Source organism: Leucoraja erinacea, chromosome 11 (genome assembly GCF_028641065.1).
Source record: "Leucoraja erinacea ecotype New England chromosome 11, Leri_hhj_1, whole genome shotgun sequence".
In the NCBI taxonomy this organism is placed as follows: domain Eukaryota; kingdom Metazoa; phylum Chordata; class Chondrichthyes; order Rajiformes; family Rajidae; genus Leucoraja; species Leucoraja erinaceus.
Genome location: NC_073387.1, coordinates 14,433,340 through 14,577,518, shown reverse-complemented (window position 1 = coordinate 14,577,518; position 144,179 = coordinate 14,433,340). Strand labels below are relative to the sequence as shown.

The following is a 144,179-nucleotide window of genomic DNA, read 5'->3' as shown; positions in this document are numbered from 1 at the left end:
GTCCAGCGATCCCCGCACATCAACACTACCCAATACACACTAGGGACAATTTTACATTTTACATTTATACCAAACCAATTAACCTACAAACCTGTACATCTTTGAAGTGTGGGAGAAAACCGAAGATCTCGGAGAAAATCCACGCAGGTCAGATGGAGAACGTACAAACTCTGTATAGACAAGCTCCCGTAGTCAGGATCGAACCCGGGTCTTTGGCAGTGTAAAGCAGTAGCTCTAACGCTATGCCACCCACCTCTATAAGATCACCATGATGCCAATTTAAACTAATCCCATCTCCTGAACATGGCCTATTTTCTACCATCCCCTGTTGATGTGCTTGTCTAAAAGCTTCTTAAATGCTTTCACATTTGCTTCCATCACCTCACCTGTGGATACAAAATTAATTACACACACTATGAATCCTAAATACCACATTAATGCGATTTCAGATCACTCTCCTTTAACCTTTGTTTTAAAATTAGAAGGAATGTCTATGAATAAATCGTTCTGGAGGTTTAATTCGCAACTTTTAAAAGACCCACAAGGGAGCATATATCTAAAAAAACAGATGGACTTATTCTTTGAGATAAATGATACACCAGATATATCCCCCACGCTATTATGGGAATCCTTTAAAGCATTTATTAGAGGAGTCATTATTTTATTTCAAGCTTATCAAAATAAAAAGAATAAGAAAGAACAAAGACATTTAGAAGAACAAATAAAACAATTAGATACAGATAATGCTAAAGGTCCAACTATGGATAAACATAATAAAATCCTATTATTGAAATTCAAGCTGAATAAATTATTGTCAGAGAAAGTTATAACATTATTCCAAGTTACATAACAAGAACACTTTGAATTCGGGGATAAACCCCACAAACTTTTAGCACGCCAATTGAAAAAACGGGAAAAAGAGAATGCAATACTAAAGATTAAATCAGATAGTGGGGAATTATTAACATTACCCAAGGATATCAATAAAAGATTTGCTCAATTTTACGAAAATCTATATACATCTAAAACGTCAATAGATAATAATAAAGTTTCAGAATTTCTGGAAAATTGTAACCTCCCAAAATTAGAATTGAGGGAACAAGAGGAACTGGGAGCAACAATTACTTCTAAGGAGATAGAAGACACAATAAAAACACTAAAGAATGGCAAAACACCAGGACCAGACGGATTCAGTAGTGAATTCTATAAAGCCTTTTACGATATAGTTACCCCACGATTACAGAAAATGTATACATACGCTTTTAAAGAGCAAAGCTTACCCGAAACATTAGCAGAATCAACGATCACATTAATACTTAAAAAAGATAAAAACATAGAAGAACCAGGCTCATATAGAGCTATTGCTTTGTTAAATACGGATCAAAAAATAATAGCGAAAACACTAGCCAGTAGACTAAGCAGGTACGTTAGTAGACTAATAAATGGAGATCAAACAGGATTTATACCTACGAGACACTCATTCAATAATTTGAGACGTTTGCTTAACATAATGCACTCACATAAATCTCACGACCAAGAGTTATCTATTATCTCACTGGACGCAGAAAAAGCATTTGATCAAGTAGAATGGGATTATATGATTAAAGTATTGCAAAAATTCCAATTGGGAGAAAACTTTATCGCATGAATAAAACTATTATATAACAAACCTACGGCTAGAATATTAACTAATAATATATTATCCTCGAAATTTGAACTATCAAGGGGCAATAGACAAGGATGCTCATTATCACCGCTGTTATTTGCTTTGGTAATTGAACCCCTTGCTGAAAAAATAAGAACACATCCGGATATTTATGGTTATAATACAAAATACTCAAAGAATAAAATATCCCTATATGCCGATGATGTACTACTGTACATCACAAAACCACAAATTAGTATGCCAAACATATTAAATTTAATTGAGGACTTTGGATCCTTTTCGGGATATAGAATAAATTGGAACAAAAGTGAAATTATGTCGATAAAACCAAAAGACTCAACACATCTTCGGAAATTTCCCTTTAAAATAGCTACAGAAAAATTCAAATATTTGGGAATTGAAATTACTAGAAATTACCAGGATATGTTTAAAGCCAATTAAAGCTGGGGCGGCAGCCCGGAGCTGATGCTGTGGCGGGCCGTCTCGGAGCGGGGATGGCGTTCCGGCTATCGGCAGCGGCGACACCACCACGGAGGTCCGCTGGACTGGAGAGCGGCATCTCCGGCCTGGATCGACCGCCTCAGCGCAGAGGGAGAACAAGGAGGGAAGAGATGGAAACTAAGACTTTGCCTCCATCACAGTGAGGATGTGCTTGGTGAACTCACTGTGGTGGATGTTTAATTGGTGTTTATTGTATGTTTTGTTATTATTGATTCTGTGTATGACTGCAGGCAACATAGTTTCGTTCAGACCGTAAGGTCTGAATGACAATAAAGGATCTATCTATCTAATCCCTTACTCAAGAAATTGAATAATCTGATTAAATTCTGGAAAACACTTCCGATGTCCTTAATAGGCAGAATAAATGCTATTAAAATGATTTTCTTACCACAAATTCTATACCTATTTCAATCAATACCTATATATCTCCCAAAAAAGTTTTTCAAAAAATTGGACTCAGACATTACAAATTTTATATGGGATTATAAATCCCATAGAATACAAATAGCACACCTTAATAAACGAAAAGAGCTGGGGGGTCTAGTGCTCCCTAATTTTATGTATTATAATTGGGCAGTAAATATTAAAAATATGATTCACCTGCTGGACAATTCTGCACAGCAGGCGGACTGGATGGGAATGGAAAAAGGGGACTGCTCCCCGAGTAATATAGGAGCGACCATCCTCTCACCAATAAATTTGAATAATAAAAATTATAATAAAAATCCAATTATACATAACACAATAAGAACATGGAAACAAATAAAACAGAATTTAAAATTAAGAAACCTATCTCTTTTAATACCAATAGTCAATAATCCATCGTTTAAACCATCAATCATAGACAAATCATTTATACAATGGGAAAGAATGGGAATTAAAACGTTCGAAGATCTGTATGAATTGGGGAATTTATTATCATTTCAACAACTACAACTGAAATATAATTTGAAAAATAACCAATATTTTAAATATCTTCAAATTTGTGATTATCTGAAAAAACACACAAAAGACTATCATAATATGCCTTCCGACTTATTGGATGAAGCAATGAAGACCAAGGCGGAATCAGCTAATTTAATATCGTACCTATATAATATCATTTTAAACATAGAAATACCCACAACAGATGGAATTAGAAAAGATTGGGAACAAGAATTAGCTATAAAAATCTCAAAAGAGACCTGGGATAATCATTTACTACAGGTGCATAAATGTTCGATCAACGTACAACATACGCTCATCCAATTTAAAACATTACATAGATTATATTATTCAAAAACTAAATTAAATAAAATCTTCCCTAATGTTTCACCAATCTGTGATAAATGCCTGTGTCAAGAAGCTACCATAGCGCACTCTTTTGTTTTTTGTACAAAAATCCAAATATTCTGGTATGAAATATTTGATATTTTTTCAAAATTGATCAAAATAAAACTGGTACCAAAACCAGAATGGATTATCTTCGGAATATCGGAAGGTAACCCTGAATTAAACGTGTTTCAGAAGAATTTATTTAATTACGGGCTAATAATGGGAAAAACGCTTATACTTAAATTCTGGAAAAATGCGCCGACACCAACAATAAAAATGTGGATATCAAATATGTTTGAAACATTACATCTGGAAGAGATGAGATTCCTCCTAGCAGGTAAAGCAGACCAATTCCAAAAGACGTGGTCTATGTTTCTGGACCTATTACAAGTATGTGGTGCAATAGTAATTTAAAAAAACAAATATATAAATAAGTGGTATCAGAACCTGGTAACGGGAGGTAAAACAACAAAAACAGACTTGGTTGGTAGTCCCCTTTCTGCGGAGTTTAATGTTATAATAGAGCGATTGTTTCTATTTTCTCTTTCTTTCTTTTCTAGGGTCTATTTTCTCACTTTACTTCCTTCTCTAACTTCTTTCCTAAGGGGCTTTCTTTTCACAACACTCTTGCACTTCACGACTCTCTCGCACTTTCTTTACTTTCCTTACTTCTACCTTTTTCTTAAAGCTCAAAAAAAATGAAGCGGTACAAAAAATGTATTAAGATATATGTGTTGTGTAGGATTGTAATTTACCGTACTTCTAATAAAAAATAAAAAAAAAAAAAAAAAAAAAAAACATTTGCTTCCATCACCTCACCTGGAAGTGCGTTCCAGGCACCTGCCACTGTAAAAAAAAGTTGCCTTGTGGATCTCCTTTGAATTTGTAATTTCTCACATTAAACCTGTACCCTCTAGTATTTAACATGTCCACTCTGGGAAACAGAATCTGACTATTTGCCCTATCTCTCCTCATAATTTTATATACTTCTATCAGATTGCCCCTCAATATGATATAGTTGGGATCACGGAGACATGGCTCCAGGGTGACCAAGGCTGGGAGCTAAACATCTAGGGATACTCAATATTCAGGAGGGATAGACAGAAAGGAAAAGGAGGTGGGGTAGCGTTACTGATTAGAGAGGAGATTAATGCAATGGAAAGGAAGGACATTAGTTTGGAGAATGTGGAATCGGTATGGGTAGAGCTGCGAAACACTAAGGGGCAGAAAACGCTGGTGGGTGTTGTGTACAGGCCACCTAACAGTAGTAGTGAAGTTGGAGATGGTATCAAACAAAAAAATTAGAAATGCATGCGACAAAGGCAAAACAGTTATAATGGGTGACTTCAATCTACATATAGATTGGGTGAATCAAATTGGCAGGGGTGCTGAGGAAGAGGATTTCTTGGAATGTACGCGGGATAGTTGTCTAAATCAACATGTAGAGGAACCAACGAGAGAGCAGGCTATTTTAGACTGGGTATTGAGTAATGAGAAAGGGTTAGTTAGCAATCTTGATGTACGTGCCCCCTTGGGCAAGAGTGACCATAATGTGGTTGAATTCTTCATTAGGATGGAGAGTGACATTGTTAATTCAGAAACAATGGTTCTGAACTTAAAGAAAGGTAACTTTGAGGGTATGAGACGTGAATTGGCCAAGATTGACTGGCAATTAATTCTAAAAGGGTTGACGGTGGATATGCAATGGAAGACATTTAAAGACTGCATGGATGAACTAAAAAAATTGTTCATCCCAGTTTGGCAAAAGAATAAATCAGGGAAGGTAGTACATCCGTGGATAACAAGGGAAATCAGGGATAGTATCAAAGCGAAGGATGATGCGTACAAATTAGCCAGAAAAAGCAGCATACCGGAGGACTGGGAGAAATTCAAAGACCAGCAGAGGAGGACAAAGGGCTTAATTAGGAAAGGAAAAATAGATTATGAAAGAAAACTGGCAGGGAACATAAAAACTGACTGCAAACGTTTTTATAGATATGTGAAAAGACAGAGATTAGTTAAAACAAATGTAGGTCCCTTGCAGTCAGAAACAGGTGAGTTGATCATGGGGAACAAGGATACGGTGGACCAATTGAATAACTACTTTGGTTCCATCTTCACTAAGGAAGACATAAATAATTTGCCGGAAATAGCAGGGGACCGCGGGTCAAAGGAGTTGGAGGAATTGAGTGAAATCCAGGTTAGCCGGGAAGTGGTGTTGGGTAAATTGAATGGATTAAAGGCCGATAAATCCCCAGGGCCAGATAGGCTGCATCCCAGAGTACTTAAGGAAGTAGCTCCAGAAATAGTGGATGCATTAGTAATAATCTTTCAAAACTCTTTAGATTCTGGAGTAGTTCCTGAGGATTGGCGGGTAGCAAACGTAACCCCACTTTTTAAGAAGGGAGGGAGAGAGAAAACGGGGAATTACAGAGCAGTTAATCTAACATCGGTAGTGGGGAAACTGCTAGAGTCAGTTATTAAAGATGGGATAGCAGCACATTTGGAAAGTGGTGAAATCATTGGACAAAGTCAGCATGGATTTACGAAAGGTAAATCATGTCTGACGAATCTTATATAATTTTTCGAGGATGTAACTAGTAGCATGGATAGGGGAGAATCAGTGGATGTGGTGTATCTGGACTTCCAGAAGGCTTTCGACAAGGTCCCACATAAGAGATTAGTATACAAACTTAAAGCACACGGCATTGGGGGTTCAGTATTGATGTGGATAGAGAACTGGCTGGCAAACAGGAAGCAAAGAGTAGGAGTAAACGGGTCCTTTTCACAATGGCGGGCAGTGACTAGTGGGGTACCGCAAGGCTCAGTGCTGGGACCCCAGCTATTTACAATATATATTAATGATCTGGATGAGGGAATTGAAGGCAATATCTCCAAGTTTGCGGATGACACTAAGCTGGGGGGCAGTGTTAGCTGTGAGGAGGACGCTAGAAGACTGCAAGGTGACTTGGATAGGCTGGGTGAGTGGGCAAATGTTTGGCAGATGCAGTATAATGTGGATAAATGTGAGGTTATCCATTTTGGTGGCAAAAACAGGTAAGCAGACTATTATGTAAATGGTGGCCGACTAGGAAAAGGGGAGATGCAGCGAGACCTGGGTGTCATGGTGCACCAGTCATTGAAAGTAGGCATGCAGGTGCAGCAGGCAGTGAAGAGAGCGAATGGTATGTTAGCTTTCATAGCAAAAGGATTTGAGTATAGGAGCAGGGAGGTTCTACTGCAGTTGTACAGGGTCTTGGTGAGACCACACCTGGAGTAGTGCGTACAGTTTTGGTCTCCAAATCTGAGGAAGGACATTATTGCCATAGAGGGAGTGCAGAGAAAGTTCACCAGACTGATTCCTGGGATGTCAGGACTGTCTTATGAAGAAAGACTGGATAGACTTGATTTATACTCTCTAGAATTTAGGAGATTGAGAGGGGATCTTATAGAAACTTACAAAATTCTTAAGGGTTGGACAGGCTAGATGCAGGAAGATTGTTCCCGATGTTGGGGAAGTCCAGGACAAGGGGTCACAGCTTAAGGATAAGGGGGAAATCCTTTAAAACCGAGATGAGAAGAACTTTTTTTTCACACTGAGAGTGGTGAATCTCTGGAACTCTCTGCCGCAGAGGGTAGTCGAGGCCAGTTCATTGGCTATATTTAAGAGGGAGTTAGATGTGGTCCTTGTGGCTAAGGGGATCAGAGGGTATGGAGAGAAGGCAGGTTCGGGATACTGAGTTGGATGATCAGCCATGATCATATTGAATGGCGGTGCAGGCTCGAAGGGTCGAATGGCCTACTCCTGCACCTAATTTCTATGTTTCTATGTTTTTATATCCAATACTCCGGAGAAAACCATCCAAGTCTGTCCAACCTCTCCTTATTGTCAATAAAACCTCAAATCAAAGCATGGTAAACCTCTTCTGTATTCTCTCCAAAACCCCCATAGCCTTCCTGCAATGCAGCAAACTGATCTACACATAATAATACAATACAACATAACCAATAAAGCTGTAATATAATTTTCCAACTTTTACACTCAATGATCCAACCAATGAAGGCAAGTATACCATATATCCTTCCAACCTATCTACCTGTATTGCCAGTTCTGGAGACTATGCACTTGCACCCCTCTGTACAACCACCAATGCTCCCAAGAATCTTGTAATTTACTGGATACATTTCACTTACATTTCACCACCCTAAGTGCAAGACTTCACACTTGTTTGCATTAAACTCTATCTGCCATATCTCCCCCTCCCCATATTTTGAACTGATCTATATCCAACTGTATCATTTGACAATCTACCTCACAATCTACAAATCCCACAACTTCACTAATTTTCGTGTCACTTGCAAAGTTACCAATCTGACCGCCTTTTCATCCAAATCATATATAATCCATCAGAAACACCCATAGGACATCAATTTCCAGTCTGAATAACAGCCTTCTACCACTATTATTACCAAGCCAATTTGAATCAATTTTCGTTGTGTCATTATAATATCTATGATGATATCATTTAGTTTAGTTTGGTTTAATTTAGTTCAGTTTAAAGCTACAGAGCGGAAATAGGCCCTTCAGCCTACTGAGTCCGCAGCAACCAGCGATCCCCGCACATTAACATTATCCTACACACACTAGGGACAATTTATGTGTCCACCAAGCCAATTAACCTACAAACCTGTACATTTGGGAATGTGGGAGGAAGCGAAGATCTCGGAGAAAACTCAAGCAGTCACGGGGAGAATGTACAAACTCCGTACAGCAGGCATCAAGATGAAAAGGAGCAGATAATTAGGAGCAGTGATTTCTCTAATTTCAAGTAACATTCTCTGTCTCTCCGTCCCTCCTTCACCTTAATCATCATGCTATTTTCACAGCTCACATCCATATATCCCTTCATTATCACCACTTTCACAGCCAACAATGGACCAATGTGGGCTCCAACGGGATTTCACTACTGGCCACATCTTCCCATCTCCACTCTTTTCTGCTTTCCGCAGAGACTGTTCCCTCCGCAACTTCCTGGTCAACTCATCTCTTCCCACCCAAACCATCCCCTCCCCAGGTACTTTCCTCTGCAACTGCAGTAGATGCAACACTTGTCCCTTTACCTCCCCCCTCGACTCCATCCAAGGACCCCAACAGTCTTTTCAGGTGAGGCAGAGGTTCACTTGCACCTTCTCCAGTCTCATCTACTGTATCCGCTGTTCCAGGTGTTAATTCCTGTACCTTGGCGAGACCAAGCGCAGGCTCGGCAAATGTTTCACTGAACACCTCCACTCAGTCCGTCTTAACCTACCTGATCTCCCAGTTGCTCTGCGCTTTAACCCCCCCCCCCCCCCTCCCATTCCCAATGAGTGAGGCCCAGTGCAAATTGGAAGAACAGCACCTCATATTTCACTTGGGTAGCTTACACCCCAGCGATATGAACATTGACTCCTCCAACTTCATATAGCCCTTGCTTTCCCTCTCTCTCCACCCCCTCCCCTTTCTCAGATCTCCCACCAGTCTTACTATCTCCGACTACATTCTATCTCTGTCCCACCCATCCCCTCACATCTGTCTGAAGAAGGGTCTCGACCTGAAATATAATTCATTCCTTCTCTCCAGAGATGCTGCCTATTCCGTTGAGTTTCTTCAGCATTTTCTCTCTCCCGGGACTCTCCGTCTGAAGAAGTGTCTCGACCCAAAACATCACCTATTCCTTATCGCCAGAGATGCTGCCTGACCCACTGAGTTACTCCAGCATTTTGTGCCTATCATTAGGAGCATTACTGTTCATGGAATATGCTACTGGAAGGTTCATCCCAGCATGCATACATTTTTAAGCAAGCTTCACCAGATGACAAAGACCTCGGCCAATTACTCATCCATTCAACTGATATCAATGAACATCCTGCTTGAGATGATGTAATCCCTTTGAAGGGAGGAGTTGAACCTTGATCTTTACAGGCACGTATGAGACTAATCAGTGGACTAATCTGATGCATTTCCTAAAGAGCTGGTACAGTTTGAGGCAACTCTTAGTGGTTGCTCTTTCCTCTCTTATGGGTTGAGGTTTTCCTTCCTGGAAGAGTTAAGTGTCAAGAGGAAAGGGAGCATCATAGTTCTCTGAAGCAGATGATGTAAAATCGATTCCTCCTTTTGATAACTTCTTGGGGAAAATGCAGGGTGATTCCTACACTGTCCATATCTAAATGTGTAGAAAAAGACTACAGATGCTGGTTTATACCGAAAATAGACACAACATGCTGGAGTAACTCAACGGGTCAAGCAGCATCACTGGAGAAAAGGAATAGGTGATGTTTCGGGATGAAACTCTTCTTCAGACTGTCTGAGGAAAGGGTTCGCCGCTAAATGTCACCTTTTCCTTTTCTCCAGAGATGCTGCCTGACCCGCTGAGTTACTCCAGCATTTTGCGTCTATCTTCTGCTCATATTTATTCAGGTGTCCAGCAATAGATGAATCTTCTTCTTCGTGCGAATGAAACATAAATAAACCAAAGGAATAGTTAGATCTCAAGCCGGGTGTTGAGCAGCCAGGTTTTGTCTCTGTGTCAATGGCTGAAGGGCCTGAGCTCCATTTGGTGGGTGGTAGAGCGGGCACTCAGAGATGACATTGTTGGCTGTCTGTTATACTGCTCCGCTTTCACAGGCTGGGCTCTGGTGGAGCCCCCATCCCCACATGGTGGCATTGAAACGCCCAACTCCAGTACCAAGTCTGTTGAGCTTCGTACATGTTCCTCTGGAGCGGTCAGACCCTGGCCAGATTTTATCTGGTGAAGAGATGTAGCTGTGTAATGGAGATGAGGTTGCCTCCCACTCCTGTGACCACTTAGTGGCAACCCTTTCCCCCAACGCAATATTCCACCACTCACGCATAGCCCCAAACTGCGCAGGCGCGGCTCATTTCTCCCCATCCCCCAGCACTCCCTCCCCCTCCTTTTCACCCTCCTTCTTTCCCCTCTCCTCCACCCCTCCCCCAATCCTTCCCTCACCTTTCCCTCACCTCTCCCTTCCCCTACCCTCAGTCACTCCCTTTCTCCCTCCATAACTCCTCTCCCCTCCTATCCCAACCTCCCACACTCCTCATCTCCCCCTATCCCCCACTCTCCCTCCTCACCTCCCCCACTGCCCTCCTCTCCCTTTATTCCCCACTCCCTACCTTCCCACTCCCCTCCCCTCTCCCTCTATTTCCCCTCGTCCACCCTCCCTTCTCGCCTCCACTCCTTCCCCCTCTCTCTCTCCATACCACCTACTCTCCCTCAATCCCCCCACTCTCCCTCCTCACCTCCCCAGGATCTCATGGGTGCCGCTCCTTTCCCTCCTTGCGTGCCTGGAGGAGCATTGCAGTTGCCCTCAGAGCCAGGCTCAGTGCCCAGGCTTTGGATCAGCGCAGCCTCTCCCCACCCCCGGAGCCCGCCATATGGGCCTAGAGCAGCAGCAGCACCGCCGCCCTTGGAGCCAGGTTCATTGGCCAGGCCCCAGATCATCAACGTGGTCTTTCCCCGCCCAGCCTTCCCCCGCCACCGGAGCTGGCCGCCACCACCCGCAAACGCAGCCCCAGTCTCAGCACCAAGGCGGCGGATCCCCATGGGCCTGGGCCGGCAGATATTAAAATGGAAGTAATCTTACCCGTGTCGCCGTTGTGAAAAAAAGATGGCGATCTGAATTCTGGAAAGGCCCCAGCTGCGCAGGCATGGCTGAGGACCTGTTGGGTGCCCTTTGTGACACCAGTAAAGACATGCACGGGAACTCTCCTACAACTGCGCATGCGCGGGTCGGGGTGCTGTTTTAAGTTATGTTTTTTAAACGTTAATAACTTAAAATTTGCCATCAATCTGAACAAAACTTGTGACATTTACAGCACAGGACAATGCTGAGTAAGGTGGGGCAAACAATGTAGCGCTATAGTGTACTGTTTTTGCACAAATAGAGGTACAACACAAACCTGCAAACAAACAAGATGACAGTTTTAGTAATATAAATAGATGTCTTACATTTATGTCGCACCTTTCAGCTTCCCAATCCATCTCAGTGTTTAATAATCTAATACATTCCTTTGATGTGTAATCACATTTGACAGCAAGTAAACATGGTTGCAAATTTCCACAAAGCAAGTTCCGTCAAGCAGCAATTAAATAAATTGTCATTTCATTAATTGTAAGTATTAGTTTAAGAAAAACAGTTGGAATGGTCTTTAAGTATTGTCAGATAATCTTGCCCAGGGAGGAAATAAATCCTTATCTGAAGAAAAGTTAGGTGTGAAGATGAAGAGAAGCACATTTATAGGAGCATCATAGTTCTTTGAGGCAGATGATAATAAATTATTTCATAAGATCATAACACATGGGAGCAAGATTACGCCATTCAGACCATCGAGTCTGCCGTGCCATTGGATCATGGCTGTTTTCTTCCTTTTGGTAACAATAGACAATAGACAACTGGTGCAGGAGTAGGCCATTCGACTCTTCGAACCAGCACCGCCATTCAATGTGATCATGGCTGATCATCCCCAATCAATTCGAGCCTTCTCCCCATATCCCCTGACATCGCTATCTTTAAGAGCCCTATCTAGCTCTCTCTTGAAAGTATCCAGAGAACCGGCCTCCACTGCCCCCTGAGGCAGGGAATTCCACAGACTCATAACTCTCTGTGAGAAAAAGTGTTTCCTCGTCTCCGTTCTATTCTTAAACTGTGGCTCCTGGATCTGGACTTCCCCCAACATCGGGAACATGTTTCCTGTCCAAACCCTTATATGTTTCAATAAGATCCCCTCTCAAGCTTCTAAACTCCAGAGTAGGCACCATTCCATCAACATATGACAGTCCCGCTATCCCGGGAATTAACCTTGTGAACCCATGCTGCACTCCCTCAATATCAAGAATGTCCTTTCTCAAATTAGGGTCCAAAACTGCACACAATACTCCAGGTGTGGTTTCACTAGGGCCCTATACAACAGCAGAAGGACCTCTTTGCTCCTATACTCAACTCCTCTTGTTATGAAGGCCAACATGCCATTCGCTTTCTTTCATTGCCTGCTGTACCTGCATGCTTACTTCCACTGACTGATGAACAAGGACCCCCAGATCCCATTGTACTTCCTCTTTTCCCAACTTGACACCATTTAGATAATAATCTGTCTTCCTGTTTTTGCCTCCAAAGTGCATCTGCCATGCTCACTCACCCAACCTGTCCAAGTCACCCTGCATTCTCATAGAATCCTTCTCACAATTCACACTGCCACCCAGCTTTATGTCATCTGCAAATTTACTTTGTTACTTAATGTTACTTTGAATCCCTTCATCTAAATTATTGATGTATATTGTAAATAGCTGTGGTCCCAGCATCGTCTGCCAACCAATTTTCTATCCATGTCAGCAATCTACCCCCCAATACCATGTGCCCTAATTTTATCCACTAATCTCCTATGTGGGACCTTGTCAAATGCTTTCTGAAAGTCCAGGTACACTACATCCACTGGCTCTCCCTTGTCCATGTTTCTAGTTACATCCTCAAAAAATTCCAGAAGATTAGTCAAGCAAGATTTCCATTTTGTAAATCCATGCTGACTTGGACCGATCCTGTTACTGATATCCAAATGTACCGTTATTTTATCTTTTATAATTGACTCCAGCATCTTCCCCACCACCGATGTCAGGCTAACTGGTGTATAATTCCCTGTTTTCTCTCTCCCGCCTTTCTTAAAAAGTGGGATAATATTAGCTACCCTCCATTCCACAGGAACTGATCCTGAATCTATAGAACATTAGAAAATTATCTCCAATGCGTCCACGATTTCTAGATTTTTTGATAACTACACTATAAAATACAGCATTCTTTCAAACAGTTCATGACTATCAGCACTGGTTATGAAGTCAAACCACTGTCGTAAGGTTGAGATGAATCTGCAGGGATCAGATTTTCATGATTACAAGTAGCTTTTTAATTTTGACTTAAAAACTGTCATGCACGTTTACACTTTTTAAATAGCAAAACGGAATAAGAATTGCCCTGAACTTTGACATCTGATGAGAGGTGCTGGGATTGCTGGCATTTCAGCCGCACTTGAAGCAAAACCCCCCCCCCCCCCCCACTTCTTCCACAGACTGCCACACTTCCTATTTTTACTATCTCACATCTGTGCTGGTAGCATTGGGTCTAATAGAAATTGATACATAAAATGTAGAAACATAGATCACAGGAAACTTCAACCCACAATGTCCGTGCCAAACAGAATGCCACCAGGTGGCGCCACCAGCAGTAGCTGCCTTGCCAACAGTCTAACTATCCCCTCTCTGTTTTTATTATTTTAAGTATGTTTTAAAAGTTTGTTTTGATTTTTCTTGGTCTGCTTTGTGTGGATGCGATTTTTCTCCGTATCGTATCTCCGTCCCCCTTGCGGCCTAACAACGTGGAGTGGTGCGGCCTTTCCTGAAGACCGGCCCGGCACTTCAAGCCGCCGGCGCACGGACTTTAACATCAGGAGCAGCGATTCTTTGCCGAGGATCGCCTGTGAAGACTGCAGGGTCTGTGGACTTTAACACCGTTTCATGCCGAAACCATTCTTCAGAGTGCGTCTGAAAGGGCTCGACCTGAAACGCCACCCATTCCTTCTCTCCAGAGATACTGCTTGTTTTGTGCGTGGGAGCTTGGGTGCGTTCCGCAAGCACCGTGACGGTAATAAATTAAACGTCTGTCCCTGCAGTGGGGGTGAATCACCCAGTCAGTGTCAGGGTCCAGGGGTCGGTGGGATTGGGGTCTGATCGCGGTGCATCGTGGTTAATGACTGTGGAACGCTCCGGCGGTTGGGACGGAGGAGAGAGAGAGAGAGAGTAGGGGAGAGAGAGAGGGGAGAGGGGGGGGGAGAAGGGAGAGAGAGGGAGAGAGAGAGAAGGGAGAGAGAGGGGGAGGAGGGAGAGGGAGAGAGGGGGAGAGAGAGAAGGAGGGGGGGGAGAGAGGGAGAGAGAAGGGGAGAGAGAGAGAGGGGGAGAGGGGAGAGAGAGAGAGGGGGGAGGGAGAGAGAGGACAGAGAGGGGAGGGGACAGGCAGAGGGAGACAGAGGAGGGGAGAGAGACAGAGGGAGAGGGGGAGAGAGGGGGGGAGAGAGGGGAGGAGAAAGAGAAGACAGGAGAGAGGACGAGAGAGAAGGGAGAGAGAGGGGGGAGAGAGAGAAGTGGGGAGAGAGAAGGGGGAGACGGTAGCGTGGGGTTCATTTTCCCACACAAGCCCTAGGGCAATCTGAACCCAAGCACCAAGTTGAAAGCGGCTGAAGGTGTGCATCCCTCGGGACAGCCCCCACTCTCCCACGGCCACCCTCCGCAGGCTGCGGGTCGGGTGGAGCGGAGGTTTGAAACAATGTTCATGCCTTCACAGTGATGTGAGGGGGGGATTAAAGGGTGGAATTTCAAGAGCCAATTGAGCCAATCTGGTATCATACATTCTGAACTGTGTAGTGGGAAAGACGAACATTGTATCAAAAGCAATTCTCCTCCTCTTCCCTTTGATCTGTAGGAACTTTGTCTGTTCAATTGGCTGCTGTGTAGTGACTTAAATGATTCTTCATTGATTATCAAACATTTAGGATATCTGAGGGTTCATACCAAACACCATGTCAATACATAGAAACAATGAACTGCAGATGCTGGGTTACAAAAGAAGACACAATGCACTGGAATAACTCAGCGGGTCATGCAGCATCTCAGGAAAACATGGATAGGCAATGTTTTGGGTCGGGACCTTTCCTCAGACTGAAACATCGCCTATCCATGTTCCTCATGAGATGCTTCCTGACCCGTTGAGTTACTCCAGCACGTTATGTCAATGCATAGTCTTTTTTCCCCGTATGTTAGCAGTTTGAATAGAAGATAGTTAACATTAGTGAGTTGAATAGGTCTGAGCTGTTAAAGAATCACCTTATGATTTACATACAAATGTTAACTCGGCTATCGGACATTTGTATGGTAGCACTAGCAGCCAGCAGAGCACATATCCTGACGCTGTTCACATCATAGCAGGGGACTTTAATCACGCGGACTTGAAGGCAATGCTCCCCAAATTCTACCAGCATGTTAAATGTGCTACAAGAGGGGCTAACACACTGGACAAGGTCTACTCCAACATCAAGCTGGGCTACAGGGCTAGACCACTACCACACCTGGGCCAGTCTGACCATATGTCCCTGCTTTTAATTCCTGCATATGCCCCCCTCAGGAAAACTGCTCCTACCATCACAAAGACCATCACAACTTGGCCTGATGGTGCCTCTCAGCAGCTGCAGGACTGCTTCGACAGGACCAACTGGGATGTGTTTGAACACCAGGACCTGGAGGTGTTCACAGACAGTGTACTATGTTACATTAAAAACTGCATGGACACTGTCACAGTGGACAAACGCATCCGGGTCTACCCCAACCAGAAGCCCTGGATGACCCGGGAGGTCCAGTGGCTGTTAAAAGAGAGGAACACCGCTTTTAGGTCTGGCGATAGGGCTTTATACAGCACGGCCCAAGCTAACCTGAAAAGAGGCATCAGAGAGGCCAAATCAGACTACAGGAGGAGGATAGAGGACCACCTGGACATTAATAACAGCAGGCAGGTGTGGCAGGGGATCCAATATCTCACCAACTACAAGACCAACCTTGGAGCTGCTGAAGGTGACGCCTCGTTGGCAGATGAGCTGAACCTATTCTTTGCTCGCTTTGAAGTGGAGCCACCAGAGACAGCCACATCACACCACATGGTCCACAGCAGCTTAACCCTCAAAATAGAGGAGCATGAGGTGAGGTGCACGCTGCGGGCCATCAATCCGAGGAAGGCTGCTGGACCCAACGGCGTCTCTGGATGCGTGCTGAAGGACTGAGCAGACCAGCTGGCTGGAGTCTTTACGAGGATTTTCAACCAGTCTCTGGCCCAGTCCACTGTCCCACCCTGTCTGAAGTCCTCCACCATAGTCCCCTTGCCCAAAAAAACCAACATCTCCAGCCTCAACGACTACCGGCCAGTCGCACTCACACCAGTGGTGATGAAGTGCTTTGAAAAACTGGTCCGGGGTCACATCACATCACTTCTGCCCCGAAGCTTTGACCCCCACCAGTTTGCGTATAGAGCGAACAGATCCACAGAGGACACTGTAGCCACAGCCCTCCATGCTGCCCTGTCCCACCTGGAGCAGCGGGGGAGCTACGTGCGGATGCTCTTTGTGGACTACAGCTCTGCTTTTAACACCATCCTTCCCCCCAAACTGGTGGACAAACTGGGGGACCTGGGACTTGCATACTCCACCTGCATGTGGATAAATAGCTTCCTGTCGGGTCGCAGCCAGAGAGTCAGAGTGGGTCATCACACATCCACGGCCCTCAGCCTCACTACCGGCTCTCCACAGGGCTGCGCGCTGAGCCCCCTGCTCTACACCATCTACACATATGACTGCACCCCCGCCCACCACAGTAACACCATTGTCAAATTTGCGGATTACACCACAGTGGCGGGGCTCATCTCTGGGAGGGATGGGTACGCCTACAGGGATGAGGTGGAACAGCTGACAGTGTGGTGTCAGTGGTATGTGCATTACCAGATGGTCTTCAAATACCTTTCTCCTCAATCAACCACAGATGTCTTGTAACTTAGGATAGAAAATCCACCTCCCTGACTTATGGATTTCTTCATTTCTGACAGAAGTGCAAATTCAATATAATTTCCTTGCGCTATTTACTTGAATTGAATTAAATGGTTAGTTTTAGTTTTTAGAGATACAGAGCAGAAACAGGCCCTTCGGCCCACCGAGTCCACACCAGCAGCACCGGTAGTGGGAATCGAACCTGGGTATCCAACGCTTCAAGCGCTGTAAGGCAGCAACTCTGCCGCTGTACCACCGTCCCCCCTTTTTTTATATAATGTAATGTATTTAATGTTTAAATATAATTGCTTGTAATTGTTTATTAGTATTTTAAGCTTTGTTTTACCATTACTAAAAAGAGTTAACAGCATAAATTGAAAAGTTTTTTGAATGGGAATGTGAGAGAGATTATGAGTTAGGAAGAATTATGGATCTCGTCCAACAGCTACAAGGCAGCTTTCTGATGGAAGACTGCACAAGGAAATTGTTCCAAGAAGAGGCTTTGAGGGATGGCAACTAGCAAACCTAGACAGAACTGCTGGTTCATACAATCTAAATCTAAAGTTGGCATCGCAAGGGCTAAATCTCCACTGATGATGATCCACTGCAATTTTGCCAACATATCCCAAAACATCATGTCACACTTTATCAGACAGCTGTTTGAAGATCCATAAACATCAATATTCTCCCTTTTAAAAAAAAAAGGAATCAAGCCTTTAATAGGAATCAGAGGGGTATTTTTTTCACACAAATGGTGGTGGGTGTATGGAACAAGCTACCAGAGGAGATAGTTGAGACTGGGACTATCCCAACGTTTAAGAAACAGTTAGACAAGTACGTGGATAGGACAAGTTTGGAAGAATATGGACCAAGCGCAGGCAGGTGGGACTAGTGTAGCTGGGACATGTTGGCCGGTGTGGGCAAGTTGGACCAAAGGGCCTGTTCCCACTGTATACCTCTATGACTCTAAGCCTCTTATTCATCATTTACCTTCAACAAATCTGTGATATTTGTTAAACCATTGTGAAAATTAATATAGTCCAACAAAGGCCCAAAACAAGATATTTCCAAATATCTGGTCTGGGATCCACCTAGAATCTATGTCCCTTCATTAAAATAAATATAATATCGCCCCCGCCCACCACATAAATAAATAATTTGGATTAATAGTTTCTTTGACAAATTCGAAATATTCTACAATACGACATTGGCTGATAGAGAAAACTAAAATATTTATTTGAAAATCAAAAACTACATAAGTGCATATTTCATAAGAATTTATTTATTCCTCCTCAGAAAATTTAAGCCAAAAGAAATATGTGAACACAGATGGAGAATTAATAGAAAGCTTACGTTGATATGCTTGACTGAATTGTGTTCTTCTGTGCAGTAACATTTGCCACTTTTATGCTATTCAATGTTGTTGCAAACATTCAGTATTTTTTAAATTGCATTGAGCACTTACAGTATTGAGATAAATATAATGCTTGAATGAGGTAAAATAAATATTAATTTTGAGAAAGTTTAATGACTATAAATGCAATATCAAGTCAGCGATTTTGAACATATAAGCAATGAAGAAATAAATAAATGCAGTTGTTCCGATGCACAAATAAAATTGAAGATGATGTCTCAATGGTTATGATAATAATATTTTCTGGAAAACTTGAGTAGTTCTGCAAGAAATTCATTTAAATCAATTTTAGAATGGTCCAGTCTGCAGTTGGTTGCCTGAAAAGAGAAGAAAAAGGAAAGAAAACTTAATGCTCGCCAAACATGAATGACATTACATTCAATTTTAGCCATTCCAGAAGAATCAAAATGGTACCAAGTGGAGCTCATTTATTTGCTACTTTAATGATGTTTATTTACCTCAGTTGTGTTTACCTCAATCAGACATAAAAAATCATTATTCACATTTTCCCTTTGAGAACTATTAAAACAAAACCAATGATTAAATCTGGATTTTTATCTGATCCTCTGAAATACTAAAAAAAGAAAAAGTACTCCACAATGGCAAATCTGCTTTTGTTTCAAACATTTTAGAAACATAGAAAATATGTGCAGGAGCAGGCTATTCGGCCCTTCGAGCCAGCACCGCCATTCATTGGGATCATGCTGATCATCCAAAATCAGTTCCTACTTTTTTCTGATATCCCCTGATTCGATTGACCATAAGAACTAAATCTAAACTTTCAAAACATCCAATGAATTGGCCTCCACTGCCTCCACTGCCTTCTGTGGCAGAGAATGCCACAGATTCACAACTCTCTGGGTGAAATCCAGAGAGATGAAATTTCAACACCTATGTGTTGAATGAATTGTTGTGTTTCATCATATGTATGGAGGTGGTCTGATTAATAAGTTTGCAAACAACACAAAAATGGATGGAGTTGTGTCCAGAAAGGCTGTCAAAAGATAGAGCAGGATATAGATCAGTTGGAAATTTGGGAGGAGAAATGACAGATTGAATTTAATTCAGGTAAGCGTGAGATCGTGCAAGTCAAATGTAAGAGGAAAGCATGCAGTGAACGGCAAGACCTTTAGGAGCATTGGTGTACAGAGGGATCTTGGGGTCTAAGCTCGTAGTTCCTCAACAAGACAAGGAAAGTGATCAAGTGGTAAAGCTTATGCTTGCCTTTATTGGTCAAAGCATTGACTATGAAAGTTAATAAGTCATGTTCATCTATATAAAACTTTGGTCAGGCCACACTTAAAGAACTGTGTGACGTTCTGATCGCCGTATTGCAGGTAGGATATGTAGTCTTGGGGAGAGGGTATTAGACAGGTTCACCAGAACTTTCCCAAACCTGGATCAGAGAGTATTAGCTATAAGAAGAGGTTGGACAAACCTCGATAATTCTCCCTGGAGCTTCAGAGGACGAGGGGCATCCTGATAGCAATACATAAAATCATGAGAGTCATGGATGGGGTTGACAGTCAGAGTCTTTTCCCCAGGGTAGAAATGTCAAATACTAGAGGACATAAATCAAGGGGAAAGTTTAAAGGGCATTTGTGAGGCAGGTTTTTTTTTTAACATTGTGAGTGCCAGGTGCCTGGTACATGTTGCCAGTCGAGGTGATAGAAGCAGATACAATAGCAATGTTTAAGAGATATTTAGGTAGACACATGGACTGGCAGGAAATAGAGCGAACAAAAATATGTGAAACCAGATGGGAATAGTTTAAATTGACATCACAGTCTGCAAGTGGGCTTATTCCAATGCTGTATTTTTTTATGTTCAATGTTTTAAAGCAGCCTTACCTCATTTTCAAATTTTCGTAAGTTCTCTTTAAGGTTCTCTATATTTTTGCGCATGGCCTTACACGGAGTAAATTTCTGTAGAGCTTTGGCAGCTTTACAGAATGTGACAGATGTAATCAGATCCTGCAATGAGATTACTGAATACTTAAGCAGTGACAACAAATAAATCAGTTACACCAGATAGTAACTGTCTTTAGCCATGAATCGGTAATAATCTGCAAAGGTTCTGTACCTGTATTTTGAAATTAAACAAGTTGATTGATTGATCATTTGAAAGATACAGCATAGAAACAACCCTTCAGCCCACTGAGCCCACGCTGACCATCGATCAGCCATTCATATTAGGTCTACGTTAACCTACTTTCATATCCACTCCCTACATACTAGGGGCAATTTATAGAGGCCAATTAACCTACAACCCCCCCCCCCCCTCCCCCCAAGACTCAGGGAGAATGTGCAAACTTTGCACAGACAGTACTTATGCTTTAGCTATTTCAGATTTTGTTACACAAGTTTTGATGCGGAAATTCGGATACATATTAGTAAATATTGATTTGCCTTTCAATAAAATTTGATGCTGGTACATTGATATGGTGGAGGTCGTGGGAAATAGGATAAATGTTTGTGCACCTAGATGGTGCGTTGGGGTGGGTAGGCATGGGAGAGGATTGAGAATGGATATGTCAGGGGGGATAACTTTAAATTGGAGAATTCAACGTCCATGCCATTATCAAGGTGAATATGGTGGTGCCCCTCCAATCTGTATGTGGCCTTACTCTGGCAGTGGAGGAGACCAAGGACAGAAAACTTGATATGGGAATAGGAATCAAAAGGGAAGTTTGAAAAAATAAAGCTATTTTTGATCACAATAAGTTTATTTTTACTTTAAATTTAAGTTACTGCAAAGTAAAAATACTAAAAGTGGCATATTTACATTGTATGGAAGAGTATGGTTGCACGTATCAATAAACGTACTTACTTGTCAATTTTATTGGTTATCTGCTGTTCTTAAGAGATAATTGTGTTGGACATAGAGTCTGTTGCCCAGAATCGAGCATCAGACGTCATAGGTTTAAGGTGAAGGGTAAAGATTTTAATAGGAGTCTGAGAGATAACTTTTTCACACAAAGGGTGGGAGGTGTATGGAATGAGCTGCCATAGGAGGTTGTTGGGGCAGGCACTATTGCAACAGTTAAGAAACAATTAGACAGGTAAATGGACAGCACAGGTTTAGAGGGATAAGCCCCAAATGCAGTTAGGTGGGACTAGTGTAGATGGGACATGTTAGTCGGTATGGGCAAATTTGGCCCAAGTACCTGTTTCCTTGCTGTATGACGATAACTCCACGACTCTATAACTCCCTGGACTGATATTTTTGCAAGGCATCACTTTTTCCGCTTGTCAATTCCTAAAGAAACTTTTAAGCAGTTCTCTTGTTCCCGATGGAACTCATGTTATAATCAATTCGGCCCACATAATACAAATACTGTTTTCGAATTAATCAATACACATTATATCCAATTTGCAATATGGAAACATGAGTTATAGCAGAACAACCTGTATTTTTACATATTAAAGCTGGAGGAGAATCAAATATTATTCAGAAATAATACACAGGCAATATGAATATATAAAAATATTTGGAAAGAGTAGGTATGTTACAAAACATACCTGAATCGTCATTGAGAATCTGCCCTACCCCGTGTGTGTCATTTTGGCGCTGTTTTGAGGGGGCGGGTTTAAAACGCGATTTTCACTAGGCTGTTGCAATCAAAAATGTTCAGCCTAGTAAATCATTAACGAAAAATCGCTGAAAGACCCCGTCGCAAAAGGTATTATTAGTTTTTATGGCCTTGTATAATAGTTATAGTAGTTTAAAAATCACTCTCTAAACCCGCGACCTCTCGCAGCCCCAGGGTTTTATAAAGCAAACAATTAAAGGTATGTACCTTATTTTTACATTAAAAGGGGCTTCTTAAGAACCCTGTAAATAAAGTTTTCTATAGCGAGTAGCTCATTTTGGGCTCTTTATATCCCGCAGTATTTTTCTGGGCATTTGAGGGCACAAATCCAGCGCAATGTGAACATTCTAAACCAGCGCGTTCACAGGAACCCACTAGAAAGCCAATTTAAAATGGACTTTAATTTACAGCAATTGAACACTAAATTCCTTCCATTTGGCCTATAAATTGATGTAAATGAGATTTAAAAATCATGTTTTATTGTGAATTATTTGTGAATATTATTTGGACACTTAGGCTATTTAAAAATGTTAATCATTTATTAAGAAATGAATAGATGTTTAGATCTAGTAATTGAAGTTTGAAATTAGCTACAATTGGGTAACTAACTAATTATATGCTTTAATTTCAGGTCTACCAAGTAAGATTATTTTATATTTGTTTCAGAATGGTTCAATCTATGATAACTGAAAATTTCATTCAGTTCTCTTAATTTTTAAGAAGGTTATGGGCTTTTGACTGTCCATGATCACAGCTTTTTTGTTATGTCCATAGAAAATCAATAGGGAACAAGATGCTAATTTCCGAGTATGAAAATGGCCATAACTTTTTTATTACTTGAGATATGAAAGTGAATTAGGTGTCAAATTAAACATATTTATGCTTTATCTGATGGGATAAATTGCAGGCTTGATTTTTTAAATCTCAAAATTTTGTAACATTGCTAGAAAGAGAATTGTTTATTTTTTCTGATAAATGGGTCACAAATTATTTAAAGTTTTCATGTGCTGCAACCTGCTTCTCCGGATTCTCTAACAGACCAAGGTTCTCTGTGGAAGTTAAGTGTGCCAGCACATCGTGCTTCAATCACCATTTATGTTCCATATTAATATTTCATTTCTTGTAATATTGAGCTTTCTCTTAAACACACCCATGGTAAACACAACCTGACTACTAATTCATATGTAAAAGGGCAATAACGTAGAACCGGTGTGAACAGATGATCGAAATGGGGTGTTAACTCGGTAGGCTGAAGGGCCTGTTTCCATGCTCTATTTTTCTATCATTCAATTATTTTGATCAGAAAATATATTGTTTAATTTATCATACATCTTCTTAGTTTAGTTTACTTTATTTTAGAGTTACAGTCTGTAAACAGGCCCTTTGGCCCACTAAGTCCGCACCGAGCAGCGATCCCCATACACTTTCTATACACTAGGAACAATTTACAATCTTACCAAAGCCAATTAACCTACAAACCTGTATGTCTTTGGAATATGGGAGGAAACCGGAGCACCCAGGGAAAACCCACACGGTCAAGGGAAGAACATACAAACTCCATACAGACAGCATCCGTAGTCAGGATCGAACCTGAGTCTCTGGCACTGTTAGGCAGTAACTCTACCATTGCGCCACCATACCGCCTTTGGTCTCTAAATATGTATCATTTCACAATTGACAAGATTAAACTCTAAAATGGATGTTCATTGACAAAATGAAATAAAATTCACAAAGTGGTGTTATAGTATATAATGCACGACTTACCTTATTTTTGCTGAAAATGTCCATCACCATGACATTTTTACAGGCATCCTTCAAATCAAAGGAACATGTTGTTAGACCACCTCTACTCGAAGAAATAGATTCCACAAAAACAGTTCAGCAAAATATGTTGATCACTGAGAAAGTACAATATAGCCAAATCCTATTAGAGTATCAAATCATTCATGAATAAGATGAAGTCTTCTGTCTCTGTATTTTCTATCAACAATCTAGGATAAACATTTATCATCAGTCAATATAATTGTTTGTTTTAAACCCAAGTCTTCTTTATGACTCTTTTACAGAGTAATAAATAAATAGTTATCCTTTGCAGACAACCTGAATAAATAACTTCGTTTTTCATTTTTTTAGAACATTTAGTGTTCAACAAGTAACATATAGTGTGAGATATTTTCTATTTTTACTCCTTTCTCTGGATCTTCCTGAGGACTTGGAATTTTAAATCCTTTATGGATCATCACGTGGCTTATAAGCAGGCAAAGTTAAAATGTTCATTTCAAATGATCAAATTTGTTCGATTGTATAATAAGAATCCTGACTCCATACAGTATTGTGACATTAAGTGGTCGGCAATTATTTATACAAAAGGTACTTACAGGTACATGACCTTTTTTTTATATCTTTCAGGGTTTCAATGATTTCCTTCACCACTTGAGTTTTTTCGGGTCCTGATGCCCCACAGACAAGGCTCAGTGCCATGGCGAAAAGCAGAAACACAGTTTTCAGCATCTTGGTTTGGCAATGTTCTGACTACTTGAACAAGTCAAAGATAAAGATTTCACCGGAAGCTTGTTGAAGGTTGGTAGGTGAGCATCTCTTTATATACTTATTCATGCTTGGAAAAAAAAAGTCCTTGAGTGTCACCAAACCACCCATATCTGATTGAAACTGATTAGAATTAATCTGTTCAAAAATGTAATTACATAATCTAAAGTCTACCTTCTGCACTGAAGTGGGCAGGAAGTAAACCCTTATCTTGCAATCACTGCTGAGTGAACATGGGGAATTAGATTAGGCAGAAGGTTCAAAAGCAGAACCCCAAGGATTGCAATCTCTGTATTAATCCTGGTGGCATGTGCAAGTGAGGGTAGGAGTAGAAGGATAAGGCAGATGAATGTGTATCTGAGGACCTGGTGCAGGAGGGAGGGATTCAGGATCTTGGATCATTGCAATCTCTTCCAAGGCAGAAGTGACCTGTACAAGAGGAATGGGTTGCAAAACTGGAGGAGGACCAATATCCTGATGGGAAGAATTTGTTAGTGCCACTCGAGACGATTTAGTCTGGCATGTGGATGGGATCCAAAGTAGGCAGATGCCAAATTTGAAGAAAATTTAGAAGTTAAAGCAAGAAAGTTCAGTTGGTAGAATAGACAGGAGAAGGGTGGAGAGCCAGGAAGGTCCCACAGACTAAACTGACTTTATTTTAATCCAAAGGGAATAAAAAAACAGGACACATATTTAAGATGAGGGAGGGAAAGATTTAATATGGACCTGAGGGGCAAATCTTTTTACACAGAGGGTGGTTTGTGTATGGAACAAGATGCCAGAGGAGATAGTCGAGGCAACGTTTAAAAAACATTTGGACAGGTAAATGGATAACAGAGGTTTAGAAGGATATGGGCCAAATGCAGGCAGGTATGGTTAGTTTAGATGAGGCATGTTGGTCGGCATGGGCAAGTTAGGCCAAAGGGACTGTTTCCACACTGTTTGGCTCTAAGAAGCCTGACAGGTCAAGCAGGTAAACTAACTCTTTGCATGAATAAGTAGGAACTGGGAAAGTATTGACATTACAGAAAAATGGTTGAGAAATGGGCAAGACTGGCAGCTCAATCTTCTGGGTACAGAAGCAGCAGATGTGATAGAGGTGAAGAGGGGGTACTTCACCACAGAAAGCATATTCCTCAGGGATCATCCAGTGAGGTAATGGGATGATAAGGGCATTTGATGGGGATGATCGCTTTGATGGGCTTGTATTATAGGCCCTTCCCCAAAAAATAGTTATGGAAAAAGACAGGACCGGTCAATAAGTTAAAGTCCTAAATTGGGGCAGAATTAATTTTGATATTAAATTTGGTATCATTAAAGATTGATTGGAAGATGGTGTTTGCAAATAGAGGGATGCCTGGCAAGTGAAAGGCTTTAATAAGTGAGAAAGGGAGAATTCCCAGCCACCATGTTCTTGTGAGAGTGAAGAGCAAAGCTGGCAGGATTATAGCATTCTGGTTCACAATGTACTGTATGTTGAGGCGCTAGTCAGGGAAAAGAAGGAGGCGTATGTCAGGTATAGGCAGTTGGGATCTAGCAAACCCCTTGAGGAATATAAGGAATGCAAGAGTAAACATGAGGAAAATCAGGAGGGCAGCAAGAAGATGTGAAAAGGCTTTGACAGATATGGCTAAAAAGAATCCTTAGGTAATCTACAAATATATTGAGAGAGAAGGGGTAACTAGGGAGCAAACATGGCCAGTTAAGGATCAAAAGTGAGGTTTTAAATGAATATTTTTGTGTCTGAATATACTACAGAGAAGGTCATAGAAGCTTGGAAATTCAGGGAAGAGAAAAGTGATGTCTTGACACATCCACTTTACAAAAGAGGACGAAGAGGTCTTGAAGAGCATAAAAATAGCAAAATAACAGGTGCCTTTCCAGGTGTAACCCAGAACATTGTGGGGTAACTAGGAAAAACTGTTGGGCCCTGGCAGAGATATTTTTAGATTGGAGACCTATGATCAGTGCAGTGGCTCTGGAAACCATACTGGTCCACTGCTTATTATCCATATCGATGATTTGGGTGAGAAGGTAATTTGCATGGTTAGTAAGTTTGTGTTAGATATCCTCTTGAATGTCAGCAGTCTTTCTGGTGAAGGGATGCTAGGACCAGGAGCAAAAAATAGTTGGAGAAACTGTTTTTTGCTCCAGGTCTCAACAGCCTGTGGTGTCTACACCTTACGTTTTGACCATCAAGACTCCTGACATTACATTATTTTCTCCTTTGGCGCTCATTGACTAATTTTAACAAACCTTCTCAAGAGAGGACTTTCATTGCACATCTGGAATCAGTTCATTGATCCACATTTGGCCCAAGGCTAATAAGAGATCTATTGACACCTTCTATCTCCTTTACTAACGGAAAGGAGAAGGCCAATTGATCTCTCCCACTTTTTGTGGACAATTATTGGTTGAAAAATGACCAGTCACAGTATTGTGGCTAAAGATAGAGCTGGAGCATGTGTTGAAGCCTGCAGCCAAGATGTCGTCTAAGAGTTTAGTTTAGTTTAGAGATCCAGCCCTGAAACAGGCCCTTCGGCCCACCAAGTCCACGCCGACCAGCGGTCCACTAACATTGTACACACTAGAGACGATTTGCTAATATACCAAAGCCAATTAATCTACAAACTTGCACGTGTTTGGAGTAACATGCGCGTCTTTGGAGTGTGGGCGAAAACCGCGCACCCGGAAAAAACGCACGTGGTCACGGGGAGAATGTACAAACTACGTACAAGACAGCGATCATAATCAGGATGGATCCCGGGTCTCTGGCATTGTAAAGGGCCTGTCCCACTTTCACGACCTAATTCACAACCTTTTTTACTCATGGACATTTTTCATCATGCTAGAAAAACGCCCCGACCTACTTGATGCCACGAGTACTTACGACTAGCATCAGGGCCTGCTTCGACCTACTTACGACCTCCTACTGCCTCGTGATGACCATGCTGCGAGTATGAGTCAAGGGCAAACTCGGCAGAGGTCGTGAATTAGGTCATGAAAGTGGGACAGGCCCTTAAGGCAGCAACTCTACCGCTGCGCCACCATGCTGCCCAGACAGAGCTTAGCCTTTACTTTAACAGTGATCACAGCTATTTCTTCATGTGGAGTGAATTAAATGTGGGTAAGAACAGTGAGATTTGGGTGTCGTTAGACTGGTGATCAATTGTGTTTGTAGACCTGGGCAAGTTAATGGTTCAGTTGCTGTACTGTGGCAGATCCTTGTGCATTCTGACCTAATATCAACTTGAAAAGTCACTAACACCTTCTTATCTTTGTTGCTGCCTTTACGTTTTGCAGAAAATAATGTTTTTATTTACTACTGTTACAATTTTGCTATTTGCATAATCCTGTACATTATAATTTTATTTCCATTTTATTTGGCGCTCATTTAATTTTCTTGCAATTTCTCTATTAACAATCTACTTGCCTATCTGATGAATAGTTAGTTGATTTTATTACATTCACTCTGTTAAAGCATTAGGAAAAAAAGCATACAATTTTTGAGCTGGAAAATAATTTCAAAAAGAAAATGAATCGTTTTGCAATTTCAGCTAAATCTGATATTGATTTCATCAGAGATCCCCTGGGTGCACATATATTGAAGAGAGGAAACCTTAACCAACCCCAGAGCTCACAATAACCACCAAGAGTCATTTCAAGGAAATGCTAACTATCAAACCAAGCTATCAGATTTTGCTATATACTTCACAAACCAGCTAACAAGCAATTTTATGTTTCCGAAAAAGCTTTGGAAAATTACATAAAAATTAAAATTATACAATGGTACAAATGGTTCATTAATTCGTCAACTTGTAAAACTGTGGTTATATGAGAAATATTATTTAATATTTTAGTCTGGACAAATCAGTTCAAATTGCATTCATTATAATTCTGTATGTTAGGGTTACTGGTTTACAAAAAAAAGGCTACTGTCTTTGTAAGGAGTGTCAGTACCGTACAGTATCAATACTCGAGGGCAATGCATTTAGGTGAGATAGGTAAAATTTAAAGAGGATGTACAGAGCATTATTTATACAGAGAGTAGTGGGTTCTTGGTAGTGAATTGGTATCAATCAGGCAGATTAATTGTCCGAGATAGTATCATGGTTCTTCACAGTCCTTGAAAGTACACTTATCGAGACAAATGTCGTATTATATCACATTCTTGATTTGTGTCTTGTTGATGGTGGAAAGTCTTTGAAGTTGAGCCACTCACAGCAGGATATCGGTGGCCAAGGCAGACTGCCCCAGTATCGTTGGATTCCTCTTGGACCAACAAAACTGATAATCCAGAAAGACTCTGGAGCCAAGGGAGCTGGAAAATTGATGGTGAACCTGTACATTAGAGCAATATACCATGTTATTTGTTAGTTGAGAGTTGAAATTTTACTGAAATATCTAGGCTAGAAGCATGGTGAGTTTTGGTCTGTAAGTCTTCAGTAGTCCACCTAGCCCCATAGCTATCTCTGTATCCACTGCTCCCAGCCATTTCTTGATATCGTGATGTGAATTGGATTGACTGCAAAGTAGCTTCTGTGACATTGTGGTATCTCAGGAGGAAAATGAGATGGAACATCGACCATGGTGATACAAGAGGTCCATTCCACTTACTGACGATGGTCAGTGGTAATAGATCTACAGCCACTTCAGCTGTCAAATGTGGACCATTGCAGAAGGCTGGCATAAATTCTTGGAGTTAAACACCACAGTGAATATTTTCAGCAGTGTTGGGTCTTATTTTCAAATGCCCTCTGTACTTTCAGCTGGATTTGTTTCCAGATGCAGATCAAGTTTCTTATGAAACCAAACTCAACAGTGTGGGGGTTAACCCAATAATTAACCTTGAATGGCGATAATTCAGCTACAGGATGATGGAAAATCCATCCCATTTCAGCAAAAAAAGTGTGTGAAGCATCATGAAGTTGAATTATTCTGCTCAAAATTAGCTACTTTATTATTCTGCTCAAGATTAGCTACTTATCGATGCTAATGCCAAGCTTGCAATGAAAGAGCTGCATACTGCCATTAGCAAACAACAGACGCACAACCCCGAGGCAGCCTTCATTGTTGCGGGTGACTTCAATCACTCCAACCTGAAGACTGTACTCCCCAAATTCCACCAACATGTATCCTTCCCCACTAGAGTAGACAAGACACTGGACAAAGTCTACACCAACATGGCTGAAGTTTACAAAGCCATCCCCCTCCCCCACCTTGGTCAGTCTGATCACGTCTCATTGTTCCTGCTCCCTAAGTACTCCCCATTCATCAGACGGGTTAAACCAACTGTAAGGACAGTTAAAGTCTGGTCAGAGGAAGCGGACTTCACACTTCAGCAGTGTTTTGGAAACACTGACTGGAAGGCGTTTGCAGCCCAGGCCACCCTTGACTCTCACACGGACATTGATTCCTATACATCCTCTGTTCTGGATTTATAAACTCCACCATCAATAGTGTCACCTCCCTCAAACAGGTGACCATATACCCGAATCAGAAGCCATGGATGAACAGCGAGGTCAGGCTACTGCTGAAAGCACGGGACACCGCTTTCAGGTCAGGCGATGCTCGAGCCTACAGTTCATCCAGGGCTAACCTGAAGAGGGGCATCAGGAAGGCCAAGCACTGCCATAAGCTCAGGATTGAGGAGCACTTCAACAACAACTCCGACCCCCGACGCATGTGGCAAGGCATCCAGGCCATCACGGACTACAGACCCTCCAACATCACCCCCACATCCAGCGATGCCTCCTTCCTTGAGGAGCTAAATCACTTCTATGGCCGCTTCGACAGGGACAATCTAGAGACAGCCATCAAGGCTGTGCTACCTGCCGATCACCAACCCCTCACACTCACCCCCTACGACGTGTACGTGGCACTGAGTAGGACTAATGCACGTAAGGCTGCTGGCCCTGACGGCATCCCCGGGCGCGTGCTCAGTGCCTGTGCTGCGCAGCTGACAGACGTCTGGACTGACATCTTCAACCTGTCACTTGCCCAAGCAGTTGTCCCCACTTGCCTTAAAGCCACCTCCATCGTGCCAGTGCCAAAACACTCCACTGCGGCAAGCCTCAACGACTTCCGCCCAGTTGCACTTACCCCCATCATCACCAAGTGCTTCGAGAGGCTGGTCCTGGCACACCTCAAAAGCTGCCTACCCCCCACACTGGATCCCTATCAGTTTGCCTACCGCAAGAACAGGAGTACGGAGGATGCCATCTCAACGGCACTTCACTCCGCCCTCTCCCACCTTGACAACAGAGACACTTATGTAAGAATGCTGTTCATCGATTACAGCTCAGCATTCAACACCATTATTCCATCAAAACTCATCACCAAACTCGGTAACATGGGCATCGACCCCTCCCTCTGCAACTGGATACTGGACTTTCTAACCAACAGACCCCAGTCTGTGAGGTTAGACAAGCACACCTCTTCAACCCTCACCCTGAACATCGGCGTTCCTCAGGGCTGTGTGCTGAGCCCCTTCCTCTACTCCCTCTTCACCTATGACTGCACACCTGTACATGGTACTAACACCATCATCAAGTATGCAGATGATACAATGGTGATTGGCCTCATCAGCAACAACGATGAGCTGGCCTACAGGGAGGAGGTCCAGCACTTAGCAGCATGGTGCGCTGACAACAACCTGGCCCTTAACTCCAAGAAGACCAAGGAGCTCATTGTAGACTTCAGGAAGTCCAGAGGCGGCACGCACACCCCCATCCACATTAACGGGACGGAGGTGGAACGTGTTTCTAGCTTCAGGTTCCTGGGAGTCAACATCTCTGATGACCTCTCTTGGACCCACAATACCTCTACTCTGATCAAGAAGGCTCATCAGCGTCTCTTCTTCCTGAGGAGACTGAAGAAGGTCCATCTGTCTCCTCAGATCCTGGTGAACTTCTACCGCTGCACCATCGAGAGCATCCTTACCAACTGCATCACAGTATGGTATGGCAACTGCTCTGTCTCTGACCGGAAGGCATTGCAGAGGGTGGTGAAAATTGCCCAACGCATCACCGGTTCCACGCTCCCCTCCATTGAGTCTGTCCAAAGCAAGCGCTGTCTGCGGAGGGCGCTCAGCATCGCCAAGGACTGCTCTCACCCCAACCATGGACTGTTTACCCTCCTACCATCCGGGAGGCGCTACAGGTCTCTCCGTTGCCGAACCAGCAGGTCGAGGAACAGCTTCTTTCCGGCGGCTGTCACTCTGCTAAACAACGTACCTCGGTGACTGCCAATCACCCCCCCCCCCCCCCCCCCCGGACACTTATTTATTTTTTTTAAATTCAAATCGTTTGCTATGTCGCTCTTCAAGGGAGATGCTAAATGCATTTCGTTGTCTCTGTACTGTACACTGACAATTAAAATTGAATCTGAATCTGAATCTGAATCTGATCTGGTTTCTTCGTAAATCTAAATTAATATGGAGACATTGATAGGTGTATCTATACAAATGACAAATTATTCAGACTTCAACCAAATTATTTTGATTGCACATTAAAAGTAATTGAACTAATCTTCTGCAACACTGGTTGGAGCAGTTTTATGATGCTGGTTGATACCTATTCACTACCATAGATGGTGTACTGATTTGAGCATCGCATTGTCATCTTATCTATCCTATACTATTCTGATTCTGAATTAATTAAAATGCATAATTAGAATTGGAATTGTGATAGAGGTATGGGTGATTTCCAAATTGGTCACAAAATGACCTAAATTTGATTAACATCAGATGCCAATGTCAACTTTTTCAGCAAACCTAGTCAGTAAACTACGACATTGAATAGAACTTAACCGGGAAGCCCTGAGTGGGGATCAGTTTTGCAAACAGTATATCAGCTATTCAATTAACATATGAGAGATTGTTCATCCACATGTTTTCTTTGTACTCAAAATTAGACCTACTCTTTCATGGAGCAAGCAACTGAATGGGGAGATACATTCAGTGCGGAATACAATCAAATGTGTAAGTAATTCACACCTTCACCACTGTCAATACCACAAGTTACATTCAAGAGCAGAAATGTGGGTATTGAAAAGTTGTGATTTGCATCAGTGTTACAAATCTACACAAGCCTTCTGTCACAGGAGTGTTATGTGTTAGATTAAGTCAAGATTGTAAAACTATTTAAGGGAAGATGGATTCAAGATATTCACAAAAAATCTTGAGTAACTCAGTGGGACAGGCAGCATCTCTGTAGAGAAGGAATGGGTGACGTTTCAGGTCGAGACGGGACTGAAGAAGGGCCTCGAACCGAAACGTCACCCATTCCTTCTCTCCAGAGATGTTGCCTGACCCGCTGAGTTACTCCAGTTTTTTGTGTCTTTCTTCGGTTTAAACCAGCATCTGCAGTTCCTTCCTACACTTTGCCCCTTCGATCAAACCTGGTGCTGTGAGGCAGCAGCTTTACCAGCTGCACCACTGTGCAGCCAATATTGTTTGGCTAGTTTCAGTATTTAGACACAGCAAAAAAAATCATGGTAGAGTCAAATGAGAAGGGAACTTGCAGTAAAGTAAAATGCCCATGTGCCAGCTGCTCCAATCCTACTAGGTGGTAGGCGTGATGGGTTTGAGAGCTGTAATCAAGACAATTGATAAGTAAATGAAGTGATGCACTGGGTAATGGAGGAATCAAATGTTTAAGCTGATAAGAGAATTCAATCAAATAATTTAGCTGGATGGTGGTGACCTTTTTGCATGTTGTTATTTCAGGCAGATAATTCCATCATGTTTGTAGGTAGCAGAAAGTCCTTGGAGATTCATGTAGTGAGTTGCTTATCATAGGCTGTCAGCTTTTGACGTTCTCATATCATTTACAGTATTTATATGAATGATCCATTTAATTCTGGTCAATAGTGATCCCCAAAACATTAGCTGTGGGAGTTCAATTAAATTCGAATTGTCTCTTTGGGGAGATGGTGTCATTTATCACGACTTCTTTTAGAAAGGTGAGGAGAAATTTATTTAGGCCGAAGGTGGTGACTCTGGCGAGTCTAAAGCGTTCGGGAGGGGGATCTGAGGGCATTAGTATTTGTCCTGTGGAATCCAGTCTCTAGACATCTTAGTTCCACCTTACTAATGAATCAAGGGCTCATTTGATTAAATCCGCATGGTGTGCAAGTGCAGCAGCTCCCAATGTACCACATGAATTGTAGACTGGAATGAGTGGCTTGTTATAGGGGGCCCCAAAGGAAAGGCAAATATTATTCTGTCATTGCATATCAAGCTAGATACTCCTTGACGCTCATATTTCAATTATGGCAGTGATGTCAATGTATAAGGCACCATCTTCGCTTCACACCAGAAGAGAAATACAATCATCCTGTGTCTCACCTTAAACAGTGAGCTAGTAGGGAAAGAGAATGCCTCGTGCCTCTCCAACTCAATCTAATCAGTACACTCCCACCATCAACACACATGCCCTCCAAGCTATTGATACTGCCGAGGACTTGCCCGCCACCCTTGGAAAAGGTGGGGTTTGGACTAGGATAATAAATTGGCAGTGCACAGCTAATAGTGTCAGAGTGTCAGTGACCTGGTTTCAATCCTGACTCCAGTGTTGTCTGTGCAGCTTACTCATTCTCTGAATGCACGGTTTTCCTTTTAGTGTTCACGTTTCTTACATCCCAAAGTCATGCAGACTGGTAGATTAATGGGTCACTGTAAATTGCCCCTACAGTGTAGATGAGTGGCAGAACTAGAGAAAATTGATGGCAATATGTGGATAATAAAAATTGGATTAATGTACAATTAGTGTAAATGAATGATTGGTGGTCAGCAGAGACTTGGTGAGTCAAAGAGCCCGTTTCAATGCAAATTCCCTCTTATTCTAAATTGATACTCCCAGACTTGGTTTCTTGGTCCTCCAAAATATTCCAAATGGAATTTAAACTGGAGGAGATGGAGGAGATATTGAACAATTTTTTTTCTTCGGTATTCACCAAGGAGAAGGATATTGAATTATGTGAGGTAAGGGGAACTAGTAGAGTAGCTATCAATACTATGAGGTTCAAAGTAAAAGAAGTACTGACACTTTTGAAAAATATAAAAGTGGATAAGTCTCCAGGTCCTGACAGGATATTCCCTAGGACATTGAGGGAAGTTAGTGTAGAAATAGCCGGGGCTATGACAGAAATATTTCAAATGTCATTAGAAACGGGAATAGTCCCCGAGGATTGGCGTACTGCGCATGTTGTTCCATTGTTTAAAAAGGGTTCTAAGAGTAAACCTAGCAATTATAGACCTGTTAGTTTGACTTCAGTGGTGGGCAAATTAATGGAAAAGATACTTAGAGATAATATATATAAGCATCTAGATAAACAGGGTCTGATTAGGAACAGTCAACATGGATTTGTGCCTGGAAGGTCATGTTTGACTAATCTTCTTGAATTTTTTGAAGAGGTTACTAGGGAAATTGACGAGGGTAAAGCAGTGGATGTTGTCTATATGGACTTTAGTAAGGCCTTTGACAAGGTTCCTCATGGAAGGTTGGTTAAGAAGATTCAACTGTTGGGTATAAATGCAGGAATAGCAAGATGGATTCAACAGTGGCTGAATGGGAGAAGCCAGAGGGTAATGGTGGATGGCTGTTTATCGGGTTGGAGGCAGGTGACTAGTGGGGTGCCTCAGGGATCTGTGTTGGGTCCTTTGTTGTTTGTCATGTACATCAATGATCTGGATGAAGGTGTGGTAAATTGGATTAGTAAGTATGCAGATGATACCAAGATAGGGGGTGTTGTGGATAATGAAGAGGATTTCCAAAGTCTACAGAGTGATTTAGGCCATTTGGAAAAATGGGCTGAAAGATGGCAGATGGAGTTTAATGCTGATAAATGTGAGGTGCTACACCTTGGCAGGACAAATCAAAATAGGACGTACATGGTAAATGGTAGGGAATTGAAGAATACAGTTGAACAGAGGGATCTGGGTATAACCGTGCATAGTTCCTTGAAGGTGGAATCTCATATAGATAGGGTGGTAAAGAAAGCTTTTGGCATGCTAGCCTTTATAAATCAGAGCATTGAGTATAGAAGCTGGGATGTAATGTTAAAATTGTACAAGGCATTGGTGAGACCAAATCTGGAGTATGGTGTACAATTTTGGTCGCCCAATTATAGGAAGGATGTCAACAAAATAGAGAGAGTACAGAGGAGATTTACTAGAATGTTGCCTGGGTTTCAACAACTAAGTTACAGAGATAGGTTGAATAAGTTAGGTCTTTATTCTCTGGAGTGCAGAAGGTTAAGGGGGGACTTGATAGAGGTCTTTAAAATGATGAGAGGGATAGCCCGAGTTGATGTGGACAGGCTTTTCCCTTTGAGAATAGGGAAGATTCAAACAAGAGGACATGACTTCAGAATTAAGGGACAGAAGTTTAGGGGTAATACGAGGGGGAACTTCTTTACTCAGAGTGGTAGCGTTGTGGAATGAGCTTCCAGTGGAATTGGTGGAGGCAGGTTCATTGGTATCATTTAAAAATAAATTGGATAGGCATATGGATGAGAAGGGAATGGAGGGTTATGGTATGAGTGCAGGCAGGTGGGACTAAGGGGAAAAAAATTTGTTCGGCACAGACTTGTAGGGCCGAGATGGCCTGTTTCCGTGCTGTAATTGTTATATGTTATATGGTTATATGGTTAATTTAAACAGAAAGGATGGGCGACTCTGACAAGGCCTCTATAGTCACAATATGTACAGAGCATCGTCTTGTTATATTTTACAGGAGAGATGAACACACAACCATATGACAATGCCCCCAATCCAAGCTCCAACCATCTCATCTTCATGGCCCCAAAACAATAATGAGAAGCATAACATCAGTTTTCCTGAGGCAATGTTGGAGGGCATTGCAGATATGGCTATTCTTGGTATCTCAATTTATAGTTCAATCATTCTCAATGCCAATCATAATCTAAGAGGTTATTGATAGTTGAATAATGTAATAAATAGGAACTGCAGATGCTGGTTTATACCAAAAATATGCACAAAATGCTGGAGTAACTTAGCAGGTTAGATGGCATCTCTGGAAAAAAATGGATGGATGACGTTTCAGGTGGGGGGCATTTATTGATAGTGGAGATGGAAGAGGTAGCTGGAAAGGCGTGATTACATTTAAAAGATTAGGCAAAGCTAGGGCAGATGAAACTCAACAAGGGAAAATATTTTGAAGCTGTACGAGACTCTATACATACATTTAACTAAAAGCTACGGCATAGGTACAGGGAAGTGGGTCTTTTTCTCAAGAGGACAGGAATATAAATAGGTAGAAGTATCTATAGTTTCGTAGCCTCAGCCCAACTCACCCATCTCTCCACATCACTCCGTAGAGTAATGCATTGCTGGAGTACAGTTGTTATATTCCATCTCAGGAAGAATTTATTGGCCAGGAAAAGGTGGTTGGGGGGGGGGGGGGGGGGGGGGGGGGGGGGTGAGAGAAAGAGAGCGCAAGGCCACCCAGTGGAGCGAAATAATTATATAAACTGTCCCCACTCAGTTTGCATTTCTTTGCATTTGGAAGGTAAAATTAGTGGAGTTTTTGAAAGATTTGACAAGTGAAAAAACACTTATTTCCGGAGTAGCAAAGCCCAGAAAAGCAAAGCATTATTTTAACCTCATTGCAAGACTCTTCTACAGTGATACAAGTCTCTACACAAAATGTAGAGGAAGCCAATTTCAAAATACTGAAATTACCATTAAGATTTTTGTTTAAATATGGAATTGAGGCACATGGGTGGCATTACGCTACTGATTCCCACTGATGATGTAAATGATTAGTAAACAGATGACTACTTCTGTTCCTATGATTTCCACTGCAAAGTTGTTAGTTGAGACACAACCAAACCTTTTGATTCAGGTACTAAATTGGAACTGATGCTACTTTTCTAACACCAAATCAGTTGACATCACAATTTTTAATTGACATTTAAAACAAAGACAACTCATTTAACAATCATGGTACATTCATTTCAAATAGCATTGCTAGCTGAGGTTTAGTGATAGCAATCTACATGTTTTATTTTTTGACATGAACATGCTGCATATATATACATATGCATGGTCTTATATGTAAACCACTGCACAACCTACACAACAGATTACATTGAATAACCAGTAAAAACACATTTTTTGAAGAGCTTAAACCAACTGCTCGAAGCACATCGCATACGAAGTTAGTTTACATTAAAAACGAACCAGGGAGCCCCTGGAATAATCTCATCACATATCCCAGTATTAGTATATAATTTAAGAACATGTGCAGATTTCTATTATTATTTTTTAAACACTCTACAGTAACCTTTGCTACAACAATGGACATCGAGTACACAGTAATAAAACAAAGACAATGCTTTGCATTATGAATATGACATGCAACAATATATTCAACTGTTAAGTTCAAATCTATAGTAGACAATAAAGTCGCCATGACCAATTGTTGGTAAATCCAGATACTTAAAGAATTGATGCTCATTCACAGATTAAAATAAGATTATTTTAATATGCTTGAAGTAAACAATTTTTCAGATAAATTCTCGAGATTAATTTGAGAAATTACCACATTAAAGCATTAAAGTTCACAAAAAAAATGCAGATATCTCAGAGATCATTTGCAAACCACTTACATGGTCAAGTTTCTCAATCTGACAATGCAGATATTTCAATAATTATGCAGATAACCAAATCAGCTGTACTTGCAGTTTTATATTACAGAGGTTTACATTCCACTAGCAAGTCTGCGGGATTCTGTGTAAAAAGTTTTTAATTTGTAAAGCTTGTTTCACGTGGTAGATTTTATTCCAACACTGAGGAGCTTAGGTAGTTGCCAGGGGCAACCAACCTTAATTTTAGGATACGGGGGAACCTACCCACTGCTGCCCCAGTGGTTCTGCTTGTAGGACTCTGGCATGGTCATGTCATCCATATATTTGAACACAAGTTCTGATCACTTTTGTGCTCTGGTACTATATAATAGAGGTATTCATTAATAATGTCAAAGGGAAATAAGTTGAAAATAGGGTATTTAATAGAATTAGTTCATTTGAATCCTTCAAAGCTATTACCTCTACAATATAAATCCTCATACTTTGGATTATTAAGTATATTGATTTTTTTTCTTTAGTCACACGAAAACCTAAATTTGTTTTTAATCCTTGGAACCAGAATCAAGACATTTCTGACCAAGAATGAGCTAATTAAAATAAATATTTTTTTCGATTCGTAAATGTGTGGCAAAGAATCAACAAACTCCCAGGTTACTGTCAATGACCTGTTTAACATATTACAGAATGGAAACAAATTAACCTTGCTGTGGACACAGCTGGGTACTTTGAATTTGACTCGGTCCTGCTAATTTATGAAAATGACAGGACTCTGGGATCTTTACAGCGAATGCCACATCAATGAAAACTGAAAGGCTTACCATATTTTTTTATCTGCTACTACCCTAGAACCACACACGGGCACCAAACATTGCTGTTTCAACCAGATAGGTTTCAAGTGATGTAACTGCAAGTATTCCCAGGTCAGCATCGAGCTCTGTGCATCCAAAGCATCAGCACATAAAGATTCATTTTGCACTTTAAACAGTAATTGACGGCAAAGTCTTGGGAATGGGTGGCAATCTGTTTTACTAAAGTTATAAATAATTGCTTTTCCTAACCTTGTAAAATGTTTACATAGCTGAATGGCACAACATTTAAGAATATGGTTGAAAGTCATCAATAATGGGAATTCATACTTTGTTGGTGCAAGCTGACAATTTCCTTGTTATCTATCCTACAACAGTTTGAACAAATCTCAGGTACCTTCCTCCCAGATAAATGCTCTAAGCAGAATACTTCACATGTTCACAAACGAGAGCAGCTTTCCATTTCACAAATACAAGGAATGTTTAAGCAAAATATCTGAGTTAGTGTTTTAAAAATAATAACTATCAAAGACTCGTTCTCCAATCCTGAGTTCCTGGTGGAGACGTGTTGAGAACTTAAATAACATTACAGACAGAACTACCCCACCATGGGCACCACCCTACACATGTGCAAAAGTGCTTTACTGTTGTTTCCTATATATATGTTTAAAGCTTCCTTAGTTAACAGCTTCCAGTACATAGGATGTTTCCATTTATTTCTCATGCATTAAATAGCTGCCAACTGTCAAATGAAATGATCGTTTAATGTGATTTGATCAAGGAAGAATCCAAGACCATCACCAGTAGTGACTAGTACTATCCATTAAATCCAATACCACTGTATTTTGTTTTACCTTTATCCATTGAGTGATTAATTTCCCATGCCTAAAACATTTTACAAAGTTCAATTTCTACTATACTAGTTACAGTATTCCATGTTGAATGTCTTCCTAAAATAATTTCGACTTATTCTCTTGTGATTTTGACGAACATCAAACTTTTCCCAAAGTATAAATCAACAGCGGAAATAACAGCTCATCCCTAGTTATCTTCCCAAATCCTCCCTTGTTTACTTCTTAATCTTCCCCATCAAATGGAAGTGTCAGTTTCTGTGTCACAAAACCCTTTCATCTTACGGAACCTCATCTCCATCCACATTTTCTTGAATCCTTGCTGGCGATGAAATAGAAGGCAAATAATTAATGTTCTTCATCCTCCCCACTCTCCCAGGGTAAAAGATGTACCTTTTAATTTAACAATGTGGTTATGAAAGGACTGATGTAATATGCACTCTTAGAAAAATAAAGGAACCATACTATCCAGAGTATTCAACATTCACTTAACTTACATCAGTCACTGAACACAATCATAACTCCAAACCTTTAACATGTCACGCCAACAATAGCACACACGAGGCTTTAAACTAACACAAGATGTACATGAAAAAGTGGTAAAAATTATGCCAAGTTTGAACGTTACGGTCTCTATATTGCAGGAATTACACAGGATAGAGGTAACAGTTGCAGCTCAATGAAGTTATTTGGTACCTGATGTTTGGAACAATTTTAGGAGCTTAAAGTCCTTTAAGCTGTAAATGTTTAGTATTATTTGCTTTAAATTTAAAGTCAGATACATATTTTTTTAATGAATAGCTTAGCTGCCCAAATGAGTACTTTATATTCACTGATAAGACACAATATAAGCCAAGGAATCTTGACCTCAAAATAATAGAATTTCAAAACATTAGTTAACAAAACTTGATCTCATGACATTCCATCATCATTAGCAATAAATTTGTCACACAGACCAGTAAATGTGGGTTCCAGAAATGCTCGTATGATACATAAATCATAATTGTTCTTTGCCATGGCATTTTTCAATGTCCTGCAACATTTCCCACTATAGTCAGACTGGTCATTTGATCATTGAAGGAGTCAATTCCAGCTTCAGCCTTTGTAGACCGTTTCCTGATTATGAAAAGGAAAACAAACCATAATAATTATTCAAACATGTAAATTCAGCTTAATATTTTCCTAAGTGTATGTCAAATTACTAACCCTGTTATCAACATACATTAATAATGTACTTAGAATATAAGATGTGATTTCAGTTGAGATGAAACGTAGAAGTGTAACAACACAGAAGATAACGTTTAATGTTTTGATGATGAGGATAACACTGGCCTGATGGAATGAGCACTTGCAATGAAACGCAATAATACAATCTTAACAGCCTGGTGGGAAGAATGAGGATAGATAAAACAAACTAAATATTTCTGTCTTCCACCTCTCTTTCTCATGCAAAAAAAAAAAAAGCTTCTCATGTCCCCCTGTGCTGATGAAGTCATCAAACAATTTCCACGCAGAGTGAAACCTAGAAATTCTATTTTCAACAATGGCATATAACTGGACAAATGGATACAGGTCCACCACTGATTTTCTGGCAACTGGTGGTCAGGCACCTCCCTTAATCCAGACAACATTATGAGAGTGCACTTGAATTCCCTGCCAGAAGTCCCCCCGAAAATGTGGCGCCTAGACCAGATGAGGCGGCCAATCTTGACGTCATCTGGGCCGATATCCTGGCCCCTGGGTGGACCGTTCTGGTATCCTAGGACTCCTCTCATTGCCAGTGACCTCCGTTGGTTTGGCAAAACAGATAATCCAGAAAGGCTCTGGAACCAAGGTTGCTGGAAAATTAGTGGTGAACCGGAGCTTCGTCTTTGACAAAAAATTTGTGTATCACTCAAGGCAATCCATATTCATATTATCACATTGTTAACTAATAATCAAAAACATTATATTCTACATCACTGAACTGAATATTTCCTATGTATCAGTATGCAATGCAGCATCTTTAAAGTTTAGTTTGGTTTATTAAGCGAGGAAATAAGTGGTTAAGATTGTCTTAGTGTTGTTCGCAAGGAGGTTCTGGAGTTCTATACTACAGAGAATGATGATTTGCAAGGGAGAAAAGCAGCTGGTGATGGTAATTTACGCAAGGTAAGAAATGAAAGTGAACAACACAACAGGAAATGCACTCTAGGGGAGAAGATAAAGCAGGGGAAAAACAGCATTACTAACAACTACCCCAAGTCTGGAGCAGCTACCAAATATTGAGTGGAAACACGTAATAAACATAATGCTAAACCATAATCACTCAAAATCCATGCACTTTCAAAACTGATTATGTACATGCAACCTGGGTGTTACAGCTCTTCAGGTAATTGCAATTCTCCCTTAGAGAATTCATAAATCACTAGCCAAAAAATTGATAGAAGGGATAACATATTCTCTCTTCCAGAATTTGTGAAAAAAATAATATTGTTATTTAACTTGCATTTCTTGATACATGCACAGATTAACATTGTTTTGCTTTATGGAATACAATGATGCAGACGGTTTTCTTGGAAAATAGGGATCGCCTGCGCCCACAATGAACATCCCTGATGAAACCCTTATGACTAGTTTTAAAAAGAACACCAGCAGTTGACTTGGGTGTTCTTTATTTGTTGGGCAAGTTTTCTCCTAACCTACAACACATCGCAGAATGACTTGCATGAGGGTTTATTCTACTTTGGGAATTATTATCTTTTCCTGTTAAGATTTAAATGGTACATGTCAAAAATGACAAGTTACTGGAATTCATCCAATACCTTTGAAATAATATCTCAATGAATAGTCATGATTTCAAATGTTAGAAAGAATAGAACAAAATGTAAAAGTTAAGATATATTTTATAATAAAACAAACATTAAGAAAATATTTCCTATAGCCTCACTTTCTTCCAGTTTTGGGTCTGGATTTTCCTCCTTTTGAAGTTCTTGGTCTCTCCAGTTTCATTAATGACTGACGAAGACTTTCCTCAGTGTAGGCCAAGTAAACATGAGACAGGTCCACTTCAAAGGGCTGAAATAATAAAGTCAGTGTTAACTAACAAAACAATTAGGAACTTTTGGTATACCATTCAAGACCAACTTCAAGACTCAAGGACTAGCTTTTGTTGAATAAAGCAAGATTTTCCAGGTGGGATTGACATTAACATGCATCATAGAGCACTTATGCACATAGAAAAACTGCATTTGAATTCTACACAGGGATCATTTACCAAGATGGTAATATTGTTACTATATGATTGGAGACAGCAAGCAAATTGGATACTATTTATATGTCTGTGTGACCTAAAGAACTTCAGAAAAATACTTATTTTGTTGACAAATATGACCAACAGCGTTCATCCAATTAAAGTTATTACAAATAGCAATTCAATAATCACACATCGATTTTGTTTGGTGCAAATTGTCTTTGCTGCGAGGCATTATATCATTCAGGTCTGTAGGTTGTATGTTCAAGTCCTACTCAGGCACAAAAATATAGATTAATACTTCAAAGAGGTAAGGGAGTATTGCATTGTCAAAAGAATTAAAGTTGAATAAAAATAGGATTTAAAAGTTATAAAACCGCTATCATATTGCAGCAAGTTTTAAAGAAATTACTGTATCCAAATATCTTTAACTCGTAAAGAATGTATGATCACAATCGACAATAATGTCCTTTTTTAATGTCCCGAACTACAGGTTAAATTTTAACTGCAATTGAATTGAAACACACTGCCTATGATCACAAATGATTTTGTAAAATTAAGTACCCTTAAGAATGGAATGGAGGACACAATTTCAAAATAAACATATCACTGCACTTGCGAATTATTACGTTTTTTAACGATCCAAATCACTAAAATTGCTTTTTTGTGGTTTTAGTCAGTATAATGCATTTTAAATTAAAGGTTCTACTGCTTGGCGCACTGGAGGCTGAGGTGATGTTACAGAGGTGTATAAAATCTTGAGGGGAATAGATAGGGTGAAGAGAGAGAGCGAGAGCGAGAGCGAGAGCCAGAGCGAGAGATTCTAGGTATGTTGCAAAGACTACCTGAAGCGTCGCTGAAAATCTGGCGCTGTGGGTGTGCGCGATTCTGGCGCCGTTTAGAGGGGGGCGGGTTTAAAACGCGATTTTCTCTAGGCTGTTCCAATCGAAGATGTTCAGCCTAGTTAATTATTCACGAAAAATTGCTGGAAGACCCCGTCGCAAAAGCTATTATTAGTTTTAAAGGCCTTGTATAATAGTTATAGTAGTTTAATAATCAATCTCTAAACCTGCGACCACCGGCAGCCGTCAGGGTCGCATAGAGCAGACAACAGAAGGTAGGCTGTTTATTTTTACATTAAAAAGGGCTACTTAAGATCCCTTTATATAAAGTTTTATATTGCGAGTAGCTCATTTTGGGCCCATTAAATCTCGCAGTATTTTTCTGGGCATTTGAGGGCACAAATCTACCGCAATGTGAACGTTCTAAACCAGCGCGTTCACAGGAACCCACTAGAAAGCCGATTTAAAATGGACTTCAATTTACAGCAATTGAACACTAAATTCCTTCCATTTGGCCTATAAATTAATGTAAATGAGATTTAAAAATCATGTTTTATTGTGAATTATTTATGAGTATTATTTGGACACTTAGGCTATTTAAAAATGTTAATCATTTATTAAGAAATGGATAGATGTTTAGATCTAGTAATTGAAGTTTGAAATTAACTACACTTGGGTAACTAACTAATTATATGCTTTAATTTCAGGTCATCCAAGTAAGATTATTTTATATTTGTTTCAGAATGGTTCAATCTACGATAACTGAAAATTTCATTCAGTTCTCTTAATTTTTAAGAAGGTTATGGGCTTTTGACTGCACATGATCACCGCTTTTTTGTTATGTCCATAGAAAATCAATAGGGAACAAGATGCTTATTTCCGAGTATGAAAATGGCCATAACTTTTTAAATACTTGAGATATGAAAGTGAATTAGGTGTCAAATTAAACTTCTTTTTATGCTTTATCTGATGGGATAAATTGCAGACTTGATTTTTTAAATCTCAAAATTTTGTAACATTGCTAGATATTCCAGCCTCTTAACCTCAAGCACCGTGGTAGATCAACGCTTACAAAAATAATCCGCTCTATGGTTTTTTGCAGTCCACTAGTGGCGAATGAAAATTTAAAGTCCCCTCCACCCTCCTGTCTCCCCCGGCCAGTGATGTGATGGACAATCGCTGACAAGGTCTCGAACAATCCCGTCCCCGGAGACGTCATGTCCGTTATTTGGCTTTTCCGCTTTGCATATTTGTTTTTTTGGGTGTTGCGCCTGTTCGGTTATTTGGCTTTTCGGCGTCGCGTCCGTTCAGTTACTTGGCTTTTCGGCGTTGTTTCCGTTTGTTATCTTGGCTTCCACTTCTTGGCTTCTGCTTCTCGTCCTTTGACGCCCCATCTGGGTACCAACTCATTCAAGTGGGACTTGTTTAGCTGGGGCATCCTGGTCAGCATGGACAATTTGGGCCGATAGGTTTGCTTCTGTGCTCTTTCATTTATATCTTGTTCGTATTTTGACAACTATCAAAAAGGTGGAATAATTAAATAATAAGCGTTGAGGCTTAGGTTGGACGGGGGAGGGTTTGGTAAGGAAATAAATGTCTATAAAGTAAAGAATTCAAAAGTGGCATCAACTTACATCTTTTTCTTTTTTGTCCGGGACTGGCGTCTGTTTTCTCATGTTGTTTCCTGTATATGCCACACATTTCTACAAGCAAGCAGAGAAATATTTTGGCAACCATAAAATTTATAATTCTAAACAATGTCTTTGCAATGTACAATGAAACAAATGTGGAAATACTGCAAGTCTTGGATTAAGATTCAGAGGGTTGGAACAGGTAAGAGCATGTTCCTACAAAATAGGAACTGCAAAATTAATTTTATGAATTGAACACAACATTTTCTGTAGATTTTCAACATTTTCAATAAACAAACACATTGGCATTACTTTAAATGTTTTTGATGTTGTTTCATTGAATTTCATTCAGTTTAACATTCAGCCCAATTCTTTAAGCACCAAAACGTAGAAATTGTTCCCACTATCCATAGTCAAATGCCTTTGTTCTGTACGCATGCCTCTAAAAACTGACATTACATTGTGAACTGTAAGGAGATTATTAAGTGATTAATTTACTAAATGAAATTCATTGTGCAATCTATTTCATTTTGATATGTTTTTCAAACCAACAAATTGTTTAATTATTAATCCAACTATAATGATATCTAAAGCTTACAAGCTAAAGGCAAAAATGGAAATACTATCGATCCTCTCAATGAGACAATTCCAAGGCTAGCATTACGTTACAGATGAACCAAGCTTATAGTGAACATGAATCCGTCTAAAGTTCCAATTCATTGACTCTACAACCTACCAACTGCCACTCCCCGATGTCTTCATTCCAGTGTACGTAGTTTTCAATCATCTCCTTGAAGGCATAAATATCAATTTTAGATAAACTTGCTCTCTCTTATCTATTGGTGCCAAACACAAAATATAATAAATGCAAAGTATAAACCAATTCACTGTACATGATTTGATCAATCCTGCACCATAAAAAAACATTAGGCTCTTCTGAAGTTATACTAAGCTTTATAATTGATTATTCAGTTATTAACCTTCCCAATTATCAATCAAAATTTCTACAGGCTAAGGTCTTACATGAAGTTCTACTTACAAAAAGATTAATAGCAATTTACTACTAATTTGCAAAATCTTTAGACACAGGAAGAGTAAATGCAATCTATCACTTTCCTAATGTACTGCTCAAAATATATTTGTTTAACTATTATAATAACAAAAGTTATTCCTGTTTTGTTTTTAAAGATGTATGACAAGGAAAGTGTCCTTTAGGTACAACAGGAGCACTTGTGTCTGGAGGTAGACACAAAATGCTGGAGTAACTCAGCAGGATAGGCAGCATCTCTGGAGAGAAGGAATGGGTAACGTTTCAGGTTGAGACCCTTCATCAGACTTATGTCTGGAACATGATCTTATCATAATGGTCCTACATTAACAATTTTCATCATTATTCATTGAGAAAAAGGATTTTGAAGTTGGAGAACTTAGCAGAGGTGAAGGGGAAAGTTTTAATCAACAAAGAGGAGGTGCCTGATGCCTCAGCAGGTATAAAGTTGGATAAGTACCTCGAAGCAAATGGGACCTATCCCTGGTTGCTCTGGGAAGCAAGGGATGAGATTGATGGGGCTTTAACTAAGATTTTAAAATCCTTGCTGGCCACAAATGAGTTGCCTGAAAGGCGACAAAAATGGTCTGTCTTTTCAAGAGAAACAGGGAAAAGCCTAGCAATGATAGGCCCGAGGGTCTAACATCAGTTGTAGGCACTGTTGGAGAAAATGCTGATAGTCAAGATAAACAATCATTTGGAATGCCAGGGTCTAATCAGAGACAGCCAATGAGCAGATCCTGAGACCAAACTGATCAAAATATTTGAGGAGGTAACCAAGTGAACTCATGAGGGGAAAGTATTGGCTGCGGATTAAATAAACTTCAGCAAGACCTTTGACAAGGTCCCACATGGAAGACCGTTCTAAAAGGTTAGGACCATGGGATCCAGGCAAGTTAGCAAACTGCATTCAAATCTGGCTTGGCAATAACAGACAGAGGGTGATGGTAGAGGGTTATTTTAGTATTAGGACACCTGGTACTTAATAATAATAATAATAAATTTTATTTATGGGCGCCTTTCAAGAGTCTCAAGGACACCTTACAAAAATTTAGCAGGTAGAGGAAAAACATGCAAGGGGAATGAAATAAATAGTAGAGACACGACTAGTACACAAAGTAAATACAAAATTCAATACAAAACACAGTATGAGGCAATTAATGCACAGATGAAAAGGGACGGCAAGTGGGGCCAAGGATAGGCAGAGGTGAAGACATGGGTTGAGGCAGGACTGGAAGATGGTAAGGGACACGGAATTGCGGATCAGTTGGGGGAGGGAGTTCCAGAGCCTGGGAGCTGCCCTGGAGAAGGCTCTGTCCCCAAAACTGCGGAGGTTGGACTTGTGGATGGAGAGGAGACCAGCTGATGTGGATCTGAGGGGCCGTGAGGGTTGGTAGGGGGAGAGGAGGTCAGTGAGATATGGGGGGGGGCAGATGGTGGAGGGCTTTGTAGGTGAGGATCAGGATTTTGTAGGTGATCCGGTGGGAGATGGGAAGCCAGTGAAGTTGTTTGAGGATTGGAGTGATGTGATGCCAGGATTTGGTATGGGTGATGAGTCGGGCGGCTGCGTTCTGGACCAGTTGGAGTCGGTTGATGTAGGTGGAGCTGATGCCAAGGAGAAGTGAGTTGCAATAGTCCCGTCGGGAGGAGATGAAGGCATGAATGAGTCTTTCAGCAGCGGGCGGTGTGAGAGAGGGTCCGAGTTTGGCGATGTTGCGGAGATGAAAGAAGGAGGTTTTAATGACATGGCGGATGTGAGGCTCAAGGGAGAGGGTGGAATCAAAGATCACGCCAAGGTTGCGGGCCTGGGGAGATAGGGAGACAGTGGTGCCGTCGATGGTGAGAGTGGGGTTATTGATTTTGTTGAGTGTGGCTTTGGAGCCTATGAGGAGGAATTCTGTCTTATCGCTGTTGAGTTTGAGGAAATTATGTTGCATCCAGGTTTTTATAGCTGACAAACAGGAGTTGATATGGGAGAGGGGGGAGGATGTGGGGGGATTTGGTGCCAAGGTAGATCTGGGTGTCATCAGCGTAACAGTGGAAGTCCAGATTGAAGTGGCGGAGTATCTGACCAAGGGGGAGGATGTAGATGATGAAGGGGAGGGGACCGAGTACGGAGCCTTGGGGAATGCCTTGAGTGACTGTGGCTGTAGCAGAGGTGTGGTTGTGGAGAAAGATGAAATGGGATCTGTTGGAAAGGTAGGAACGGAGCAAGCTGAGAGCAGAGCCTTCAATGCCGAGGTCTTTGAGTCTGGTGAGCAGGACGTTATGGTTCACTGTATCGAAGGCTGCGCTCAGGTCGAGGAGGATGAGGATGTTGAGGGAACCAGTGTCAGCAGAGGTGAGGAGGTCGTTGTGGTGTTCCTCAGGGCTCAGAGCTGGGACCATTATTGTTTACAAAATACGTGAATGATTTGGTTGGATGTGGATGGAAGAAGCATGATCATTAAGTTTGTAATGACACAAAGATTGTCGTCATCCATAGCATGGAGGGTGTTCTTCAGCTACAGAAGGAAATTGATGTGTTGGTAAAATAGGCTGATAAATAGCAAAGTTAAATCCATACCATTCAGGAAGGCTGTACTATCCAAGCAATCCAATCAACATTATAGTTTTGTGTTTAAACAAAAGTATGTTCGACACAAGTACAAATTATTTAACTTTATAAAAAACCTTAGATAAGCAGATCATTAAAAATCCATTTGACCTGGTATTCTTGCGGAATAAAGTTGTCAACAATGAGCATCTGGAGTCTAAGTTCTCGGCCGAGCTGTCTTACATTCTCCAGCAACCCTTCAATCTCACGTTGATGTTCTTGCCGCAGGTCTGCCATCTTTGGATAAAAACCAAACAGACTATCTGTAACATTATGTGATGCAGGAAAAACACTCAGTCATACAACATGTGAAAATGCTCTTCAACCCAATTTGTCAATGCCGAGCAACATGCCCCATCTACACTAGTCCCACCTGCCTACATTTGGTCCACATCCCTCTAAACCTTTCCTATCCATGTATATGTACAAACATATTTTAAATGTTATTGCAATAAAAGACTGTGTGCATCTATCCTATCTACATTGAACCATTTAATGCAAAAAAACCCAAAAAAACTGGACATAATGGGGTTATTTCCAACAGGACCTCCTCTACGTATTGTCAAACAGATCCACTGCAAGATAGCGCAGCAGTGTGGCACGTTTGGGTGCTCTTCCCAGAGAGAGGTCCGCACTCAACCGATTCAATCTCGTTTTTACCTGTATGCATAGCTTCATACCTAAATGATCCAATTATATTTTCTACAATTCTGCACTCTGTATCTTCCCCTTTGCTCCATCTATTGTACATGAGTTTGACGATTATACTTGTGTATCAAATATCTGATCTGATTGGATGGCATGCAAAACAAAGCTTTTTACTATACCTCAATATACACAACAATAATAAACCTATACCTAAACAGTGTTACTTTTACATGGAAAAGGCAAGCACAAAATTGGGAAAGGATGAGCAAAATTATTTTAGCTTCTTTCCTAATTATTCTTTCTTGCAGTACTATTTTTTAAAATGCAACCCATTCGTAACCATCTTAAAATGTAATCTGTAAATTCTAAACTTACAACTTCAATGTCCTCTGTGAAGGACCCAATACAATAATGTCTTAGCATAGATGCAGAAAGAGTACTATCACTATAGATAGCTGAGAAAGAAAATCGATGTTGTAAATGTAGATTATATTCTTAGTTATATGGTTCTAAAGACTGTCTTACTGGTTTCCTGGTTTGAGTTTTTGAAATTTAATGTCCTTCTGCAGTTGTACAGAGCCCTACCGAGACCACACCTGGAGTATTGTGTGCAGTTTTGGTCCCCCAATTTGAGGAAGGACATTCTTGCTATTGAGGGAGTGCAGCATTGGTTTACAAGGTTAATTCCCGGGATGGCGGGACTGTCATGTGCTGAGAGAATGGAGCAGCTGGGCTTGAACACTCTGGAGTTTAGAAGGATGAGAGGGCATCTCATTAAAACATATAAGATTGTTAAGGGTTTGGACATGCTGGAGGCAGGAGACATGTTCCCGATGTTGGGGGAGTCCAGAACCAGGGACCACAGTTTAAGAATAAGGAGTAAGCCATTTAGAACGGAGACGAGAAAACACTTTTTCTCACAGAGTGGTGAGTCTGTGGAATTATCTGCCTCAGAGGGCGATGGAGGCAGGTTCTCTGGATGCTTTCAAGAGAGAGCTAGATAGGGCTCTTAAAAATAGTGAAGTCAGGGGATATGGGGAAAAGGCAGGAATGGGGTACTGATTGGGGATGATCAGCCATGATCACATTGAATGGCGGTGTTGGCTCGAAGGGTCAAATGGCCTACTCCTGCACCTATTGTCTATTGTCACCTGCATCTAGAGTAATGTTTGTGTGGAATAAATACAATTGTTAAAAATATATAAATCTTATAAAATATGTCCCAGAAGTACCATTAAAAATGTCTATTTGCGTACCTCAGACTTTGCTGCCATCAGCATGGTCCAAACTTTTTTCAGTTTCTTTGTTTTACCTTGCGCTTCCTCCTGCAAACTGGTATACTTCTCCTCGATGTCTAGACGTTCTTGCTTTAATGAAAAACATACCAGAAAAGTACATTATTTATTTGTAGAAATAACCAGAAATAATATAAATGAATGCAACCTTTTGAAGACAGTTTTATTAAAACCCCTTAGTCATTACAAATCCTTCTTCCCCTTAGCCATTACAAATCCTTTATGCTGCAGAAAAAGGACATTGTTGGGAACTTTTGATAATTTATTAGCTTATCTGTGCTAATGTAGTTTCAATATGATCACTGACAGGGGTGACTACTTGTGACAGGAAAATGTCTTCAATGTAGAAAATTGTTCCACCAAGAATGGCAGAATGGCACTGGGGAAGTGCTAGGGAAATCAAAATCTTTGTTTAAATAAAAAAAGAAATGTTAAGGATGAATGGAAAACAGGTTAAAATGGAAAGGTCTAGGGTAAAAAAATAAAAAATTAAACGCAATAAACCCAAATTTGAGATGACGTCATGAAAGGGAAATGAAAAAGGTAAAAAAAGGTGGGCATTGGTTCCTTGTGTGTACTCTGCCAATCAACAAGATCACTAATCACTGTGCAACTCCTACACTAACTCAGTATCCCCAGGTCATTACAAAAAAACTATTGATGTGATGGCAGCCTCGCCAATAGTTTGTCTGTCTTTTCGTCTTCTTTGTTATTTTTTGTGTTTTAAAACTATGTGTTAATGTTCTCTTGTTTGTTTTATGTGGGGGGGAAGTTTTTAATCAATCTCTTACCTTGCCGGAGATGTGATTGTTTTCCAGATCACATCTCCGGTCGCTCTGCGACCTTACATCATGGAGCTGGCGACCTTGCTCGAGACTGACTTTGAGCCCCACCGCGGGGCCGTGTACTAGCCATCAAAACCTGCGACCCCTTGCCTGGGATCGGCGCGGCCTGCGGATTTCAACATCGAGCAGCTCGCAGTCTCAGGTAGAGACTGATGTAGGGAAGCTCCAAGCCACACGAGGTTCAACCAGCCCAGACCCAGGGTCCGATCGCCCGACACAGGGGAGCTGAGAGCCCCCCTCGATGCGGGAACTTGATCGCCCTGATACGGAGGGCTCGACCGCCAGTTGCAGGAGCCAAGATCGCCCCGACAACGGTAAGTGTGAGTGCCCCGAATGGGAGAACAAAGAGGGGGAAGAAAATTGAACTTTTTTTGCCTTGCATCATAGTGAGGAATGTGGGGGAGTCGCTGTGGTGGATGTTCATGTTAAAAATTTATTTGGGAGTCTTGTTGCTCTTTATTGGTATGACTGTATGGCAAATCAAATTCCTCGAAAGTTGCAAAACATACTTGGCTAATAAAGTACTATTATTAATATAATTATGATTTTGAATCTACTGAACAACTGAGCCTCAGCAGTTATTGATTAACAGAGGGGGCTTCTTGTATTAATAAAGTAGAGGAAGAAAAATAGGATAAGATATTTCACGAAGAGTAAAGTTAATCAGAGTAAAGTTATTCACCAAGCCAGAGAACAGTATATTAAGTTGAGGGAATCAAATAAAAGAGGCACAAAAGGTCCAAACTGCATGAACATAAAATCTTTAGTTGAAGTTTATAGAGGAAGAAAATAAGACCCTGAAGTAAATGAAACAGACTGAAAGTAGGTCAGCATGGGCAAGATGTACGAGTAAGCAGGATTTCATACAAGATAGGATCAGATAGTCTGAAGTTGCATAGAATGCAGCACAAGATGCAAGGCTATGTATATAGAGTAGCCTAGACAAGTATGCTGCAACTATACAGGATAGGTTCAGCTGCATTTAGAGTAATGCATGCAGTTCTGATTGCACCATTACAGTAAGGGTCTGGAGGCTATGGAGAAGGTGGAAAAGAGGTTTGCCAGAACGCTGCCTGGGATGGAGGGTATTAGCTGTAAGGAGATGGTAGGCACAAAATGGAGTGACTCAGCGGGACAGGCAGCATCTCTGGAGAGAAGGAAGGGGCAAAGTTTTAGGTCGAGACCCTTCTTCAGATCAAGTCTGAAGAAGGGTCTCGACCCGAAATGTCACCCATTCCTTCTCTCCAGATAGACTGCCTGTCCTGCTGAGTTACTCCAGCATTTTGTGTCTACCCACGATTTAAACCAGCATCAGCACTTCCTACCTACAGCTATAAGGAGAGGTTGGACATACTTTTTCCAAGGGTGGAAATGTCAAAGACTAGAGGGCATATTGTTTAAGGTGAGAGGGGAAGTTTAAAGGAGATGCGCAAGGCACTTTTTAAACAGAGTAGTGGGAGCCTGGAACTCATTGCAAGGGGTGGTGATGGAGACAGATGTGATAGGAGTATTTAGGAGGTTTTTGGATAGGCACCTGAATATGGAGGAAATGGATGGATATGGCTCACATGCAGGCAGAGGAGATTTAATTTAACTTGACATCATGTGTGATGTGAACATTGTGGACCTTAGGGCCTGTTTCTGTGCAGTATTGTTCTATGTTATATCTTTATTTTCAGTGTTATTATATTCTGAATTTGCCTACTTGTCTAATGATGAGTGAATTAATAATTCATTGTACAGTAACCCCATAGCCCCATAACCTATGAACTTTACTTTTAAAATTGGGAAAATGAACAAAACTCTCCAATCTAGATTGGAACCAATAGGAGCAAAGTCAAAGTAACCAAAGAAAATCTGTCATCAATCTATTTTGGTCATTTAAACAGCACATTATCAGGATGATTGGCTGAAGTAGGGTTTCAATTTTACGATACTAAGACTGTGTTAAGAGAATCAACCTCTTTTTCCTCCAACTCTTTCCGAAGTTGTTCTGCACGATTCCGACGAGTCTCCAGTTCACAGTTAGATTCATCCAGCAACCTCTCTTGCTCTTCAGCTTTAGCCAATAGATCCACTCCTCCCACTATCACCTTCTTCTCTAGTGCTGACAATTTTTCCAACAAAGTCTGATGTTCTTGCCTTGGGAAGTCCAGTGAAAGGATTTCATTACACACTTATTTTGTAATAAATAGCATTAAGATATAAATTCTCTTCGAAGGATTAAGAAAATATCAACTCTCAAGCATATCATGATTTGCCCATAAAATGAAAAGAACGTAGGGCGGGACCATAGTAGAATATGAGATAAGAAAAATAATGTTATGCAAATGCCTTCAGTCAAAAAAAAATGCAAGGACTTTTTGCACATTTTAGTAATTGACCACAAAAAACGAAAATTCAACAATATCTTAATCAGAATATAACTAACTCATCACAATCATAGGTCCTAATTGGAAAATAAATAATATCTGGTGCAAAATTCCACCATAACTACGGATGCAAACGTTTTACAGAGCATGCTTTAGTAAAGCATGTTCTGTAAAATGTTTGCACCTGTAGTTATGGTGGAATTTTGCAACAGATATTATTATATTCTTTATACAATATTTGATATACATGGTTTACTCACTCATTATACCAAGCAGTTTTTAATGTATTCTGCTATTACTAAACTATTTCTGTTAATCCAAATGCGAGTTAACACTCACTCACACAGTATAAATTCACAGAACAAAACACCCGATATAGGTTGAAGTTTAGATTTCAATGTCATACCATTAGGTATTAAGCTACCCTAGTGGAATACGAGGTCTTGGCAGATAGAGTGCAAGTGTTCGGCAAAACGGTCGCCTAGTCTGTGCTTGGTCTAGGATGTAAAGGTGCATTTGAACTTCTTTCTCATCTGGAAGACCATCTGGGGGGGAGGGAAGGTGTGAGAGTGGAATTGTGGGACACAGAAGACACAGACAAGGGTTCCATCCACAACAGCAAGGGGGAAGCCACGTTTACTGAAGAAAGGGGACATCTCCAAAGTCTTAAGAGTGAAAATCCTCATCCTAGGAAGAGATGCGGCAGAGGAGAAATTGACAGTAATGGATGGGAGTCCTTGCAAGAGACAGCGTGGGAGGAAGTGTACTCGAGGCAGCCATGGGAGTCAGTGGGTTTGCAGTAGATGTCAGTCGATAGTCTGTCCCATGATGGAGACAGAAAGATTGAGAAAGAGGAGAGAGTTGTCAGAAATACACCAAATGAATGAGGGCTGGGGGGGGGGGTGATTGTAGATAGTAGTAAAGCTGATGCACACAAAGATCATGTGTCATATTGCAAAAGCATTGCATTGGAGATAAATCTAAGCAGAATAACATCAAGGTAAAAGGGGCTGTGGGAGTGCAATATTTTCATGACTTCATCGTTGCCAAAAAAAACACAGCTTAGCAACTCTTTGGTGGCAATAAAAGGGGTCTTTGCGTAACATGCCAAGCCCCACTTCTTTCACGGGCCTGCTGCTGCGAAGACAGAAGCAAACGTTATCCTTTATGGGGAAAGTGGTTGCAATGACTCGGAAATGAATGAGAGCTCCCTCCGGAAGGTGTGAAGGGGAGGGAAGAAGAGAGCAGGTGTTAAAATTGAAAGGAGTCAACCTGGGTCACATTCCCAGCTCTGGGCTGGGCCTACTGCAGAACACCCTCCTATAATATTTATTTTACAGTGATCCATAATAATCGCTCTCCGGGCAACATGATCTAAATTCCCCAGGAACATTCCAAAAGAGCATTGCAGCAACAGTATCGTGACCCGAGTGTGATTGCAGTGGACATCATGAGAAAAAGATGATTTGTGAATAGAATGTCCAATTGAATTTCCAGTGTTGCAATCACACCTTATTCTTAAGATTTGCGTTTAGAAATATAGCAAAGAGAAAAATAAATGTTACCAAATTTCTAATCCCCCTACACCAAGAAAATCAAGGAATGTGGAGATAGTGCAGTAAGTAATGCTCAGGCAAAAGATCAACGGTGAGCGTATTCAGTGATAGAAGGGCTGAATGGCCTACCCTGGCCTCTATTTTTGCTGCTTTTCCCTTCACTGTCATGATAGCTACATCTGGTGGCTATAAACGGATATTGCAAAACTAAAAATATAATGTGTGCAACAATGTGTGTGCAATAATGTGTGCAACAAATCTGAAATAAACTATGGGGCACATGAACTAAACATCTCTTTATGGTGTATTTAAGGAAATCCTACTCAGTAAATACATTTCGGGACATAGAGGTAAATTTTCCAAACAATCTATTAAAAATGCATTTAAATGAAATGTAATTCAGTATTTAAAAACAATCGCTATGAAATAAACTGGCACTCAAGAACACAAAAATTGAGTGCACATCTTCTCAACTCACCCCCACCCTATTATACATTCCAACAACCACATGATACAAACTATATTGCAGAGGTACCTATCTGTCAGTTTCTTTGTTGCATATTTTTCCCTAGATTCCCTATCTATAATCTAGGGAAACACTTATTCTTCAATCAAATATCTCTCTCTTCACAAATTTGGGTAAGTTTTGTTATGTAACGATGAAGGTTAATGTATTTTTTCAGAATAAGAACAAATGTACATCTTTAAAAATGACTAAATTACACTATAGCAATTAATCTTTAAATGTAACCATCTCTTTATCTCCCTTCCTTAAAAAGGTGGAGCAAGCAGAGATGTTGAAAATGTTCTAAGGCAAGGTTTGATAGGTTCTTGATAAGGAATGGGTTGGGTGGGATTGTGGTGCGATTATGGTTACAGTATGATCATCTACAATCATATTAGAATGTGAAGTATGTTCAAGGGCAGGTACTTGCTCCTGCTCTTTGTTCATACAAATGAGTTTGATTTCTATGTGGAAGGTTACTGGAGAATTGATTAGCTGATCAGAAAGTTTCAACACATAACTCAAGATGCAAGGCCTTACATATTTTCCAAACTTAATCAGTTTAAAATCTCACCTACAAACAAATATCATCATTTGCAATCTGATGTGACCTGACCTGTTGAGTATTACCAGTATTTTCTGCTGTTATTTTAGAATTCCAGCATCTGCAGCTTTTGCAGTCTCCCAGGTTCACTCTCTCTCACCTTGACAGCCAGAAGGGGGGCTATGGATGCTGTTCATTGATTTCAGTTCAGCTTTCAATGCCATAGTCCCCACCAGACTTGCTGAGTAGCTGCTGGAACTGGGGCTGAACACTCCCCTGTGTGCCTGGGTCCTGGACTTTCTCACTGCCAGGCCTCACCCTGAACACAGGATCTCCTCAGGATTGAGTACTGAGCCCCCTACTGTACTCCCTGTACACACGTGACTGTGTAGCCAGGTTCAGCTCCAACTCCATCATCAAGTTTGCCAATGACACTGTGGTGGTGGTGGGCCTGATCTCCGATAACGATGAGAAGGCCTACCGGGAGGAGGGGGCTGACCTGGCACTCTGGTGTCAGGAGAACAGCCTCCTCTTGAATGTCACAAAAACTAAGGAGCTGATGGTGGACTTTAGAAGGGTTCAACATCCGAGGACCTACACGCCATTGGAGATAAATGGGACTACGGTGGATAGGGTGAGCAGATTTAAATACCTGGGAGTTCACATCACAGAGGATCTGACATGGACAACACACACTGCTGCACTGGTGAGTAAGGCAAGGCAGCGCCTTCACCACCTCAGGCAGCCGATGAAATTCAGGGTCTCTCCGAGGATCCTTCAGTGCTTCTTCTCTGGTGCTGTAGAAAGCATCTTGTCTGGTGACATCTCAATCTGATTTGGGAACTGCTCTGCCCAGGACAGGAAGGCTCTGCAGAGAGTAGTGCGTTCGGCGTATGGGAACTACACTCACCCCCGTGCAGGACCTATAAACATAGAAAATAGGTGCAGGAGTAGGCCATTCGGCCCTTCGAGCCTGCACCACCATTCGATATGACCATGGCTGATCATCCAACTCAGTATCCCATCCCTGCCTTCTCTCCATACCCCCTGATCCCTTTAGCCACAAGGGCCACATCTAACTCCCTCAAATATACACCAGGAAGTGCAGATCCAGAGCCAGCAACATAATGAAGGACCCCTACCACCCCATCAATGGACTGTTCCAGCTGCTATGGTCAGGCAAGCGCCTCGGCTGTCACGCTGTGAAAACAGAGTGGATGAGATGGGGTTTCTTCCCACAGGCCATGAGGACTGTAAACTCTAATCTCATCAGGGACTAATTTATTATTGTGTTGTGGCTTTTGTATTTTTTTCTAAAATGTGAATACTGGTTCTGTTCTGTTGTTTCTGAACAATCCATAGGCATTGCCACTTTAATTTCACTGCACATCTTGTATGTGTATATGACAAATATACTGGAAATCAGAAAGAAAACAAGAAATATGAATTTTTCAGTATCGTTGTGACATAGGAGAACATTCAGTCCTCATCTATGCCACTCTCGGAACATTCCCATTTCCACTGTGATCTATGTGAGAACATGCCTATCCTCCCCTGTTGTTATCCACATAAATCAGGGATAATTTTTAACAGTCAATTAACCTAGCAACCAGCATTTTGGGATATCAAAGGGAACTAGAGTAACTGGGGAGCAACACATGGTTACGGGGAAAACATGCAAACTCAGCATATATGGCACCTAGCTTGTTGAAACTGTGCACCAGCAGCACTAACAGCTGCACCATTGTTCTGCCCCGGTACTCCAAATGTCAGCCAGTATCTGAAACTCCATGTCTTTCTCCTGTCAGCTAGTCCCATATCCCACTAAACATTTCCTATCCTGTCTTTTAAACATGGTAATTTGTACCTACCTGTACCACTTCTCTGGCAGATCATTTCCTATACCTATCACCATCTGTGGCGAAAAAAACATGATCCCAAGGACCCCTTTAAATCTTGTACCTGTGCAGACCAGTTGTTGCCAATTTGAGGTAATGAAAGAATACACTAACTGTTTCACAACCATTACAACTACAAAGTGTAAGCCCATATGTTTATTAACTTTAGTGACATGCACCTCAAAAATCACTCATTGAACTTTATAATCTTTAACTTACTGTGCTTTCAGGAGGTCTTTTTCTCTCTTCTCCAGCTCTGCTCTTGCTTTGTTCCTTTCTTCCTCCTCCATGTCAAGCTTAGTTTCAAGAACTTTTCTCTCTTCATCAATCTTTGCCTGCATTTCCACCATCTTTTCAGGAGATACCTTCTTCTTCCCTTCATTACAAAATAAATTGTGCTATCTTACTGAACAGATCATTTATATTTGGCCACATTTTTCACTTCTGGCCAAGTAAGGCTTCCTCATAATTAAACTCGTCTTTAACTACAATGACTGCCTTAACCTGTTGATCATTTCCAATATTTTTTGTTTCTATTTCACATTTCCAGCATTTGCAGTTTTTTTATTTCCCGAGTCAGAGAAAATTTGGGGCACAGAGCCCAGTACATCAGCGCTCTCACTTAACTTTTTTTCCCTGTTGCCAGCCGGGCAACCTTGTCAGCTTTTTAGGTTGCCAAATGACAGTTTAGGTGGTCATTTAAGACGGTTTGCATGACGCGTGCAATCATGTGCTCGGACGAAGTGCGTAGTTACCATTCGGAATTATGCTCAATGAAGCATTCACATATTATGTTTAAGAAGGAACTGCAGATGCTGGAAAATCGAAGGTAGACAAAAGTGCTGGACAAACTCAGCGGGTGCGGCAGCATCTATGGAGCGAAGGAAATAGGCAACATTTCCGCCGAAACCCATCAGTCTGAAGAAGGTTTTCGGCCTCAAAACGTTGCCCATTTCCTTCGCTCCATAGATGCTGCCGCATCCGCCGAGTTTCACAAGCAATTTTGTCTACATTCAAATATTATTTCTGCTTCAAATAAGTCACAAACTAAACATATTCACCAATCAAGACATGATATATACCACAATGACATGCAGCAAAATTATAATACAATATCTCAACTCTTTTTACACATTGCAATTAATGCAATTTTTTATTAGTTCTTTCCACTTCCAAACAAAAATGTGGTTGGATTATTCACCATATGATCAACCTGTGTCAATAAATCCTGGACCATGGTAACATATATACTTAACCATGCACACTACAGATTGATGCAAGCATTTTTTCTGTGAAGGACCGAAAATTACCATGACATGGCCATAGCGTAGGTCGTTATTGCTATTGGCACAGAAACACTCTCGCTTCCCACATAATAACAAAATATACAGGTTGCAAGGAAATTTCTAACGGCATTGTATGATAATAGCTGTTAAAACTGACTATACCCATCTAACAGGTTAAACATTACACCAACTGACAAGAGATGGCCAAAGGCCATAACTGCAGCAAATGTTCTTTTGGTAATATGTTTAAAGGTGTCAAAACGCCACCGGATTACCGGATATTCAGATTAGATGTACGTGTTGTGAACAGCAATTAAGATACCTGGTTTGTGCGCACCAGATTTAAAAAAAATTGTTGATAAACGCTTTTTCCATCATTCCCACTTCAGAATTAACGTTAAAATGTCAACTGAAATATCTCCTGACCAAATTTGTGATGTATATGACCGACTGTAGAAGTAAACCCTGGATAAATCCAACGTATAGTTGTGAATGTTTCTCATTAAATAACTACAGTACTGATACTCCATATTAAGAGCATTGATTTGCCGTTAAAATGAATTCTGTAATAACGTGTCAACGGTAGCAGTGACAATCAAACACCGGTTTTAATGTTTCACGTGTTCACAATTAAATGAATCCATCTTTATGGACTAAAACAAATAATAACATCGGGAATTAAAACACATTTGATTGGATTCCGTTATCATACACTATGTTCGCTCTGAAGACATTTCCAGCACAATAGGGTCAGGGGGTGTGTGAATCAGTGCGGGGTGGATAGGTGGCGGGGGGGGGGGGGGGGGGGGGGGTGTCGAGAAGGCAATCGGTGCGGAATGGATGGATTGAGGCAGGTGGATTAGTACGTGTTGGTTGGAGTATGTATAATTGAGAGGGGAGAGCACGGGGGATGTCAGTGGTGTTGAATGGGGGGAATCAGTACGGGATGGATGTGGGGGGGGGGGGGCAGTACAGGATGAATGGGGGGTTCAGTATAGGATGAATGGGGATAGACAAAAATGCTGGAGAAATTCAGTATCTATGGGGCGAAGGAAATAGGCAATGTTTCGGGTCGAGACCCTTCTTCAGACTGTTCCCCCCCATTCGTCTTGAAAGTGGGGTTCAGTACAGGATGGATGGGGGGGGGGGTGTCAGCGCAGGATAAATGGGCGGGAATCAGTACAGGATGAATGGGGGGGGGGTCAGTCCAGTGTGGATCGGAGGGTCTGTGCAGGATGAATGGGGGATCACTACAGGATGAATGGGGGGATCAGGGCAAGTTGAATGGGGGGTTCAGTAAAAGATGATTGGGGGATCATTACAGGATGCATGAGGGGATCAGTATAGGATGAATGAGGGGATCAGTATAGGATGAATGGGGGATCAGTACGGGATGAATGAGGGGATCAGTACGGGATGAATGAGGGGATCAGTACGGGATGAATGAGGGGATCAGTACAGGATGAATGGGTGATCAGTAAAAGATGAATGGGTAGATCACTACAGGATGGATGGGGGGGATTGGTGCAGGGTAAATGGAGGGTGGGTCAGTACGGGATGAATGGGTGGTTCCGTGCAGGATGAATGGCAGTAGAAGTGCAGGATGGATGGGAAGGGGGGTCAGTACAGGATGAATTGGGGGGACCAGTGTAGGATGGATGGGGGGGTAGTAGGAGAATCAATGCGAGGTGGATAGGATGATCAGCGCAAGATGAACAGAGGCGGGACTGGGGATCAGTGCGTGATGCAGAGGAGGGGTCCCAGGAGGAAGGTCAGCGCTCCTCGGACAACATCGCCCCGCAGCCTTGGCCGTCCCTGTCCACCGCCCAGTGCTGCCGCCAAAGGGGGAGGCGGTTGGGATCTCCTCGCCACTGCCTCTACTCCTCCGCCGGCCAACAGCAAGGTGCGGGGCCAAGCGGTGCAGCTCAAAGATCCTATACCTATAGGATCTTTGGTGCAGCTGCTTCAGACAGCGGAAGGAGGCCTCCCCCTCCCTCCCTCCTCCCTCCCGGCCTCGGCGTGCAGGAGGGTTTGTTCTGAAAGTGCCGTTAGCGGATTTGCAAGCAGCGGCCGCTATCAGGGTGGGCGGGGTGTGGGAGGAGAAGGAGCCGCTGTCACGGCCACTGCTTCCGCTGTTCAGGGCCCGTCATTGGCTCCGACCCTTCGTCACCCCGCTCCTAGTATCTTTGCCCTACAATACAGCCGCCGCCGACACGAAACATCACGTTCGTTTTCTCCAGAGATGCTGCCTAACCTGCTGAGTTACTCCAGTTTTTTGTGTCTATCGGTATAAACTAGTATCTACAGTGCCAAGCTGGGCAAAATAAGTCGGCGTTTAGGTTGCCCGACAGCACTTTGGGTGGTCATTGGCACCGGGCAACCGTTAATTTCGAGCCCTGTACATCCCAATAAAATAGCAAATAAAACTAAGTGGTTTGGTTACTTTTATTTTACTTAATGTTTGTTCTTTAAAATGTTTTTAATAAATTGCTTGATATGTTTAAATATTTAAGGCTGAACTATTATCAACAACATACTGTTTCTATGCACAATCTAATCGTAAACTTTTTTATTGAGCATCTTAATTGTGTTTCCATCTCAGTTCATTTCACCTCCTTCATTATGGGCTATTTAAAATAGATAAGCTGCTCCTTAGTAAACATGCAGTGCATCAGTTTAGTGGCATTGTGTTTAGTTCTTGTAAAGGCAACTGCCCACACAATAAAGTGTATACAAAAAAAACATTATACTAAAAAAAAGTAAAATTGAGGTCACAAACCTGCTTGGTCTTGAATTGGCAAAAGGTTAGTAGGCCATACAAAGGCAGCATGCGAATGTAGGAGGGAAAAGAGACAAAAAATCAAGTCATTATTTTTGGCATTTCCAATAGCCAAAGCGATGGAGATCACAACTCAAGCACAAACTGTCGCAAATACAAAAGAAAGTTAAAGATAATGAGTCCTACAAATCGTAACCGTGCATGTTAAGAAATAAAATTGCACTAGCAAAAAGCTCTAGTTATTTATTTACTTATTTTTAATTAAAAGCCTATGTAAAAGCACTAATTATTTAAACATGAATTTAGTGGATAAAGTTTATTTTGAAATGTAGTTCTCGCCACAACTTTTCTTTAGCAACTCATGCAAATTTGTTATTGTAATAATAGAGGTTTGAGTTGCATATAACAAACCTCTAAACCCATCTTTCAGCTGACAATCAAAATCATTGAGAAATGGTTACAAATATTTGAATCCACTAGGATTTCTAAACATGTTTAAGTACGTAAATGTTTAATTCCCATATCATTTTAGGAGTTCTGCTGCCCAGGCACATTTGCTGCCTCTCATCAAGAACAGGGTTAGGCTTGTAAGGACAAGGACAAGGACAAGGACATGGAGCTCCTAACCCCTTCCTCCCTTCCTCCCCCCCCCCCCCCCCCCCCCCCCCCCCCCCCCCCCCCCTCCTCCCCCCCCCACTCCCCCCTCCCCCCCCCTATCCCCCCCCCCCTCCCCTCTCTCTTCCAAGGTTCTCTCTGTGGCAGCAGGAGAATCTTAATGTATCTCATACTCCTGATGTCAAGTCATCACTTGAACCATCAACTGTTTCTCTCTTCACAGCTGCTGCCTGATATGTTGAGTACTGACATTTCCTAATTTAATGCTTCATTAACATGTAACTTGCTGATAGGAACTGCTAATTAAGTGCCTTGTTGGCTGCTAAAATAGGGCAGAACAGGTATAATCCAGATACGTTAATTGCTCCAAGAGAAAATTTTAGGCCAGGCAAGTTAATGTGGATCAAAGGTTGAATTTTGAGGCCTGAAAGAACAATCTTGCTTTGATCACATAACTTAAAACTCAACTTTCGTGAACTCTTTTCACTACGTTTGGCCTGGCAACATGTATAATGGCATGTATAATGACTCCCTGACTCTTATACCCAATGCCATACCCAATGCAAACATACCATAGGCCTTCCTTATTACTTTATCTACTTATGTTGCCACTTTCAGAGAGTTATCGACTTCGACCACAGGGTCCCTCTGTACGTCAAAGTTTTTAAAGGTTTTGCCATTAATTGTATATTTTCCCCTTAAGGGCCTGTCCCACTGTACAAGGTAATTCAAGAGTTCTCCCGAGTTTCCCCCGATTCAAACTCGGAGAATTACAGTAATAGCTGCTCGTAGGTACTCGGGGATCTCGTGGACACTTTTCAACGTTGAAAAAACATCACGAGCTTACCGCGTTTCCCGAGAACCTACCGCTAAGAAACGTCCCTAGCTCCGACGTACCCGTTCTTCTACGTACTTGCATTCCACGTACTTACCACGCGTTTGTTTTTTTTTTAAACTCGGGAGAGCTCTTGGGTAAACTCGTATAGTGGGACATGCCCTTTACATTTGACACTTGTTCGGATTAAGCTCGATCAGCAATTTCTCCGCCCATTTCTGTAGCTGATCTATTCCCGCTACCTACTTCGACAACCTTCCTCACAGTTTACAATGGGGTATTTTATCAAATGCCTTACTGAATCCATGTGGACAACATCCATCGCCCTTGGTCAAGTTCCTTTCTCAAGTTGTTTTCTATCTCAATTTCAAAGTACAAATTTAAAACTACAGAAAAAAAGGTAAACGGGTCAAAATAGACTATATACAACAATGCATGCATGTCAAAGACTTGCAAATGGTAGGTTAACTGGTTATTGTAAATTCCACTCTCCCCCTCCCCCAAAGTCTAAGTGAGTGGTAGAATCTAGTAGGAGTTGCTAAAAATGTTGGGAGAGCATAAATGGGTGGCTGGTGTAATAAAAAAGGAACTGGATATGCTAGTTTATACCAATGATGGTACAAAATGCTGGAGTAACTCAGTGGGTTAGGTAGCATCTCTGGATAAAATAGATCAATGATGTTTTGGGTCAGGAAGAAGACCAAGCCAAATCAGGGCCAAATTGGGTGGTTGGTGGTTGTTCTGAACTCAATGAACAAGAAAGGCCTGTTTCTGTTCTGTGCCTCTATTTGAGGGGTATTCAGTCAATGTCTAAATATTATCCTGCAATCACTCTCAACAGAAATATAGTCAGGATTCCTGTGCAATCATTGGCAATCGAAGCAATGATATTCTAATACAAATTAGCATAGAACAGAATGGATAAAACCCGAGTCCAGAGATAATCTCACTGCAATCCAAGACGGGTTTGTCAGGATCATTAATGTAAGGACCTATCCCCTGATGGAGGAATCTAGAACAAGACAGCACTGTCTCACAATGAAGGCACCAACCACCCGAGACTGAGAGGAAGAACATTTTATTTTGGGTTTTGAATTATTGGAATTAATAATTCCATAGAGTTGTGTTAGTCAAATCAATGTATATTCAAGGTGAAGAAGCACTGATTTTTTATTGAGAGAGTGAATCAAGGTTTACGATAGGAAAATTCATACAAAATATTAGCAAAAATTTCATTGAATGGTGGTGTGGCTTGAGGGACTGCATGAATTACTCCTGCATCTTTTGTTATAATACAACAGCAATTTTCTAGATCCCATAAAGTAAAAGATAAATAACCAGAATTGGTTTTAATGAGATTTGACCACATAAGAAATGTTAACCGCAATAAAGAGAAGAACACAAGAATGATGGAGCAGGAGTGGGTCACTCAGCCCCTCACCATTCAATATGATCATGAGTGATCTATGCTCTTTATTTAACATGAGATATTTTAAATGCCCACATGGGGAAAATAGGATTCGGTTTAACATTTAAACTGATATGTTAGAAAGCATAGCAGCAGTACATTTTAGAACTGAAGTGGGATTTGCATTTAACAAGCATGTGGATACTTTAAAATAACAGAAACATAATTTGTTGGTATAATAATGAAGGTACTACCTGTTACAATAATTAACCTGTCATACAATAATTTAATGGCCCATATGTTTTCTTCAGGCAAATGAAAAATATTTGTGTATGTACCCTTATGTAGAAATGCAAATATTAAGATAAGCAATTAGGTAAAGTGAATACATTAGAGTATTAACATAACATCAACATATCAAGGCCAACTACATGAAGGTTAATTTATACAGGCACCTTTCCGTTTCTTTTTCTTCTCTCTTCCCTCTCCATTTCCCCCTTCTTCTTCTTCATCTTCAGACGCACTTATTTCTGAACCAGAGATTTCTTCGCCTACAAATCGTTACAATAAATCAAATACAAGCAGTTCCCTGGTTGCATGAGGGTTTGATTCCTGAGAACATCCATTTTCTATAGCTATCCATATCATCTCACACTATATCTATATACTAGACTAAGTGGGTCCCAGCATCACACGGGAGAGCTGGTCCCCCAACGCAATATTCCACCTCTCCACTAATTCCAATATTGGTGGCCAGTGGGGAAGGGTGGGGTGGGGTGGGGTAGAAAGAGGCTTTCAGGAGCACTAGTATGGGTGTTATGGGCTGAAGGGACTGGTTTCCAGAGGGCTAGTATGGACATTGTGGGCCAAATGGATTCTTGGGCTGGCGGCTCAGTCACTCAAGCCTATTGTGCTGGCAGCTCACTCACTCACGGCTGGTGGGCTGGCAGTGGACACAGCTGTTCCTTGAAATTCCATTTCAAGCAGGGTGCAAGGTCACCAAATTCAAGTGCAGTTTCTTACCACTTCAAGCAGGGTGCAAGGCCACCAAATTCAAGTGCAGTTTCATACCATTTCAAGCAGGGTGCAAGGCCACTAAAAACAGTGAGTCGTGACCTCTCCCTCCTCCATCTTGCAGAGACTGACCACGCCCACACTTATGGGTTTTATAGTCCCTCTCCCTCTCCCACCAGATGGGGCGTGGCCTTCATGCGTGAATAACTGGAGAGAGAATCTCAACATTTTTTAAACACGAGTAAATCTTTTATTTTTCATCGATGGGAAAAATCCTCTTGTCCTGCACAGTGGAGGGGGACTCTGGAGTAAGATGGCCAAAAATCACAGCGGTAAGTGGCAGCGTTTTTTCTAAAATCAATATACAGAACAACAGGAAGTGGTGAAGATCAGACTTTTGGTAATATAGATGTATATTACTAAAACTGCCATCTTGTTTGTTTGTGCAGGCGATGTTGCCGAGCCCTGGACTAACCAAAGCCTTGATCCTGTCCCGCCATCATTTTCTCAAAATGTATCAACTTAAATTGGGGGTGCATCTTCGACGAAGGTGCTTCTTCATTGCCAGAAAATACGGTACATAAGAAAGTTTTTTTGTTTTTTTTTAAATCGTGATTTTCAGAGATAGGAGGGAGGTTTCATTTAAAACAAAAATACACAATTTCATTTTGTGCGGTGGGATAGGGGGGAGGTTTCACTTTATTTTAAAAATCGCGATTTTCATTGCTGGGAGGTGGGATAAGGGGGATGTTTCGTTTTTTTTTAAATCATGATTTTCATTGTGGGGGTGGGTGGAGTAGGGTGGAGGTGAGGAGTGGGGAGCAGGGGGATAGAGGGAGAAGAGAAGGGTAGAGAAGAGACGGATTATGGGGAGGGCTTAGGGAGGGGATTATGGAGGGAGGGGAGGAGGGCTTAGGGAGTGCTGGGGGAAAGGGGATGGAAGGGAAGGGGAGGCGAGAATAGGGTGGACTGGGATCTGTACCCCGCTGGGGGCCCTATCTATGATCCAGGGGTATGGAGGATAGGAATCGTGGTAGGCCCCAAGATTTTGGGGAGGGGGCGGGTTTAAAACGCGCTAGGTCGAAAATGTTCAGCCTAGTAAATCAGACGGAAAATAGGTGCAGGAGTAGGCCATGTAAAAGCAGTTAAGTAGAGCCTAAGCACCGCCAGGGTTTTTCACATGTGATTTTTAATTGTTGATATAACCCCTATAATCTCATTTTGTATCCCCAGTATTTTTCCTGCCTCCAGCGCAATGTCGTTCCCATATCCCCTATATTTTAGAGCCCTATCTAGCTCTCTCTTGAAAATATCCAGAGAACCGGCCTTCACTAAGGCAGAGAATTCCACAGGCTCCCAACTCTTTGTGTGAAAAAGCGTTTCCTCATCTCCGTTCTAAATGGTTTACCCCTTATTCTTAAACTGTGGCCCCTGGTTTTGGACTCCCCCAACATCTAGCGGGTCCAAACCCTTAATAATCTTATATGTTTCAATGAGATACCCTCTCATCCTTCTAAATTCCGGAGTATAAAGCCCAGCCGCTCCATTCTCTCAGTATATGACAGTCCTGCCATCCCGGGAATTAACCTTGTAAACCTACACTGCACTTCCTCAATAGCAAGAATGTCCTCCCTCAAATTATGGCATCAAAATTGCACACAATGCTCCAGGTGTGGTCTCACCATAGGGCTCTGTACAACTGTAGAAGGATCTATTTGCTCCTATACTCAACTCCTCTTCTTATGAAGGCCAACATGCCATTCGCTTTCTTCACTGCCTGCTGTACCTGCATGCTTACTTTCATTGTAATGGAGGAGCAGAGGGAGAAGAGAGAGGAGGGGAGGGAGGGGGGTTGAGGGGAGGAAGCAGAGGAGGGTTGGTGGAGGGTGGGGAGAGGGAGGATAATGGATGAGGGGAAGAGGGGAATAGGGGACTGAGGAGGGAGATTGAGATGCATTAACATTGATCTTATTTTTTACAAGTTGTTACCATTTTAGACTTTAAAACGTTGCAGTCGCGCTCCCACTTGCCAGCCGTGCCTGCGCAGTTAGGGGGGGGTGCCGTGACTCGTGTCACAATGGGGATCTCTGTCGTCACAATGGGAACTCGTCAACCATACTGCACAGTTTGGTGGAATATTGCGTTGATCAGCCATGATCATATTGAATGGCAGTGGAGGCTCGAAGGGCCGAATGGCCTACTCCTGCACCTATTTTTTATGTTTCTATGTTGGGGGAACTGGGCCGAACGGGTCCCACTTGGTCTAGTACTTACTATAATTCCTTTGTTTCATTTAATAATCACATTAACAATACCCAATAATTAAACCGATGGAATATATACTGTATTCACTTATTAATGAATGCCATGAAACACTCTATTTTAACTTCTTTAAAAATGTGCAAGATAAGTTGTGCACAGTCAAACGTCTGTAAATCAGATCAATTGCAATCTAGGGAGCCCTTATATTTTTATTTAATCTGTAGCACAGTTTTCCTTTACATCATGGGTCAGTACCTTCCTTCAGTTTATTCCGGAGATCTTCAATTTCCTTCTGGAACTGACGCAAAAGAGCATCTTTAGGATCTTCATTAATTCTAGCTTTATTCTTGATATTCTTTGCTCTGTTTGCATAGCGTAAAGTACTGATGGTCTCATCATAGTTGTAATCCGCTGGTCCAATGTTTGCACACTAATTATAAAATGGTAAAAGAGAAAACATGATTCACGTTCAACTCTGTGATACTGAGTAGTCAGGCTTAGCAACTTTGCTGTAAGGATATGTCAAGCAATGGGAAATTAAGAGTCCTCTGTCATAACATAAAGTGAACATTGCAGTGGAACTAAGTTAGCACAGTTAGTAAGCTGCGAGTGATCTGTGGTCTACAGAAATTATTAAATCAAAAAGCAATTTACAAATAACTCACAGCCCAATATTTAACGTTGTTGGTGATGTAAACTTTAATTTTAAGAAAATTAGGCAATGAAGTTCTATTGACGTCTATGAAAAGATGCAGACAGATAACAATGTTGTCAATTAATGTGAACCTCATAATTAGCCACATTAGATTTTCTACCTCTCCAATAAAAATCCTCGCTAAAAATAAATTCATTCGTAGCACTATGCCATCCCCTCATTCTTTCAGAAAAAGTCAAATATTAACTGTAAATAATATTTTTATTAATATTTATATTCATAATATTTTTATCCTGTTTTATCTATAGGAAGCAACCCACTTATGTGTAGTGGGTTAACATAAGCAATAGCATAACATATGTTAAGATTCTACACTTTGTTAGATGACACTTTTGATTTACAGGTACAAAGTGTCTGCTGATGCGAATGCTATTAACAATGTTCAAGTACAATGTAATCTCACAAAATGATTCTTTATCTATTAAGTACCAGAAGGACAAAATTATAATCTCACCATCATGGTCTTCGAATTGCCTCCTAATGAATCTTGAAGTAAACGTGTCAACTTGGAGTTACGATATGGCACATGTGTACTTTTACCATCAACAAGGGCCGAGATAACATTACCAAGGGTGGACAATGAGAGGTTAATCTTTGTTGCTTCTTTTAATCGCTGCCCTGTGGCTCCAGTTTTTCCTTGCCGTTCTGAACCCTGCAAGCACAAATAATGGGACCAATTCTTTGCAATGAAAATTTTAAAATCTGCTTTCATTATTACAAAGATTGAACCTGATATATGCTTTACAAATATTTCCAAGTGGATGGCAATAAATATTGAAATGTACCATACATTATTGAGCCATTATAAAGACAGATTAACAAAAACAAAATTGCTGCAAATAGTCAACCAGTCAGGCAGCTTATGTGGGAAAGGAAGTAGTTCCATCCTTCTGATGAGAGTTCACTGATCTAAATTATTTATTGTTTTTCTCTGCAGGGAAACGACCCAATTCAAATATTTAACTAATATCTTTCACCTACTCAGATGTCACCCTAAATTTTATGTTCAAATTCAGGAGAATATACAATGGTCTAACGAGAGCAACAAATGCTATTACACTAGGCTAGGATGAAAATGCTTTTAATATTTTTCAATAATCGTTAAGAGCATATCAGATGTTGAAAATGTGAAATTATAAAACTGGAAAGGCAGGGTATATTCAACACTTCAGGAAGAATGTGTGGAGTTCAAACCAGAGTTCATGTTTCTAGCTGATTAATTTATAAATGCACTTGGCATACTATTAGGTAGTGAACAATTTCACAGAAGTTGGTGAACAAACTGCAGTATTAAAAAAAAGGAAATAGATAAAATATAGTGGCCATGACATTATTTAAATTTTGCAGCTTTTCACTAAAGGACCCAGAGCATTTTCAACAAATATATTAATGTACATATTGCAAAAATGTTTGAGAGTACTACAGAACACAATAGGAGAAGTGTTCATGTCATGTGCCACCTTTTAAAAAGCAAACTTATGAGAAAGAGGGGTAATATCCATAGTGATTCAAGAGAATGTTCAGTAATTATGGAGGTAATGATTAGATGAAGGTCACCATGTGTCAAAGTGGTTAAATCTGAAATTTATTGCCAGAACAAAATACGACCGGCCCCCAAGGAAAAGAAGGATGTCAGACTTGGAATTCAGTTATTAGTAATGGGTGATTAGATTAGACAAAATTAACACAAAAATAACCAAGAAAGTATAAAAAAAGCTTTAAAAATACAAAAAAATCTGCAAAACCATAGTTTGAAGTTAGATAATTCAAAATACAGGTAATACATAACACATTGTACATTCAAAATGTACTTCTATTATTTAAATATGTTGTCTAGGATATATTGCCAATTCTTACAGCAAGATCAACGAGGTGTAGCTTGCCCATGCGCACGTGAATATTTCCATCTATTCCTTTTTCACTACACTCAATAGTAATGGTGAAAATAGCATGAGAACGAGAACTGTGCTCATTCATATTTGTGGCACCAACAGAACCTGGAAGAAAAACAAAAGATTAATATCAACGTATGGCCATTTTCTTTTAAATGCCAGATGCAAAACATATCTGAGGTTTTTACACAAAACAATTTTGCCAATGGGATGCAATTCTCCCTCCTCTGATTTGAAAGACACAAAACCTTTTGCCACTGTTAGAAAAAATCTACTTTGTTCACCTTTTATCATGGATTCTGCTTGTAGACTTCATGTAGTTTGACAGCTAAGTAGTAGCACGTATTTTTTGATCCAACACAAATATATAAATTTAACAATATTTCTCAGGGCGTCAAAAAAAATTAGAATAGTTACAAATTTCAAAAGGTTAGAACGGAAATACTCAAATCCACCCTCAACACAAAGCTTCCGCATAAAGGAAATTCAAAAATGGCCTAGTTACTACTTATGATGATGCCATTCCTGACATTACGAGATAATTGAGAAAATACTAACATACCTCAAACTTTCAAGGAAATTCATGAACTATGAATAAAATTCCACTATAACCATCAGCTTTAATATGGACACTCTCAAGGACATACAATTGAATATCCCTAACGCCTGATGTTGATAGTTTTGCATATCTATGGGGATAGAGTTTAATTTTGTTCCCCATATCCCTCAGTGTCGAACGAGAGACAGCTCAGGGATCAATAAGATTGGCTAATTTATTTTAAATTGGAGAGATTACAAAATGTCCACTGGTTTTCCAGATGTTTGATTTGTATTTTTTAACTAGAAGAGACATCTCTGATGCATTTGACTAAACTGATGGGAAATGGTAACAAATAACATTACGGCGAGATTCTTAAGATTGACTTATTAACAAAAAAATGTTGGTCTACCAAAGTACAAAGTACGAATCCCATGACAAAACTTCCATTATTAAATTATTTTGTAAACTTACGGTTTTTATTCCCTAAAGTCATAATACGGTCCATGTCATCTGCATTGTTTACTACATAACCAGAGAGATCTTTAATATATACTCCAACATCAGGCCGTTCTTTAACCTATACAATGAAGCAGATAAATTTGAAATACAACATGAAAATCAAGAAGACTGAATTACCATTATTACTCTCAAAATCAAGCTAACTGGAGTCATTTTGAATTCTATCACAGGACAATAATATGGTAGAATGGAAGAAAATAAGTTGCCCCAAAGGATAGTCAAATCCATTTTCCTGTACAATTAGTGGATTATAAAGTAGAAAACGAATCAACACTGCAAGTAAAAAGGATTATTAAATTGTAAATACATTTTAAAGTTGGCCTTACTATTAAAAGAACCGTGGCAAACCCATGGGTTTTTACATGGTCTTTCATATCTGCTGAAAGTCATCGTGGACCCCAAATCTATATGACTGTGGGAAAGGAATATCTGGTAAATGACAAGATTAATGGGTGGATTTTCCTTCCACTTTAGCTGGTTGCGCAACATCAACTCAGCTTCTTACCTCCAGTCTCTGACTCTGATCCTTTCCAAGAAGATCACGAACCTCCTCATTATAAATCTCCAGGTAAGATACTCGCACAAGGAATCTAAAAGAAATGATAAAAGCCCTATGTTCAATCATTTAAATTCAATAATCTACATTTCTGACAGGCTCACATCCAAAATGGATTAAAGTTTGCAAATGCAGACACTGCATTGTACTTTTAAAACTCTTCCTTACATATTTTAATTATTAAAAAAAATATATTTTTAAATCCTGGTGGAACTCTGTGTCGGGGTGCACCTGCATAAGAAACGGACATACTGCAGATGCTGGAATCTTGAGCAAAAAATAAGCTGCTGAAGGAATTCAGCAGGTCAGGCAGAGTCTGTGAAGGCAAATTAACAGTCGATATTTCAGTTTGGGAACCTTCTTCAGTCTGAAGGTGGGTCCTTACCAAATTTTGTAGCCATCAAATCTCATATAGAAATTTCCTGTTAATTATCATATCTTAATAATATACTGAGAAACAGCAATACACCCATCAAACTCATTCAACTTGCAACCCCTCAGTGCTCAAATTCAGGATTTTCATTACACTGTAATAACTGTACCACTACCACATTGGGAAAACAGAAATTGCAGTGATTCTCATCCGTATTAAGCCCAGCTAAAAATACCCACTTTATCTTTGCCTTGTGTCTTCTTCATCATCCATGTAAAATCGTAGATCTATTATCAACTCTGATAAAATTATTTATCCTAATATTGTTACTCTACAATTTAATGCAACCACAAGATGTCTTAGTCTTCATGATCTTGTAGCATGAATAAGACATTACTGAGATACCATCCGTTCCAAACAACCAACAATTATATCTACTCTTAAACAGGTGAAAGTATTACAGTACACAAAAAAATGCTGGAGAAACTCAGCGGGTGCAGCAGCATCTATGGAGCAAAGGAAATAGGCGACGTTTCGGGCCGAAACCCTTCTTCAGACTGATGGGGGGTGGGGGGGGGGGGGGGGGGGGGGGGGAGAAGGAAGGAGAAGGAAGGAAAAAGGAAGGAGGAGGAGCCCGAGGGCGGGGGGGATGGGAGGAGACAGCTCGAGGGTTAAGGAAGGGGAGGAGACAGCAAGGGCTAGCAAAACTGGGAGAATTCAACGCTCATGCCATCCGGACGCAAGCAACCCAGGCGGAATATGAGGTTCTGTTCCTACAATTTCCGGTGTTGCTCACTCTGGCAATGGAGGAGACCCAGGACAGAGAGGTCGGATTGGGAATGGGAGGGGGAGTTGAAGTGCTGAGCCACCAGGAGTTCAGGAAGGTTATTGCGGACTGAGCGGAGGTGTTCGGCGAAACGATCGCCCAACCTCCGCTTAGTCTCCCCGATGTAAATCAGCTGACATCTAGAGCAGCGGATGCAGTAGATGAGGTTGGAGGAGATACAGGTGAACCTTTGTCGCACCTGGAACGACTGCTTGGGTCCTTGAATGGAATCAAGGGGGGAGGTGAAGGGACAGGTGTTGCATTTCTTGCGGTTGCAACGGAAAGTGCCCGGGGAGGGGGTGGTACTGGAGGGAAGGGAAGAAATGACAAGGGAGTTGCGGAGGGAGCGGTCTTTGCGGAAGGCAGACATAGGGGGGAGATGGGAAGATGTGGCGAGTGGTGGGGTCACATTGGAGGTGGCGGAAATAGCGGAGGATTATTTGTTGTATTTGCCGGCTGGTGGGGTGAAAGGTGAGGACTAGGGGGACTCTGCCCTTGTTGCGAGTGCGGGGATGGGGAGAGAGAGCAGTGTTGCGGGGTATGGATGAGACCCTGGTGCGAGTATTACAGTGATTTGTGTATAGTTTAACACAATTCAAAATCAAGATTTTGTTTTTTTGTTTTATACGCAATGATTTAACTCAGCCCCATATAACTATAGGCACATTTATTTTTGGAATGTTACCTGGTATCTCCCTCAGACTTTGCAATATGGCCAAATATATGTGCAAATGAATTGGGAATAATACCCCTAAGTTCAGGCACAGCTCGTACTCCTTCCATGGTGAATGTCTTCCCAGTGCCAGTTTGTCCATAAGCAAATACTGTGCCTATGGAATAAAAAAGTGTATTGTAATTTTAGGTGATATTTAACATACATAGACTAAGCATTAGAGTGAAACATTACAAAACATTGTGATGCAAGAAATTAATATTTTAAATTCACATTGTTTTCTGGTGGATCAGGCCCAGAATAAGATGATCAATCTAGAAATTAAAAACTTCCTGCAGATAAACTCAATGAAGAGACAACTTGAATAGAATCCTTAAAATGAAAGGATTCAGTAGGATAGCAGCAGAAAAAGCTTCATAAGTAACAATAATCACCTATAAATACAATACAATACAGAAAAAGAACAGTACAAATTAACACAAATTATATAGATGAATGCAGGAAAGAGTCTGTAACGGATGGTGGTGGAGACAGATAAGAAAGTGGTTTTTAAGAGGCTTTTCGATTGGCACATGGGTGTACCAATGGAGGGATATGGATCAAGTGCAGGCAGAGGGGATTAGTTTAACTTTGCATCATGTTTGGCACAGACATGCTCTGCGCTGTACTGTTTTATATTCTACTAGACCAAGTGCGACCCGTTGGGTCCCTGTCACACGGGAGGGCTGGTCCCCCAACCCATTCCCCCAACGCAATATTCAACCACTAACCCATTCCCCCAACGCAATATTCGACCACTCTCCCATAGCCCCCAACTGCGCAGGGGCGGCTCATTTCCTCTTATTCACCCTCCCTCATTTTAAACTTTTAAAAAAAAATGCAATTGCACTTGCTAGGGCTGGCATAACCCAGTATCCTGGGATTGCAACATTGTAGCGGGCAGGGTTACAATCCCATTGTGATGTCATAGCTGTAACTGCCAGTGCAGATGGAAGAAATATTTCTCAAAATGGGATTGTGTAAAGTTAAAAATGTGAATAACTAGTAAAATATAACATAAATCTGAACTAAATGTGATAAAAACATGCCACAAGACAATTGTGAGTAATTGTCCAAAAATTGTAGCACTATCGTGTACCGTTTAGGTGTACGTTCAGGATCTTACTCACTCACACAGATTCACTAACAAACAAGATGACAGTTTTAGTAATATAATAGAACAAGTGCAGACCCGATGGGTCTGCCTCCCCAATGCACCCGTTCCCTACCCATAGCCCCCATGGGAGGCGTGGTCCTCCAACTCAAGCCGTTCCCAAACGTATGATTCCAGCACTTCCTGCCTCCCTCAGCAGTGGGCTTTAAAAAAAATTCCAATTGCGCTTTCCCTGCATGTTGCAATAGCAATTTGCCCTCCCCACTCCTGTGAGGTGAAACGTTCAGTGTTCCTGTGTCGCAACATTGTATCGAAGCATGTTGGACGCTGGCAGGAATGATTCTAATGAAAAATGGGAATCGGAATATGTCTGCTCCCCCAACTATGTGGTCTCCCAACGCAATATTCCACCATTCAGCTGTTCCCCCAACGCAACTTAACCTGTTCCCAAACCTAAGATTCCAGCACTCCCCTGCCTCCCTCAGAAGTAGACTTTTAAAAAAATTCCAATTTCACTTCCCCTGCCTGCCGCAGAAGTTCCAACTGCAATACCGATTGTCCCTTCCCCTCCTGTTGAAAAATCCCATTGAGGTGAAAAGTTCAGAGTGTTTCTGTCTTGCAACTTTGTATCAAAGTGTGTTGGATACTGGGAGGAAGGATTTTAACAGTAAAAATCCTGTTAAAGTTGGCATTTTAAAAACTTTAATCGCAAATAACTTGTGAAATATAGGACAAGATCTTCAGTGAAGCTGATCACTGCTAGCCGAGCCATTGTGACGTCAGTTCAAGCTGGTCATTTTAAATTCAAAGTCTTGAGATTTTTTTTAACTTTAATCAGTAATAAGTCGAGAATAAGTCGAAAAATAAAGCATAAAATGTTCGGTGAAGGTGGTCTCTGCCTTGAGGGGAAAAGGGTTAATCAGAATATGTGAACATTTTGTCATTACCGCGTAGTGTTTATGCGAAGATGTAAAGACAACCACATCTACACACACCCACATATACCCAAATATAAGATCAGAATTTTAGTATATTTAGTAAGTGGGACACGTTGGGTCCCATGTTCACACGGGTGGGCTGGTCCCCCATCGCAATATTCCACCTCTCCACCAATTCCAATATTGGTGGCCAGTGGGAGGGCTTTCTGGAGCGCTAGTATCGGTGTTGTGGGCTGAAGGGACTGGTTTCTAGAGGGAGAGTATGGACATTGTGGGCCGAATGGATTCTTGGTCTGGCAGCTCAGTCACTAAAGCCTGGTGTGCTGGCAGCTCACTCAAGGCTGGTGGGCTGACAGTTGACTCACGGCTATTCCTTGAGATGCCACTTCAAGCACAGTGCAAGGCCACCAAATTCGAGTGCAGTTTCCTACCACTTCAAGCAGGGTGCAAGGCCAACAAATTCAAATGCAGTTTCATACCATTTCACGCAGAGTGCAAGGCCACCAAATTCAAATGCAGTTTTATACCATTTCAAGCAGGGTGCAAGGCCACTAAAGTCAGAGAGTTGTGACTTCTCCCTCCCCCTTCTTGCAGAGATTGAGCCACGCCCACACTTCCAGGCATTAGTCCCTCACACCAGAAGGGATGTGGCCTTATTGGCATGATTGACAGGAGAGAGAATCTCAACTTTTTTTAAACACTAATAACTCTTTTATTTTTCATCAATGGGAAAATTCCTCTGCACTCGATGAGCGGAGGGGGACTCTTGAGTAAGACGGCCAAAGATCACAGCTATACATGGTAGTGTGTTTCCTACAATCAATATACAGTGCAAACAGGAAGTGGTCAAAATTAGACTTTTAATTATATAGACGGCAAGGCAACTTTTGCATTCTCAAACCAACTTTTCAATTAAGGCAACGTTTGCATTCTCAAACCAACTTTTCAATTAGGCAAGGCATTCTCACACCACCTTTTCAATTAGGCAAGGCAACTTTAGCATTCTCAATCTAGCTTTTCAATTAGGCAAGGCAACTTTAGCATTCGCAAACCAACTTTTCAATTAGGCAAGGCAACTTTAGCATTCTCAAGCCACCTTTTCAATTAGGCAAGTCAACTTTAGCATTCTCAAACCAACTTTTCAATTAGGCAAGGCAACTTTAGCATTCTCAAACCAACATTTCAATTAGGCAAGGCAACTTTAGTATTCTCAAACCAACCTTTCAATTAAGGCAACTTTTGCATTCTCAAACCAACTTTTCAATTAGGCAAGGCATTCTCAAACCAACTTTTCAATTAGGCAAGTCATTCTCACACCACCTTTACAATTAGGCAAGGCAACTTTAGCATTCTCAATCCAACTTTTCAATTAGGCAAGGCAACTTTAGCATTCTCAAACCAACTTTACAATTAGGCAGGGCATTCTCAAAACAACTTTTCAATTAGGCAAGGCATTCTCAAAACAACTTTTCAATTAGGCAAGGCATTCTCAAACCAACTTGTCAATTAGGCAAGGCAACTTTAGCATTCTCAACCCAAAAACCACTCTTACATTTTTAAACTACATTTTCAAACCACATTAAGAGCACTGACAGGTCAGTAAAACCACTCAGTTTAGTAGACATGTGTTCAGTGTTATTCACAGCTCAGACTGAGAATTGCAACCTCTCGCTCTCTCATCATGCAGAGAACTGAGGCACCGCCACACTTCCAGGTTTTAAAGTCCGTCCGGAAAGGGCGGGGCCTTTAGGGGAGAGAATCTCAACATTTTTAAAACATTATTGTCTTTTATTTTTAATTGATGGGGAAAATCCTCTTGTCCTGACCAGGGGAAGGGGGGCTCTGGGTAAGATGGCCAAAAATCACAGCCTTAATGGCAGCGTTTATTTCTAAAAACAATATACAGTGCAACCGGAAGTGGTCAAGATGAGACTCGGTGGGTCGAAGGGCCTGTTTCCATGCTGTATCGTTAAATTAAACTAAAAACACTAAAACCAGAGGAAATCTAAAGAAGGGCCTCTACCCGAAACATCACCCAATTTCTTCTATCCAGAGATGCTGGCTGCTCCATGGTGTTCCCCTGCACAATTAAAGCATGGAATAGTCTTCACCCATAGTTACCTGACCAGATGCAACTAAATTTAAGGTAGCTCTTATTTCCCAAGAACCCTTTTTTGCTTGCCAAGTCCAAGTCAAGAGAGTTTTATTGTCATGTGTCCCAGATAGGACAATGAAATTCTTGCTTGCTGCAGCACAACAGAATATGTAAACATAATACAGAACATGAGATAAAAGTTCAGTTTGTCTATACACAATAAATAAACAGATAAAGTGCAATTGGCTGTTATTTTTCAGAGTTTGAAAGTTTGGTGGTGGTGGCTCCACTCCTGTTTAAATTCCATTTGGAATATTTTTGGAGGACCAAGAAACCAAGAAGCAAGGAGTTACTCCAGGGAGTTACTCCAGCTCCAGGGAATGATTCTGCATTGGTTTTCAGCGGTCGCGGCGAGCGGATATCATCGGCAGTGGCTGTGCGCATGTGCAATGAGAGGATGAGGCAGTGCGCATGTGTAAGGCGGTCAGCCGTGCCGGCGGATGAGGAGCGAGCGGACAGCGGAGACCAGATAGGAGAGAGAGGGGGGGGGGGGAAGAGAGAGAGCGCGAGAGCGAGAGCGAGAGAGAAAGACCGCTCAGAATTAAACGATAGGTGTCCCGGTTGCTTGCCAAGCCGGGCATAATGGCATGGCATTTAGGTTGTCCGGCGGCACTTTAGGTCACCATTGGCACCCGGGCAACCTCTAATTTCGAGCCCTGCCTTCCTTTTTAAACTTTTAAAAAAATGCAAGCACTTGCTGCCAGGATTTTTAAAAAATCGAATTCCACTTCCCCAGCACTCCCTCCCCCCTCCTGTCCAGCCTCCCTCTGCCAGGACTCAGTGTTCTGTGATTGCAACATTGTTGCAAATGAGATCCCATTGTGACGTCATAGCTGTAACTGCCACTGCCACTGCAGTGTTCAAGTTATTCTTTCTCAAAATGGATTTTGTAAAGTTATAAATGTGAATAACTTGTAATATATAACATCAATCTGAATGAAACTTGATGAAAACATACCCCAAGGCAATTGTGAGTAAGGAGAGCAAAAATTGTAGTGTTATCGTGTACCATTTTGGCGCTATTTCAGGATCTCACTCACACGCAGACATTCAAACAAACAAGATGAGAGTTTTAGTAATATACCAGACCAAGTGAGACCAGTTGGGTCCCTGTCACATGGGAGACCTGGTCCCCCAAGGCAACCCGTTCCCCCTACGCAATATTAAACCACTCACCCATAACCCCCATGGGAGGCTTGGTCCTCCAACGCAACCTGTTCCCCAACGCAATATTCCACCACTCACCCGTTCCCCCAACACAATATTCCACCACTCAGCCATAGCCCCCAACACAATATTCCACCACTCAGCCATAGCCCCCAACTGTTCAGGCCGGCTCATTTCCCCTTATTCACCCTCCCTCATTGTAAACTTTAAAAAAAATGCAATTGCACTTGCTAAAGGACTCGGTGTACTGGGATAGCAATATTGTAGTGGGCAGGGCTACAAACCAATTGTGACGTCATAGCTGGTAACTGCCAGTGCAGATTGGAAAAAATCTTTCTCAAGTGGGGTTTTTTTAAACTTAAAAATGTGATAACTTGTAAAATATAACATCAATCTGAACGAAATTTGTTGAAAACACACCACAGGACAATTGTGAGTAATGTGGTGCAAATTTGTAGCACTATCGTGAACCGTTTTGTTGTAATTTCAGGATCTCACTCATTCACAGACATCCAAACCAGACAGACATCCAAACCAGACAGACATCCAAACCACAGACATCCAAACCAGACAGACATCCAAACCAGACAGACAGACAGACAGACAGACAGACAGACAGACAGACAGACAGACAGACAGACAGGGAATACATTTCAATCAATGTACAAGGTGAAATGATAAGAATAGGAAACAAAATATGCATTATACTGGTACTAATTGATTAAACCAAAGGCCTTATTTTTGGGCCATAAATTCAATTTGGCCAATTTTCAGTAATATAGAAAGTAAGGAAACTTCTGAGACATGTGTATCAGTTAACCCAAGATTATTGGGGTCTGACGGCAGTTCTGAAGGTAACATTCAAAACTTTCCGACAGAACTAAGTTCGGAACTGAAGTACATACAACTACAAACTCCCAAATTTCCCCAGAGGTTCTTGCCGTGATTACTCTTACTGTACTCAAAGGCTAGATTACGACCCGTTTCCTGTTGCTTTTGAGCAGTTCCATTGGGGTAATTTGCACTCGGGCACAAGTTCAGTAATTCAATTTATTTCAATGTAGGATCAGGTTGAGGGAGGAAAATAAAAATAATTTTCTTTCCATTTTTTTAAATAACCTGTACGTATTTAATTATTGAATATTTTAATTTAATAATTGAAATGTTTCCTAAGTGATTAATTTTTAATATTTCAATGCCAGAGACATAATTGTAACAGAAGGCTGTGGAGACCAAATCAATTGATATTTTTAAGTTGGAGATTGATATATTATTGGTCAGGGGTTCGGCGGAGAAATCAGGAGAATGGGGTTGAGAAGGAAAGATAGATCAGCCGTGATTGAATGGCGGAGCAGACTTGATGGGCTGAATAGCCCGATTCTGGACCTACAACATAAGAACATATGAGCATTCACAAACACAATTTTTCCCCACAGCTTTAACTGATACTAGACTAAGTGGGACCCGTTGGGTCCCAGCTTCACACGGGACGGCTAGTACCCCAACGCAATATTTCACCTCTCCACCAATTACAATATATACACACACACACACACACTCACAGACACACACACACCACACACACACCCTCCACCTCACACACACACTTGACAGTAAACTTTCTCGAATCTACTCACGGATGAGCGCGGCCTCTCCACTGTGGGCCTTCCGCAGTCAGTGGCACTTCCGCAATCAGCGTGACCTCTGGACTTAACAGAAATTACGCAAATCAGCGCGACCCCTGCACTCACCAGAAATTACGCAATCAGCATGACCTGTCCACTAAGCGGAATGAACTGAACTTTTGGACTAAACACAGTCAGACCTAATAAAGCATTTATCCCTTGCAAACACAGTCGGACCTAATAAAGCATTTATTCCTTCCAAACACAGTCGGACCTATAAAACATTTAATCCTTCCAAACACAGTTGGATCTAATAAAGCATTTATTCCTTCCAAACACAGTCGGACCTAATAAAGCATTGCAGTTTCAAACACAGGCAGGGCAGCAGGCCAAACAACTCATGGCATTGTCATTTCATTTCATTTCATTTCCAATTAAGCATTGCACGTTCAAGCACAGGCAGGGCAGCAGGCCAAACAACTCATGGCATTGTCATTAAGGGCTAACAAATCATTTATTGCAAGCACATTGCAGACGCACAGTTTAGTTGATTCACAGCTTAGAATGATAGTTGTGGCCTCTCCCTCGCGATCTTGAAGAGTGACTGACTCATGTCCGGGCATCCGGAGTTTTATAGTCCCCCCCCCCCCCCCCCCCCCCCCCCCCCCCCCCCTGGAAGGGGCGTTACCTTCTTCACAGTGATTGACAGGCGAGAGGACCAATCAGCTAATGTCAAGGTTTTTTGGGGGGGGGTTTATTTATTAGAAGTGAGTACAATGCATTGGTACAAAAGTTATGTTAACATATTTCATTCTCTGTACAAATCCAAGGTTTTTTAAACATACCTTTTTTTTTTAAATCGATGGGAAAAATCCTTGGGGCTGGCTCAGAGGAGGAGGACTGAGTAAGATGGCCAAAAATCACAGCGATACAGGGTAGTGTTTTTTCTAAGGTACACAAAAAAGCTGGAGAAACTCAGCGGGTGCAGCAGCATCTATGGAGAGTTTAACTATAATGAGGTGAAGGGAGCTTGCTATTTACGTTAAAAGTCACTGCATTCAATAAAGTCTTGCTGATCAGATTGGAGCAATAGAAGGAGCTAGAAAAGCAGGAAGGTTTAGGTAAAGCACTTAAAGTTTGAGAAAATGGGAAACTGGAAACCAACATAGGTCTGCAAAGAATGGAAGTAATGTGATTGCTACCCTGGAAGCCAGCATGGCCCAATGCAGCTAGACTATCAAAAAGATTTACTCCCATATTAGCAAGATTCATGATTCAAGGGTTTATTGTCAGATAAAGTGCAATTGGCTGTAATAGTTCAGGGTTTGTTTGAAGTTTAATAGTCTGATGGCTGTGGGGAAGAAGCTGTTCCTGAGCCTGGATGTTGCATATTTCAGGCTCCTGTACCTTCTACCTGACTGCCGTGGAGAGATGAGTATGTGGCCTGGATGGTGTGGGTCCTTGATGATGCTGGCAGCCATTTTGAGGCAGCGACTGCGATAGATCCCCTCGATGGTAGGGAGGTCAGAGCTGTTGATGGACTGGGAAGTGTTTACAACTTTTTGCAGCCTTTTCTGCTCCTGGACGCTCAGGTTGCCGTACCAAGCCACGATGCAACCAGTCAGCTAGCTATATACTGTGCACCTGTAGAAGTTCGAGAGAGTCCTCCTTGACTTACCAACTCTCCTTAATCTTCTCAGGCAGTAGAGGTGCTGTTGTGCTTTCTATATGATTGCATCAGTGTTCTGGGACCAGGAGAGATCTTTAGAAATATACACGCCCAGGAATTTGAATTTCTTGACCTTTTCCACCAACAACCCGTTGATATAAACGAGACTGTGGGTCCCCATCCTACCCCTTCCAAAGTCCACAATCAGTTCCTTGGTTTTGTTGGTGTTGAGAGCCAGGTTATTGTGCTGGCACCATTTGATCAATCGGTCGATCTCACTCCTCTTGATACGTCCCACAACAGTGGTGTAATCGACAAACTCGATGATGGAGTTCGCACTATGTCCGGCTATGCGATCTTGAGTATATAGTGAGTACAGCAAGGGGCTGAGCACCCAGCCTTGAGGTGCTCCCGTGCTGACTGTTATCGAGGGTGACACATTTCCACCAATACGGACAGATTGTGGTCTGTGAATGAGGAAGTCGAGGATCCAATTGTAGAGGGATGCGCAGAACCCAGATCTGAGAGCTTGGTAACCAGCTTCGAGGGGATGATGGTATTAAATGCTGAGCTGTAGACAATGAATAACAGCCTGACATATGAGTTTTTGTTGTCCAAGTGGTCCAGAACGGAGTGGAGAGCCAGTGAGATCGCATCCACCGTTGATCTGTTGTGGCGGTAAGCGAACTGCAATGGGTCCAGGTTTTTGTCGAGGTACGAGTTGATTTGCGCCATGATCAGCCTCTCAAAGCACTTCATCACCACAGACGTTAGTGCCACTGGTCGATAGACATTGAGGCATGTCACCTTGCTCTTCTTGGGCACCAGTATTATTGATGCCCTTTTAAAGTAGGTGGGAATCTCAGACATCAGAGGTTGAAAATGTCTGTAAAAACTCCAGCCAGTTGGTCCACACAGATTTTTTAAAACACGCCAGGGTATACCATCAGGTCCAGGCGCTTTCCGCGGGTTCACCCCTCTGAAAGATCTTCTGACGTCAGCCTCTGTGACTGTGACCAAAATACCATCACGGCGAATGGGGGCTCGGGAAGGCACAGCAGTGTTCTCCCTGTCAAAGCATACGTAAAACACATTGAGCTCGTCAGGGAGTGATGCTTCGCTGACATTTGAGCTGCCTCCTGATTTTGCCTTGCAGGAGGTGACTGCATTCAAGCCCCTTGCCGAACATCCGTCTCGTCCTCCAGTCCCTCTTTTGGCCTTTTTGATGGCCTTACCAAGGTCGTATCTGGACTTCTTATAGGCCTCTGTATCTCCAGACCTGAATGCCCAGAATCTAGTCTTCAGAAGAATGTGGATCTCATGGTTCATCCAACGCTTCTGGTTAGGAAACACTCGGAAGGTTTTTGTTGGGATGCAGTCACATCAATGACAATTCTTCCTCCTTTCCTGCCTTATTATCAACGCTACTCCTCCCCAATTACTTCAATTTTCATCTTTTTGCTCCTGCTCTCTTTTCTTTGAAATCATTCCTTGGAAAGAGAAAAAGTTAGATTGGGGATGGGGGGGTATAGAAGTTAAGGCATGAAAGGAGGAAGAATTCTCACTGGTGTCTGTTGTTAATTATGGCGGAAAATCTTTTTTGATGCACCCTGCAAAATCCACGAGCCACGCAACGGGTCATGCTGGTTTCCAGAAAAATCCCACTAGTTCCATTCCACCTTTCATCATCCTGTAAAATCCGAACTCATTCTCCCTCGTACATGCGCATCAACTCCCATTTGACCTTCTCCGACATAAATTTAGATAAAGGGTACTTTTCACTAACCCAATTGACTTATCAGCATGTCTTTGGGAAGGAGGAAATTGGAAGAAACCCATGCAGTCAAGAAGAGACTGTACAAACATTGCACAAACAGTACTCCAGGTCAGAATCAAATCCAGTCGCAGGAGTTGTGAGGCACCAGCACCAACGGCTGCACCACCATACTGCATCAACAACATTTACAGCCTAAATTACCAACAAACAGTGCTAGAATTCGAATATCCATATTAATATCTGCGTACTACTGTAGAAATAATTATTACAGCAACCATTCTCCTAACATCTACCAACAATTATCTTAAAAGTAGGTCAATAACTTCATAGAAAAATTGGACTTCTTTTTGCGATTTAATCTTAATTGTCTCAATTCTTAGTGTCAAGGGATAAAGCATCAAGAAAAAAGGTTAATGCAATGTTGATAGTTATCCATGTACATAATCAGAATATATGTCTAGATCACTAAAGAAAATTCTGGACATAAAATCTGAAACCAAGATTTATTATAAATAACATTGCAAATATCACTACAGGTGCACAACCTTTTATCCGAAGATCCAAATAACGAAAACCTCCGAATAGCGACATTTTTTCGGTCCTTGAAGAAAGGTCCTTGAAAACGTTCACCGAGGGCGGCCCGCAGAGGTGACAGCGGAACCTCCGGTCGGTCCTCGAAGAAAGGGGAACTAAATCCCCATTCATAAAAGAGAAGGCGAGGGTATATTGCGCGGGAGGGTTAATAATTGACAATATGCTGCTACCTGCCAGCTGAGTTAAAAAGTTCCCACGGTAGACTCACGATACACAGTGTATCGTGAGTCTTGCGTGGGAACTTTTTAACTCAGCGTGCAGGCAGCAGTAGATTGTCGCTCCCTTCAGTTTCACCCCACCTACACCCCTCTGCTTCCCGGCCATGTGTGTGACCCCTTCCCTCCCCTCTCCAGCTCCCCGCTCATTGCACCGGCGCGGGGGCTTTGTACTGTCTTCACGTCGCGATGCTAGCAGCACAGTGCCAGTCACCGGAGACGTCAGGACCAACGGAACACTGACCCCCAGGCCCACTGCAAGCACGGAGATCCCAGATCAGCAACTCCAGCCCAGCTCCGTTCCAACTCCAGAGGAACACGCTCCCCGTATGGGCAGAAGCTGATAGTGTGCAAGGGGTACGTCTTGTTCTTGGGGTCGCGCAGCTCGGGCTGTGGGAGAACTGCCACTTGTCGCCACAGTGGCCCATCGGTGAGCGGATTCCTCTGGAGTTGGAGGGGGACGGGGGTATTGTGCTGTTTGATCGCCCCCTACTATTCCAGGGACAGGGAGACAGGATGTTCACCGAGGGCGCCCGCAGAGGTGACGGCGGAACCTCCGGTCGGTCCTCGAAGAAAGGGGAACTAAATCCCCATCCATAAAAGAGAAGGTGAGGGTACATTGCGCGGGAGGGTTAATAATTGACAATATGCTGCTACCTGCCCGCTGAGTTAAAAAGTTCCCACGGTAGACACGATACACAGTGTATCGTGAGTCTTGCGTGGGAACTTTTTAACTCAGCGTGCAGGCAGCAGCAGATTGTCGCTCCCTTCAGTTTCACCCCACCTACAGCCCCTCCGCTCCCCGGCCATGTGTGTGACCCCATCCCTCCCCTCTCCCGCTCCCCGCTCATTGCACCGGCGCGGGGGCTTTGTACTGTCTTCACGTCGGCGATGGCAGCAGGCTAGTGCAGTCACCAGAGACGTCAGGACCAATTGGACGTCGACCACCAGGCCCACCGCAAGCACGGAGAACCCAGAGACCCACAACCAACAGCAGCCCAGCCCAGCCCCGCTCCAACTACAGAGGAACCTGGGTTGCGGATGATGGGGCGCAGCTCGGAGCGTCGTAGGGGCCCATCGGGGAGCGGGTTCCTGTTGGTCCTGACGTCTCCGGCCACCTGCTATCCTCCGGGAACTGTACCGCCCTTGCAGGAGACTGGGGTTGTTTGCAGTTGCAGAGGGAGGGGGCAAGGGCAGTACAGTTCCCAGTCTCAGCTCCAGTCCAGGGGGGTGGCCGGAGACGTCAGGACCAACGGGACAGCGACCCCCAGCCCCACTGCAAGCACGGAGATCCCAGAGACCCACAGCCAGCAGCAACTCCAGCCCAGCCCCGCTCCAACTCCAGAGGAACACGTAGGGGCAGAAGCTGATGGTGTGCAAGGTGTTCTTGGGGTGGCGCAGCTCGGGCTGTGGGCAAACTGCCACTTGTAGCCGTAGCGGCCCATCGGGGAGCGGATTCCTCTGGAGTTGGAGGGGGAGGGGGGTATTGTGCTGTTTGATCGCCCCCTGCTATCCCAGGGACAGGGAGACACAGCGGCTTTTTAGACTGGTGGGCAATCACTTCCAAAGTTCTGCCCACACAGTCAGTACACCTCTCCTACACTGCATTTCATACAAACATTTATTCTGCAAGAAAAAACGACATTGAAGACTCAAACTCGCGACCGAGTAACTGCCGGGATCAAGGCGCAAACTCGCGACCTTGCGGATATGAGCCGAACACTCTACCACTGAGCCAGCCATTAAAATCTACGCTAAAAAATTTCCATTCCGAAGACCGACAAATTCTGAATTACGAAAAGTGTCTGGTCCCAAGGCTTTCGGATAAAAGGTTGTGCACCTGTACTATGAGAAAGCTAGAAAAAAAAATGATTCCGCTCCATCCATTCTATTTCAATACTGTACATTATCAGAGTATACAAATAAAAATGTTAGTGGTGCTCTTAAAAGAAAATACATCTTTACGGCCAAAACTATAGCCAATTAAGTGTAGGTATATCTATCTATCTATCTATAAAACTCAAACTCTGATCTTGTATGTGTATGTGTGTGTTTGTGTGTTATTACATCTTGGCAAAAAATATACGCGGTAACGATAAAATATTTACATATTCCGGGTGACATTTTCCCGTCGAGTCCAAAACTCCTTATCTGAAAATTTCATGCTTTATTTCTCGACTTATTACTGAAAATGTTTAAAAATTACAAAACTTTCAATTTAAAATGACTGCCTTTCACTGATGATGTCACAATGGGTCTGCTCCGCGCCGTGTTCCATGTGCTGTGAGTGACGTCACCCCCCGACCCGACCCTTCCCTCCCCCCCCACCTCCCGGTTATTCAAAAGACGCAGAAAGAAAGAGCAAATCGGGCCCTGTACCGAAGAGGCTGAGCTCCCGTTCCTCGGGTCCTCGGGTCCTCGGTCTGTCACTGCCCCTCTGTCTTGGTCTCTGCCCCTCTCTCTCCCTATCACTGCCTCTCTCTCTCTCTCCCTCTCTGCCCCTCGCTTTCTCTCTCTGCCCCTCTTTCTCTCTCTCTACCCCCCCCCCCCCCTCCCTCTCCCTCTCTAGCCGCGCCTGCGGTGGTTATGCATGAGTGGATAGTACAGGGGATGGGTTAAAAGGAGCGAATGAATAATATTAATATAATATCAAGGGGGGTGGTTAGTGTGTGTATGAGGGTGTGGTTAGCGTGTGTGTGTGTGTGTGGGGGTTGGTTAGTGTGTGTGTGGGGGGGGTTGGTTAGTGTGCGTGTGTGACGCTGCAGGCTGCCCCCTCCCCGTCCCTGGGGCACAGAAAGAGGGAGAGGGGGGTGAGAGAGGGGGTGGTGGAGAGAGAGAGAGGAGTGGTGGAGAGAGGAGTGGTGGAGGGGGGAGGAAGAGGGGGGAGGAGAGGCCCCTTCCTCTCTGCCCCCCCCCCCCTCGCTGCCCCCCTCCCTCTCTGCCCCCCTCCCTCTGTGGCCACTCTTCCTCTCTGCCCCCCCCTTCCTTCAATGCCCCTCCTTCCCTCTGCCCTTCCCCACTTCCCCCCTTCCCCACTTCCTCTCCCCCTCCCCCCTCGCACTCCAACCACCTCACCCCTCTCCCCTCCACATCCATCTCCCTCCCTCCCCCTCTCCCCTACTCTCCCCCAGTCACCCTTCCCTCCGCCCCACCCCTCTCTCTCCACCCTTCCCCCTCCCTCTCTCCCCCCTCCCCCCTCTGACCCCCTCCCCCCTCTCCCCGCTCCACCCCCTCTCCCCTCCTCCCCTCCACTCCCCCCACTCCCACCCTGTGGGGTGGGGGGGTGATTAGTGTGTGTGTGACGCCGCTTGGTCTAGCTTATATTAAAAAACAGCAGCTTCCATCTCACAATGACGTCAAGGGGATAGGGGGGGTAGAGGGGGTATGGAAGGAATGACTGAGGGAAGGGGAAAGGAGAGGGAGGCTGAGGGGGGGGGGGGGGAAAGGGCTGGTATATGAGGGGAAATTAGCCATGCCTGCCCAGTTGGGGGCTATGGGTGAGTGGTGGAATATTGCATTGGGGAAGGGGTTGCATTTGGGGCACATTTTGAAACTGTACAAAACGCCACTTTGACAAAATTCACTTGCATGCACTGACAGTTTGCAGCTTATGACGTCACAATGCGATCCCAAATCTCATTTACATAAAAGATTGCTTTTTTTTAAAATCAGTTACAATGTTAACACAGACAGGGCTCCCAAGTGTAATGAGAGATTAGTAACATTGTTGTAAGGGGAGGGAGGGAGTGGGGGAGGGGACGAGGAGAGGATTGGTGTTTAATATTATTTAAACAGATAGAGGGAGAGGTAGGGAGGGGAGAGGGGTTATGGAGGGAGGGAGAGACTGAGGGTAGCGGAAAGGAGAGAGAGGGAGAGGTGAGGGAGGAAGTGGGGGAGGGGAGTAGATGGGAAAGAAGAGGGAGGGTGAAGAGGAGGGGGAGGGAGTGCTAGGGGATGAGGGAAGTTGGGGGCTATGGGCGAGTGGTGGAATATTGCGTTGAGGGAACTGGTTGCGTTGGGGTAACGGGCGAGTGATGAAATATTGCGTTGGGGAAAAATGAACATCATGTAACTATTAAAATTCTGATCTTGAATGTGTGTGTGGGTGTATAATCACACCTGCTCGAAAAAATGACACTCTAATGGTAAAATATTTACATATTTCTGTAGAGATTTATCTCGTGGTCAAAATTCGCATAATCTGAAAAATTCATGCATTATTAATCAAATTACTTATTAAATTATTATTAATCAAAATGTTCAATAAATCTCAAATAACTTAGAAATTCGGCTGGCTTTGGCTGATGATGTCACAATGGCTGTAGGTCGCCCGCTCGTAGCAACCCGCTTCTCGCCCGCAGAAGCCCGCTACTCGCTCGCAGCAGCCCAGCAGCCCGGCTCCCCTCCTCCTCCTCTACCCCCTCCTCCTCTCCCCTCCTCCCTCCCCTTCCCCCTCCTCCTTTCTCTCCCCTTCCCCCTCTCTCTCTTCCTGCTCCCCCCTCCACTCCCTTCCCCCTCCTCTCCCCTACTCCTCACCTTTTCCCCCACTCTCCCCGTTCCCCCCCCCCCCCCTCTCTCACCCCCCCTCTCACCCCCCCCCCCCTTTTGTGTGGGGGGGGGTTAGTGTGTGTGTGACGACGCAGGCTGCCTCCCCCGCAACTGAGCGTTGAAGGGACGGGACCCAACGGGTCCCACTTGGTCTAGTATATTATTAAAACTCTCATCTTGTTTGTTTCCATGTCTGTCTGTCCGTCCGGATGATCCTGAAATTACACCAAAACGGTGCATGATAGCGCTACAAATGTTGACCCACCTTATTCACCATTGGCTTGGGGTGCGGTGTATCAAGTTTCGTTCAGATTTATGGTATATTTTATAAGTTATTCACATTTTAAACTACAAAATCCATTGACAAAAATTGTTTGAACAATGGGATCTCATTTACATAAACTGCCATCAGCAGTGATCCACCCCACAATGACATCACAATGGAATATCATTTACACAAAATAAAAAAAATCTTCAAAAACAGCAGCGTTCCATTCAGATTGATGTTATATTTTACGTTATTCACATTTTAAACTTTTAAAAATTCACTTTTCACATTAAAAAAATAAAAATTTTCACTTTAAAACTTGCCCTACCTGTTATAATGTTAACAAATGACAGGACTCCCAGTGCAATGAGAGATTTGTTACATTGTTGTAATGAGAGGGAGGGAGTGGGGGAGGGGAGGAGGAGAAATGTTATTTAAACATTGTGTTTAGTGGGGGAGTGGGATAGGGGAGGTGAGGAGTGGGGGGAACAGGGAGATACAGGTTAGGGAGGGAGTGACTGAGAGTAGGGGAAAGGAGAGGGAGGGAGAGGTGAGGGAGGGAGTGGGCGAGGGGAGAAGGAGAGGGGAAAGAAGAGGGAGGGTGAAGAGGAGGGGGAGGGAGTGCTGTGGGATGAGGGGAAATAAGCTCGCCTGCGCAGTTGGGTGCTATGGGTGAGTGGTGGAATATTGCGTTGGGGGAACGGGTTGCGTTGGGGGAACGGATGAGTGGTGGAATATTGCGTTGGGGAAACGGGACCCAACGGGTTCCACTTGGTCTCGTATAAAATAAAAATGGCATGCAAAAGCTTCATCGTTCAAAAAGTGTATTTTTCCCACTTCCCAAACCTTTCCCACACCACTCCTATTAAAAGCAATGAGCCATGGAATGTATCAATTTTCATTATACTTTGCTAGATCCATCCGGTGTTGCAGGTTTGCAAGGATATGAATAAATAGAAAGACTGTGAATTTGCTTTTTTTTTGTACAAAAATCTGGCGATGAAAATATTTTGCATTCAACTTGTGAAAATATTTTTCTGCATTTCACTGAATTTTATCTGAATGAGTGACTTCCTAGCTTTGAAATCAAGAAATAACAGTAACATTTAAATAGTTTTAAGAAAATTCATAAATGAAAGTAGTTATAAACTTAAGATTTACCATTATATCCTTCCAGAACAGAATCGACAATAGGTCTTGCTGTGAGATTGTACACATCTACTTGCTTGCTCTCTGGTCCGAAAACTGTATCAAAAGTAAATGTTTTTGGTGGCTCATTGGCGGCATCTGTCTTATAGACCGTGATTGTTCCTCGTATCTCATCCACATTCACCACTTGTCTGTGTCCCATATTTCTTTCTTTTTCATTCATTGGCCGACAGCGTACCACAACTTTCACATTGTCACTGGCTTCAATGCGGTCACTCCTCTCTAATTTATTACTCTAGAAAACAAACAAAAATGATTAATCACTAATAAAGCTAAAAATTAAATATCAATTCAACATTTCCCCTTCATCATGAAATAAAATGCCTTTCAAATACTTGACCAACATTTTATTTTCCATGCTTCAATTTTATATGCAATTCAAAACTTGAGTTGAGTAACAGTATCAAAACAGTAGCATGCAACTGCATCAAATAAATTTATTTAGTATTAAAGATAAATAATTTACTAATATCAAACATACTAAATATTACTTGCACAAGGTGGACTGGATGAAAGGTTACAGAACATTAACAGTGAAATTTCACAATTGTTAAATAAATGAAAGGAAACTACACCAGGCACTGCCTACCCTGATTAAAATTATGAAATGGTAATTGTTAAATATAAATAGTAAAGGCATGGGAGAATTATGCCTATCTAAGTGATCGATCTCTTAGGTAGACATAATTCTCAGTGCCTTTCATCCGCAGCACTTGCAACATGCGAAGGTCTGTGCAACCCACGTGCCATCGGGGCTGCTTCAAGCCATCAGTGACAAGCGGGGCTGAAGGCAGCTGAAATTCTGCCTTTGCTGTACTGCGCATGCGCAGCAGCGCAAGCTCCTTGGCGGGTTTTTCAAATATGGATAGTCATTATTTTAAGAGTATCTCACTGGGGTCTCCTCGATATCCCGCAGGTCCACTCTTGCTCCCTCTCCATCCATTCGTAACATGGACAGAGTCTCCCTTGTCCTCACCTTCCACCCCATCAGCCGTCGCATACAGTATATAATCTTCCATCATTTTCGCCATCTCTAATGGGATCCCACTAGTAGCCACATCTTCTCATCTCCACCCCTTGCTTTCTGCAGAGCGTTCCCTCCGCAACTCCCTGGTCAACTCATCTATTCCCACCCAAACCACCCCTCCCCAGGTACTTTCTCCTGTAACCGCAGGAGATGCAACACCTGTCCCTATACCTCCCCCTCTCGACTCCGTCCAAGGACCTCAACAGTCTTTTCAGGTGAGGCAGAGGTTCACTTGCACCTCCTCCAAACTATCCGCTGTTATAGGTGTGGACTCCTGTATATCGGCGAGACCAAGAGCAGGCTCACCAATCGTTTCGCTGAACACCTCTGCTCAGTCCGCCTAAACCTACTTGATCTCCCAGTTCTTCAACGTTTTAACTCCCCTTTCTATTCCCACACTGCCCTTTCTGTCCTGGGCCTCCTCCGTTGTCAGAGTGAAGCCCAGCGCAAATTGGAGGAACAGCACCTCATATTGGGTAGCTTACACCCCAGCGTTATGAACATTGCCCTGGGCCTCTTGGCTGCTTCTCTGATCAATGCTCTCCTTGCACGGCCTGTCAGTTTAGGTGGACGGCCATGTCTTGGTAGGTTTGCAGTTGTGCCATACTCTTTCCATTTTTGGATGATGGATTGAACAGTGCTCCGTGAGATGTTCAAAGCTTGGGATATTTTTTTATAAGTTAACCCCTGCTTTAAACTTCTCCACAACTTTATCCCTGACCTGTCTGGTGTGTTCCTTGGGTTTCATGATGCTGTTTGTTCACTAATGTTCTCTAATAAACCGCTGTGGCCTTCAGAGAACAGCTGTATTTATACTGAGATTAGATTACACACAAGTGGACTCTATTTACTAATTAGGTGACTTCTGAAGGCAATTGGTTGCACTGGATTTTATTTAGAGGTATCAGAGTAAAGGGGGCTGAATACTTTTGCACGCCACACTTTTCACTTTTTTATTTGTAAAAAAGATTTGAAAACCATGTATCATTTTCCTTCCACTTCACAATTATGCGCCACTTTGTGATGGTCTATCACATAAAATCCCAATAAAATACATTTACGTTTGTGGTTGGAACGTGACAAAATGTGGAAAAGTTTAAGGGGTATGAATACTTTTGCAAGCCACTGTATGTCCCCACCACCACCCCATCCTTCACTGCCTCATTTGAAGGCAGCAAAGCAGCCTATTCTCCCGTGTCTGAGACATCAGAGGCAGATGCCCCATTGGTGGTGATGGAGGGCTGGAGGAAGGTTATGCCCTACATCTTCACCAGGCAGCAGGAGGGGGACCTTGAGGAATGGTTCCAGCAGAATGCCATCCTGTACGAAAAGGAAAATGAGGGGTACAGGGACAAGAATAGCATGCTTGCCATCCACTGCCCCACATGTGTGCTGAAAGTTCCATCTTTTGTCAAAGCCCAGCGCCACTCTCTTCCAGTATTCTGGTGTACTGGGACAGTCAATCACATCATCTCCATTCACCCATTGAGACCTCTTCTTGTGCTTCCTCTTCACCCTTGCTCTTCCCCTTCTGCCTTTCTTAAAAGGCTGTTGAAGCAAAAGGGCTAGATGGATTACTAATGTCAAATCCACTACTATCAACTTCATGTGGTGGTTGGGGTCCACATAACTGTCACATTAAATATTCTACAAGCAACTGCAGCTGTAAAATGTACTATGTTTTTTTCCAAAGCCTTAACCTCTGCCATCTGTTAACAAGACACAATGGAACACTGCCACCAGCAAGTTTCCCTCCCTCAAACACCATCAGTACATGGAAAATACTTCCTCATGTTTGTTGTGACAAAGTGCTGCAACTCACTAGCGAAAAGCATTATTGTGGCTTAGTAATTGATTCACCACTGCCATCTCAAGGACAATTATAGAATATCAAAAATAGATGCCTTGCAAGCAATGCCCAAAATGTATAAATTTAAATATAAATTTAAAAGCAAGAATTCATCAGCCATGAGGAACTTCGGGACATTTGTCGAAATGAAAGGCACCCATACATTTATCTATCTTCCCTAAAACAGGGCTCGAATTTAGCGGTTGCGCGGGTGCCAATGACCACCCAAAGTGCCGCCAGGCAACCTAAGCGCCTAGTCATTTTGCCCGGCTTAGCATTGCAGATACTGGTTTATACCGAAGATAGACACAAAAAACTGCAGTAACTCAGCGGGTCAGGCAGCATCTCTAGAGCGAAGGAACGTGACGTTTCGCGTCGGCGGCGGTAACAAGCAAAGATACTAGAGGAGTTCCTCTAGTATCTTTGGTAACAAGCTGTAGTGCGGGGTAAAGATACTGGGTGCGGCGTGACGGACGGTCGGAGCGAATGACGAGCCCCACACAGCGGCAGCGGGTCCTTCTCCTCCCGCACCCCGCCCGCCCTGATAGCGGCCGCGGCTTGTCACTCCGCCATATCCGCTTTCAAAACAAACCCGCCCATACGCCGAGGCCGGGAGGAGGGATGGAGAAGGAGGCCTCCGTTCGTCGTCTGAGGCAGCTGCACTGCTCGGCCCCGCACCTTGCTGTTGGCTGGTGGAGGACGGGAGGCGGTAGCGAGGTGATCCAAACCGCCTCCCCCTTTGGTGGCGGTGCCTGGCGGTGGACAGGGTCGGCCAAGGAAGCGGGGCGATGTTGTCTGACGAGTGCTGATTTCCTTCCTCCCCACCTCCCCTCTCTCTTACTCTCTCTCTCTCTCTCTTGTACACCCACCTCCACCCCCCTTATCTTGAGACCCCTCCTCTCCATCCCGCACTGATCCCCATTCCCGCCTCTATTCAGTCCTCACTGACATCAACTGTGCTCCCCTCCCCATCTACCGCCCCCCCCAATCTATTCATCCTGCGCTGATCACCCTATCCAACTCGCATTGATTCTCCTGCCTCTCCCCATCCATCCTACACTGGTCCCCCAATTCATCCTGTACTGACCCCCTTTCCCAATCATCCTGCACTTCTCCTCCATCCATCCTGTACTGATCCCCCTATTCATCCCCTACTGAGCCACCCTCCATTTACCCGGCACTGATCTCCCCATCCATCCTGTAGTGATCTCCCCGTTCATCTTTTATGGATCCCCCCATTCATCCTGTATTGGAACCCCCAATTCATCCTGTACTGATACTCTCATTCATCCTGTACTGATCCCCCCATCCATCCTGTAGTGATCTCCCTATTCATCTTTTACTGAACCCCCCATTCATCCTGTACTGATCCTCTCATTCATCCTGTACTGATCCCCCATTCATCCTGCAGATCACTCATTCATCCTGCAGATTTCCTATTCATCCTGCACTGATTCCCCCATTCATCCTGTAGCGAACCCCCCCATTCATCCTGTAGCGATCCCGCCAATCATCCTGTAGTTATCTCCCATTCATCCTGTAGTGATCCCAACCATTCATCCTGCACAGGCCCTTCGATCCACACTGTACTGACCCCTCCCCCCCATTCATCCTGTACTGATCCACCCATTCATCCTGCGCTGATCCCCCCCCCCCTTCAAGAAGAATGGGGGGGGATCAGTCTGAAGAAAGGTCTTGACCCGAAACGTTGCCTATTTCCTTTGTTCCTCACCTGCTGAGCTTCTTCAGCATTTTTGTCTACCCCCGTTCATCCTGTACTGATCCCCCTATTCATTCTGTACTGATCCCCCCATTCATCCTGTACTGACCCCCCCCCCCCCCCCCGTCCATCCCGTACTGAGCCCCCCATTCAACCCCTCTGACATCCCCCACGCTCTCCCCTCTCAATTTTGCATTCTCCAACATGCACTAATTACCCTGCCTCAATCCATCCAATCCGCACCGATTGCCTTCTAAAAGCCATCTAACCATCCCGCACTGATTCGAACCCCCCCCCCCTCCCCCCCCCCCCCCCCCCCCCCCCCCCCCCCCGACCCTACTCTGCTGGAAATGTCTTCAGAACATTGACTATGTTTGATAACGGAATCCAATAAAATGTGTTTTAATTCCCAATGTTATTATTTGTTTTAATCCATAATGATGGATTAATTAAATTGTGAACACGTGAAACATTAAAACCGTAGTGTTCGATTGTCACTGCTACCCATGACACGTTATTACTGAATTTATTTTTACGGCAAATCAATTCTCTTAATATGGAGTATCAGTACTGTAGTTATTTAATGAGCAACATTCACAACTATACGTTGGATTTATCCAGGATTTACTTCTACAGTTGGTCATATACATCACAAATTTGGTCAGTAGATATTTCAGTTGAAATTTTAACGTTAATTTTGAAATGGGAATGAGCGAAACAGCAATTATCAATTAAAAAAAAATTAAATCCGGTGTGCACAAACGGGATTTCTTCATTGCTGTTCACAGCGCATACAACTAATCTGAATGTTCGATAATGTGGCGTTTTGACACCTTTAAACATATTACCAAAATAATATTTGCTGCAGTTTTGTCCTTTGGCCATCTCTTGTCAGTTAGTGTAATGTTAAGCAATTTAATAACAACTCTCGCACTGGCCACTTAAGTCAGCTGCCCTGGACAATTTATGACTGTTTTTACTTGTATTTTAATGTTGCTGTTTTTTTTACCTGCACTTTTTAACTATTCGTATTGTTTTTATCAGGGACTGGATTGTTTAGGATTGTTTTTATTGTTTTTATTTATGTGTGAAATGTTTAAGTTTTATGTGCGATGCTTTGGTATTCCCTGGGGAAACGTCTTCTCATTTTGCACTGTACAACTGTTGCTTTGCAAGATGACAATAAAGGTCGATTGATTGATTGATTGGTTTAACCTGTCAGATGGGTATGGTCAGTTTTAACAGCTATTATCATAAAATGCCTTTAGAAATTTCCTTGCAACCTGTATATTTTGTTATGGATAAATTATGTGGGAAACGAGAGTGTTTCTGTACCAATAGCAATAACGACCCATGCTATGGCCATGTCATGATAATTTCCGGTCCTTCACAGAAAACATGCTTGTATCAATCTGTAGTGTGCATGGTTCAGCATATATGTTACTATAGTCCAGGATTTATTGACACAGGTTGATCATACGCTGAATAATCCAAACACACGTTTGTTTGGAAATGGAAAGAAATAATAGAAATTGCATTCATTACAATGTGTAAAAAGAGTTGAGATACTGTATTATGATTTTGCTACATTGTCATTGTGGTTAATATCACGTCTTGATTGGTGAATATGTTAAGTTTGTGACTTTATTTCAAGCAGAAATAATATGTGAATGCTTCATTGAGCATAATTCCGACTGCTAACAACGCACTTCGTCCGAGTACATTATTGCACACGTCATGCAAGCCATCTTAAATGACCACCTAAACTGGCATTTGGCAACCTAAAAAGCTGCCAAGGTTGCCCGGCTGGCAACAGGGAAAAAAGGTTAAGTGAGAGCCCTGTAAACTATTACAAAAACAGAGATGTAATGCTAAGGCTTTATAAGGCACTGGTCAGGCAGCATTTGGAGTACTGTGAGCAAATTTGGACCCCATATCTGAGAAAGGATGTGCTGGCTCTGGAGAGGATCCAGAGGAAGTTTACAAGAATTATTCCATGAATGAGTGGGTTAGCATATGATGAGCATTGGACAGCACTGGGCCTCTACTCACTGGAGTTCAGAAGGTCAAGGGGGGACTTCATTGAAACTTACAGAATAATGAAAGGCATAGATAGAGTGGATGTGGAAAGGATGTTACCACTGGTGGGAGAGTCTAGGACCAGAGGTCATAGCCTCAGAATTATAGGTCACTCTTTTAGAAAGGAGGGAAGGAGGAACTTCTTTAGTCAGAGGGCAGTTAATTTGTGGAACTCATTGCCGCAGAGGGCTGTGGAGGCCTAGTCAGTGAATATTTTTAAGGCAGAGATAGACACATTCTTGATTAGAACGGGTGTCACGGGTTATGGGAAGAAGGCAGGAAAATGGGATTATGAGGCAGAGATCAACCTTGATTTAATGGCAGAGTAGAATCGATGGGGCGAATGACCCAATTCTACTCCTAAAACTTGTGAACTTGTGAATTAACTGAGGCATATCGAATTTTGTATACACATCAGGGCTGCCAACATTGGGTGAGAGTTGGGATTGAGTAATTGCAAGAGACCAAGCCAAGGGAGTATGAGTTAGCGAGCCCAGGGTACTCGGATAATTTTATATACAGGGTTATATACACGCCCCATTTAAGTAAAAATAGGCGACCTTAATTGTTTGCTTTATAAAACCCCTGGGGGGGGGGGGGGGGGGGGGGGGGGGGGGAGGAGAGTGTCCCCCTCCCATTGGTATGGAACATTTGCATTTTTCAGCTTGAAATTGTGCAATATGGTGCATACTGTAGCGAGTCTTTTAACTTACACTTGAATGCAATATATATGCTTTAAATTGGATTGGAGCGTTTTTGAAAGGGGGGAGGCTGTGCGATCACTGATCACTGGCCTTGCGGGTACCCGGTGAGGGAGTGGAGCAACCGAGTGGGGAGAGGGTGTGGAAGAAGGGTGTCCCCCCCCCCTCCCAGGGTAGGAACTTTTTGAAATTTGATGTATTAAAATCATGTTTTAGTGCACTGTAGAAGTATGATTTCAATGTTTTTTGTATGAAGTATTTTTAAGAGGTAACTTTTTAAGGGGTAACTTTATCCACACAAAGGGTGATGGGTGTATGGAACAAGCTGCCAGAGGAGGTAGTTGAGGCAGGGACCATCCCAACATTTAAGAAAAAGTTAGACTGATACATGGATAGGACAGGTTTGGAGGTATGGACCAAAAGCAGGTGGCGTAGCTGGGACATGTTGGCGGGTGTGGGCAAGTTGCACCGAAGGGCCTGTTTTCACACTGTATCACTCTATGACTACATTATACCTCCACCATGCATGAATGCTTCAAAATCAAGTGATCGAGTTTTATTGCCATATACTCAAGCATAGAAACATAGAAAATAGGTGCAGGAATAGGCCATCGGCCCTTCGAGCCAGCACTGCCATTCAATATGATCATGGCTATTCATCTAAAATCAGTACCTCTTTCCTGTTTTTTCCCCATATCCCTTGATGCCGTTAGCCCCAAGAACTAAATGTAACTCTCTCTTGAAAACATCCAGTGAATTGGCCTGCACTGCCTTCTGTGGCAGAGAATTCCACAGATTCACAACTCTCTGCGTGAAGAAAGTTTGTTCTCATCTCAGTCCTAACTGGTCCCCCCTTTATTCTTAAACTGTGACCCATGGTTCTGAGCGCCCCCAACACGGGAACATTTTTCCTGCAGTTACAGTAAGTGAAAATCTAGCAGGCAAGCAGGATACTTTCACCAACCACCCCCATTTGAAGTCCACTATCTTCCACCGTATCTACCCAGTGGTTGGTTCTTACTTCCAGCAGCCACTGGTTGTCCTCCAGGATGCACCGAGCCGCAGCCTGATCCATGCCGGTCATCTGGGCGAATTCGGCACAGAGACTCTCACGGCAGCGGCGCAACACTTCGACGCCTCCGAAGGCCTGGGACTCTTGCACCGAGGCTGCTCCATGGCCGGAGCTGCAGTGAGCGACTCGCCAGCCCGGCAAACACTCTCCAGCCCCGCTCCCCGTCCGCATCTGTCCCCGCCGCTGCTTCCGCTTCCAACACCCGCGGCCCATGCAGTTGATATGAGTTTTGAAATTTTCGTTGATCACAGAATTTCTCACAACAGAGCGAGAGAAATTTGTGATCAGCATGAGAATTTGGTGAAATGCGTGATTCTCACGCTCAATGCATGGGAGTTGGCAGCCCTGCCTCTCTATCCCCCTCTCTCTCTCTCTCTCTCCTCTCTAGCTTATCTAGCACATCAAGCAGAACAATTTCCTAAGGTGTTGTTTCATCAACATCTTGTATAGCTAAAATAAATTGTCCTGACTCTTGTAGTCAATGCTCAACCAACAAAGGCAAATGTGCCATATGTCTTTTTCATCACCCTATCTACCCTGTGTTACCACTTTCAGGGAACTATGTACATACACCGAAGATAGACACAAAAAGCTGAAGTAACTCAGCGGGACAGGCAACATCTCTGGAGAGAAGGAATGGATGACGTTTCGGGTTGAGACCCTTCTTCAGACCGGTTCGGGATAAGAGAAACGAGAGATATAGACAGTGTGGAGAGATAAGGAACAGTGAATGAAAGATATGCAAAAAAGTAACGATGATAAAGGAAACAGGCCATTGTAAGCTGGTGAAAATGAGAAGCTAGTGCAACTTGGGTGGGGGAGGGATAGAGAGAGAGGGAATGCCAGGGCTACCTGAAGTGAGAGAAATCAACATTCATACCACTGGGCTGTAAGCTGCCCAAGTGAGATTGTGTTCCTCCAATTTGCGTTTAGCCTCACTCTGACAATGGAGCAGACCGAGAAGAGAAATGTCTGTGTAGGAATGGGAAGGAGAATTAAAGTGTCCAGCAACCGGGAGATCAGGTTGGTTCACGTGGGCTGAGCGAAGGTGTCCCGCGAAACAATCGCCCAGTCTGCGTTTGGTCTCGCCAATGAATAAGAACAACGGATACAGTAGATGAGGTTGGAGGAGGTGCAAGTGAACCTCTGCCTAATCTGAAAGGACTGTCGGGGTCCAAGGACAGTCGAGGGAGGAGGTTTAGCGATAGGTGTTCTGCATCTTCTGCGGTTGCAGGGGAAGGTACCTGGGGAGGGGGTGGTTTGGTTGGGAAGGGATGAGTTAACCAGGGAGTTGCGGAGGGAACGGTCTCTGCGGATGGCGCAAGGTGGAGATTGGAAAATGTGGCTAGTGGTGGGATCCCGTTAGAGGTGGCGGAAATTTCGGAAGATTATGTGTTGTATGTGATGGCTGATGGGGTGGAAGGTAAGGACTAGGGGAACTCTGTCTCTGTTGCTACTTGGGGGAGGAGGAGCAAGGGCGGATCAAGGGGTACCGAGGAGACACAAGCGAGGGCCTCATTTATCATGGGAGAGGGGAATCCCCGTTCCCTAAAGAATGAGGACATCTCGGATGTTCTAGTATGGAACACCTCATCTTGGGCGCAGATGCGGCGTAGACGGAGAAATTGGGAGTAGGGGATAGAGTCTTTGCAGGAAGTAGAAGTGTAGTTGAGATAGTTCTGGGAGACATATACCTCAGTCTTTCAGTTCTGCATCACTCCCCAGGGCCATGCTAGTCACTGTGTAAGTCCTACCCAGGTTTAACTTCCAAAATTAACTGTAACAAAGATTAATTTTATACCCATCTGTTATTTCTTTGCCCATTTTCCCAATTGATCTTGATCCTGTTATAACCTCAAGACAACCTTCTTCACTCTATACTACAGGGCTCACAAAAAAATGAGATACTGATGTTTAAAAATAGCTAATGAAACTTGAACATACTATTTTAATCTGGGAGTAGAGATGAACACGTAATGAGTCATTCTATCAGATTAGAAATCTGTACTGGGAAGATAATAAATCAAATAAAACCTGTTAAAAAGACTGTCAAAATATATGAACAGGCTGGATTTTGTTTCAAGGAGAATTTTGTACAATACATAAAAAAGAGCCAGATACATAAGGATTTAACTGTGATTAATAGAAAACAAAGTGGAAGATAGGGCATAGGAAATTTAAAATATAATTATTGGAACGCAAATTCTTAACCCATCTTAAATGTGGTAAGTGGTGCATGTTTGCAATTCTCTGCAACTTAACAAATGACATATACTGACATACATGGATCACTCAAAGGAGTAGGACCTCTTTTAAGCTGCAAAGGAATCAAATATTTCATAAAACTATAGTGACAGGCACTCAAAAAATGAATTTATTATGATAGAATGATTCTGGGACATTTCTCTGGGGAAACTATATTCTGTGGGAATGGAAGTCATATTAGTGCAGCTACTGTCACTTCCAACTCAGTAACCTCGAACAATGATAATCCAAGAATAATATTCAAAAATCTATTACTTGGTACTTCCCATTTAACATGTTAAGAGAGACCCCAATATGTTAGGAATATACCAATATTAGAAATCAAGTTACTTGTAGTTCTAATCCGTGTTAGATTTGCCTTGGCCAACCTGGTACCCCTAAAAAATCAGTCTTACTCCTGGATTTGTTGATATATACCAGTATTAAATGTGTCATTGTGAACAGTTAAATAACTTCTAAATGCAGATTAAATACCTTACAAATTGCAACTTCAGTGTGCAGCAAATATATTTTCAATAACATTTATGCAATGACGTAAAACAAAAAGATGCTACACGTATGTCAACAATGAAACATTAAACCGACATTTGTGAGTCAAAAAAGGAAATGTATTCCTGGAAAGTTTCCATAATACAAATGTATCAACTTTGGCAGACAAATGCATTATTGGAATGTTAGTAGTATAATGATTTGTACAAATATTGGTATATTATTTGTTGTCGAGAAAGATAAATATTCACTTTCAAGAGATGAAGCCTAGAATCAATGATCTTATACGGAAAACTCATAAAATAAATCAAACGTAAATTAGTGAATATCTGTATTGTTTGTTATAAAAGGTGCATCACTTGATATATTCATTTTACAGTTAACTTCTTAACACATGAAGAATAAAATGTTTAATGAATATATTGGCATTAGGACACCAAGAATAATTGGAAGGTTTTGGAGCTCTTTTTAAAGATGAAAATAAATATGTAAAAAGGTTCAGGAAACAGCACCAATATTGAAATAAAACACATGGTCAGCACCATCAGACAAAGACTGTATAAAATTAAAGAGACAGGTAGACAAGGCAATAAAGTCTGAAGAAGGGTCTCGACCTGAAACGTCACCAATTCCTTCTCTCCAGAGATGCTGCCTGTCCCGCTGAGTTACTCCAGCTTTTTGTGTCTATCTTCAATTTAAACCAGCATCTGCAGTTCCTTCTTACATAAACAGAATTTCAAACTGGGTAAGTGGAGTTTGAATTCCATTATTCAGACGTGGGTCACTCAGCACACAATGAAGACATGAGGAAACAAGGATAATAAACAAACGGGACTCATTGCAGAAGAATGCGACAATGAATATTTAGCCAAATTAAAGATTCAATGCATTGTGCATTGGTTAATAAGAATAAAAACCACTATATCATTAAAAAAAAATCAGCAATGTATTTGAATATATTGAAGATCAGGTAAGGGAGGTGGTATTGAAATCATGTAGTTTTATAAATGCATTTTGGTTCAACTCTGTTCTTGTGCTGTAGCATTAATGTGTGCAAATAATCCTTCATTTAAACCCTCAATGTTAGATAAAGGTGTTGTACAATGGAAAAATTAAAAAGATGAGACATCTTTATAGAAATGGTACTTTTCTCTCGTTTCAGGAGTTACAACAGAATTACGAATTATATTCAAATAATTTTTTTAGATATTTACAACTTAAAGATTATGTTTAATCACATACACAAGAATACAGAACTAGAGAACCAGAGATTCTAGATGAATGTTTGAATAAACACCATAACAAAGTCAAATTAATATCTTACATTTATAATACTCTTTTAGACAGTGAGATTCCGTTGACGGAATTATATAGACTTGCATGGGAAAAGGATTTAGCTCAACCTATAACGAAAAATATTTGGGACAAAAGCCTACAACATATACATCAATGTTCGTTAAATGCCAGACATTCTTTAATACAATTTAAAGTGCTACATAGACTGCATTATTCTAAAACAAAATTAAATAGAATTTTTACTAATATCTCTCCTAAATGTCAATGCTCTGCGGCTAATTTAACCTGTACTTTTGTAAATTGTATAAAAATTAAAAATTACTGGATGGATATTTTTTTAAATAATCTCTGTAGTTGTTAATATCCAACTGGATCCCGATCCTAAATAAATAATATTGGGCATATCAGAACAATACCTAAAACTTACAACAAACCAAAGAAATTTACTTGATTACAGTATAATAATTGGGAAAAAATTAATATTAAAATTTTGGAAAAACCCAGCAACCCCCACAATCAAGATATGGATTATGGCGATGTCGGAGACTTTACATTTGGAACAAATTAGATTTGTCTTAATTGACAAACCAGAATTATTTACTAGAATATGGTCTCCATTTGTAGATTACTAGACTAAGTGGGACCCGTTGGGTCCCATGTTCATACGGGAGGGCTGGTCCCCCGACACTATATTCCACCTCTCCACCAATTGGGTCTGCACTTGGTCTAGTTAATATATAAAACACTCGTGACATCCGACTGGTTGCCGTCCGGCTGCCTTTTGATTCATTGACGGCTGCTCCTTCCTATCAGCTTCCAACACTTCGAAACAAAGTTGCAAGACAGAAACACTCTGAACTTTTCACTGCTGCAGCAGGCTGGGGAGGTGCAATTGGATTTTTTTTAAAAATCCACTGCTGAGGGAGGCAGGGGAGTGCTGGAATCTTACATTTGGGAACGGCTTCAGTTCCATTGGAGGAGACGGGTGCATGGTCGAATATTGGGTTGGGGGATCACACCATTGGGGGAGCAGACCCAACGGGTCTGCACTTGGTCTAGTAAACTGAACTGAATAGGAAAAAAGTATGGAAGGCTATGGATCAAGATCTAGTAAATGTATTTAGAAAGATGGGTACTTGCTATTCAGTATGGGTGTGTTGGGCCAAAGGGCCTGCTTCAGTGCTGTGTTAATGCAGCATTTCTAGAAATTATTAGCATAAGTGCTTCATTTATAATGTATTTCATTTTTCTGCTATTTTTCCTAAACGTTTGGCATATAGGCAATGTCTATACTGTATAAACTAGGAACAGATTAATTTGGTAGTCATGTACTGATGCCTGCATATTGATCGAAATGTGTGTGACAGAGCACTGGAACTTTCTTTTGGAAAATTAGAAAGTATCATACAAATGATACAATATGAACAGAATACGAAAAATGCAAATTGGATTTTTGCTGCTTAACTCCTTCAATGGTTTTGTCAGCTCCAAATCACACAACTATTTCTCCTTGCCTTGCCTACATTGGCTTCCTTTATACAAGCATGGGAGCAGAAAAAATTCTGGATGAAAGAATATCAATTTCCATTTGGTTTTCCATTAACCATTCTGATAATAGGGATTCTGGCCATTCATTCCAATAAATCTCTATCAATTGGTCCACAAGATGGTTATACTATTCGGCTCCCTTCATCACGCCCATCTTTAAATAATAATTGTTGTTCATCTCTTGGCTGTTAATGCTGAATATATGTTAATTTGTTTATTACAAATTCCTGATTTAAATCATTTTTCAATTTTCTTTTGTGGGCATAGCACAGAGATTGTCTAGTAATTTGTAGCATATTTTATAATTTAAATGCTTCCCAAATGTATCAGGTTTTGGTGATTTATTCAATGTAAATGTACTACCCATTTCCTTCCCCTTCCTAACAACAATCCTACAATAATCCTAACCTCCTGAAACCATTCTTGGCTTTAACATAATTGAGATATGAACTCAAGATATAACAAAATAAACAGCAAAAAAAAAATCAAGCAATCCATTTGCCTAGCAAGCAAACCCTCTATTTTTGTTTATTTTCCTCTCCAGTAGCTTACACCCATTAATGCTACAGCACAAGAACAGAGTTGAACCAAAATGCATTTATAAAACTACATGATTTCAATACCACCTCCCGGTCGGATGGCACGAGAGTTTTATATATTAACTAGACCAAGTGCAGACCCGTTGGGTCTGTTTCCCCAACGGCGTTTGCGGGGGGGAGGGGGGCTGAGGCATCACACTCACATTAACCGCCCCCCCAAACACACAGGTGGGGGGGTGGGAAGAGGGGAGGAGGAGGATATGGGACAGATTTGGGAAGGAAAGGAGAGCGGGGTAGGGGGGTGGGAGAGGGGGATGGGGGAAAGAGATGTGGGGGAGGGGGGGGATGGGGAGGGAGGGGAGGAGGGAGGGAGGGGGAGAGGGGTGGGGGGAGAGAGGGGAAAGAGTGGGGAAGGGGGGAGAAAAGTGGAAGAGTGGGGAGGGAGGAGGAGAGGGGTAGGGTCTGTGTGAAAAATGTTTTTCTCATCTCGGTCCTAAAAGATTTACCCCTTATCCTTAAACTGGGACCCCTTGTTCTGGACTTCCCCAACATCTGGAACAATCTTCCTGCATCTAGCCTGTCAAACCCCTTAAGAATTTTGTAAGTTTCTATAAGATCCCCCCTCAATCTTCTAAAATCTAGCGAGTACAAGCCAAGTCTATCCAGTCTTTATTCATATGAAAGTCCTGACATCCCAGGAATCAGTCTGGTGAACCTTCTCTGTACTCCCTCTATGGCCAGAATGTCTTTGAGCATTGGGCATTGTGACATCACACAATGGAACGTTCATCAGGTGCTGGGGCTCCTGCAAAGGCATATGTAAATGGATCCATTCCGATTGGACATATGTGAACATTGGGCATTGTAACATCACACAATAGATCGTTCACCAGGGGCTGGGGCTGATTCTATGGGGTGAGAAGCCAGTATTTTCTGAAATATTGGGGGGGGGGGGGGGGGGGGGGGGGGGGGGGCTGCGGCATCACACTGACATTAACCACCCCCCAAACACACAGGTAGGGAGGGGGGGGGAGAAGAGGAGAGGGAGGGGAGAGGAGGAGGAGGAGGAGGAGGAAACGGGACAGATTTGGGAGAGAAAGGAGAGCGGGGGTAGGGGGGGTGTGAGAGAGGGAGATGGGGAGAGAGATGTGGGGGAGGGGGGGGATGGGGAGGGAGGGGAAGAGGGAGGGAGGGGAGAGGGGTGGGGAGAGAGAGGGGAAAGAGTGGGGAGGGAGAGTGGAGGGGGGAGAGAAGTGGAAGAGGGGAGGGAGGAGGAGAAGGGTAGGGGAGCGATGGAAGACGGACAGAGGGATAGGGGGGAAGGGGGCGGGGGGGAGGGAAAGGGGGTGGGGGAGAGAGGGGTGGGAGAGGGAGAGGGGTGTGAGGGGGAGAACGAGGGGGGAGGAGAGAAGGGGGAGAGAAGTGGAAGAGTGGGGAGGGAGGGAGGGAGGGGTAGAGGGGTAGCGAGAGTGGTGGAAGAGGGACGGGGGAGTGGTGGAAGAGGAACAGAGGGGTAGGAGGAAGGGGTGGGGGAAGAGAGGGATGGGTTGGAGAGGGAGAGGGGTGAGGAGAGGGAAACATAGAAATTAAGTGCAGGAGTAGGCCATTCGGCCCTTTGAGCCTGCACCACCATTCAATATGATCATGGCTGATCATCCAACTCAGTATCATGTACCCGCCTTCTCTCCATACCCCCTGATCCCTTTAGCCACAAGGGCCACATCTAACTACCTCTTAAGTTCCGATTGGACATATGTGAACATTGGGGGTTACATCAAAAAGCTGGAGAAACTCAGCGGGTGCAGCAGCATCTATGGAGCGAAGGAAATAGGCAACGTTTCGGGCAGAAACCCTTCTTCAGACATTGGGCATTGGGCATTGTGACATCACACGATGGAACGTTCACCAGGGGCCGGGGCTGGTGCTGCTTCTATGGGTGAGAAGCCAGTTTATTTTTGAAATAATGGGGGGGGGGGGGGGTGGGGGGGGGGGGGGGGGGAAGGATTTGATTAAAAACATGTACTTAAACACGACGAAATGTAATGAGGAGCGGATACTTAGAAAGAAAAGTGAAATCTCTACCGAAATGGAAAATATGTCAGCGAATCTGCGTCTGGTTTCAAAGTTGCAGGGAATCAAAGGAAGAAATGCAGCCGGCAGCCGTCCATGTAAATGGATCCATTCCGATTGGACATCTGCAACGGTTGGGCATTGTGATTGGACATCTGCGAGCATTGGGCATTGTGACATCACACGATGGGAACGAATCAAAAGGCAGAAAGGCAGACGGATGGCAGCCGGTCGGATGGCACGAGAGTTTTATATATTAACTAGACCAAGTGCAGACCCGTTGGGTCTGATCCCCCAATGGTGTGATCCCCCAACCCAATATTCCACCATGCACCCGTCTCCTCCAATGGAACTGAAGCCGTTCTCAAAAGTAAGATTGCAGCACTGCCCTGCCTCTCTCAGCAGTGGATTAAAAAAAATCCAATGGCACCTCCCCTGCCTGCTGCAGCAGTGAAAAGTTCAGAGTGTTCCTGTCTTGCAACTTTGTTTCGAAGTGTTGGAAGCTGATAGGAAGGAGCAGCCGTCAACGAATCAAAAGGCAGCTGGACGGCAGCCAGTCGGATGTCACGAGTGTTTTATATATTAACTAGACCAAGTGCAGACCCAATTGGTGGAGAGGTGGAATATTGTGTCGGGGGACCAGCCCTCCCGTATGAACATGGGACCCCAACGGGGGGGGGGGATTTGAAAGAGGATTTGATTAAAAAACGTGCACTTCAACACGACGAAATGTAATGAGCGGATACTTAGAAAGAAAAGCGAAATCTCTACCGAAATGGAAAATATCTCGGAGATTGAGCGTCTGGATTGGGCGTGGCAATGAATCAAAGGAAGAAATGCAGCCGGCAGCCGTACATGCAAATTAATCCATTCCGATTGGACATCTGCGAGTATCGGGCACGAATCGAAAGGCAGGAAGGGCGCCGGTCGGCAGTCGGTCGGATGGCCCGATAGATAGATAGATAGATAGATAGATAGATAGATAGATAGATAGATAGATAGATAGATATGTAGGTTAACACAGGGTCAACGGTACAATTAAATTGTTTTGACAAGACAACGGGTCACCTCAGCAATGATATTACAAGGATAAAATTAAGTTAAAAAAAAGATAAAAGTAACATTGGTAGGTAAAAGACAATAATAAATAAAATAATCAACATATATGATGTGTTTATGAGTTCAGAAGCCTGCTGGCATGATGATAAAAACTGTTAAGTCTGGTGGTGCGTGCAGCCATGTTCCTATATCGTCTGCCTGACGGTAACAAGGAGAACGGTCTGCGAGCTGGCTGGCTGTGGTCCTTGATGATGCTGTGTGCCTTCCGCAGGCACGGCCTGTGGAAAAATTTCCTGAATGGCCAGGAGACAGTTGCCAGTGATGTGCTGTGCCGCCTTCACCACTCGCTGTAGTGATTTGCGGCTGTGGGCAGAACAGTTCCCGTACCAGACTGTGATGCAGCCCGTCAGCAGACTGTCGATGGCGCAACTGTAGAATTTTTTGAGGATGCTGGCGTTCATGCCAAACTTCTGCAGTCTTCTCAGGAAAAAGAGCCACTGGCGGGCTTTCTTAGTTATTGTGTCCACGTGCAGTGTCCAAGAGAGGTCGTCAGTGATGTGCACACCGAGGAACTTGAAGCTGCTGACCCTTTCAACCTCAGCATCACCAATGTGGATGGGGAGGTGTCCACTCCCCTGCTGTCTCCTGTAGTCCACAATCATCTCTTTAGTTTTGCTGACATTGAGAGAGAGGTTATTTTCCTGGCACCAGCTGTTTAGTGCCTTTACCTCCACTCTATAGGCCATCTAATTATTGGCTGTGATGAGGCCCAGGATGGTTGTGTTATCAGCAAACTTTAAGATGATGTTGGAGCTGTGCTTAGCAGTACAGTTGTGCGTGAATAGGGAGTACAGGAGAGGACTGAGCACACAGCCCTGTGGTGCGCCTGTGCTGAGGATCAGTGAGGAAGAGGTGTGGCTGCCAATTCTCACCACCTGGGGCCTCCCCGTAACAAAGTCGAATATCCAGCCGCAGATGGAGGTCTCCATTCCAAGATCTAGGAGCTTGGGGACAAGTTTTGAGGGAATGATAGTGTTGAATGCCGAGCTGTAGTCAGTGAAGAGTATTCTCACATATGTATTCCCTTTGTCCAGGTGGGTGAATGCAGTGTGAGTTGCCATGGCGATGGCATAGTCCGTGGCCCTGTTCAGTCTATACGCAAACTGAAGAGCGATGTAGAAAAGGTTAATGGTAGGAAACTACTCTTGGCACAAGTATCTTGAGCAAGAGAACATAGAATTAAGATACAGTGTAATTGGTTTTGAGGGAACAGAGAAATAATTTTACCCAGGTGCGTGTCTAGATATTTCTTAAATGTTGCAATACTACCTGCCTCCAGAAATGACTTCCAAATTTTCCTGGGTAACATTCTTTCACTGTTCCTTCAAAACCAATTACGCTTTATCCTAATTCTATGTTCTCTTGCTCAAGATACTTGTACCAAGAGTAGTTTCCTACCATTAACCTTTTCTACATCCCTCAATGTTGTACACCTCAATCAGCCACAGCATCTTTGCATTGCCTCCTCTGCACCAGGAAAAATAAACTCATCCTGCAGTCTCTCTTCACAATTGGAACACCACATCCGAGGCACCACATCAAGACTGCTCAGTTAAATTGTTTGGTAGCAGACTGATCCAAAACATTGACCTTCCTTTTGCCTCCACAGATGCTGCTTGACCAGCTGAGCTCCTCCACCAGTGATTGTTATTCCAGATTTCAGAATCTGCAATCTTTGTCAACATCCTCATGAATCTCAACTGCTGGAGGGAGGTAGGGGTTGTATCCCACAATCTTCTTCACACCTTATCTATCCTGTTCTACCATCTTCAGGAAGCCTTGAACTTTTGCAGCAAGGTTCACAATAATCCCTCAGGCTCCACCATTAATTGTGCAAGTTCTACCATTACTCATCCTCCAAAAGTGCATCACCTCGCACTTATCAGGATTAAATTCCATCAGACATTGCTCTGCCCTATCTTTCTCCAACCTGAATGACTAGGTCCTTTTCTCATGCAGGAAGTTGTATTTAGCATTTCATGCTGAAAGACATGTGATGGTCACAAAGTGCTGGAGTAATTCACCAGGTCCAGCAGCATGTCTGGAGAACATGGATATGGTGACTTTTCAGGTCGAGAGCCTTCTTCAGACTAGCTATCAGGTTGGGACATATTCAGACTTATGGGCCTGTCCCACTCAGGCGATTACAGGAGACTATGCAGTCGCCACATGTTCGCAGGGTGGTTACCAGGGAGTCGCCTTCACAGGGCTCTCACTTAACTTTTTTTCTCTGATGCCAGCCGGGCAACCTTGGCAGTTTTTTAGGTTGCCAAATGACAGTTTAGGTGGTCATCTAAGACGGCTTGCAAGACGCGTGCGATAATGTGCTCGGACGAAGTGCATAGTTACCAGTCGGAATTATGTTCAATGAAGCATTCACATATTATTTCTGCTTCAAATAAAGTCACTAACTAAAGATATTCACCAATCAAGACATGATATATACCACAATGACATGCAGCAAAATTATTATACAGTATATACAGTATCTCAACTCTTTTTACACAATGCAATGAATGCAATTTCTATTATTTGTTTCCACTTGCAAACAAAAATGGTGTTGGATTATTCAGCGTATGATCAACCTCGGTGAGACCAAGCGCAGGGTTGGCGATCGCTTCACACAACACCTCCACTCACTTTGCAATAACCAACCTGATCTCCTGGTGGCTCAGCACTTCAACTCCCCCTCCCATTCCGAATCCGACCTTTCTGTCCTGGGCGTCCTCCATGGCCAGAATGAGGCCCACCGCAAATTGGAGGAACAGCACCTTACATTTCACATGGGTAGTTTACACGCCAGCGGTATGAACAATCTGGCTCTGAACACCAGGAAAACAAAAGAGCTCATTGTCGACTTCAGGAAGCACAGCACCGACTTAGTCCCCCTACATATCAACGGCGAGTGTGTGGAGAGGGTCAACACCTTCCGGTTTCTCAGCGTCCATATCGCTGCTGATATCTCCTGGACAGACAACACGACAGCGGTCATCAAGAAGGCTCAGCAGCGGCTGCACTTCCTGAGGGTCCTCAGGAAGCACAACCTGGACTCTAACCTGCTGCTGACCTTCTACCGCTCGTCCATCGAGAGCCTGCTGACATACTGCATTACAGCATGGTATGGCAGCTGCACCATGGCAGACAGGGAGAGGCTTCAGAGGGTAACTAAGACAGCACAGAAGATCATTGGTTGCCCTCTCCCCTCCCTGATGGATATCTACACCTCCCGCTGCCTTAGCAGGGCAAAGAATATCATCAAAGACAGCTCCCATCCTGCGTTTGGACTGTTCGACCTGCTGCCCTCTGGAAGGCACTATAGGTGCATCAAATCCAGGACAAATAGACTCAGGAATAGTTGTTTTCCGAAAATTATAACTACTCTTAATTCAAATTCACACATGCACTGACTTCACAGCCCAACACCCGGACTTCCATCTGTATATATGTATATAGCGCCGCAGAATTGTGCACCTATCCCCCCCCCCCCTTCTACCTTCTGTTTTTGTTTTCTGTTTCTTGTTTTTTGTACTAAATTATATGTATGCACTGAGTACGAGCAGCTTTTAATTTCATTGTACATGTATAGTGACAATAAATGGCATATCTATATCTATCTATCCATCTATATCTATCTATCTCTATCTCTATCTCTATAACATTGGCTTCTCCAATTTCAGATAATCCTTGCTTTCTCCCTTCTTCTTCTCCCGTTCCCAGCTCTCCCACAGCCTACTGTCTCCGCCTCTTCCTATTTTTCCTCCGCCCCCCCACCCCCTCCCCCGGACATCAGTCTGAAGAAGGGTCTCGATCCAAAACGTCGCCCATTCTTTCACTCCATAGAAGCTGCCTCACCCACTAATTTTCTCCAGCTTTTTTGTCTACCAACGGGATCCCACCACTGGCCATATCTTCCATCTCCTCCCGTCGGCTTTCCGCAGAGACCGCTCCCTCCGTAACTCCCTGGTCAATTTGTCCCTTCCCGCCCAAACCACCCCCTCTCCTGGCACTTTCCCTTGCAACCGCAGGAAATGCTACACTTGTAGCTTTACCTCCCCCCTTGACTCCATTCAAGGACCCAAGCAGTCATTCCAGGTGCGGGAGAGGTTCACCTGCACCTCCTCCAACCTCATCTATTGCATCCGCTGCTCTAGGTGTCAGCTGCTCTACATCGGTGAGACCAAGCGTAGGCTTGGCGATCGCTTCGCCCAACACCTCCGCTCATTTTGCAATAACCAACCTGATCTCCCGGTGGCTCAGCACTTCAACTCCCCTTCCCATTCGAAATCCGACCTTTCTATCCTTGGCCTCCTCCATGGCCAGAGTGAGGCCCACCGTAAATTGGAGAAGCAGCACCTCGTGTGTCTCTTGTGCAGTTTACACCCCAGCGGTATGAACCACTTCTCCAATTTCAGGTAGTCCCTGCTTTCTCCTCCCCTTCTCAGCTCTCCCTCAGCCCACTGTCTTCGCCTCTTCCTTTCTTCTTCCCGCCCCCCCCCCACCCTCATATCAGTCTGAAGAAAGGTCTCAAACCGAACCGTCGCCTATTTCCTTCGCTCCATAGATGCTGCCTCACCCACTGAGCTTCTCCAGCATTTTTGTCTACACATTCACACAATTTCTGTTATCCCATTTTCCTCACCCACTCCCTACACATTTGGGGCAATTTTACAGTCAAGTTAACCTTAAAAGCCAATGCGTCTTTGGGATGCGGGAGGAAACCCACAAGCTTGCAGGGAGAATGTGCAAATTCAGCACAGGCAGTGCCTGAAGACAGATCTTTGGTATGTGAGGCAGCAAGTCTGTTGTGCTGCTGCAAGAAAGGATTTCATTGTTCTAACAGGGACATGAGATAATAAAACACTCTTGACTCTTGACTTGCGTCGCTAATGTGCGGGATAGAACTAGTTTACGGGTGATCGGTGGTCGGCGTGGACTCGGTGGGCCAAAGGGCCTGTTTCCACGCTGTATCTTTAAATTAAACTAAAAACACTAAAACCTATTCCATCCAGAGATGCTGGCTGCTCCATGGAGTTACCCCGCACAATTAAAGCATGGAATAGTCTTCACCCTACCATGGTTACCCAACCAGATGCAACTAAATTGAAGGTAGCTCTTTTTTGCTCAAGTCCAAGTCAAGAGAGATTTATTGTCATGTGTTCCAGATAGGGCAATAAAATTCTTGCTTGCTGCAGCACAACAGAATATGTAAACTGCGTTGCATAATATAGAACAGGAGATAAAAGTTCAGTGTGTCTATATACCATAGACCGTATATATACACAATAAATAAACAGATAAAGTGCAATAGGCTGTTATTTTTCAGAGTTTGGAGTTTGGTGGTGGAGGATCCACTCCAGTTTAAATTCAATTCGGAATATTTTTGGAGACCGGGAAACCAAGAAGCAAGGGAGTGATTCTGGGAGTGATCAGCTCCAGGGAGTGATTCTGCGTTGCTTTTCAGCGGTCACGGCGAGGCGGCGACCGGACAGCAATGGTGGCAAGATCTCCCACAATGCATAGGGAGGGAGAAAGTACCCGACACCGACCAGTTGCCGTGGCAGTGCGCATGTGCAGGGCAGCCTATGATGTGCTGCCCGTGGTTGTGCGCATGTCCAGAGGAAGGAAGTGCAGGCCGTGGCAGTGTGCATCCGCAAGGTGGCCGGCTGTGCCGGCGAATGAGGAGCGGGCGGATAGCAGAAAACCTGCGGCCCAGACACGGGTATGGATGGCGGACGGAGACGGAGAGTGACAGAGAGAGACATAGAGAGGGGGGCCCGCTCAGAGTTGAGCGATAGGTGTCCTGGGTGCTTGCCACGCCGGGCAAAATGGCACAGCTTTTAGGTTGCCCAGCGGGACTTTAGGTCACCATTGGCACCCGGGCAACAGTTCATTTTGTGCCCTGGTCGCGAGGAGTTCCCGCATTCTGGTAACTAGTCGCGACCTCATTATGGTCGCCACAAATTTTTCAACATTAGCAGCGACTAGAATGAAGCCGGAGAGTAGCGAAAATTCGCGTGCCGGAGGTGAGTCAGCAGGAGGTCCTAGTGGGTTGCCAGGAGGTCGAAGGTTCTCATAGGTCCTTGCAGGTTGTAGCCGGTGCTGACCGGTGAATTTCATTGGCTCATTGGGGAAAAAAAAACATAAGCAGTGGTTTTCAGAACCAAGAATAACCGACCGATAATATTAAATGTCCGTCGAACTTCACAGCCGTGTATCTCTGGCTTCTTAAAAGTTGTCTGATTTCTTAAAAGTTGTCTGTTGTCTCCACTTCTTCTCCCTCCCCCTCCCCCACCCCCCCTTTTAAACGACTTACTGTACACTGTGCTTTAGCTGTCTTAATTACAGCACCAACCTTCCTGTTCTTCGCGGTGTGTGTCTGTATCACCTTGGCTTTGCACCGTGTGAATTTCAGACAGGGCTCCCCCCGCTTGCCCAGTTCCCTCCCGCGATGTGTTTGTGTGTTCCACTCTGACAATCGCCGTTCCAGTTGCCGGTTTTTCAGGCGACTGCCAGCAACTTATCAGTCGCCGGCAGTCGCCTGAAAAATCGCCTAAGTGGGACAGGCCCATTAGGAGACATTCTTCAATATAGGCATACTTTGAGGTGATTTTGCAATGGAGCAGTAAAATATAGAAACAAGCAATTATAGATGCTGGTTTACACAAAAAAGACACCAAGTACTGCAGTAACCCAGCGGGTCAAGCAGCATCTTTGGAGACATCAGTTCAGTTTAGTTTATTGTCACATGTACCGAGGTACAATGAAAAGCTATTTTGGTGCGTGCTAACCAGTCAGCAGAGAGACAATAAAGAATTAGTTGATCCAGTGCTTGACTCAGTGTTTTACTGATCTAGACTAAAGGGGGCTGTCCCACTTGGGCGACCTAATCTGCGAGTTCTAGCGAGTTTGCCCTCGACTCATACTCGCAGCATGGTCGACACAAGGTCATAGGAGGTCTTTGTAATTCTCCTTCACGCTCAAGAGTAGTCCCCGTGTACTCGAGGCCTCAGCTGGGTCGCGGCGTATTTTTCAACAATGTTGAAAAATGCCCGCGAGTAAAAAAAGGTTGCCATGGAAAAAATATATACTTTTTTTACTCGTGGGTTTAGTCGTAGTAGGTCGGCATGTTAGTCATAGGTAATCGAGAGTAGCCCAAGGTAGATAGTCTTCATCATAGTCGAAGGGAGGTCGAAGGAGGTCGTCTTCACTCTCCACTATTCGTTGGCCAATTTTCCCGAAGTTAGTCGTAGCTAGTCCTAGTTAGTCTTCAACATAGTCGAAGGTCAAAGGAGTCTTTTACATAGGTCTTCAACAAGACATTTTTTTCGAACTCTCTTAAACTCGCCAATCAGGTCACCCAAGTGGGACACCCCCTTGAGGGGGTAAGCTGTAGGAGCATAATTACACCTGAACCACTGTGTCAACCAGCATCTGCAGTTCTTGTTTCTACATCTAGACTTCTGGTGGTGTTGCACTCCCTCAGTGCTGTCAGCCTAAATTAGTGTAATTAAAAAAATAAATAAACTTAGACCATGGACGTGGTCAAAGGGCAATGAATGAGGTTAGAATACAATTAAAAAACTATTTAAACGTTTGTTTTCATAAAAAATAAGCATTAATAGTTGCCTCATATTAATCACGCCATTTAAATCAATTTCAATGTTTCAAACAAATGAGATCTCGTCATCCCTTACGTAATAAAATTGATACACTCGCATACCTCTTGCTTCAAGATCCAGTTCACTCAAATCCATACCATCAAGCCGATGCAGATATTGTTTACCATCGTGTTTATCACAATGATCCAGATGGGCTTGGCCCCGTTCTCTCAACACAGCTCTGATTTTAACCGTCCTCCATTCCCAAGGCAATATTTAGCTAGAAAATAAGGTGAATCAAAACTTTCTCGTCCCTAACAGTCAACGAGGGGGTTTATTTTGCGATAGGTTGGTAATGAACGGAGATTGCTGGCGAGTCGAACGATAGGGTGGGTTACAGCAGGGGGGTCCAAATTTCGTCTCATATGTGCGAGAGGGAGAGGCAGGGTGGATGTTGTTGGGAAGGGATAAAGGGGAAATATGATGGTTTCACTGGATCAGGAGACAAGGAGCTGGGTTCCTATTTCTGCCGCAAGCAACGTAGTTCGAGTGCAGGTAAACCCTGCCATCGCCCGACATTGAGCACTCAGAAGGGCTCTGTTGTCCACACTCCCGTTTCATGTTAGCGACGCGGCCTAGCAACCAGAGACCAACGCCGCGGCCTCGGGCGATTGACCGACTACAGATCAGCTTCAAAGGCCCGAACTCATTCCCTCCTTCGCTCGCTCGCCGGTCCCGTAGGCCGGCCGCTGCCTATTTATCACCTGCAGGCTGCAGCCTCGGCGCTGCTTCAACTCACCGGCATGTTGGACGCCGCGGCGGAGTTCGCTCGGATTTGATATCCAGCTCCCTCAATCTCAGCCTTTCCCCGACCGACCGACCGATCTATCGACGTTCCCCTCCCCAGCGGCAGCGGCAGCGGCCCGAGCCCAACCGACAACAGCTCCACCCCGCCCTGACGGGCAGCTCTCTCCGCCAATCGCACGACGCGCCCACCGGGATTGGGGCGGGACTAGACGGCAGTGCGTCTGGTTGCCTTGGATACAGCATGGAAACAGGCCCTTCGGCCCAACCTGCCCATGCTGACCAGCATGTCCCATCTACACTTGGCCCGCCTGTCAGCGTTTGGCCCATATCCCTCTAAACCAGGCCTATGAAGGGTCTCGACCCGAAACGTCACCCATTTCTACTCTATAAAGATTCTGCCTGTTACTCCAGCAATTGTGTATATCTTAATAATTGTTGAAAATAAAAGAGTTCCCCCTTACATTTCCTAAATACATAAGGGGGGAAAAGGTAACTAGCGATAGAGTGGGACCTCTCAGGAATCAAAGCGGTCACCTCTGCATGGAGCCACAGGAGATGGGCAAGGCCGAGGAGAAACAATAGGGTGGTTGCATGGAAGGTCACTGGGTCGTAGGGCTCGACGCACGGAGCCGCTAAATCCAACTGGAAGTGACATCCGTCACTTCCGGTGTATGTTATTAATGCTAGAAACGCATACTTTCCTACCTGTTAAAAACCACCAAAATGTTGAATTTTTGCGCTGAAAAAAGTTGTGGGAGTCGGGGTAAGTGTGAGAGACATGTACCCAACTTCAGAATTGCAAACGTGAAGCGAAATGAAGGTATAGAGAAGTGAGAACTGAATGGACTACAGCAGCTAAAGTGCTTGGTAAACATTGAAAATATTGGGAATTATCGCGTTTGCTCACTGCATTTCATCAAGTAAGGCATTATTTGTGTTTTTTCTTGATTCCTTTGGTATCTAAAAATTCTCGGAAGTGATAAATCTGGCTGTAAAACTTTCTTCAGATGCGTTTTCATTTTTGTATGTAAAAACCATGGGCGATTTAAAAAAATTACAGCCAGATTTATCACTTCTGAAACTTTTTAGATGCCAAAGGAATCAAGAAAAAACGCAAATAATGCCTTACATGAAATTCAGTGAGCAAACAGCCAGTGTTCGCCAAGCACTCTGGCTGTTGTTGTCCCTTCAGCTCTTGTTTCTATCTACCGTCATTTCTCCTCACTTTTGGAATTGTGAAGTATGCTAAATGTCTCTCACGCTTATCCCGATTTCCATCATTATTTACAGCACAAAAATTGACAATTTCAGCGGGTTTTAACGGGCCCGCTACGCTGGAAACAATGGTAAGTGCCTACCTGCAGTACATCACGTGTAATCCATTTGGAGTAGCGTAGCAACAGTACGGGTCATGGGTCGTGACCCGACTGCCGTGAAACCTCCCTATAGGACGGCGGAAATCAGAGAAGTTACTGGAAGTGCCTTGAGAGCAGTCAGGGTTACCATCGAAGAAGTACTGAAGATACTGTCGTGTTTGAAGGTAGACAAATTTCCAGGGCCAGATCAGACATATCCGAGGACATTGCGGAAAACTAGAGTGGAAATTAGGCGAGCTCTGGTTGAAATTTACTAGTCGTCCTTAAATACAGGAGAGGTGCTGGAAGACTGGAGGGTGGCAAATATTGTGCCTCTTTTCAAGAAGGGCTGCAGGGAAAATGCTGGAAACTATAGGCTGGTGAGCTTAACATCTGTAGTTGGTAAGTTACTGGAGAGTATTCTGAGGGATAGGTTATACAGGCATTTAGATGGGCAAGGGCTGATTTGGGATACTCAGCATCAGTGTTGCAGTGCTAATTTTTTAGGTGCCGGACCTGTCAAACAGGGGCATCATTTCAGGTTTTGCTGGGGGGGGGGGGGAGGGGGCAAGCTAGTCTCCCAAGAGGGTCAAACAATATTATAGCCTACGACTACACCCCAGTGTATATCTTGTTCAATAAAACATATAATGCTGACTCTACCGAAGCTCTGGACCACACACACACACTCACATACACAATCACACACACTCACACAAACTCACTCACCCAATCACTCACCCACCCACTCACTCACCCTCTCACACCCACTCTCCCAGTCACCCACTCACTCGCTCACCCACTCACCCACCCACTCACAGACCCACCCAATCACTCACACGCACACACACTCACTCACCCATACCCACACACACACACACACAAACCCAAACACTCACTCACTCACCCACCCACTCTCTTACACACTCAGTCACGCACCCACTCACTCACTCACCTACTCACTAACACCTGCAATGGACCACAACTGTACTTTATTCGGCGCCAGATTGGTACCCTCAACAAACGCTTCCTCGCCTATCTGGACTCTACCAAAGATCACAAGCTTGTCTGCCTCCACCGACACTCCTCGACTCGACCACCCGCAGGCCTGGAGCTTCACTGCTGGAGACCACGGCGCCGCCTGCCCGACCACCACGAGGACGAGATTGCCACCACAAGGAGCAACATCAACATCCACCGCCTCTCCGACCTTCACTGCCTTCCTGGCGAAACCCAGGCATGGACCACTGAAACTACCACGGCTGCCGACTCACCGCCTCCCAGGGGCCACCACGCTGTTGTCGCTGACTCTCACCACCTCCCTGGGACCACCGCCACTGTCGCCGACCTTCACTGTCTCCCCGGTGTCAACGATGCTGCTGCCGCCGACCCATATCAGCCCCTCACGGAATTCCTCCAGCGATTCTGCCGACCCTCACATCTCCACCAGCCACCAGCGGGCCGGAGACGTCACCTCACCAGAGTTCCAGGCTCAGCACCAGGCCTGCAACCTCCACGATGCAGACAGCATGTGGTCTGACTCTGATGGGTCCTACTGCTCCTCCCGCCCCCTCCCCCCTCCTATAGGGAACCTCAGTAATGATGGGTCTTCCGCTTCCCACTCTTTCAACCAGGTTACCCTGACCACACACCTGCTACTTAAAATTTCCGCTGTTTTTTTGTTGCTTTTTTTCCCCCCAGAGGTGCCGTAGCGGCGCTCTGGTGAGCTCTGGCAGCACTGCATCCCTGGGTAGCATGGTTTTGTATGTGGAAGGTTGTGTCTCACAAATCTGTTTGATTTTTTTGAAGACGTGACCAAAAAGGCTGATGAGGGCAGAGCTGTAGATGTTGTGTACATAGACTTCAGTAAGGCGTTCGACAAGGTTCCGCATGGTAGGCTGCTCCGGACGGTTAGATCGTGTGGGATCCAAGAAGAGATAGTTGAATGGATAGCAAATTGGCTCCATGTAAGGAAGCAGAGGATGATGCTGGAAGGTTGCTTCACAGATTGGATGCCTGTGACTAGTGGTGTGCCTTAGGGTTTGGTGTGGGGCCCGTTACTGTTTGTCATCTACATCAATGATTTGGATGAGAACATACAGGGCAAGATGTTTGCTGATGATACAAAAGTTAGTGGTTTTGCAGATAGTGAAGGTGGTTGTGAAAGATTACAGCAGGATCTGGATTGATTGGCCAGTTGGGCAGAGGAATTGTTGATGGAATTTAATACAGAGAAGTGTGAGGTGTTGCATTTTGGGACATCGAACAAGGGCAGGACCTACACAGTGAATGGTAGGCCCCTGTGTAGTGTGTAGAGCAGCCGGATCTAGGAGTACAGGTGCATGGTTCCTTGAAGCTCGAGTTGCAGGTAGATAAGGTGGTCAAAAAAGCTTTTGGCACTTTGGCCTTCATCAGTCAGAGTATTGAGTATAGAAGTTGGGAGGTCATGTTGAAGTTGTACAAGACGTTGGTGAGAGCACATTTAGAATATTGTGTTCAGTTCTGGGCACCATGTTACAGGAAAGATATTGTCAAACTTGAAACGGTTCAGAAAAGATTTACGAGTATTTTGCCAGGACTAGAGGGTGTGAGCTGTAGAGAGAGGTTGAGGAGGCTGGGTCTCTATTCCATGGAGTGCAGGAGGGTAAGGAGAGATTTTATAGAGGTATACAAATCATGAGAGGAATAGATTGGGTAGATGCACAGTCTTTTGCCAAGAGTAGGGGAATCGAGGACCAGGAGACATAGGTTCAAAGTGATGGGGAAAAGATTTAATAGGAATCCAAGGGTAACTTTTTCACACAAAGGGTGGTGGGTGTAAGGAATAAGTTGCCAGAGGAGGTAGTTGAGGCTGGTACTATCCCAACATTTAAGAAACAGTTAGACAGGTACATGGATAGGACAGGTTTGGAGGGATGTGGACCAAGCACAGGCAAGTGGGACTAGTGTAGCTGGGACATTGTTGGTGGTGTGGGCGAGTTGGGCCAAAGGGCCTGTTTCCACACTGTATCACCATGACTCTATAACTCTATTTATGAAGTCAAAATAAAAGGTGATGGGAAAATCACTTTATCTTGCAATAGCAACTTTTACATTATCAGTATCAGATCTAGAACCCTAAATTAGATTGATAAACCTCATCTTCTCCCAATAGAGTGATGCCAAGAAGTTGACTAAACACCTCTAGAAAGCAAAAGTGATTTTCCTTCCATTCGCCTGAGATGAAATTTTATCTCGTGGAGATAAATGATGGGCAAGTGCCTAAACTTGTCTTTAGGCCAGGTAAGAATTTCATTGTTTCGTTTAGAAACATATGACAATAGAACACAAAATGCCACAAAGTGCTAGAGTAACTCACTAATTCAGGCAGCATCTCTGGACAATAAAACACTCTTGTCTTTTAACTCATATGTAGTGCATTGGCCTATCATTTATGGCCATAAAGTAACATTTGATCTCATCCCCGATTGAAAGAAAATCTAGAAACAAAGAACTACAGAAGCTGGTTAATGCACAAAAGGACCCAAAGTGCTGGAGATGTTGCCTGACCTGCTGAGTTACTTAAGCACTTTGTGTCCTTTTGAGAAAGAAAATCTAGATGTATAAAATATCTAGTAACTTTAATTTCATTGATTTCATATTTGATTGCAATCATTTTAGTTCCTCACCCTTTCAAAAAGTATGATTATCTTTTAATAAAAGAATATCCAAATAACCTGAATTCTTCATAGCAAAAGAAGAAAGATGCAATAAAATGCAAGTAGCAAACAAAATGCGTACTATAAGGAAAGGAAATTAGAGATTTCATAGAAAGTATCGTAGTTTAAATTACAGCAGAAAATACTTCCACACATTAAGATCAATACAATAAAACCAAAATATAAGAAAATATTATTTTTAATTTGGAGATTATAAATAAATATGCAATGACCGATTTACATGTTTTCATATTATTCCTTTTTAATATTTGTATGCATTTGGTTAGAGGCGAGAACTGAAAGAATGGAAAAATTGAAGAACAGCATAACTGCATATGCTATTGAGTTAAGAGGGATAGACAGAATGCCAATTTTACATTGTATTATTAATTTAAGAGGAAGACCAAAGCTTTGCTTGAAGGGTACGATTAAATGAGATATGAAAATTTTCAACATTGGCACTGACAACTGGGAAGCTGTTGCTGAAGACCAGGGGAGGTGGAGAAAGGACCTCCAGGCAGGTATGAAACACGTGGTTCAAGACCCAGGAGGCCATGTGCCAACAATAGACAATAGGTCCTGGAGTAGGCCATTCTGCCCTTCGAGCCAGCACCGCCATTCAATGTGATCATGTGACCGGTGAGACACGGGAGACTGGTGACCAAAATTAGAGCACATGGTATTGGAGGTAGGGTGTTGACATGGATAGAAAATTGGTTGGCAGACCAGAAGCAAAGAGTAGGAGTGAACGGGTCCTTTTCAGAATGGCAGGCAGTGGCGAGTGGAGTGCCGCAAGGCTCGGTGTTGGGGCCGCAACTATTTACCATATATATTAATGATTTGGAAGAGGGAATTAGGAGCAACACTAGCAAGCTGCTGCTGCTACCGGAGAGTCGGAGGCTCCAACGACGGGTCTGTGGACGACGGCGCCGGGAGCCCGCGGCTCCCTGGAGGGAGACCGCTTTTCGGGGCTCTGCAACGGCGACTTCTCCCGCCCGAGTTGCGGGGTTGAAGAGCTCCTGGAGCGGGGCCTACATCACTGCCCCGCGCGGCTGGAATGGCCGCGGACTCTGCGAGCGCACACCGGGGGCTCCAACACCAAGACCCAGTGTGCGACCTCGCACCACCCGGCGTGGCTTCAATGGCCGCGGGACAATCGCCATCGCCAGCCGGGGGCTATGACTTTGACTCTGACATCGGGGGGGGGAGAGTGCAGTGGAGAGATAAGTTTATTTGGCCTTCCATCACAGCTATGTGATGGATGTTTATGTTAAATGTAATTATGTTGTGTCTGGGGTCTATTTGTGTGTAATGTATGGCTGCAGAAACGGCATTTCGTTTGGACCTCCAGGGGTCCAAATGACAATTAAATTGACTCTTGACTCTCTTGACTTGACTCTTGACTCTTGAAGTTTGCGGATGACACAAAGCTGGGTGGCAGTGTGAACTGTGAAGAGGATGTTAGGAGGTTGCAGGGTGACCTGGACAGGTCGAGTGAGTGGGCAGGTGCGTGGCAGATTCTGTATAATATAGATAAATGTGAGGTTATCCACTTTGGCAGCAAAAACAAGGGGGCAGATTATTATCTCAATGGGGTTAGGTTAGGTAAGGGGGAGGTACAGCAAGACCTGGGTGTCCTTGTACACCGGTCACTGAAAGTTGGCGTGCAGGTACAGCAGGCAGTGAAGAAAGCTAACGGAATGTTGGCCTTCATAACAAGAGGTTTTCAGTATAGGAACAGTAGAGTCTGAAGAAGGGTTTCGGCCTGAAACGTTGCCTATTGCCTTCGCTCCATAGATGCTGCTGCACCCGCTGAGTTTCTCCAGCTTTTTTGTGTAACCTAGGAACTACAGAGGTTCTTCTGCAGTTGTATAGGGCTCTGGTGAGACCACATTTGGAGTATTGTGTGCAGTTTTGGTCTCCTAATTTGAGGAAGGACATCCTTGTGTTTGAAGTAGTGCAGCGACGGTTCACGAGATTGATCCCTGGGATGGTGGGACTGTCATATGAGGAACGATTGAAAAGACTAGGCTTGTTGACTGGAGTTTAGAAGGATGAGGGGAAATCTTATAGAAACATATAACATTGTAAAAGGACTGGACAAGATAGATGCAGGAAAAATGTTCCCAATGTTGGGTGAGTCCAGAACCAGGAGCCACAGTCTTAGAATAAAGGGGAGGTCATTTAAGACTGAGGTGAGAAAAAACTTTTTCACCCAGAGAGTTGTGAATTTATGGAATTCCCTGCCACAGATGGCAGTGGAGGCCAAGTCACTGGATGGATTTAAGATAGAGTTAGATAGAACTCTAGGGGCTAGTGGTGTCAATGGATATGGGGAGAAGGCAGGCACAGGTTATTGATAGGGGATGATCAGCCATAATCACAATGAATGGCGGTGCTTGCTCGAAGGGCCAAATGTCCTCCTCCTGTACCTATTTTCTATGTTTCTATGGCTGATCATCCCCAATCAGTACCCCGTTCCTGCCTTCTCCCCATATCCCCTGACTCCGCTATCTTTAAGAGCCCCATCTAGCTCTTTCTTGAAAGTATCCAGAGAACCGGCCTCCACCGCTCCCTGAGGCAGTGAATTCCACAGACTCACAACTCTCTGTGTGAAAAAGTGTTTCCACAACTCCGTTCTAAATGGCTTACCCCTTATTCTTAAACTGTGGCCCGTGGTTCTGGACTCCCCCAACATCGGGAACATAGTCAATGTCAAGAATAGTCAATGGCAACAGCAACTCATCCCTAATCTAAAGGACAGAGACAACAGTTGCTTGTGGAAGCTGAGGTGGGGTGTGGGAGTCTGTCTCTCAAGGGTAGACCTTGCCAGCCACAACAGAAATGCAACCAAAGATAAAACATTCCCCTCACCAAGCAGGATGACATCAAAGCTGCACCATCATCTCTCACAGATGGACGGATGCCAACAACATTCATGTCTGTAAATGAAAAACTAATCTTCTTTGGACATTTCAAATTTAAATGCAAAATGGTTTCATTTCAATCATTCAAAAATATTCCTATTTTGTTATTTCAGAGGGTGATTTAATCTGTGAAAAATTCTTGATTACATTTTTAATCACTTGACGATACTAACGTCCAACACAAATATACAAAAAGTTGTTGAACTGAAATAGATTAACTTTAAATTTCTGGACAGGTTTAATTTGTTTCTACGTCTCAACTGCAGTAACTACACATCATCGTTTTTCAGCAGTGAATCAGATAGCTCAATGTAATTTTTGTAAAACTAGTCCATATTGCCCAATATTTTAATGTAAGTTTGGTTATCTGGAATAACCAACCAACCTTCTGAACCCACTTTACAATTCATACCTAAATAGAGGCAATTTATAAATACCTCGGTGTTATTCTGTGAGCAAACATGGGTCTTATCATCTTGTCCCCTATTAATTTTCACAAATTCTATTGTTTCTCTTTGAAATAAATCTGTTTGAAAAGGATATCATAGCATATCATTAATTGCTTTAAAAAGCTGCTGATAATTCTTTACGGCAGATGCAACTGATTAGCTAAAGGCAGCAAATTTTCTTCCAAAATGAAAATCAATCTTCAAGGTAACACAACAGTTAAACATGTTTAACGAAACTTGCATTAATTTCTAATTGTTCAACACTGCATTAAAATTCGCAAATATTTAGCCTTAAACTCACTTTTTTCCACATTATTTGTCCAGAAGTCTGGTTTGCCTCTGCATAACATGAAACCCACACCACCATGACAGAGCAGAAATTTTGTGCTAATGGCTTATGGGATTTAGCATTTTGTTCTGGCATGCTGCCACACAGATGGGCTGACCAATGAAAAACATCCAACTTGTGCACTTCATTACAAAAGTTCAGCAATTTAGGTGCAGACCATGGGAAGTTAAGACAGTAAAATGATATGAAGTATTCACAAAATGTAGTCTATTTAGCTCTAACGTTACATGGCCCATTTTTGTAAACCTCCATTGCAGATTTTAGAATACGACCAGGTTTTGATTTTCTTTTTTTTCTTATTTTTAATTATATATATTTGCTGAAACCATTACGTTATCCCTGTGTAGATTGTAAACATCTAATATTACAGGTGAAATCTAAGCATTTTTTCATAGAAACATAGAACATAGAAAAATAGGTGCAGGAGTAGGCCATTCGGCCCTTTGAACCAGCACCGCCATTCAATATGATCATGGCTGATCGTCTAAAATAAGTACCCCATTCCTGCTTTTTCCCCATATCCCTTGATTCCTTTACCACTAAGAGCAAAATCTAACTCCCTCTTGAAAACATCCAGTGAATTGGCCTCCTCTGCCTTCTGTGGCAGAGAATTCCACATATTCACAACTCTCTGGGTGAAAAGGTTTTTCCCCATCTCAGTCCTAAATGGCCTACCCCTTTTTCCCAAACTGTGACCCTGATTCTGGACTCCCCCAGCATCGGAAACATTTTTACTGCATCGAGCGTGACCATTCCTTTAAGAATGTTATATGTTTCTATGAGATTTCCTCTCATTCATCTAAATTCCAGTGAATACAAGCCCAGTTGACCCATTCTTTCATCATATGTCAGTCCCGCCATCCCGGGAATTAACCTGGTGAACCTACGCAGCACTCACTCAATAGCAATGATGTCCTTCCTCAAATTAGGAGACCAAAATCGCACATAATACTTCAAGTGCGGTCTCACCAGGGCCCTGTACAATTGCCAAGGGCGGCCCTAGGCCGATTGGTCAATTTTTCCAAATTGGGCCCCGCGCCCAATGGGGGCCCCGCGTTAATTTTCCGTATTTCATATGGAAATACAAATTCGCAAATTTGCTATGTTAAGCGGCGGGGGTGGATAACAAACGATGTGTTAACTGCTGCTGTAACACTTGTAAACAGGCAGTAGTTAGCAAAGATCCTATAGGATCTTTGGTAGTTAGCTAGTAGTTAAACAATGCATTCCTCAGTAAATGCATTATATTGTGTCACTCGCTGCTGCCGGAGCAGACCCGGGGTGGGAGTTTACAGGGCAGCAAGCCCCAGCACCGCAGCGAACTCAGCCATGAGTATTGAACGCTAAACGTACCCGGGAAAGTGCATGGTTTGTTTGAGGGCACTGCTTGCAAAATGGTGTGTGTGTGGCTTGAAGTTGAAAGGGGTGGTGGGGGGTACACTTAAAAAAGCTGGAGAAAACTCAGCTTATGCAGAGCTGGCTTAGGAATTTCAGCTTGGTTGTAGTAAATTGGCTTGGGAGCTTTGGGCTTGAAGTTGAAAGGCACTACTTACTGCAAATGGTGGGGGGGGCTTGGGGGGCTGTGTTAACGATCCAAATCGTTCGGTGCCGTACAACAGCAGACCTGGTTGGAGGTTTGAGTCTGTGTTAACATTGGTGTCTGTGTGTCTGTCTGTATGTGTGTGACTCTGTGTCTGTGTATGTCTCAGTGTTTCTGTGTGTGTGTGTGTGTGTGTGTGTGTGGCTGTGTGTGTGTGTGTGTCTCCCTCTCTATCTGCGTGTGTGTCAGCCAGCGTGTGCCCCGTTTTTCGTGTCTGGGCCGCTACGGCGACAAGTGGCAGTTCGCCCACAGTGTGTGCGGGGGGGCCCACTGCAAGGGGGGATCCATGGGAGCCCAGAGGGGTGATTTTCAGTTTGCAAACTTCACTTGGGGTCGCGATTTGCCAGTCGCCGTAAGAGGTGGATATGATTACTGTTTGTCAAAACGAGCAGCTCGAGGACGGCCCGGAGTGAGAGTCAGAATGAGAACTAAATCCCACTGCATAGCGGCATTGACTGAATAACACTGAACAAATAGTAGGAAAAGACTACACAACAAACGTGAGTAGGCATGGTCCCTTAATGTGGTTTGAAAATGAAAATATGGTTTGTTTGAGGTAAAAAGGCACTGCTTGCAAATGGTTGTTTGGGTGCTTTGGCTTGAAGTTGAAAGGCACTACTTACTGCAAATTGTGGCTTGGGAGCTTTGGTTAAATATTGAAAGGCACTACTTACTGCTTATGGTGGCTTGGGAGCTTTGGCTTGAAGTTGAAAGGCACGACTTACTGCAAATGGTGGCTTGGGTGTTTTAGCTTGAAGTTGAAAGGCACTACTTACTGCACATGGTGGCTTGGATGCTTTGGCTTGAAGTTGAAAGGCACGACTTACTGCAAATGGTGGCTTGGGTGTTTTAGCTTGAAGTTGAAAGGCACTACTTACTGCAAATGGTGGCTTGGGTGCTTTGGCTTGAATTTGAAAGGCACTACTTACTGCAAATGGTGACAGGTGCTTTGCTGGAGGGAGGGAGAGAGACTATAAAACCAGGAAGTGGTGTGCCTCACTCACAGTCTCTCCATTATGGATGAAGCCAAGGGTCACGTCTGAGCTCTGGATAACACTGAACAAATGTCTACACAAATGTGAGCACCCTTAATGTGGTTTGAAAATGAAAATATGGTTTGTTTGAAGTAAAAAGGCACTGTCTGCAAATGGTTGTTTGGGTGCTTTGGCTTGAAGTTGAAAGGCACTACTTACTGCAAATGGTGGCTTGGGTGCTTTGGCTTGAATTTGAAAGGCACTACTTACTGCAAATGGTGACAGGTGCTTTGGCTTGAAGTTGAAAGGCACTACTTACTGCAAATGGTGGCATGAAGTTGAAAGGCACTACTTACTGCAAATGGTGGCTTGGGTGCTTTGACTTGAAGTTGAAAGTCACTACTTACTGCTAATGGTGGCTTGGGTGCTTTGGCTTGAAGTTGAAAGGCACTACTTACTGCAAATGGTGGCTTGAGTGTTTTGGCTAGAAGTTGAAAGGTGACCCCCCTCCCTCCCCCTCTCCAGCTCCCCGCTCATTGCACCGGCGTGGGGGCTTTGTACTGTCTTCACGACGGCGATGGCTGCAGGTCAGTGCAGTCACCAATGTTGGCTTGGACGTCGACCACCAGGCCCACCGCAAGCACAGAGATGCTTTGGCTGTGATTTTTGGCTATCTTACTCAGTCCCCCCTCCGCTGAGCAGGTGCAGATAATTCTTCCCATCAATGAAAAATAAAAGTGTTATTAGTGTTTAAAAAATGTTGCAAATCTCTCTACTGTCAAACGCCCTGAAAGCCACACCTTTTCCGGTGGGAGGGGTTAATAAACCAGGAAGTGTGGGTGTGGCTCGGTCTCTGCATGATGGGGGAGGGAGAGGGAGAGGTCATGACTCTGTCTGAGCTGTGAATCAACTGAACACACGGAATGTCTACTGAACTGAGTTTGGTGTTTTCTGTGGTTTTATGGTGGTTTCACCCTGCATGAAATGGTATGAAGCTGCATTTGAATTTGGTGGCCTTGGACCCTGCTTGAAGTGGAATGAAACTGCACTGAATCTGGTGGCCTTGGATCCAGCTTGAAGTGGTATGAAACTGCACTTGAATTTGGCGGCCTTGCATCCTGCTAAAAGTGTTATGAAACTGCACTTGAATTTGGTGGCCTTGGATCCAGCTTGAAGTGGTATGAAACTGCACTTGAATTTGGTGGCCTTGCATCCTGCTTGAAGTGGTTGGAAACTGCATTTGAATTTGGTGGCCTTGCACCCTGCTCATAGTGGTAAGAAACTGCACTTGAATTTGGTGGCCTTGCACCTAAGGACCCGTTAATTCCTACTCTTTGCTTCCTGTCTACCAACCTGTTCTCTATCCATGTCAATACCCTACCCCCAATACCATGTGCACTAATTTTGCACACTAATCTCTTTAGGACCTTGTCAAAGGCTATTTGAAAGTCCAGATACACCACATCCACAGGCTCTACCATATCCATCCCACTTTTTACATCCTCAAAAAATTCCAGAAGATTAGTCAAGTATGATTTCCCCTTCATAAATCCATGCTGACTTTGACCGATCCCGTCACTGCTGTCCAAACACACTGCTATGACATCTTTAATAATCGACTCCAGCATCTTCCCCACAACTGATGTAAGTCTAACTGGTCTATAATTCTCTGTTTTCTCTCTCCCTCCTTTCTTAAAAAGTGGTTACATTGGCTACCCCCCAGTCTACAGGAACTGATCCAGAGTCGAGAAAACATTGGTCACCAAAAGCATTCACAATGATCACCAAAGCATTCACAATTTCATGAGCCACCTCCTTGAGTCCTCTGGGATGCAGGCCATCAGGTCCTGGGGATTTATTTGCCTTCAGTTCCAACTGTTTCCCTAATACCATTTTCCGACTAATGTGGATTTCCCTCAGTTCTTCCCTCCCACTAGATCCTCGATCCCCTAGTATTACCAGGAGATTGTTTGTGGCTTCCTTAGTGAAGACAGAACCAATACTCATTTAACTGTTCTGCCATTTCCTTGTTTCCCATTATAAATTCACCTGTCTCTGACTTGAAGGGACCTACATTTATCTTCACTAATCTTTTCCTTTTTACATATATAAAGAAGCTTTTACAGTTAGTTTTTTATATTCCCCACAAGCTTTCTTTCATGCTCTCATTTCCATCTCTTAATTAATCCGTTTGTCCACCTCTGTTGTTCTAAATTTCTCCCAGTCCTCCAGTTTGCTGTTTCCTCTGGCCAATTTATATGCCTCTTCCTTGGATTTAACACTATCCATGATTTCCCTTGTTAGCCGCTGTTCAGCCGCCTTCCCTGTTTTATTTTTTCGCCAGACAGGGATGAACAATTTTTGGAGTTCATCCATGCGGTCTTTAAATCTTTGCCATTGCATCGTCACCATCAACCCTTTAAGTATAATTTGCCAGTCTATCTTAGCCAATTCCCATCTCATACCTTCGAAGTCTCCTTTCTCATCCTCCATCCTAATGCTGGAATTCCACCATTTTATGGTCACTGTGCCCAAGGGGCTTTACACAACAAGATCGCTAACTAATGCTCCCTCATTACCCAATATCCAGTCTAAGATGGCCTGTCCTCTAGTCAGTTCCTCTACATATTAGTTTAAAAAACCATCCTATATACATTCCAGGAAATCCTCCTCCTCATGTTTTAGACTGCTCAAAATGTATGTATTTTTAAATATATTTAACATCTATCTAAATGACTAGGAGTTTGTCAACAAGCGAATAGAAAAACCATATATGTCTACATTTGTTTGAGGATGATAATGTTATGGAGTCAGGCGTCTTGAAGCAATTTTAATCTTACAAAGAAAAATGTGTTTTATTGCAAAGTACACTGTGATCTCATCTTGCTAACTGGTACACTGGATGTGTAGATAGTCTTGCTTTTTTCCTTTCTTAGTGAAAACCAGAATCACCATGGTTATATTGTTCTAAATAGGCATTGTGCAATGGGAAATGATTGAATATGCATTCTATTTTATACATCAGTTGACAAACAGTTTATGAAGTTAAAATTGAATGATACTTTCTAAGTCACAGTTAGGATAACTATTTATTCTTCATGCTCCACATGTATCCCTAAAATGCCATCAATACTTTTCACTATTTATTAAAGAGTCTGAATGTCACAACCATTTATCAAATATGATTTAATAGAAATAATATTTGAAATTTTACCTTGACATTTTCCAAAGTCATTGTCTATTTTAAATTTTAATTTTTTTCTTTCATTCCATAATGCCAGAATAATCAGGAGCTCTGGTTCAAATCGTCAAATATTTTTAAATAATTCAGTTAATCTCTAACACGAATGAAAATCAGATAATGTCACAGTAATTCTGGATACTTTTATTCTATTCTAATATAGATTTTAAATGCTTCCAAATAAATGTAAGTAATAAACTGTATATGTTCATTGTCTCCACATGTTTTCTTTCTATTCTGCTTTTGTTAAAATCTTCAATTTTAAATTAATTTTTAGTTACACTTGCCTTTTTTTTTCTTCAAAGGAGAATTCAGCAGCAGAAACAGAGGACAGTGAGATTGGAGGCAGCAACAGGGTAAACGATGGTCATAGGATACATGATACCACCCACTTTTGCCTAAAATTACTTTGAATGGACACCCACTGTGCTTTGATTATGTGCAATGGAGTCTGGCCAGACCTGTGATGTAATCACTGACAATGGAAACATTTGTGCTGTTTAACCTACAAAAGATTGTTCACTTCCATTGCCAGGGGCCTAGCAATGTTGCAGCACCTGACATAGGGTTTGAGAATAAACATTTTATTTACAAAAATAAATTAATGCAGAATAGAAAAATAATATATAATGCTGAATAGAACAATGATATATAATGGAACTGGTTTGTTCCATTGTGATAATGCATTGCATATTGACATAGCCCCCACAAAATCAGGAAAATGCATACCAGCACAAAACTTAGATAATCCCTGCTCTTTCAAACAAAAATGCATGTGTTCTGCTTTATCATTTTGAAAAGATGGTCCCAGGCAATCTCATTTTGATAAACTTACTAACACATGTCCTGATTGCTCTGTAATCGTTATAGCAGAATCCTGTTACATACCTATCCCAGCCCACCAAACGCTTCCAATCCCCAATCATCTTATATTTCATGCAAAACTAACCGACCGTTCTTCCTTCCCAACCACAACTAAACCCTGTATTCACCTGATTTTTTGTGACGAGCCTTTTAACATGCCTAATTAGCACATTACATTTCTAGTGAAATGTTTATTGAGGCATTACAGTATTTAACACTCTTGCAGTTACTGCTGCATGCAACCTTTTATATCACAGGAAGATTGGGATTCAAAATCTTAACATTTTTGTCCTCAAAATATTGCAATTCCTTGAGACAATAATGAAACATTAACTTTTGCTTCAAATGGTTGTAACTTCTTAGCAAATGTACCAAAGCACATAGAAACGTAAAGATGGTCCAATTGAGCCATTTCATGCAATATTTATCGTCCCATAGGTGCATAAAGTGGTGTAACAAAGATGACAGAATACATTCAACTACTTTACTCAAATCAAGGCAGCAATAAGCAGCCACCCATGTTTTTGAACAAAAAAAACAAAAAGCCTTTGTTAAAACCTAAAATTTTAACCTAATTTTTAAGTTTAAATAGATACTTAATTGAAAAGTTTTTAACTTCATATTATGTTTATTGCTCATAGTTATTGATCCAATATCTATGTTTGTCATCGACAATTAGTAATCAATATTGACCTTAACCAGAAATCTGATTTTATGTTCACTTTACTAACAACATATGTTGAAACTTTATAGCGGATTAAATTATTTGAATCAGAATAATGAAACCTTTGAAAATCTAAAATAAAATTATAAAATAATTGTAAATAGTGTGATAGGAAGCCAACTACCGCTAAGCTGTGAAATAACAAAAATCGGAAGAGTTTAATCTCCAGCTTTTCAATTATTTCAAAGAAATACGTACATTAAATGTAATGTGATAATGTAAAATTTGCCAACAGGCAAAAGAAACCTCAGGTTTAATTGTCACCCATTCTTTCTCTCCAGAGATGCAGCCTATCCCGCTGAGTTACTCCAGCATTTTGTACCTTTCCACAGGTTTAATTGTTGAGTTAGTTTTCAGCAATCCATCACAACACACAATAGTGGATGCATTAGTGATAATTTTTCAAAACTCTTTAGATTCTGGAGTAGTTCCTGAGGACTGGAGGGTAGCTAATGTAACCCCACTTTTTAAAAAGGGAGGGAGAGAGAAAACGGGGAATCACAGACCAGTTAGTCTAACATCGGTGGTGGGGAAAATTCTGGAGTCAGTTATTAAAGATGGGATAGCAGCACATTTGGAAAGTGGTGAATTCATTGGACAAAGTCAGCATGGATTTATGAAAAGTAAATCATGTCTGACGAATCTTATAGAATTTTTCCAGGATGTAACTAGTAGAGTGGATAAGGGAGAACCAGTGGATGTGTTGTATCTGGACTTTCAGAAGGCTTTCGACAAGGTCCCACATAAGAGATTAGTATGCAAACTTAAAGCACATGGTATTGGAGGTTCAGTATTGATGTGGATAGAGAACTGGTTGGCAGACAGGAAGCAAAGAGTAGGAGTAAACGGGTCCTTTTCAGAATGGCAGGCAGTGACTAGTGGGGTACCGCAAGGCTCAGTGCTGGGACCACAGCTATTTACAATATATATTAATGATCTGGATGAGGGAATTGAATGCAACATCTCCAAGTTTGTGGATGACACAAAGCTGGGGGGCAGTGTTAGCTGTAAGGAAGATGCTAGGAGGCTGCAAGGTGAATTGGATAGGTTGGGTGAGTGGGCAAATTCATGGCAGATGCAGTATAATGTGGATAAGTGTGAGGTTATCCACTTTGGTGGCAAAAACAGGAAAGTAGATCATTATCTGAATGGTGGCCGATTAGGAAAAGGGGAGATGCAACGAGACCTGGGTGTCATGGTACACCAGTTGTTGAAAGTAGGCATGCAGGTACAGCAGCCAGTGAAGAAAGCAAATGGTATGTTAGCATTCATAGCAAAAGGATTTGAGTATAAGAGCAGGGAGGTTCTATTGCAGTTGTATAGGATCTTGGTGAGACCACACCTGGAGTATTGCGTACAGTTTTGGTCTCCTAATCTGAGGAAAGGCATTCTTGCCATAGAGGGAGTACAGAGAAGGTTCACCAGACTGACTCCTGGGATGGCAGGACTTTCATATGAAGTAAGACTGGATAGGCTCGGCTTGTACACGCTAGAATTTAGAGGATTGAGGGGGGATCTTATAGAAACTTACAAACTTCTTAAGGGGTTGGACAGGCTAGATGCAGGAAGATTATTCCCGATGTTGGGGAAGTCCAGAACTAGGGGTCACAGTTTAAGGATAATAGGGAAGTCTTTTAGGACCGAGATGAGAAAATCATTTTTTACACAGAGAGTGGTGAATCTGTGGAATTCTCTGCCACAGAAGGTAGTTGAGGCCAGTTCATTGGCTATGTTTAAGAGGGAGTTAGATGTGGCCCTTGTGGCTAAGGGGATCAGGGGGTATGGAGAGAAGGCAGGTATGGGATACTGAGTTGGATGATCAGCCATGATCATATTGAATGGCGGTGCAGGTTCGAAGGGCCGAAGGGCCTACTCCTGCACCTATTTTCTATGTTTCTATGTTTCTACACTGTGGTAGCTCAGGATGAAGAAAAATATATATTTTTTAATTCATTTCTGCACACTTGAGTATCATGGACAAGGCCAGCAATCAGTGCTAAATGCTAAATGCCCCAGAGAAAATGGATGGTGAGCAGTTAAAATAAATCACTTCATTCTATCTGTTTAAAGTGCTATTATAACATTGGATTTTGGCCAGAAACAGTGAACAATTGTAAAATATGTTCAAGTTCGGATGTATTTGACTTGAAGGGGACATGCTAATTTTCTATGTGTTGTTCTTAATAAAAACTGAAAATGCTGGAAACACTCAGCATGTCAGGCTGCGTCTGTGGAAAAGAAAATAAAGTTATGTTCAAGTCAAAGACCATTAGAACTGGAAAAAAGGAAATATATTAGTTTTAAATTGCAGCGAAGATGGAGAAGGAATGGGTAGGACGTGGATAATCTGAGTTAGGAATAAGATGTCGAGTTCATATGATTGATGGATTTACAGTGGAATTTAGAGCATGATATTACAAAGAAAGGAGCATAAAAAGTTGCAAAATACAGAGCTTTAGTCCATGCCTTGCAGTGCTACTGCAGAGATAAAAACTGAGCCAGTATCACAGACGATTAAGGGAAAAAAGGAGAGGGGCCTAACAGTCCTTCCTGGGGAAGCCACACTTCATTTGCACTCCTTTCAATCTAGCATACTTCAAGTCAAGAGTGTTAACTGTGATTTGTACCAGGAATGGAACAATGACATTCTTACTTGCTGCAGTCTTACAGGCCCATTAATGCAATAACACATAAATAAATATACAATATTAAAATAACCAGTGATACTAGGTAACCCGGCCATAATAGTGCAGAATTTAAGTCTGCAATGTAACAGAAGCAGAGTTCATAGTAGATCATAGTTGCTGAGGTAGGATTGTTCCAATAATGCAATAGATTAATAACTAATAATACTAGGTAACCTGGTCATAACAGTGCAAAACTGTAGTGCAACCAAAACAAAGTTGATTGTAGATCATAGCTACTGAGGTAGGATTGTGCTTAGTGTTGTGGTTGCTGAGAAGAAATTGTTCCTGAACCTGGAGAGTACGGTTTTCAGGTTCCTGTACCTTCTTCCCGATGGTGATAGCAAGACAAAAGATTGGCCAAGGTGGTGTGGGTTTTTGATGATATGTGCTGCCTTTTTTAGGCAGCACCTCCTGTAGATTCTTTCAATGGTGGGGTGGTCAGTACCCATGATGTACGGGGGCAATGTCTGCAGCCTTCTTTGTTCCTGGGATATGAGTTACCAAACCAGGCCATAATGCAATCAACTCTCTATGTACAAATGTAGAAGTTCGATAAAATATTTAGCGACCTATTAAATGTCCTCAATCTGCCAGGGATTAGAGGCGTTGGTGAACTTTCTTCTGGAAGGTGACTCCGGACTGTCAAAGCTGCCACAGCCAGACATAAAACCATCTTTTTTCCACAAGTAGTAGTGCTACTCGATAAGCAACAATCTGTAGCCTCCTTTTGCACATGGTAATCACATGTTTAATCAATAATGTTTTAATATTAATGTTTATGTTTTATGTATCATTTTTAACTGTCACTGTTTGTCATGTTGTCACTTACGAGCAGAGCACCAAGGCAAATTCCTTGTATGTGAATACTTGGCGAATCATCAGAGAAATACACGCTCTGGAAGTTAAACCATTGACTTTTTCCACTGCCATCCCCTCGATGAAGACAGGTTTATGGAGAACACTGGCTTTCCCTTCCTGAAATCAACAATCAGGTTCTTGGTCTTGCTAATATTAAGAATAAAATTTTTGTTCTGGCATAATTCAATCATTCAATATTATCTCCTTCCTGTACTCTGACTCATCATTACCCATTATTCATCCAATAACAGTGGCATCATCTGTGAATTGAAAAATGGTGTGGAGCTGTGTCTGGCTATGAAGTCATGGGTATAGAGAGAGTGGAGCAGGTGACTGAGCACACAGTCTTGAGGTACTGATGGTTATTGAGGAGGAAGTGTTGTTGCCAAATCACACCCTATGGAGATCAGTCAGTGAAGAAGTCAAGGTCCATATACATACGGACGAGCAGTAACGCAGTTTTCTGAGTTTGGTGATTAGTTTGGAGGGGATGATGGTGTTGAATGCCGAGCTGAGTCGATGAACAACATCCCAACAGGTGTACTTTATTTGATGTTCGCAATATGGTCTCTTCTATGTTGACTAAGAGAACTCGAGGTAAAGGAGCCATTAGGAGGCAGTGACCATAATATGATCAATTTAAATCTACAATTTGAAAGGGAGAAGGGAAAATTGGAAGTGTCAGTATTACAATTGAATAAAGGGGACTCTGGAGCCATGAAGGAAGAGCTGGCCAAAGTTGACTGGAAAGATACCCTTGCAGGGATGACAGTGGAACAACAATGGCAGGTATTTCTGGGAATAATTCAGAAGGTGCAGGATCAATTTATTCCAAAGAGGAAGAAAGATTCCAGGGGTGTAAGGAGTGGCCATGGATGACAAGTCAGGGACAGTATAAAAAGAAAAGAAGTATAGTATAGCAAAGATGAGCGGGAAGCCAGAGGATTAGGAAAGTTTTAAAGGGCAACAGAAGATAACTAAAAAGGCAATACGGGGAGAAAGATGAGGTACGAAGGTAAGCTAGCCAGGAATATAAAGGAGCATAATAAAAGCTTCTTTACGTATATGAAGAGGAATAAATAAGTTCAGACCACAGTTGGACCCTTGAAGAATGTAACAGGTGAATTTATTATGGGGAACAAGGACATGGCAGACGAGTTGAACAGGTACTTTGGATCCGTCTTCACTAAGGAAGACACAAACAATCTCCCTGATGTACCAGAGGCCAGAGGATCTAGGGTGATGGATGAACTAAAGGAAATTCACATTAGGCAGGAAATGGTGTTGGGTAGATTGATGGTACTGAAGGCTGATAAATCCCCAGGACTTGATGGTCTGCATCCCAGGGTACTTAAGGAAGTGGCTCTAGAAATTGTGGATGCATTGGTGATCGTTTTCCAATTTTCTATAAATTCAGGATCAGTTCCTGTGGATCGGAGGGTAGCTAATGTTATCCCACTTTTAAAGAAAGGAGAGAGAAAATTGGAATTATAGACCAGTTAGCCTGACATAGGTGGTGGGGAAGATGCTGGAGTCAATTATAAAAGATGAAATAGCGGCACATTTCGATAGCAGTAACAAGATCAGTCCGAGTCAGGATGGATTTACGAAGTGGAAATCATGCTTTTTTGAGGATGTAACTAGGAAAATGGACAAGGGAGAGCCCATGGATGTAGTGTACCTGGGCTCTCAGAAAGCATTTGATAAGGTCCCACATAGGAGATTAGTGGGCAAAATTAGAGCACATGGTATTGGGGGTAGGGTACTGACATAGAAAATTGGTTGGCAAACAGGAAACAAAGAGTAGTGCCAGGCAGTGATTGGTGGGGCACCGCAAGGCTCGGTGCTGGGACCCCAGCTATATACAATATACATTAATGATTTAGATGAAGGGATTAAAAGTAACACTAGCAAAATTGCAGATGACATAAAGCTGGGTGGCAGTGTGAACTGTGAGGAGGATGCTATGAGGATGCAGGGTGACTTGGACAGGTTGGGTGAAGGGTGTGGATAAATGTGAGGTTATCCACTTTGGTGGCAAGAACAGGAAGGCAGATTATTATCTGAATGGTGCCATGTTGGGAAAAGGAGAAGTACAATGACATCCAGTGATCCTTGTTCGTCAGTCAATGAAAGTAAGCATGCAGGTACAGCAGGCAGTGAAGAAAGCGAATGGCATGTTGGCCTTCATAAGAAGAGGAGTTCAGTATAGGAACAAAGAGGTCCTTCTGCAGTTGTACAGGGCCCTAATGAGACCACACCTGGAGTATTATGTGCAGTTTTAGTCTCCAAATTTGAGGAAGGACATTCTTGCTATTGAGGGAGTGCAGCGTAGGTTCACAAAGTTAATTCCCGGGATGGTGAGACTGTTATATGTTGATAGAATGGAGTGGCTGGACTTGTATACTCTGGAATTTGGAAGGATGAGCGGAGATCTCATTGAAACATTTAAGATTATTAAGGGTTAGGACACTTTAGAGGCAGGAGATGTTGGGAGAGTCTGGAACCAGGTGCCACAGTTTAAGAATAAGGGGTAAGCCATTTAGAACAGAGGGTTGTGAATCTGTGGAATTTTCTGCCTCAGATGGCAGTGGAGGCCAATTCTCTGGATGCTTTCAAGAGAGAGTTAAATAGAGCTCTTTAGCCCCTGTCCCACTTTACGAGGTAATTCAAGAGCTCTCCCAAGTTTTCCCCTGATCCAAACTCGGAGAGTGTCCATAGTGGGTCCGTAGGAGTTTGTGGATTTCTTGTAGCAGCTTGTAATGCTAACGGTAGGTACTACTCGGTAAATTCGTGATGTTTTTTCATCCCTGCTAAAAATGTCCACGAGTAAAAAAATACTCATGATGAAAAAAATGTTTACTTTTTACTCGTACGAGCCGCTAGGAAACATCCACGAACTCCTACGGACATTCTCCGAGTTCGAATCAGGGCAAAACTCGGGAGAACTCTTGAATTACCTCGTACAGTGGGACAGAGGCTTTAAAGATAGTGGAGTCAAGGAATATGGGGAGAAGACAGGAACGGGGTACAGATTGTGCATGATCAGCCATGATCACAGTGAATGGCGGTGCTGGCTCGAGGGGCTGAATGGCCTACACCTGCATTGTCTATAGTCTATTATCTGTTGTCTAATGCTGAAGTGTAGGAGAGAAGATAAAACAAAATGAAAAGTTAACATATATGATTAATACTTTCAATTTTAAAAATATTGAGAAAAAAACTATAGTAATAATTGTATCAGTTAACTATACAATATAAAACCAAGTTTAACAGAAATTAAACATTTCAATGTCGAACTAATTATACTTTCTAAATCACTGGACATTTCTACAAGTAAAAGATTAGACATTTACAACTTTAATGTTGTATTTCATGTTACCTTATTCATACTGTTCAATTTGTTAGTGCCGGTAATTGCCATTAGCACATTTTCCGTTCAAATACCAACTCAATTAAAATTAAACCCATTTTCATAAAATATATAACAAAATAGCAAATATTTATAAGCATTAAATTATGTTTGGTAAGGAACTGTTTTATAAATTGATACATTAACCCGTGTCTATTCCAGTCATGTTAACATCTAGTCAGTAGCCAAATTATTTTTTTAAAACCTCGGTCTAATAGAAATTTAAATCAGAGTCTGATGAAGGGTCTCAACCCGAAACATCACCCATTACTTCTCTCCAGAGATGTTGCCAGTCCCACTGAGTTACTCCAGCTTTCTGTGTCTATCTAGATAAGCATATACTGACTTGACCACAAGGTGTCATCTTAGTCTGTAAAATGAAAAACTCCATTGTTACTTGTTCAAAATGGCAATTCCTGAACTGACTACTAAACTTGTCTCCAATATTAATTCTTCATTACAGGAATATGAACCTATCAGAATCAGAGTCCATGGAAAAATCAATCACAATTAAAAAATTCTGGTAGCAGACTTTAAGTCAATCAAATCCTCAGTGTTCAGTTGTGCATGCACGAGGTATGTAAAATTAATTAGGAGGTTTCACCAAGCAAACAAAATCTATCACCTTGGCCAAGTTAATACCATTCTGGTCTCTGAATGAAAAGCTAGAATTGTGAAATCCCATTTCGGGTAAATGATGCATACTGAAGGAACATAGCATTAACAGAGTTGTTGTTCTTTAGGGAACTCAAACAAGATGTCCCAGTTGAATGTTAAATATCCCATAAATTACTTTGAAGAGCAAGCATCATTCAGTCTTCAATCAATATCATTAGAAAACAGACCACTTTCTAGTTGCCGGTGGAAAACTTGCTTTGTACCAATGTATTGTTTCAGTTTCTATATAATCCAGATGAGTCAATTTCAAAAACACTTTGTCTACTACACTGCAAAATCTCCTAAAGGTATGCCTACTTTGAAAAGGTTCTCCTCCTCCCTCCGAAAAAGAGTCTGAAGAAGGGTTTTGGCCTGAAACGTTGCCTATTTCCTTTGCTCCATAGATATTGCTGCACCCGCTGCGTTTCTCCAGCACTTTTGTCTACCTTCAAAATTTATGACGCTATTCTCACAGAAGACTATTGAAATGCAAGTTTATATTTTGTTTCTATTACACTCTTAGTCCAGATAAGAATATTGCACTGTTACGCATTCATATTCTTTATACTACACATATGACAACGCAATAAAATAAAACATTTTAGCCATATTTATATTTTTCTATAATTGGGTTAACATTATGTAAATGATTCTTTATTAGTTTTATTTGATTACCTCACTGTTACCTAGAAATTATTCAAATCAAAAATTGTGCTTTAATTTTAAAGTTAATTCATTTTCTTAATCGAAATCATTACTCACTTGAAAGATCATCAAACTGGAAATTTAAATCTATTTCTCATTTTATAGGTGTATGAGCTATCATTGAGATGTTCTTCATTTTATTTTTAATTTTCAGCATCTATTCTCCTTCCCTATTGTTTTAGTATTTCTTCTCTGTGGAGTCATGCAGTTTGAAAAAATATGTTTTCAGAACGAGAAGAAAAATGACTTGAATAACTTTAGCAGGTCATGGCAGATTAATGTAAATTTCTGGTCGATCTCATGCTTAATGTCAGATCAAAGACTTTTCTTCAATTGGCCAGACTATGTCAGCAGGGGCCTCTACCTTTCTGTATGCTTTGGAGACATGAGCTACTTACATCGGGCACCTCAAAGCACAGGAAAGGAACCACTAATGTTGTGTCCGCAAAAATCCTCAATATCCATTGGCAAGATATTGTAAGTATTGTCACACTCCTCTCACGTGTCTAAAAACGCACTTTTCTCTGACCTGTTATAGCAAGCAATTTCCAGAAAGAAGAAAAGATGCTTCAAGAATGTTCTTATCGCCCTTCTGGAAAAAAGGTATAATTCTCACTATCTCATAAAAATCTTAACCTATGACTGCTCAAACTAGAGCAGGAGCATCTTAAGAAGGGCTTTGACTCAATACATCACCTATCTATTTTCTCCAGAGATGCTGCCTGACTCACTGAGTAACTCCAGCATTTTGTGTCTATCAATGAAAATCTTGCCTGTGGCAGCATCATAGGCATATCGACATAGACAAACACAAAAAAGCATAAATAATATATAATTTACCCATAAAATTCTGCAAAACAGTAAAAAGAAAAAAGAGGATTATAAATAAACTAGACGTTAGTGCAAAACAGTGTTAGAGAATAAAACAAGTCCATGGTAGTGCA

General features: G+C 42.6%; 1 protein-coding gene across 2 annotated transcripts; it reads right to left on the bottom strand.

The window, feature by feature from the left end:
* Positions 1-37,569: 37,569 nt before the first annotated feature.
* kif3a (kinesin family member 3A) lies at positions 37,570-127,588 on the bottom strand. Of its 2 annotated transcripts, none has more exons than XM_055642694.1 (17): positions 127,466-127,588; positions 92,509-92,791; positions 75,251-75,395; positions 73,316-73,400; positions 72,763-72,868; positions 71,716-71,855; positions 70,313-70,510; positions 69,399-69,573; positions 66,323-66,418; positions 59,164-59,320; positions 54,031-54,211; positions 51,186-51,296; positions 49,393-49,518; positions 46,374-46,427; positions 45,641-45,709; positions 42,862-42,989; positions 37,570-41,048 (listed from the first exon to the last, which is right to left on the bottom strand). In XM_055642694.1, exons 1-17 carry the CDS (start codon positions 127,586-127,588, stop codon positions 40,958-40,960), a joined length of 2,268 nt encoding a protein of 755 aa, XP_055498669.1. In that variant the 3' UTR covers positions 37,570-40,957. The 2 variants fall into 2 exon arrangements, with proteins under 2 accessions (XP_055498669.1, XP_055498670.1); XM_055642695.1 differs by lacking the exon at positions 127,466-127,588 and adding an exon at positions 118,728-118,888.
* Between the last annotated feature and the right edge of the window lie 16,591 nt (positions 127,589-144,179).

What these genes read in the sequence shown, in the direction of transcription:
- kif3a (XM_055642694.1), bottom strand. Translation starts at nt 127,588, where the DNA reads ATGCCAGAACAAAATGCTAAATCCCATAAGCCATTAGCACAAAATTTC. An exon ending in GACTTTAGGGAATAAAAACC is followed by an intron (nt 71,856 to 72,762) that starts GTAAGTTTACAA and finishes TTTTTCTTCCAG; the next exon opens with GTTCTGTTGGTGCCACAAAT. An exon ending in TACACCTCGTTGATCTTGCT is followed by an intron (nt 70,511 to 71,715) that starts GTAAGAATTGGC and finishes TTGTGCTTGCAG; the next exon opens with GGTTCAGAACGGCAAGGAAA.